The 142,943-nt window shown below is 41.6% G+C and overlaps 1 protein-coding gene and 2 long non-coding RNA genes across 8 annotated transcripts in view; 2 read left to right on the top strand and 1 right to left on the bottom strand.

The window, feature by feature from the left end:
* The first annotated feature begins 54,103 nt into the window (after positions 1-54,103).
* Positions 54,104-123,743, top strand: LOC114091274 (uncharacterized). 5 transcript variants are annotated; one of them, XR_011708370.1, is made up of 6 exons: positions 54,104-54,295; positions 96,853-96,951; positions 109,818-110,080; positions 112,217-112,280; positions 119,588-119,665; positions 123,409-123,743. It is a non-coding gene; the product is annotated as an uncharacterized lncRNA (long non-coding RNA). The 5 variants fall into 5 exon arrangements; XR_011708371.1 differs by lacking the exon at positions 54,104-54,295 and adding an exon at positions 76,862-76,876; XR_003582486.3 differs by lacking the exon at positions 96,853-96,951 and having other exon boundaries at positions 54,110-54,295.
* Positions 102,946-109,244, bottom strand: P2ry1 (purinergic receptor P2Y1). Its single transcript, XM_071615548.1, has one exon. The coding sequence runs from the start codon at positions 108,578-108,580 to the stop codon at positions 107,459-107,461; it is 1,122 nt and encodes a 373-aa protein (XP_071471649.1). The 5' UTR covers positions 108,581-109,244; the 3' UTR covers positions 102,946-107,458.
* Positions 123,744-125,804: 2,061 nt separating the features above from the next.
* The window catches only part of LOC114091449 (uncharacterized), an 18,310-nt gene continuing 1,171 nt past the window's right edge, over positions 125,805-142,943 (top strand). The window contains exons 1-5 of one of the 2 annotated variants that reach the window (XR_003582493.2): positions 125,805-125,860; positions 126,749-126,868; positions 127,592-128,065; positions 128,844-128,920; positions 141,912-142,602. This is a non-coding gene — a long non-coding RNA (uncharacterized lncRNA). Of the gene's footprint in view, positions 125,861-126,748; positions 126,869-127,591; positions 128,066-128,843; positions 128,921-130,994; positions 131,126-141,911; positions 142,603-142,943 lie in introns of those variants that run through there. The other variant, XR_003582492.2, reaches the window with a different exon arrangement.

Genomic DNA, 142,943 nt, shown 5'->3' with positions numbered 1-142,943 from the left:
AATGACACGGTTTTAGGGTTTAGTTATGGAAAATACCTTCTTCCAAGCATCAATTCTAATCTCAGTTATAACTGTACCACTAGCAAAACAAAAGCAGGGTATTTAGGAAAAACATCCTTCAAATGAGTAGTACTGAAAACCTAAGATTCATGAACATCCCCGTGGTTCCCTGAGGCTTACTGTGTCTGACCTGGTACACACCCATGAGCCTCAAGCCCTGGGTAAACTGTGTCCTGTCATGGACAATCCTGTAAGATTTGATTGGTCTCAATCAAGCCATCCAAAAATTTCCCTTTAGGAACTTTTGTAAGATTTTTCTGTAAAAGGCCGGACATCCTCCTCTGTCCCCCCACACCCCTTTTGGGTCCTCTGAGTGGTCACACGATGAGCCCTAGATTCTACCTTTGCAAGGTGCTCTGAGAGGGACTCTGAAGCGTGCACACACCCCATGAGGAACTTTGACCACTCACAGAGGCCCCTGATGTGCAGGCTTCACATCTGTCTTTCATACACCTTGAGTTAGTTTTCCCTCTGGTCAGGCAGGGTTCTAGTCTTATTCTTCTCAAAGAGAGAATTCAGTTTTCTCAGCACCATTTATTAAAGAGACTGTCTTTTTCTCAATATGCATTTTTTGTGTGCCTTTGTTGAAAGTCAGTCTGCTGTGGACACATGGCTTATTTGAGATTCTCTCCTCTGCTCCACTGGTCGATTTTACCCCAGTGCCATGCTGTTTGGGGTACTCTAGCTTTGTTGTATATTTTGAAGTCAAATAGCAGGATGTCTCCAGTTTTGTTGTTTTTGCTTAGGATTGTCTAGGCTGTTTTTGGTCTCATATAAACTTTTGGATGCTTTTTTTCTATTTCTTTGAAGAATGGCACTGGTATTTTGATAGATTGTCCTGAATCTCTAAATAATTTTGGGTAGTGTGGTCATAAAATGCCTTCCTAAAAAATACTTTAAAATGTAAATAGAAAGATGGGAATCCTAGGAACACAAAAGTTTAAAACCATAAGCAAAAACAAAAACCAAAGGTATAATGACAAGGGACGGGGGTGGTGGTGGTAGGGAGTAACCAGAACACAGGCCACTAAGGAGTCAGACATAGTCATTTAAAAACTGACTGAATTGCTCCTTTCTATACAAATAGAAAAAATTTAATTTGGAGTTTCTCAATTTCTAAGTTGATTCTCTTGGTTTTTATGACTCTAGCACATTCAGTGTGAGAATTGTGTCTAAGTCAATTGTGTGCATGTGTACATACCTGGGTGTGTAAGCGGAGAGAGATGTGTGTGGATGTGCACCTGTAATGCGCACTGTGGGGGTATGATTAGACATGCACATGCATCCAACATACATGTACACAGGGATGCTATTCTCTTTATTGCTAAGAGCCAAGTATATGATGCATGGCATTTTTGGTCTAAAGGTGACGCCAGCTAGCCATTGAGATGATATGATTATGTTAAGATTTGCATTCATATGGATATTGGACTCCTGCTGTTCACCTAGGCCGGCTACGGGACTCCTGGAGAGTTCCCATTGGTTGGGGAAGTACAGTAGGAGGGAGTTCCGGGGGAGGAGCTCTCTCTGCGGGTCCGGGAGGAGGCCGCGAGGGTGGAAAAAATCTTCCCGGGCGGTACTGGACATTGGCGGCAGTTTCAAAAAATAAACTTTGTTCCTGCTTGAGTGGCTCGTGATTTTGTGCCCAGCCAGACTGCGGCAACTGGCGGCCCGTACGGGGAACGCCTGAAGTTTGGAGGTGAGTAAAATTGCTCGCCCCTGAGGGAAGGCAACAAAATGGGTGACCATTTCAAAAAACAATGTGTTCTCGTTTTGATTTATCTTGTTTTTGTTTCAAGCTGCCTATCCCTAGAATTTTCTCAGGCAAACTGGGAAAATTGGTTGGCTCAAGGTTTGAAGTTGTTCGGCCCTGAGAAAGAGAAAATTGATACAACTATTCTTTGTTCGGTTTTTGTTTCATTCTGTTTCGGTTTTGTTTTATGCTATCTTATTGGGTTGCATTACCTTTATAGTAGATTAGAAACTAGTAAAAAACAAACCGAAAGACTGTTAAGTAAATTGTTAGAGGTCCAGACTATGGTAGAAAACATGTTAGGTCAAGCGAAAGAGAAGGTCTCTCAAGCTAGTCAGACAGAGGAAGATTTGAAGAAAGAAAGCTTAGAGGAAAAACAACCATCAGGCGGGGAATTACAACAGGAGGCTGCTACTAACCCCGTTCTATCACCAGAGGGCGTAATTCAACCAACAGCTCCATCTACGGCTGAGCGGCCCTCAACTCCCGTAGTTGATGGACGGAATCCTGAGGCAGGACCCCAAAGATTAGCATGCCCTGTACTTGAGCAGGCAGGAGGGCAACGAATTCACCGTGCTTTAGATTTCAAAACAGTGAAGCAATTAAAGGAGGCTGTAACAACCTACGGGCCGCAAGCACCCTTCACTGTGAGCATGGTCGAATCCATTACCAACTTAGACATGACGCCAGCAGATTGGGCTAATATGTGTCGATCTGTGCTAAATGGAGGACAATATTTGTTATGGAAGGTTGCCAATGAGGAATTTTGCATGGAGACAGCTAGGCGAAATGCAACAGCCAGTTACCCTCAAAGAAATCTAGAGATGTTATTAGGAAAAGGACCTTATGAGGGTCAACGGCAACAAATTGAATATGATCCTGGCGTATACGCACAAATTGCTGCAGACACAGTTAGGGCATGGAAAACTTTACAGGGGCATGGAGATTTACAAGGACAATTATCTAAGGTAATACAAGGAGCTAATGAACCTTACGCTGAATTTGTAGATAGGCTTATTCAGACAGCATCTAGAGTATTTGGAGATACAGAACAGGCAATGCCATTTATAAAACAACTGGCTTATGACCAAGCAAATCGTTGCTGCAGAGAGGTCATCAGACCATGGAAACATGAAGATTTAAACACATATATTAAATTATGTAGAGACATTAATGAACAAGGGCAAGTCTTAGCAGCAGTACAACAGGCTTTAGATGCCAGGCCAAAAACATGCTATAATTGTGATCAAACAGGACATTTTAAAAGGAGTTGCCCCATAGGAGGAGGGTTTAACAAGGCTAGGTATCAAAGGAATAGAATACCGGGTATTTGCCCACGATGCCGTAGAGGGAAACATTGGGCTAATGAATGCCGTTCTCAAACCACCATAGAAGGTATTCCGTTATCAAAAAACAGACAAGGACCAAGTGTTTACCCACGATATCGTGGAGAAAGACATCAGGCTCCATTGCCAAAAAACGGACTGGAGGGCCCAATGCTCCGGGGCCCCAAACCACAAATATACGGGGCAGTGGAGGAACCCAGCAACACCATCAAGGTAGTGCCCAGGACGCATTATCCATTAAATCCCTCATCAGACAAACTAGAGGGAGCGCAGGGTTGGACATCTGCGCCTCTGCCAGAGCAGTACTAACTCCAGAGATGGGAGTTCAAATCATTCCCACAGGAGTAAAAGGACCTCTTCCCCAAGGAACAGTAGGCTTATTATTGGGATGCAGTTCTTCAACACTAAAAGGACTTATGATAAGTCCTGGGGTAATTGATCCTGATTATGAAGGTGAAATAAAAATTATAGCTAGTTCTCCAAGAGGTATATCAGTAATTTCACCAGGAGATAGAATAGCACAGTTATTAATAATACCCAGCCTACATGATAAATTTTCCAGTCGTACTGTAGAAAGAGGTTCCAGGGGATTAGGCTCCACAGGTGTAGATTGGGCTATGCTGTCTTTAAATCTAGATTCTCGCCCAATGCTAAAACTAAATATTCAAGGACATGACTTTAATGGGCTACTTGATACAGGTGCAGACCTTAGCATCATATCTCATCAAGAATGGCCGAAACATTGACCATTACAACAAGCCACTCAAACGCTTCGAGGCCTAGGAGTGGCAACTAATCCCCATAGAAGTGCAATGGTATTAGATTGGAAGGATCCTGAAGGATGTGAAGGAACTATACAGCCCTATGTATTGGATCATCTTCCTATAAATTTATGGGGACGAGATGTCCTAGATCAATTAGGTTTGACATTAACAAATAACATCAATCCTAATGCGCCCACTACTAGGGCTAGACAAGGCTTTAGGAAAGAAGAAAGATTAAGAGAACAAGAACAAGGTATGACAGCACCAATTCAAATAGATCAAAAAACAAATAGACATGGATTGGGTTTTCAGAAAGGGCCACTGAGACAATCAAAATTACTTGGAAATCAGAAAGACCAGTGTGGTTTCCTCAGTGGCCCCTGACTAAAGAAAAGATACAAATAGCCCATGACCTGGTCAAACAACAATTAGCAGAGGGACATATACAACCTTCCGTATCTCCCCATAATACTCCCATTTTTGTCATTAAAAAGAAATCTGGTAAATGGAGATTATTACAAGATTTAAGAGCCATTAATAATGAGATGGTTATTATGGGACCTGCTCAATCAGGGATTCCCCAATTGTCTGCTTTACCAAAAACCTGGTATGTTTTAGCTATAGATATTAAAGATTATTTTTTTTCAATTCCAATTCATCCCGAGGATAGTCCACATTTTGCATTTACTATCCCTGCACTAAATCATGAAGGTCCTGATCAGAGATATGAATGGAAAGTACTCCCTCAAGGGATGGCTAATAGTCCAACTATGTGTCAAATTTATGTTAACAAAGCAATCCAGCCACTTAGAAATCAAAATCCTGAACTACAAATATTTCACTATATGGATGATGTGTTATTGGCACATAAAGATAAAAACACATTGCTAGAATGTTATGCCACACTTACAAATTCATTAAAAAATTATAATCTAGAGATAGCAATAGATAAAGTACAATTAAATCTTCCAATTAATTATTTAGGGGTTTTATTATCCTCAACCATGGTCCGTCCACCCAAAATTCAAATACGAGTAGATCAACTCAAATCACTTAATGACTTTCAAAAGTTATTAGGAGACATAAATTGGATAAGGCCTTATCTAGGCATACCAACAGGAGAGTTGGGACCTTTATTTGATATTCTAAAAGGTCCATCAGATCCAAATTCACCCCGCATGTTGACGCCTGAAGCAAGAAAGGCATTAAAAATCATTGAAACATATATGGAAAATATGCATTTGGATAGAATTGATATAAGTTTGCCTTTATTATTTATTGTACTGCCAACAAAAAATATTCCTACAGGAGTATTCTGGCAAGAAGATCCATTATTGTGGATACATTTATCTTATTCTCCTAACACTATTCTTACTAGGTATCCTGAGGCTGTAGGACAATTAATACTCAAAGGAATAAAAGCAGCCAAGGGAGTGTTTGGGATTTCTCCCAATAAAATTATTACTCCATATACTATGGATCAAATTGATGAGTTAGCTAATGAGTTAAATACTTGGGCAATAATCATGTGTAAATCTAATATTTCATTTGATAATCACTTACCGTCTAATCCTTTGTTGTCTTTTTGGTCTAAACATCCTGTAGTTTTTCCAAAGATGACAAAAAAAAAACCCCCTATCATGAATGCTCCAAATATATTCACTGATGGGTAAAATAATGGTACAGCAGCAGTAGTTACCCCTGATCAAACTTTTACATTTTTAGTACCCAAACAATCAGCTCAAAAGGTAGAGCTTAATGCAGTATTATAAGCTTTTATGATGTTTAAAGATTCTGTATTTAATTTATTTTCTGATAGTCAGTATGTAGTTAATGCTATAGTATCCCTTGAAGATGCTGGTAGGATTTCCCCTTCTTCTACTGTTTTCTCTTTGTTTTCCACTATACAAAGTCTAATCTGGGACAGAAAAGATCCATTCTTTATAGGACATATCAGGGCACATACAGGATTGCCTGGAGCCCTTAGTTTGGGCAATGAGTTAGCAGATAAATCTACACATGACATACATATTTTCTCCACAATAGAAGAAGCTATAAATTTTCATAAAAGGTTCCATGTCAATGCTAATACTTTACAAAAGCATTTTAAAATAACTAAGGAACAAGCTAGACAAATAATAAAACAATGTCAAAATTGTGTGACATTTTTACCACAAGTTAATCTTGGAGTCAATCCTAGAGGACTGATACCTAACCATATTTGGCAGATGGACGTCACACACTTGCCAGAATTTGGAAAATTAAAATATTTACATGTTACAGTTAATACTTCTTCCGGATTTCTGATAGGTTCCCTTCATGCCGGGGAAAAAAACTAAAGATGTTATAGCTCATTGCTTACAAAATTTTGCCACTGTGGGCGTTCCAAAACAGTTAAAAACCGATAATGGTCCTGGTTATACGTCCACCTCTTTTAAACAATTTTGCTCATCATTTGGCATTACTCACATAACAGGAATTCCATACAATCCACAAGGACAAGGCATAGTTGAAAGAGCTCATCAAACTATTAAAATGTACTTATTAAAACAAAAGGAGGGAATTGGAAAGGGGTATATATCCCCCAAAGATAAACTTAAAATAACCCTTTTTACTCTAAACTTTTTAAATTTGGATTCATCAGGGCTTAGTGCTGCGGAAAGACATTTGTATCCAAAAAATGTACATAAGCCTAAGGTACTTTGGAAAGATATTCTAACAGGACAATGGAAAGGTCCTGACCCAGTGATAGTCTGGAGTCGGGGCTCTGTTTGTTTTTTTCCACAGGAAGAACAGCAGCCGATTTGGATTCCAGAGAGATTAACCAAAACAATTTCTACAGACCAAAAGGAAGATGATTCGACTCAAATCCATAACAGCTGATATCCAGATCTCCAGCTTGGCTATTCTTACATCTGCGACAGTGATTAACCAGGATGTTTTTTTCAATATCTATTTTATTATTGCTTTTTCCCACATCATAAAGTTCTATTTTATTTTTGAGCTCATACAGACCTAGGTTAATGTTTTTTCTGATCAGTTTTATTTTTTGACTGTGGAGTTTTTGAACATTGCAATGGAGATTTCACCTAGGTAAAGCTACAAGGCCTTTACTATTGTCTTATGTGTTATATGTTACGTGTGCACACTTCTGTTTTGTGTTGTATGTCTGTATGTGCGTATGTCCATATATCACATATGAGGAGCGCTCATGCACATGGATCCAAAAAAAATTTTTTTTTTATTCACGTGATTTTAATAGTTTAATTTAATTTGGGTAAACAGCTGTTGAGGATTGTTTTAATATGTGAACAAATAGAAGGTTAACAGATCTGTTTGTTTACTTTCACCATTCCTTTTCATTATATTTAATAATTCTGTTCAGGATAATGTAAATTGTTCTAAATATTGTTTTCTTAGTACCTGTTGAAATGTTACATATTTTTTTTTAGCATCATTGTCAAAATTCCTATTTTCATCCCAGTGCCGGTGAAGACAAAGATAAAACCAAACTACAACTTCTTCGAGAGTTATCACAACAAACCGTGTAAACTGATACATCAATGATTTATAACTCAACAAGTAATGCTCAATCAATGAGTCGATTTATTTTGGAAGGATATGGACATATTGATAGATTCCTCTGCTTTGAACTGCTTACAGAACTTTCCTGGACTATGTATCACTTGTATGCTTTATTTTGGGAGGATATGGACATATTGATAGATTCCTCTGCTTTGAACTGCTTACAGAACTTGCCTGGACTATGTATCACTTGTATGCTTTGTGATCTATTTGTTGATGCAGCGAATTATGGTAGTGCTAGCGTATCTTTGCTGATGTGTCACCAGTGATGTAATTTTTCCTAGGAGCCGTTAATTGACTTGGTGTCATGACATTTCTGTATCCTCCTCCCTTCTACTAGTGATGGTCTAATTTTGGGGGCCAACAGAGGTGAGGTAAAGAACCTCACCCCCCCACCGGCACCAAGGACCAAATTTGGGGGCCAACAGAGGTGAGGCAAAGAACCTCACCCCCCCACACTGGTACATAGGCCTATCCACAAGTATGGCTATATGCTGGACCGGTAGTCAGTGACGGGTATGATCCAATTGCAGTGGTATCAACCTAAGACAGGAGGCTGACGCCTAAAAGTCAGTTTTCCGATGACGGGTAAGAACCATATGTTGAATTGGACAAACCTAACAGGCACGGTCCCTAGCCAGATTGCTTGTTACTTAAACAGAAGGGGGGAGATGCTAAGAGCCAAGTATATGATGCATGGCATTTTTGGTCTAAAGGTGACGCCAGCTAGCCATTGAGATGATATGATTATGTTAAGATTTGCATTCATATGGATATTGGACTCCTGCTGTTCACCTAGGCCGGCTACGGGACTCCTGGAGAGTTCCCATTGGTTGGGGAAGTACAGTAGGAGGGAGTTCCGGGGGAGGAGCTCTCTCTGCGGGTCCGGGAGGAGGCCGCGTGGGTGGAAAAAATCTTCCCGGGCGGTACTGGACATTGGCGGCAGTTTCAAAAAATAAACTTTGTTCCTGCTTGAGTGGCTCGTGATTTTGTGCCCAGCCAGACTGTGGCACTTTATTCCCTTGTGTCATTCATCTTCAGAAAAATACAATTTTATTAACTTATCTAAAAGTATGTATTAAACATTTATTAGGAGCAAAGTTCCCGATAATCACATTGAGAAAATCCAAAGCTAAAGCACCAAACACAATGCCTTGCCCTTCATCCTTTGCTGGTTTTGGTCACTTTAAAGGTCATTTTAAAAGGTGCAGAGCTGGATACTTGCAGACCCGAGATTGACATGGGCAGTCTGACTCCAGAGACTAAAGCGGATCCTAAACTGACTCTTCCATGATTGTATTAAAATGATATGTTCTTTTTGAATCATAAAAATAATTTCATATAGCAGAAGTGGGCATACACCAGGCTTTGTGGTTCCCAAGGAGGGGCTGAGGCCTACAAATGGTTGCACAGTGAGTGTTGAGCACAATGAGAAAGGATGTCTTAATGGATTGCAGTCGGAGATATGAGAAGAAAGAGCATGACCCTCCAAACAAAGTGGAATGGTCCACTGTAAGGCCTGCAGTGGATGTTCCAAGCTGGGGAAAGGGGTTCAGGCAATGAGTAAGAAGCAGTGAGCAGCTAATTGTGCTGGAGCACACACTGTGTGGTCAGGAAAAATGGAGAATTCAGGTTGGAATATATGTCAGTGCAAACACCAAAGAACTTTCATTTGCTGATGATTAACTGTGTTCTGATAGTAAAAGAAGGACCTGGATGGATGCCTAAAAATCCAGAAATGGGCTTCTAGTATTCTGAGTTTGGCAGCGTGTTTAAGAATGTAGATTGATTAAGCTATTTATTAAATATGCAAGGAAGTGCAACCTTGGAATTTGGGTAAACTGCCACCAGGTGGTAGCAGATACACCGACTTTGTGGTCCTGATGACTGGACTATGAGAGACAGCCAGCTGAGCAATGCAGCTCCTAGGGACAGGCTCATGTGGACTGTGTGGAGTCACATCTATGACAGCTCTGTATAGGATGCTATTCTCCAAAAGTGCAGCAGAACCCCTATGTACAGAAAAGCACAGGGTTTGCTTGCCAGACATTTTTCCTAGCAGCAGAATTGCAGGTACAGGGATTTACTCTCCTTCAACGGCAAGGTTAGAAATCATTATTCCAAATATCATTTCAAATAATTAGAAGACATATCATGATTATTTGGCACTCTTGTGGTTCAAGAGTGAAGCTAGTAATTAGATTAAGATTTACAGGGACGAGGAGAGGCCCACATTTGGCTTATTCAGATAGAGTGGGTGGATCTACAAGGACTTCAAACTGCAGACAGATCTGCCTCCCAGACCAGCCATGGTATTCTCCTTTTATGATCCCATTCAATCCTCTCAACCTCCCTGTGAAACATCAAGTATTGTCCGTTTAACTATGAAGGGACAGCAGCTCAAAGGGCTTCGGCAATTATGTAATTTATTTACACAAGTAAGTGATATCTGGAATTTGAATTTATGTTGGGCTTCAACTTGGGCATCTTTCTTTTTAATTTGGTTCTCAGTGAAAGTCAGCATTTCCTCCAACTTTGCATGCAGGTGCCACATCACCAACAGAATGCACACGTTCTGATATCAAATTACAGCCGCCGCACGCATACCAAAATCCTGTACACACCCGGGGCGGATCCCAGATATAGCTGGGCCTCCACCTGTGTGGATTCCACATCTGTGAGTTCAATTAACTGGAAATGAAGATATTCAGGAAAAAAAATTTGCATTTGTACTGATCATGTATAAAATACTATGTTCTGGTTTTTTATGTGTCCATGTATGTGTCCAGTCGGCCTTCCCTGCCTGTGGGTTTTGCATCTGTAGATTCAACCAAGTGTGGATTAAAAAGAGAAAATGCTTTGGGACAGAACATACATAGATTTTTTTTTTTACCTTTAATATTGTCCTCTAAATAGTATGACTATTTAAACAGCATTTATATTATGTTGGATATTATAAGCAATCTAGAGATGATCTAAAGTACCCAAAACGATGTGTGCATGTTGTATGAAAACACTGTGGTATTTTATAGGTGGGACTTGAACATCCATGGATTTTGGTGTCTTCAGGGGGGCCTGGCACCAATCCCACATGGAAGCTAAGGGACAACTGTATACACACACACACTCAGTGCATGTGTACATGTGTTGGTATATGCACATTATATGTACATACAGGTTCACCCTGATTCATGTCTACTGAATACAGCTGTACTGAGTGCTGAGCATACATAGTAACACATGCGCTGAATTTGCCTGTGTGTGTGCTCAGATGAAAGCATGGGTGCTCCTCACCAATATGCAGACCTGGAGTATGAACAGCACCCCGAAAGGCATCCTCATGCCCCGAAGGCCAACCGCCATTCACAGATAATCATTGTTCGCATCTCTATGTTGGCCTAGTTTTACATGTTTTTGAAATCAACCTGCATAAACCGTGTAACATGTACTTTTCTTCTTCTTCTTCTTCTTCTTCTTCTTCTTCTTCTTCTTCTTCTTCTTCTTCTTCTTCTTTATTTACATATAACAGTGGAATGCATATCTACTTCTTTTGCTCAAACTGAAGTGTAAGTGATTCATCCATATTTATTCATCAGAAGTTGAGTTCTCCAAAAACAGACGCTGGGCCGTGGGGCACCCGGAACTAACCTCACCTGAATGCTGGGGGCACCCCAGACAAACCTCACCTGAGTGCTGCAGGCTGCTGCATCCTATTTTGAGTTGAAAGGGCTACACATCATGCTCACCCCACTGCTTCCAGGCCCCCGGTGAGGGCAGCTCTGAGAACAGCAGACCCCAGGCAAGGTCTCTTGCCACAGGGACAGGTGGCAGGAGAAGGGCACCGTGGAGCTGTGGCTGACTGCACTACTGGGGACGGGCCATTCAATCTCAGGGTCTGATTAAAGAAAGAAATGAAGGGACATCATATGACAATGGCATTAATATCCCACTACACTGAGATAAGCAAAAGTTTCTCTTTAAAGACTGTCTTTATGAAAGATTTTTTTTCTTTTGTATAATCGAATCTTCGGGGTACATCTTGGTGACACATTATCGCAATTTTGCCTTGTGATATGACATTGTCTAAATATAGCTTTACAATAAGGAGGTCTTGATTTCTGATAGTTTAAGGCCAGGGCTTTATACTTCTTCAAGATCTCCTTTGCTATTTTTGTCTTTGCGTATCTCCACACACAGTTTAGAACTATGTGTTAATTTCCACACGACACACTGGGGGCGGCCGCCAGCAGCCAGAAAGGGCTAACCCAGGGCAGTGTCAGGAGCTGCAGTCCACAATTCCCTGGGCCCAGGGGAACAGCCCAGACCCCTCTGCAGTGCCTCCCGCTTCTCTCAATGACCTCCAGGGCCAAATGTCTTCACTGATTTGCGTTTGTGGGTCATTACAACAGGATTTGGTTTGCATAGTGAATATTTTGCAAATTTAGTTTGGGATAGTGTTGTTTTCACGAATAGAAGTATGCAGATAGGGAAAACCTGTATTCTGAAGGAAACCTGTATTGTACATGATTACACATGCTTCTATCTCAGATTTGTATCTTGTGAACAACTTTTTGGGGGAATATATGGTTGCATTTTGTGGGTATTCTGTTAAGTCGCTCTGGTAGAAACTGGGAACAGAAGCCGTCACTACCCCAAACAATAATGAATGCATTTAGCCATTTCATGCCCCAGTGCCTACAGCTAAGCATGTCATAAGGAAAGTAAATGATGGAGTAGACTTCCCGTGTACTCTGTCATTTCCAGCAGGGGAATGTAATTTTGGTTTAATTGAGTTGAAGCACATTATTATATTAATGTATGCCTCTCAGTTGCAAATAATAAACCAGTGGTAGTTTAATACAGTGAGAAAATCCTCCCAATCTGGACAGAGTAAAAATCAACATGGCAGCCACCATATTTTTAGTTGCAGTTATAGCGGGGAAGAATCTCTGGTGGTGTTAGAAATGATTACAATGTGGACCAGTTTAATATAAAATGTCTGTGAGGCACACAGAATCATGTGGATGATGAGGAGGGAAATGTGGATGAGTTGAAAAGCAGTAGCCAGAGGTACTGCAGACCCTGGCTCCGCTTGGAACCCTAGACGCACTGGTTACACTTGGAGAAGGCCTCGTGGCCTGAGCCTCTGCATGCGGAGGCTGCCCTCCCTGACCTGCCCTGCTCCCTGTGTTGGTCTCACGTGTGTCTCAATGGTGCACCCATTTGCAACTAGTAAGGCTACTGCTTTGGTAGCAGTACTTTCGGTCTTGATTCTAATTTGGGGGGCAACTGGCTTTCAGGTCATGCTTAAAGGAATTCTGAAGCCTCTGTGGGTTTGGTAGGAACGAGCAAGGTAAAGGCTAAGTGGCATCTCCTTTGGGGATGGAAGCAAGACGCGGCACTCAGGGGCACAGGCCATCCTTCCTGCCTTTTCTGTTTCAGACACTACAGTGAGAGTTAGGATTTTTGAAGGGGAAAGTTTAATTACATAAAGCAGAGGAAATTAAAACATTATTATTTACTGGGTAACATTAGTATATAAATTGTATTAGTAATCTTTGGTTCCTCCTCTTTCCTTTCTGACGAGGATCTGGACCAGAAGATAGGTTTACAATGATGGTAACACTGTATCTACTCCCATTTCAAATGAGAGAGCCCTGAACACATTAACTTAGTTGCACAAATTCCTATTATCTATTTTTATCCTGATGCAATTCAGATATTCCATTTTCTTCCTAACAGGGCTAAATGTTCCAAGAGTCCAATTTTTTTTTCTATACACACACACACACAAAAAAGCCAAACCAAAACAAAGGATCCACAAAACTTTAAATAGCATCTAGCACTTCTTTAATGTCTCTCTAAGCACCAATTGTTCCTTTTGGATCAGATACAAAAATACACAGGTGTAAAGAGCTAGAATTCTCACTGCTGAAGTAGAAGGTTCAATTTCATTAGGCTGAGTAAATACATTTATGCTCTGAAATGCAAACAAAATCTACATTTCCCAACTTTCAACCCCTTGTCCAAAGATGATCTACCATTTCTAACAGTGAACGTACAATACATTTTACTCAAAAATGGATATTGGGAATAGGGACTAGGAGAGCCTAACACCCAAATCACAACTGTAAAAAAAGAGCAAAACATGAGGAAATCCAACAACATGCCACATCTGTGGGCTTTCTTTGATCCTAGTGTGGGTATGCCATAGGCTTCACATCCATAGGCATTGCGGTTTTATTGGGTGTACAAAAGGTGTACTCTGAGTTACTGGAGAGGAATTAAAGGGTCAAAAATAAGTTTATCAGGAAGGGAAGATAGCCCAGACTCGATATTTTACAACAAAGTTGGTGTAAATAGTTCCAAATGACTTGTAGATAATAGTGCGTTTAAAACCCATGGGTGTTTTCAGGGATCTGCCAACGTCTTGCACATGTGAGATCATACAATAGAACATGGAGGTTCAAGGCCCATGTCTTGGAAGTAAATCCCATCCTCAGGTGTGGCTCCAACAACTAAGAGCTTTTTTTTTTTTCTTTTGGTACTGGGGATTGAATTCAGGGGCACATGACCACTGAGCCACATCCCAGCCCTATTTTGTATTTTATTTAGAGACAGGGTCTCATTGAGTGGCTTAGCACCTTGCTTTTGCTGAGGCTGGCTTTGAACTCTCCATCCTCCTGACTCAACCTCCTGGGCTGCTGGATTAGAGGCCTGCGCCACAGTGCCTAGCAACAAAGAGCTTCTTGACTTTACATTTTTTGAGCCTTTTTCTTCATTTATAAGATAGACATGACAATAGCATCAAATATTTCAGCTTTAAGTGTATTAAATGAGATATTGACTAAAACTTGCATTTCCTTGCTGAGAGCCACAGCAGAGTCGGAATGGCTCCTGGCATTTTGCCAATAGTATTGGTTGAGAGACAAGCCATTAAGATGATGCTGTGCCGCAGTCCGGCTGCAGCAAAATAACCGGGGGGTGACGAACAACTTGTATAGATTGATACAGCAGGAGTAGGAGCCGTTTATTGTAGGACAGGAGCGGTATTTATACATTCCACACAGCTTATCTAATTAACATAAACTAGATACAGCAGTCAACCAATCAGGAATCTCCACACTTAATGGCTTGCTTTTGTTACTTCTCAAACCACTCCCTCTGGAATTTTGCCAGGCACCATCCAGACTTGTTTACGAACTCTAACATTCCCCTGGCAAAATGCCAGGTGTTATTTTGACTTGTTTACAGACTCTAACAATGCTGCATTGATTCGGTTGTATATTAGACCTTTACTGTCCGACTGGGCCTGCTACTTTGGAGTTCTCGCGCTACTTTGGAGCTCTCCTGGGGATTCCTGGAGAGTTCCCATTGGTTGGGGAAGCGCCAGAGGAGGGATTATTTCCGGCTGCTGGTTGCTGGACGAGCCACGTGGCGGTCGGGAGAATTCCCGGGGAACGTGTGTGGAGTGTGCTGGTGGAGTTCAGAAATAAAGTTTGTTCCTGCTTCAGTGGCTCGTGATTTGTGCCCAGCCAGACTGCGGCATTTCCTGAGTGTCTACTGTTTGCAAGACGCTACTCTGAGACCTGAGCATGACAGTAACAATAACAAAAAGGCAAAGTCTGCCCTGCTGGAGAGAAGATTCCAGGGAGCTTTGCTACCAACCGTTCATTCTGCAAATATTCACTAAGTGTGTCGTGTCTCAAGAACTGTCTCTGCTTTGGGGGATTTTCTGGGAGGGCACATACCCTGCAAGGAAGCACAGGTGTGTAAGGACAAGTGTGAAAAGGGCGAGAACAAGGTGTTCTGGGTGTTTTAGCACAAAAGTAAAAAATGGCTTTCCCCCCCACAGGGTAACATTTACACTGAATCATTTAAAAAGCGTTGTTAAGGGTCAAGATGTGAAAAAAGTGGAAGGAAGAGATTCCAGCAGGAGGAAGAATCCATTGGTCCCTAACCGAGGAAGCACTCGGTGGTCCCAGGAGTCCTCAGGAGATCTGTGTGGCTGAGACACAGCAAATGAGTGACAGAGTCTGTCGAGGTGGCAGTGGCCAGACGTACACTTTTCCTATGCTGTGTTCAGAGCCTGGCTTTCATCTGAAATCCCACTGAAGCTACTAGAAGTTTCAAGCAGAGGCGCGTGATGTGACCCAGGTGTCCTTCTAGAATTCCAGTCTGGCTGCTGTGTGGGGGGTCCCCTGGAGGAGGCCATTTAGAGTGACACAGAAAGGGGCTCTTACAGAATCCAGGTGACTAGTCGTGGTTGATGGTGGTGGGTGGTAGACTCAAAATGAAGGAGGAGGATGGTCGGAGACTTGTTTTGGAAGTGGACCTGCATGGAGGGTGGCGTGACGTTACATGGGCAATAAGGGTTCAGGTGTGAGAAGGGCCGAAGGGCTTCTGGCTGGATCAACGTGGGCGGTGGTTTCATTCGAATTTTTACTCTTAATTTGGATACAAAATGCTTGCCACAATATCTGACAGATGTTAACTGCTTGATAAGTGTCAGATTTGAAAAGATAATTGAGAGAACACATCTTTAATAAAATCAGTTCTTAGAAATCGTGCTTTCCCTGGCAGTGTGGCACAGGGACCCATAGACTTGCTACTCAAAAGGAGGTCCACAGCAGCAGAGACACTGGGAGTAAGGAATTCAGAATGTCAGGTTCTTCCCAGATGGAAAGAACTAGATTCCGTACTTTATAAGACACCCAGGTGATCCCCATGGCATTCAAGTTTAAAAAGTGCAAGTCTAGAATCCTTGCTCTTTCACCTTCTAGATGCTGGACAGTGAACAAACTATCTGTCTGGAACCGTAGCTTCATACCTAGTAGCACTTACCATGTAAGGTGGCTACTGTAAGAAATAAGTAGTGTAACTCAAGTAAGTTGTCAGGCCTAGAAAACAGTCAACAAGAGTTAGCGGTTTTATATTTTCTTGGTGTACAACTTGTTCATAAAAATCTCACAAATTTGAAAAGCCAACTGGCCCTTGCCATGCTTATAATGCTTTCTAGAGGACTACTTTGATTTTACATGTCAACTTTTGGCAAAGGGCAGAATGTAGAGCAATTCTGCAGCTCAAATTTTTCCTGTCCATGGATACCTAGAGAAGTCTTCCAGAGGATGTTCGCCTGTTGGCATCCTCTATACGTGTCTGCAAGCAAATGCTATGTTTTCCTGTGGCTACGGAGCCAAGTATGGTGTTCACATTTTTAAAAGTTTATAAAACCAAACAAAGTAACAAAGCCTTGGTGACAAAAATTGATTGTAGTACAAAGTGACTATCTTGTCCTATACAGGAAAAATTTGCCAAACCTTGTTCTAGATTTAAAAAAAAAATCCTTTAAATTTATCTTTTGTATGTTTAAAAATAAGATTAAGTTATGTTTAAAAGATTGAATTAAAGAAATAAGCATAAGCCTGGAGCTGTGATGCACATCTGTAATCCTAGCAGCTTGGGCAGCTGAGGCAGGAGGATTGCAAATTCAAAGCCAGCCTCAGCAATTTAGTGAGTCCCTAGGCAATTTAGTGAGACTCTCTCACAAAATAAAAAATAAAAAGGGCTGGGGATATGGCTCAGTGGTTAACCACCCCTGGGTTCAATCCCTGGAACCAAAAATTTTAAAAAAAATTAAAGAAATAATCACATAGTTAAAACCTATTTTTGTGCTTGGTGACTCTTTTCTCTTTTGGGTTAGTGCATTTGTGAGATTTATTTTTGTGGCTGCCTGCATATGAGTCTGAACATGAATCTCTTTCAGCAGGTCTTTCTCTTAGTAGCATCTCACTCACCAACAATCTGTTTTAGTCTCAAACTACATAATTTCTCCAGTTATTGCTCCAAAGGTGAAATCCATGGCTGATAATTTCTTTAACCTATTATGCAAATTGGTTGGATGTGGGTGAAACCCCACGGGTTTTTAGATGGCACTCTACTGAGTTTTCATTTCCTAATTAATCCCTCCTTGGGATTTACCAACCTAGAAAGGTGGCTAGAATTCCCAGGGCAACACTCGGATAGATGGGAAGGGAAGGGAGGAGGGAGGGCCCGCGGGCCACCTTAGGCACTTTGCTATTGCTCCCACCATCTGCAGAATCCCGTACTGACCTCCTTTTAAGTCTCTCAGGGCTTTGGGTTCAACTCAAGAAGGGATCACACAAGGACAGTTTGCTTGGGTCTCAGAGGACTGGATAAAGGCTTTTGTGAAGACGAATGAACCCATCTTCAGGACACCTGCGGGCTTCTCAATGAGGAGTCTACAGGAATCCGAGTCCCCCCAGGCCTTGTCTCTGTTTTCTTGAGCCTCATTCTGTGCTGATCTGAAACACTCTATTAGTAGAGATAAGCATGCTTGATTTCCTAAGTTGATAGAATTTTACTAAGCATCTGTAAATTTAGAATCATTTGTAAGGAAGCCTGTATTTCCTGAGATTAACTTGTGATAAATATCATATAAATTATCTGGGACTCTTGACCAGTAATCCAAATATCACAATAATTGATAACATTTGACAAATAGTTGTTTTTCAGCTTTTTCACTGCTGTGACTAAAAGACCTGAAAGGAAAAATTTTGGAGAAGGAAAAGCTTATTTTGGGGCTCACGTTTCAGAAGCCTCACTCCATAGAGAGCTGGCTCCATTCCTTGGGGGGGGGTCAAGGTGAGGCTGAACATCATGGTGGAAGAGTGTGGCAGAGGGAAGCAGCTCGCAGGATGATCAGAAAGCACAGAGAAACTCCACTTACCAGACACAAAATATATACCCCAAAGCCAAGCCCCCAATACCCACCTGCTCCAGCCACACCCCACCTGCTTCCAGTTAACCCCATCAGGGGATTAAACTCACTGATTGGGTTAAGGCTTTCAATCCTTTCTCCTCTGAACCTTCTTCCATTGTCTCACACATGAGCTTTTAGGGGATACCTGATACCTAAACCATAACAATAAACAAATGGTATTTTAATCAAATAAATAAAAGTGTATTTTAAAATATTCCTTATTTCTTCTCCACAAACTGCCTGGTAACAGAAGTTGGAGATGCAGTTTTGTCCCGGAGTAGAATAAATAATGAGGAAAATAGAGGGTGAGGAAGACCCTGCCTATGGGAAAGAATTTCTAGAGCTGCATCATCTGAAATGGTAGCCACAGCAGGGCATGGTGGTGAACAACTGTGATCCCCGTGGCTGGGGAGGCCGAGGCAGGAGGATCACAGACTCAAAGACAGCCTAGCAATTTAGCAAGGCCCTTAGTGAGACCCTGTCTCAAATTAAAAAAACAAAAAGGCCTGGGGATGTGGCTCAGTGGTCATGCGCTCCTGGGTTTAATCCCTGGTACCAAGAAAGAAAGAAAGAAAAATAAAACAGTAGCCATTAGGCACATGGCATTATTAAACTCTTGGATGTGACCAGCTAGACTATGGAACTGAATTTTTAATATTATTGAATTTTAGTTCATTTAAATTTATGTAGATTCTCAAGTAGTACAAAACATTTAAGTAGATTTGGAACAATTTAATTGTGGGAATCTACTTTTTCAACTGTCAACTTTATGAAATTGAAGTACAGGTCAAATACTTATTAACAATTTAAAAATTTTAAAAATTAATAATTTAAAAAACATTTTGAATTTACATGCTTTGCATTTAAAACATTATTGAAATTAATTTTACCTGTTTTTCCTCATTTTTTAAAATACGATTTCTAAAATCTTAAAATGATTGTACAGTTTGCATTGTTCCTGTGGGTGGCACTTACTGAGACTACTTTAAAGGGAAGAGTGGCCCCCAAAGGCAGTGACATCATCATTGCTGGGCCTGTCCAAGCTATCACTGGACACTAAGTCAGTCTGAATTCTCAGGTCCTGCCCAAGCCCACAGTGATCATGGGTTTTATCCCATGGTCTCGTGTGTTTATTGATCATCTATTGTGTGCCATGCACTCTGCTGTCACTGGTCCCTGACATCAAGCTGAACACAAACCTGGTGAAGATGAAAGGTCACCATCAGCACGTGCACATACGCATGGTGTTAGAAGTGCCAGAGGAGCACCGAGCTCTTCCTGAGTTCTCTCTTGACTCCCACTTGTAGAATAAGTAGGAGTTTACAGAGAGGGGAGGAGGAGCTCTTGGAAGGAAAGCAGAGGCAACCCTGGTGGGGGGACCTGGAGGTCTTGGGGAGCTGCACCCCACCATGTTGCTCAGACAACAACAGGGCAGGAGGGAGGCTGGAGACCGAGAGGGGCTGTGTCCTCAGGAGCTGCACACATTTTCAGGGACTTTAGGTTTGAGTTTATGGGCAACAAAGAACCAGTTCTAAACAGTGATTCAATCATGAGAACAATGTTTCAGAGAGCTCGTTTGTGGTTCTGAGAATGATGAACAAGAGACACTTCAGGCCAGCAGGGAGAGTTTGCTGAGCTGCTGCAACGAGCCTAGCAAGTAATGACAAGGACACACAGAGGGCAGATAACTGCTGAGAATGAGCCTGGGCGGGATTCATTCAGGGGTTGAGCTCAGGAAGTTGGTTGGATGGACTTGCCCCGTCCCAGGGTACGGGGAAGATTTGTTGGGGTGTTGGGGTGCAGTTCAGTTTGGGGCAACTTGAAGCTGAAATGCCTCTTGGCCATGAAGGTAAAGAAGTCTATTTGTCTATTGTCACAATTGTCTATTGTCAAATAAACCAAATAGAAATTCAGGAGAAGGCATACGAATCATTTTTAAACTTTGGCCATCAAATGAAAAACCAAACGGCATGATTTTTATCTTGAAATGAATGGCTTTAAAAATTATATTGTGTACTTTGTCTTACTTTGCAATCAAGGAAATTTGGGCAAAGATTTAATCTAATTAATGTTCTGTACAAGCAGAAACGGAGAAAGTTAGTTCTATAATAGGAAGTCACTGGCAGAACCCAACGCACAATGTCAAGGCAGTGGCTGACGAACCAACACACGTCTACTTGGGAACATTTCGTGCAGGCTTTGAAAATCATACATTGGAGAATAATCAATGAGTAAAATATTCATGATAGGACATTAGATAAATTTTAAAAAGGCAGACACAAAACTGTATAAACAGCCTGATCTTAATTTTGCCAAAAACACATGTATCCGGTCGCAGAGAAAAAAATGTTTCATATCCCTCTCTAGGGAGTAGAATTCTAGGTAATTTTACCTCCTGTTTTTATTTGAGTTTCTAAATGTTTTACACTGAAAATGTATCAAGACATTAGAGAAAAGTGGTTTAAATTTTTTTAAATAAAAAGAAGCATTCAGTTCTGTTGAGTTGTTAACAATGGGGTTACTGAAAATCATTCACAATCTCATCTTGGATGTGACTTTGGCTAATGGATGGAGTCTCATTGTTGTATTTTTTTTCGGCAGTAAAAAAGTTCATGTTATCATACAAATTAATCTATGTCCTATTTGCCATTAAGCTCATGACCAAAATGTAGAGTGACATTTAAATATACCTTTCAAACTGGAATAATTTTGAGAATTAAATGGTCTCCGATGATGATGAGTCTGGACACATGGTCACCTACCCCAACAAAGACAACACACAGGACCCACTTAAGATTTCAGGCTTCAGGTTGTGAGTAAAGAGTTGACCTTTAGCTTTATTTCATTTTCTTCTCGTTAAGAGTAAACACGCGGGGACCGCATGCTTGATTGAGCTGAGCTGAACAAAGCACAGGCAGTTCTGTCTGCCCAAACTTGACTTCCTAGGTTGCACCTTTTAAGTTTGAAAATAACCTCTTTGTCCTTTTTATTTTATTGGTTCTTTTTAGTTATATATGACATTAGGATTCATTTTGGTATAATTATAAAAATATAAAAGTTAATTTGTTCTTTCCCTTCCCTGCCTTATTCCCACCCCCTTTTCCTTCCCTCTACTCTTCTGACCTTTCTGCTATTTGCTTAAGAGATTTTTTTTTTTTTAAATTAGTGTCTTGTGGATGTACATGATGGTGAGATTCACTGTGGTAGATTCATACACGTACATAGGGAAGTTGGGTCAGATTCATTCCACTGCCTTTCCCTCTCCCATCCCTCCTCCCTTCCCTTCATTCCCCTTCATCTACTCCATTGATCTTTCCTATCTTCCTTTTATTTATTTATTTAATCCTTCCCTACCCCCTGCTTTTACATTGAATTGCTTCTGTATATCAGAGAAAATATCTGACCTTTGGTTTGGGGGGATTAGCTTATTTCATTTAACATGTTAGTCTCCAGATCCATCCATTTACTGAAAAATTCTATAAATCCATTCTTTATGGCTGAGTAATATTCTATTGTGCATATAGATATATCACAATTTCTTTATCTATTCATCTGCTGAAGGACACCTAGTTTGTCTCAATAGCTTGTTATTGTGAATTTTGCTGCTATAAACATTAAATGTGGCTGCATCACTCAGTATGCTGATTTTAAGTCCTTTGGATATATAAACTGAAGACTGGGATAACTGGGTCAAATGATGGTTCCATTCCTAGTTTTCTGAGGAATCTCCATACTGCTTTCCAGAGTGATTGCACTAATTTACAGCCCCACCAGCAATGGATGAGTGTACCCTTTTCCCCCTACATCCTCGCCAACACTTATTGTTACTTGTATTCTTGATAATTGCCATTCTGACAGGAGTGAGATGGAATCTCAGTGTAGTTTTAATCTGCATTTCCCTAATTGCTAGAGATGTCGAACATTTTTTCATATATTTGTTGACCACTATATTTCTTCTTTTGAGAGATGTCTGTTTAGTTCCTTTGCCCACTTGTTGATTGGGTTATTTGTCGGTTTGTTTATTTTGGTGTATTTTTGTATATCCTGGATATTAATCCCCTATCTGTATTACAAGTGGCAAGGATTTTCTCCCATTCTGTACTTTTTCTCTTCACGCTTTTGATAGTTTCCTTTTCTGTGAAGCAGCTTTTTAATTTGATGCTATTCCAATTAATGATTCTTGATTTTACTTCTTGCACTTTAGGAAGTCAGTTCCTGAGCCTACATGTTGGGGTGTTGAGCCTACATTTTCTTCTAGCAGGTGCTGGGTCTCTGGTCTAATTCCTAGGTCTTTGATCTGGTCTGAGTTGAGTTTGGTGCAGGTGAGAAATGGGGTTAAATTTCATTCTGATACATATGGATTTCCAGTTTTCCCAGCACCATTTCTTAAAAAGGCTCTCATTTATCCTTGGTGTGCTGATATAGTGAGGTGAAAAAAATGGAGGAGAATCTGCTTGTTTCTAGAATGTTCCCTTCCAGCTAGGCTCTTCTGCAGGTTTTAAAAGTTTCAATTTAATCTGAAAGACAGGGTGATATATGTTATATTCTTAGTTTTGAATGGCTTTTTTCTTCCGGTTGGTCATTTAGGAGATTTAAAACTTAAAGTCTCCTGTGTGCTAATTAACCCTGTTACAAAGAAGTGATGAAGGAAAGCAAAGCTCTGGGACCCGAAAAGTCACGCACTGAGCTTCACATACAGAACTCTTGTCTCTGAATACAGCCCGGATCACCAACTTCTTAGCTAGCTCTCTGTTATCTAAGGACATCATCTAAGGACCATCTCAGGGTTTTCTTTTACCAACGTCCTGCATGTGATGGCAGCTGTGTTTATTAAAGTTTCTCTGGAGTTTGGAATGGTGAGTTGGCAGTGCCGGGATTAAGGGATGAAGGGAAACCGGTACCCAGGCTGTGCCATAAGGGACCACGTATTCAAAATTTTATAATTTCGGTTAAACATAAAAAAAAAAAAAACACTGAGAGGCAGCTTCATCTAGTAGAAAGCTCAGAATTGAAATATTTAAGAAGAGTTGCTAAGTATTTCAAACCTAGGGATGTGTTTTTAAATAGCATTAGATTATCAGTTCTATTAAAGTATGCAAATATACAGCTGCACAGTGAACATTAACGCACCTTTCAAATGCACTTCTAATTTCTATAAAGACCAAAGGCAGCTAAAAGCTTAAAAGAATCTGTTATATTAACAGAAGAAATAAGTTTTAGGATAACAAGGGAAATAATAATGTTCAGATTCGATAATCGTTTTCCAAACTGAATACCCATGGAAAAGCCCCTACGAAGAATTGACTGATTTGAACACGACATCAAGGCAAGAAAGCCAGTTTTACGTTGGTTTTATAATTTGTAACTTCGTTTAATCTTAAAGCCACAGTAGAATATGAACAGACAGAAGGCTCCCATGTGGGCACCTGGACTGGAGAGGAGGGCCGCAGGGTGAGGCAGGAGCGGTGACTGAGGACGTCTGGATCTTTTGGTCATGACCTGTTTTGGGTCATGACCTCCAGGCCTGTTGCTTCTGGTAAATGCTTTCATACCTTTTGTTCTGCATCAAAAATCTGAACATCCCAGGAAAGAACTTACAAATTAAAATGATCACCGAGCACACCGGAAAGTGCCTTAAGGAGATGACGGCACACTGGGGATATTCAGTGCTTTCTGGAATTCACCTGAGCTTTGAAAGCATGTCATTCTAACGTGTGTTGGGACTGATTATGGGAAGGCAATCGTGGTCTTATTAGTGGGTCTGTGATTCTACTCACCAGGGAAGAGCAATAAAGGTGCACAAACACATTCCAAGAAGCACATGTGCACCTCCCTGAAATAAAGACCTCCCTTGCAGAAAAATGCTCTTTAAAAATAGGCATGAATTAGATGAATTCAGCATTGTGCCTAAAACCATACGCATTAGAGGACTGAGGAAATTTCTGAGCTAGTGAACACCTAAGAACTTCAGTGCAGAAGCCAAGTGCTCTTGTCTAGCTTTGTAGCAAGTCACCACGTGGAGAGCACAGGACCGGGTGTCCTCACGGAGCATGTCCTCTGACTGCATCAGGTGGTAGCTCACAAGCCAGGGCTGCAGCCAGTCCCAGTCCCAGGGCTGCAGTTGGCCCTCCACAGGGTGATAACACCTCTGCCTGTCTCCACTCATTTGCATGCTGTATGTGCCTAATCAGAACCCGTTAATGGACGCTGGGAACCCATTGGACTTAGCTACCCTTCTTGCTATTTCCAAGCTTCCTCACTCTTGGTACATCTCATACCCTTTTTTCCATTGGTTTGCTCTTGTGGATCCAGTGTCCGAGGTCCCCCCTTATCATCTTAAAATTCGTATTTGACAATCAAAACTTCTGAGATACTTTATCCACCTGGTCCATCTCCTTGCCACCTTTCTCCTGCCTGAGAAGTTAGGCCTTGTTATTTATTTATTTATTGAAAGATGTCTTCATCTCAGATTATTTATTTTTCTGATATGGAGTATAAAGAACGCTATATGAGTGGAGCAGCAGGCACGCTGACCAAATGTCGACCTACCAATGTTTTCCCAACCTTTCTTGAGCAGCATTTCTTGAATAGCAAATGGAGATAGGATTAGTGTTACAGTTTTGCCCTAAATGAAGTGGGAGATAGTATTTAAAGCATCTGGTACAGGGCTAGATATTTGACTGTCTTCCAACAAGTTGGCGAGCTGACTTCTGCATCTGTACTCTTCTCTCTGGCAGGCAAATTCTAGGGCTGCACAAACTTCTTTTCATTTATAGGTAGGAAATTATGAGGAACTCTGTTAAAATACACTGTGTGTAGCGTATAGTGGGTCCTGTTATGTCTTCTATAATATAATCACCTAATACAGAGATGTCTTCATATCTCTGGGAGTTGGTGTAAGCTACAGTGCCCAGACTCAAAGTGATAAATAAATAATTGTGGCAGGATTTTAAATTTTCTGACATATCTGGACTGGACCCACGTGTATCCTGGCCATGGACCAAGTTTGATAAAACTATTTTTATTGATGAATCTGTAATAAAATCAAAGAGGAATGCTCTGGGTTTTTATTAAGTGAGGTGGGAACAAACTCTTCGTGAAGGGCTGTCACCCTGTAATTTCCTGCACATTCAATTGTCATTGTGTTAGAATTAGCATGTATCGTCATCCCCGCTCCCAGCGCGGTGAGGTGAAAACAACCGCCGTGTCTGAATCATTTATCCATTAGTGACAGTGAAATAAACCCTCGCTGAAATAGAATTAAGAAATTAAGTGTTTTAATTCCAACAAAGGCAGAATGACAGATTGATTTTGGAATAGCTCTTGACAAGGCATGGATGTCATGCCTGTGACCGTACCCACATGGCATTTTGTTATTTCCTGACTTTAGAACTAAGTAGATTGGGGAAAAATCCAGCCGTTCTTGCCTTAGTCACAGGAAGGACAAAGGAGTGGACCTCGGGGCTCTTCTTCCTACTGAGTTCCTGTGTCTGCAGGAGATGCAACTGTGGGACACCCTGGAAGCCCCCGGAGGAGATGTGCTTCACGGGCGGAAAGGGACTTCTTCACCCAAATAGTGCCCTCTCCTTCTCCCTCGTATGCCAGATTGTTCTCACAACAGACCTAAGAACCATACTCTTCTTAGACATAAATGAGAGTCAAGCACTTTTCCAGGAAAAGTCTCTTTGGGTAACATGGTGGCTTCCTAAGAGGTGACACAGGTTGTGTCTGACTTGAGCCAAAGAATGAGCTTCCCTATCTCTTGCTGGGTAAGACAGGGGGCTACACAGAGCAAACTACAGCAAATCTTCATGCTCTGGGTGTCTTGAAGTACAAACTAGACTCTAAAAAACTAAACTTTGGGCTAGGATCTCTCCCACTGGTGGAGATCTATCACCAAGGATCTTTAAAATAAAAGGCATGAGTCCTCTCCGACAGCCCTCTGAGGCCCAGGGCCAGCTTCTGTACAGCCTGGTCTACGGGTGGCGCAATGATTTCCTAACTAATCTCTACAGCTTCATCCCTGACACTGCTGGTGCCCACCGCACCTGCGCTCCATTCCCACCAGCCACTCACCACTCCTGATGCTCCCCACCCTGGCACTCCCTTTGCCTGGAACAGCCTTCCTCCTCTTCCGGAGAACTATGACTCAACCCTCAAAACCAGCTCAAGAACTGGTGCTGAGATCGCAAGCTTTCTGGGAATTGCTTCTCCCCATCTCAAGCAGAGTCAGGACCCTCCCTTCCGTATTCCTGTAAGCCTTGGCCTTGCCTGTCTGCGACACTGCACATTGTCCTGTACGAAACCTACGAGTCTTAGCAAGTGTCAGTCTATTTCACTTCCTTGAGTGTGTCCATATCCTCTGTTGGCTGGTAAATTCTTTGTGTTCTACCCTCACAACTGAGGGTCTGCAGTATAGCAGCCATTAAGTAAAAACATACATAAGTGAACAAAAATATTTATTAAGATCCTTGCCATCTCTGTGCCCCAAAGTCTAAAGCCTTCACATGCAAATGAACTGCTTTCTGCAAATCTGCTATTCAAGGGAAAAAAAGAAAAATCAAGGTGGGAGGACTGGGGCCCTTGCAGTTCCCCCTTCTGTGTGTTTGGTTATTCACGATGAGTCATCGAGGTGCTTTCAGTTTATCAAAAGTGAGTTTATTGAACTTGGCAATGTGATACATTTAGTTATTTCCTCCTATTTCCCAAGCTGACTATTGTATTTTCTCTACATTTAAACTCCTTCCTGAAGGAGTAGATGCTTAGACACACCGTTTGCTAGCAGTCAAGTGGGTTTTAGATTTAGGTTCAGCCACCAGCTGTGAGGGGATCTTGGGGCTCAGTGGTGCTCACGAGGGGCACAGGGAAGCATAAAAATTCACACCTCAGTGGCTCCAAAGGCTCCCTTCGTCCCTAGATCACAGATCCCTGTGGGTTAGGTATGAAGTGACATCATTTGATGGCTAGAGAATCAGCATCACTTTTGTCTCCATAGTCGGAATGACTTGAAAGTGGCACAGGCCAGGGAATACTTAGAAGAGATAGGATAGACAAAATTGTGGAAGGAAAGCAGCGTGGTCACCGTCACATGAGGGAGCCAGGATGGGATCCCTGCAGGAAACCCCTCTGCAAATTCACCAGCGGGACCCTGGAGATAATTAAATATGAAAGACGTTCAGAGGCGGAGACTTGATGCCACCTCGGGAGGCCTCTCTTCCTCCAAAGAGAGTGTGGACCTCTTCAGGAGCAGTGGCTCCAGGGCCCGATGAAGGCTTGCCCTGGCTGAAGAGGGCTCTGCGTTCCAGAAGCAGGAGGGAGCCACATGTGGGGCTGAACGGAAGCCGCGGAGAGTGGACATTTCAGACAAAGGCACGGCAGAGACCGTCCCGTGGTCCTCAGTGGTCTAGCCATGCTGGTGGGTGCTGCAGAGGACAGCTGGGCGGGTTGAGGCTGGGGGCAAAGGGGGCCTTTCTGGAGTGTCCTCTGCCCCCAACAGCAAGGGGGTTTCAGGACAGTACTGCCATGACCTGATGCTCAACAGGACCCTCCCTGAGGAGTAAGGACATAATTGCAGGCACGGGACTGTCTTTTTAAAAAAGTCACTGTGTCATTCTCTTTAGATGTCAGAGGTTGAAAGAGATGATTTTCTGGGCATGTTTTGTCTCCTGAAATGCTTATTAAAGTGCACATAACAGTGTTTCCTGTCTCCAAGTGTGAGCTCCGCAGGGCGTTCTGGTCATTGGGAGAAGCTGGGTTCCCATGCAACAGGAGGGCGTGGCAGTGCAGAGGTAGAGTCCTTCCCAAGAAATAGGACTCCGCAGGACAGGTTGGGACACAAATCTTAGCCCCATAATGGCTGGCTGTGCTCAGTGAGGACAGGGACGGAGAAGTCGCACCCAGCAAAGGCCACCAAGCGGTCCAGGAGAGGCTGGGACAGTCCCACCCAGCGGCAGCCGTGTTTGGGAAAGGACCTCAGGCTGCAGAGTGCTCTCCTTCCTTCACTGATGTCACTCATATAGCCCAGAAAATGGGAGACAGCATTGCTGCCAGCAGCTCCAGCCAAGGATTCCCATAACAAGAGGGTTATTTACTCATCAAAGTCCCCTTTACCGTCATGACAGCAGCACATCAAGCAAAAACAAGGGATTTTAAATCCATCAGTCTATTACCTATGTGTCGTCTCCATCGTCCTTCATACATTTCTCCTTGTCCTCCTCCCTCTCCTTCTCCCTCCCTCCTTGTCCCTCCCTCCCTCCCTCCCTCCTCCTCCTCCTCCTCCTCCTCCTCCTCCTCCTCCTCCTCCTCCTTCTTTTGTACCAGGAATTGAACCCAGGGGCTCTCAACCACTGAGCCACACTCAGCCCTTTTTATTTTTTTATTTTGAGACAGGGTCTTGCTAAATTGCTGAGGCTGACCTTGAACTTGCCATCCTCTTGCCTCAGCCTCCTGAGCCTCTGGGATTACAGGTGTGCACCACCTTGCATGGCTCTACTTCTTAAAACAGCAAAAGCATAGCTATTCAAATTTATTTCCTCCCTGCCCATCTCCTGCTCTATAGACACACACACACACTCCCACGCAGGCACACACATGCACACTCACACACAAGGGTAGGGAAAGCAGCCATCCCAGAAAGATTTTTAACGGCACATTAGGAAGGGCTTTTTACTCAAGCACAGATAACAGATTCACCTCAGGTAGGTTTAGATGACAAAAACTTGGCCACAAATCATTGCAATAGGAAAAATTATGTTTCTGGTTGTTCAAAACATTACAAAGCTCTTGACATATCATATTTCATACATTAGATTCAAGTGGGTTAAAAAAATAAATAAAAAAAGAAAAATTATGTTTCTGAATTTATAAAATTCACTGTTATCTCAGAGTTATAAAAATCTTAACTGAGATCTAATTTTGTAATTTATTTGGTACTGTGACAGAAATGCAAATCAAAACTACACTGAGATTTCATCTCGCTCTTCCCAGAAGGATGCTAAATTCTGGTGAGGATGAGGGGAACAGGCATACACTGCTATACATGTTGGTGCGATTGTAAATTAGTACAACCACTAAGGAAATCACCACAGAGGTTCCTCAAAAGACTAGGAGTAAAAACATCATGTGACCCAGCTATCCCATTCCTTGGTATTTGTCCAAAAAACTCAAATCAGTACACTATAGTGATACATGCAGACCAATATTTAGGAGTGAAATCTTAAAAGTCAAATTATGGAGCCAGCCTAGGTGTCTGTCAACAGATGGGTGGATAAAGAAACACTTGGTCTATGTACATAATGGGGTTTCACTCAGTCACAACAAAGAATGAAATTATGTCATTTGCTGGTAAATGATTGAAACTGAAGGACAAAATGCTGAGTGAAATAAGAAATAGAAAGTCAAGGGTTATCTATTTTCTCACATTTGTAGAAGAGAGAGAGAGAGGGGAAAAACAAAACAGGAAAATGGAAAGAAGACCAACAGAGTAGAGGAAGAGGATTGAGAGAGAGGGAGGAGGGCAGGGCCTGGGGAAGTCCTGGGGAACAAAACCCACCGATATTCTGTGTCCATGTACAAACACGCCACATCGAATCCCACTTTTATATATGAGTATAACACACAATTTAAAAGTAAGAATAATAGAAGGGAGACAAGTAGAATACAGAAAGCCAGATAAGGGGTAGGGCGAAGGGAAGAGAAAAGTAATCGGGAATGAAGTTGAGCAAGTTATGTTAAGTACTGGTGTGAATAGGTCACAATTAATTAATTATAGCACACCAATAAAAATCATAAAAATTTCAATAGCAAAAAAAAAAATAGGGAAATGTTAGTCATACATCTTATGGACACAGTGATCATGAGGGATTTTTCATGAGTTATCATGCACATGTACACAGAGACAAGGCTTGGATGTCCACTGTTAAATCCTAAATTGGCTCACACATCCTAACCCTGATCTTATAAAAGGGCTTCTTCGTAACCATGGAAATGGCCTTGTTTCTCCATCCAAAAGGAAGTTGGGGAGATGGCTCACCTATCTATATAAAACTTGAAAATACATATTTAAAGCCTAGTTCATGGCGATTGCCACACCTGACTGCCAAGCTCACTGGAGAGGATGAGGGTTGCAAGGGCAGCAACCAATGCTGGGCATTTTTGCTCACGTGGCTGCGCCATCTTTGCTTGTAACAGGAGAAGTGTTGAACAGCCACTAGATGCATGGTCTGTGGACGTGCTGAGCAAGATCTTGCCAACTCGACAGAAGTTAAAACACTGAAATGAGAAAACAGATCCTGGGGAAGTACTCATTAATCTTCCAATGACCCGCATTTCTTGGGGTGCTGAGAGCCACAGCCGAGTTGGAATGGCCCCTGGCATTTTGCCAATAGTATTGGTTGAAAAGCGAGCCATTAAGATGATGCTGGATTGATTCAATTGTATATTACACTTTTACTGTCCGCCTGAGGCCCGCTACTTTGGAGTTCTCGCTCTACTTTGGAGTTCTCGTGGAGTTCCCATTGAGTTCTGGTTGAGCTCTCGCGGGGATTCCTGAAGAGTTCTCATTGGTTGGGGAAGTGCCGGAGGAGGGATTTTCTGGTTGGTGGTTCCTGGAGGAGCCGCATGGCGTTAGGGAGAGTTCGCGGGGAGCGTGTGTGGAGTGTACTGGTAGAGTTCAGAAATACAGTTTGTTCCTGCTACAGTGGCTCATGATTTGTGCCCAGCAAGACTGCGGCATTGGGGGAAACAGTCTAATCTCTTAGTGCTTTAACTATTTTCCTCACCTTAACTTCTGGGCATTGGGTGGTCTAAGTCAGCCATCATGTAGTGTCTTTGTGACTGCAGGATGGATTGCAGATTGAATTGTAGCTACGTGTGGACAATGAGTAGGTCCAGTGCATTTGTATGTGTTAGCAAAGCCAAGAGCCATCATGTGCATTTGAAGTTGAAGAAGTGCAAATCCTGGAGCTGCCATGGGCCATCTAGAAACCAAGAGAGGAAAGTTCATCAGACAATGCAGAAAATGCACTGAGGGCACCAAGTTCGAGAGGCAGAGACTTGGCCTTGAAGGAAGACGCATCTAACTCCAGCCTTCCCCTTGGCCTGCTCGTGACACGACTCAACAGATTCCTTCTGTGTGTGCCAGCTTGGCGAGGTTCTAAGCTACTTGCTGTGGAAAGAATCTATCAAAATCAGTGTATCTCCCCTTCATCCAAGCTTCCACTTGGACCTTTGCTTCCTTGGTTAGGACTCCATCAGAAGAGTGATGGTGACTAGTTCCACATCCTGACAGCTGTCAATGGCAGCAAGGGGTCTCATGGTGGTGAGGTGTGTGCGTGTGTGCGTGTGTGTACGCGTGTGTGTTCCATACATATTCTGTATATTAAAACAAGTGTCCTTTGAGCAAATTATTGTTGAAGCAGCAGGAAGATGGAGCTGCTGCTTTTGCTCCCAGCAATCCAAAAAGCTAGGTGAAGAGGAAGATGTGGCTCTAACGTCTCAAGGCCCAGCAGCGGTTTGAAGGGAAGGCTGTAGATTAGTAGAGACCCCTCTAGTGGCCGTAAGCATGGTACAAAGAGGGAATCAAAATCATCTTTTCTCACTGGAACTGCTCAAGCATTTCGCTTCTTCCCATACCCTACAGCTCAAATTGTCTTATTTGTCAAAATAATTTCAAATAAAGTTGGGTGAAGAAAAATTACAGCCCCTAGGCAAACTGCAGTCTGGAACATTGGCTTGTAGTTTGGAAGCTAACAGGATTGGAGTGGCTCATAGTATACGAGAAAAAAGAAGAGGTCATCTTTATCCTGTGTAATATTCAACAGCATCATGGAACATCTGCTGCAGGAATTGCAACCCTTGTGAAGTCTCAGCAGCCCAGGAGAAGCAGTGTCAGGTGTTCAAGGTTTCCCTAGATGCAGTTCATTGCAGACTCTCAGTACATGTTATACAATATTAAGAGTAGGAGTGGTATATGAGTTGCTCAGAGGTATTCAGCATTTTGTGTTAATGCAAAAATGTTCAGACATATCTGCTATCAAAATGTAGCAATTAACCTTAGATAGTGAAAAGCAGTAATGAAGAATATGAAGGCAAATAGATAATGAAATATTTTAGTATTCTTCCTTTGTAATATTTTGAGACATAAAATGTCAACAGTCCTCCAAGAGTATTTTGGCATTCCTAAAATATGGTAGCAAATTAATTAACATATTTGCTAGAAAGGAGTCTGAGATATATTGGAAGAAAATAAGTTATTAGTAGTAATGTATGTACACATTTATTTTAAAGATAATTTTGAGTTTCTGAAAATGAAGCAAGTATTAATTGATCAGAACAAAAATAAAATTAAGGCTCACTCAGGACAATCCAGATGTAACCATTTGAACTGCTCTGTTCCATGGCAATCCTTCAAGATTAATTTGCCTACATAATATGCTCCTGATGAGAGGCCGGCAGGCTTGGCCTTTGAATGCCTAGGTCGATGGACAGAAGATAAAGACCAGCCTGACTTGCTGAGTTTTTAAAGTGTTCCATTCATATTTCCCACAGCCTAATGAGAGCCACCCAGTAGCTTTTCTAGATCAAAGATACCTACAGGTTGACAGTCACTTATATAAACCTTCCAAATGCTCCTGTTCCTGCCGGGTTTCACCATCGTTTCCAAATCGAATGCCTCATTACACCCCAGGTATTGAAGATGTCTGCCTGCCAGCTGTTCTATTTTTTTCTAACTTGGAAATATTTGCACTAAGTTTTCTTCCTACCTTCTTGCTGTGAACTACTGGCATCTTATGATGCTTAACATCTGTCTGTAGGAAATAGTGCACCCAGTTACAGTGGACAGATTGGTGCAAAGTATATAACCTAGCATTTCCAATTTCAAACATAAACAGATTAAAAAATGCCAACATAGCATAATTCTGTGAACAGGCCATGGGACCCAATGACATCACCAGAGGGGTGCTGGCTATCTCTGGAAGCTCCAGGATACAAAGGACTACAACCTTGCCTGGTGATTTGGGTAATTTCAGAACAAAAACCACATCTTAAGTGAAGGGTCCAGCTTAATCCCACCAATTTTTATGTGTATAGTTGAGAAGATTGAGATTTTAGCAGTTGAAAGATCCTGCTCAACTCATACAGGTAAGAACTGTAGAAATGAGGATTTCAACCCAGCCAGTCTCACCCCAGAGATCTCCCACTTGACTCCCATTCCTTACAACATTGACACATGCACTGCCAATGTGCACCGAGGGGACAGTCTTACTCCAGAAATCCAGAGTAGCATAGAGGACACGGTCTATGAGGGAGATTATCCAACAAAATGTAAAAATAATTAGGTTTGAGGCTTCCCAACATACTCACCATGTAAATCTCCATTTAGAATCTGTGCTCTAAAGTCACATTCTCTTCAGAAAATTCTTCATAATGCTACTTAAAGTTACCTAGCATGACGGTACCCACGCATTCATCTGATTGTATTTACAGAGTGTCTTCAACGGAGCCAGGCTGTCTTCTAGATTCTGTGGGTAAAGCAGAGAACAAGACAAGAAGGTCAATATTCCTAACCTCATGAAGCATATGTTCCTGTTGGGGAGACAGAAAACAAACACAGGAAACAGCTCCTCATGCAGTAAATCATACAGATAGAAGAGGGTTGGAACTACAAGAAACAAAGCCTGTTGTTTAGAGTTGAGCTTCTAGGGTAGCGGGTTGATTCAAGCAGGGTAGACAGTGTAGACACTACAGAGAAGAGGACACACCAGCAAATTCTGAAGGAGGCCAGGAGAAGAGCCACAGAGCCGTGTAGCGGGCGGAAGAGCAGGATGGATGGAGGAGAGAGCCAGAGCAGAGTTTCCCAAGTGGGAAACACGCCCCAATGTGTTTGAAGAACAGGAGGAAGGTCTAGGTGTTGGAGGTGAAGAAAATGAAGAAGGCAGTATCTGGAGTCAGGTGGGCTCCTACAGGCCTCGTGGGGTGTTATGTTTCAGTGACATAAGCTGCCAAGGGGTTTTGAGCGCAAGTGTGACATATCTGAGTGTTTCTACAGGACTGTCTGGAGAAGAGATGGCAGGATGGAAAGGTTTCATGTAGGGCGCTGGTTACTGCACCTGGGGGTTGGTGCTCCTGGGATGGCCGTGCTAGGAGGTGAGATGACAAATGGCATGATTCTAGATATGTATAGGAGGTAGAGCCAATGGGGCTTCTGACACAGAGATGAAAGAAGGAGACAAGAATGACAACAGGTTTTGGCCTGAGCGGTAGAAGTTCAGAGCTGCCCTTTACTCAGACGTTGAGGCTGTGTGCGGCGCAGGTTTGGGAGTAATTAGATGAGTCTGGTGTTCAGGGAGATCTTCCCTGAGATTTGATTTAGGAGACATCTATTTAAAGCCACGAGACTGAATGCATAATGGGAAATAGATAAACATATTTTGTATGTTAAGCAATTTGCCAGACTAAGTATTCAGAGAAAGGCCTCTCGGTTCAGAACACCTAAAATTCTCAATAAACTATAATAAACTCTAAGTAAATAAGTCTGAGCTCTCCTAAGAGAAACAATCAGAGGCCAGAAGAAAAAATAAGACATGAGTGGAGCGGTGAGCCGAAGCTGGACTTTGTTTTTATCCAAGGCCATCTGTCGATTTCTGATGGCTCGGAGCCTAGATTGTAACAGGCCACACATGTTTGGATCTGGAAACAAAGCTTTAAGCCCTGGGAATATGGGGGTCACTTTAGAAATTCCTCAGGAAAGCAGGGAATTCCAAGCTGTGATTTCTGTAGGTGTGTTAGGGCAAGTCACCCGGCATGTCACCCGGAGATGCTTGCTACAGACAGCAGCTGGTGGAAGGCCACGCTTCGGGGGTTGCAGGATGGAGCTGTCCACACCTGTGTGGCCTGTGGAAAGCCTCAATCTGAAGATCCAGCTTTCAACAGAGTCCTGGGTTGTTAGTGACATCAGGGATAAAGCTTAATACCTTCCTCTCTTGAGGAGGTGGCTTTATTACTTAAGTGAGTTTTTTCCCCCTCTGCTCCCAGGTCCCATGTTCACGAGGACCTTCTTTCCATTGTCTCCGTTGTCCTTTATCCTCTCCAATTTGGAGTCCATTCTTATCAGGTTCCTCAGGGTAGAGCTCCCTCTTGGGCCAGTCTTCAGAGTCCACAGACGCTGGTACTGCTGTCCCTTTCCACCAACATCTCCTGTGTGTCAACCTGTCGCTGCAGTGGGCAGGACCCCCTGGCAATTTCAGCTGCTGGTCCATGGTGGCCTACTGCCTGTCTGGGTGGATGGACACTTGGGGCTCTTTCATGAGCCTTCTCTTCGTGGGTGACGAGTTGCTGCCTCTTGCACAGCTGCTGCTAGCATGCGGGTCACGTGCTATTGGTGACTTTTCCCCATTTGCTTGTCTTTTTTGGCTCCATGGAAAGGACTCATCTCCTGCCTACTCTAAATACTATCTTTGGGTTTTGGTTTCGCTGTCAAGTTTCTCAGTCCATTTTCTCATGGAGATTACAGAAGCGTCAGAAACTGTGCTCACGATGTTTACCGCCTTCTAGACTACCCACGATAGATGAGGACCCAGTTTATGTGCATATGTGCGAGTGTGCATGTGTGTGAGCACATGGACATGGAAATGAGTGCATTTACTTAGAATAATGGTACATGAAGAAAGAGCAAGCATAAACAGTTAGATAGTGAGATACATCATTGGAAATAATTATCATATGTGATGATCAGGCCAGTCTTGGGAAAAACCACCAATAGAGTTTTTCTTTGGTGTGTATGAGGGGAGGGCCTCCTGGTTCTATCTTGGCCAGTCCTTTTTTGGCATGACACACCTGCCTCCCCCAGCCTCCTGGGTTTGTCCCACTTATGGGATATCAGCATCTTCTCTTTGATTCTTATTTCCCATTCAACCACCATTCCATGATAAAAATATTAACTAGTACTTTGGAAAAAAAAAAAAAAACACTAGGTTGAATAGAAATCTCAGCTTAGCCATTTGTTGGCTGTATCAACTTTGGTAAACCAGTTTTTCTCTTAATTTTATAGATGTGTGTATGCAATTATATATAAATTACATAAATACAGAAAAAATAAAACCCAAACCCTTCAATGCAATTACAAGAAGATGCATGATATTTGTATAAGGTTGAAGTTTGAGGCTTGGACAGTCTGTTTCACATTCTTTTATATCTTGTTTCCAAACTTAGATTGAGCTAGAGATCATGATTTGAAAAGCACATGAATGGCTCTCAGGAACCACATGAATCCTCCAGGGACCAAACATTTTCTGAGCCCCAAGTCCAGCTACCTGATTCGGGTCAGTGTGGACCACAGTTCCCACCATGGACAGGGTGCTTGGAGCTGGTGTGGGCTGTCTGAGCTGGAGACAGAGCCTCCTCCACCTGCGGCATGGGCCACCTGGCTGCCTCCTACAGAGCTCATTCTGCAGAGATGGGGTCCTGTCCTTAGTTCCCACCATTCCCCTGAGGCTTCAGCTCTGCCCTGCTCCAGCGTTCCTGGCTCCCACTTTCCTAGGAGAGTTATCCATCACGGGAACACAAGGGCCTTGACACTTACAAGTGACATTAAACCATGTGTCAGCCTTCATCCTACAAGGACACGGTGCTCAGAGACACAACACTCAAACATGACTCTATCTTATAAAGGGAATAAAAATCACGATGAAAATGTCAAATAATTTTAGAAGGCCGTTTCAGGATGGAAAACAAAGATGTTGGGGTGTTTGAGCCTCAAAGTCCTTTCCAATTCTGAAAACACGTGTCCTGTGTTTCCTCAAGGCTGATTGCTTTGCCACAGGGATCAGCCGAGGCAGGCTCATAGGATGAGTTCTTATATTTTGTTCTTGTTAAAGAAGACAGGGAAGATCAAAAGTGTGTTCCGGAACCTGCTGAGCCCTTTTGCTTCGGGATCTAGGAGGCCCCTTGTTTGGGAGGCCAACGAGGTACTTTTCAACCCTGGGACTGGCACTGCCAAAGACGGGCAAGGTCTTGGGGTTACCACACAAACCCCAGATTCTTACAGCTCCTCATACCCACAAGGCGCACACACCAAGGACCCTCTCCCCCAGGCCCTTCACACAGGTCATTTTCTCTGCCTGTGATATCCTTACAAAGTCACCGATGGGCAGCTCCAACTCCCTATGACGTCTCTGAACTTCCTTCTTCCACAGTTTTCTTCATGACTTTTTGGCTTCTTTTATAAAAGTTATCATACTTTCTAATTCTCTTTTTTTAATATTAAATTTTTTAGTTGTAGTTGGACACAACACCTTTGTTTTATTTATTTATTTTTTTTATGTGGTGCTGAGCATCAAACCTAGGGCTTCACACATGCTCTACCACTGAGCCACAGCCCTCATATTTTCTAATTCTCCTGTGTGTTTGTGCATTTGCATTTGGTCTGCCCCTACACTAGAATGTAAGGGCTGTGATAGAGAAGGCTATGCCTGTCATTTTGAATAATGTGTCTCCAGTGCCCACCACGGTTCCTGGAGCACGGTGACTCTCAGAAGTTTTGTAGGTATCAATGCAAAGTGGATGAGTGGATGTATGGGTTATGGGGGCAGAACATTCCAGGGGACAGGGGTGTGATATTTAAAAGTGTACACAAGAAGCAGAAATAAGTGCTATTCAACAAGTGCAGTGGTTTTACATTCAACCTAAAGAATAAAGGCTATCCAGGAGGCATGAAGCAGACTGGAGACAGCTAGAAGAGAAAACCATGTAGAGGCAGCCTTGAAAGAGTTACTCAGGAGGAAAACAGAGAGCTCTCAGAAAACAGAGAGATGACTCAATCTGGTTACTTGGCTAAGTAAAATAAGTTAATAAAATTACGTATTAGTTGAAGTAAATTCTGTTATTTAAAAGGTTAATGGCAATGTAAGCCAAGCTAAAGCTGGTAAAAAATAAGTCAGAATTAAAAATTACAGGGCTATGTCACAACAAAAGAGAGACTGAAGGGAACATACAAAGATCCATTTTTGGTGGAGAATTTGAAAGGTGCTGCAGGGAATGCCACCGAAAGTAACATGGCTGTCAGCACTAAAAAGACTTGTTATAATGAGTAGTGGAAATGTCACCTAAAATATTCCGAGAGGTTGTTAATCAAGTAATAAGTTTGAGGAGAAATTCGAGGCTGATGATTTCTTGCATAACTCTCTAGTTCAGTATCAACAAAGTCAGTGGAAATTGTTTCATGACCACAGCACAAGCACCAGAAAATATACCCGATGGGACATTGGAGTAGTCAGGGTTCCCTAAAGGAACCAACAGGACACGCATATTGGTGATTGCAAGAGGGGATTTATTAGGAGTGTTTATAGGATCAGAAGCTGGAGATTCCTACAGTGGCCATCTCCAGGACGAACCAGGCTGCCCAGTCCTAGAAACTGGAGCCTCAGAACAAGAGGCACCAATGGTGCAGCCCCAGGCCTGGACACTCCCCAAAGAGTACCTGGAGAGTCCACACTGAAGGTGTGAAGGAGCTGGAGTCTGATGTTTCCAGATGATGACCCAGCAGTGGACACTCCGACTCAAGGAAAAAGTAGCTTGTGTCTGGCTCTGCCCTGCTCCAACTTTCCTGGCTCCCACTTTCCTAGGAGAGCTACCCATCAGGGGCCTTGACACTTAGAAGTGACATTAAACCATGTGTCAGCATTCATCCTACAAGGACACAGTGCTCCCTCAGTCTCTTGTTCCACCCTGATTCCAACCTATTGGAGTGTGCTGCTCACATTCGGGGAAGGTCTCTCCCTCAGTTTGCTGTCCCACATGTCAATCATCTCTGGAAACACCCTCATAGACACACCTGGAAGTCTCTTTGTCCTTGGTGTCTCTCAGTTTGATCAAGATGACAATCCAGATTAACCACTGCAGATGTGTTTTATTAAAATATAGTAAGTTCAGTTATAATGAATTGACAATGTGGGGAGTCCAGGCCCCAAAGACAGGAGAACCGAGGAGGATGGGAGGGAGAGATGGAGCGACAGATTCTGGATATGAGGATGGACACATTAGTGAGTCATCCTTCATAAGAATAGGTTAAACCATATAAACTAACCATCAACAAAAAAGACAACTAAATAACGAACCAAGTCAAGTTCTTAGAGAGGGGGTCTGGATCTGGCTCCTATGAATTTCATCTCTCTGACCTCCAGCCATTTCCCTGTATCGAGGAGAAACAAAATTGCATGCCATTTCCCACAGGATGCACACCTGCCTCTGTGGGAGTCAATATGGTGACCAAAGAGTAACTGAGTGTAGATAAGCTCCAATAACTGCTCCGAAAGACATTCTGGGTCAAGTACTTCCACTCTGAATTACTAGAGATTATTGATGATCACCAGACACAGTCTTTCAAAAACGGGGTTACTGTCACATCTGAGGGGAAAATGGCATGTGCTGATATCCCTTCCAGCTTTGGGCAAAGTCAATCTCTAGGGATTTTCCTGAAACCTGCAAAATGTTTTGAGGGAGATTTCATGAAGGTTTTATTTAAGAACCGAATCTTCCACATCTGAAATTCAAACAGTAGCAATAATAAAACTCAGAGAGGATATGAGATTGAAGATCTACTTTTGAGCCATTTATTCTAAGTGGATAACTTGAGGGGTTTTTCATATCTATCTCTTCAACAACTACATGCAATGATGATCCCTCTACTCAGCACTGCTAGGAAACTGGTCCACATAGAAGAATTTTCCAGATAACTGAAGCATGCATGTTTTGCATTAACATTATAAAATATAGGGTACATGGACTGCCTTGCCCTCAGAGGATGATGACCATTACCACCCTTCTCTCCCTTACAGGATGGCTTGGGACCAGAACCATTATAAGGTGCACTTAAAGATTTTCCCCCGATTGAGTAGACTCAGCATGCTCTGCTTCTGTATCAGACTTTAAGAAATCTATCAACATTTGTTTCTCTTCTATGTCTAATTTGTTGACTTCTTCTTCCTGGGATTTTCCACTTGAAAGCTGTGTCACTTCTATAAACTGCTTTGGCTGTATGAGAACTGCTTACCTCGTAGCAGCTTTCTCCTCTCAAAAGCATTTTGTTGTTTAGGCTCATCATTGAGGTCTAAATGATGGTCTAGCTGTGTAAAATTTCACACCTAAATTAGTCATAAGGAATTATTTTACAGTGAGTAACTTGAAGGAAAGATAAACTTCTGTATTCTTGGAAGTTCAACATGTAGAATTTCAAGTCCAATCATACAAACATGACCGTGGATGAGAGGCAGAAGCTGCAGTATTGTACGTAAATGCAATTCCATGTTTCCAGGCTGAGCACAGAGAGACTCTATAGCAGGGACCCCCTCCTCCTCCCCCATTTCTTTTCTGTAAAGCTTTGCCAGCTGCTCTGAAGCTTATAATGTATATGTCACAATGTAACCAGAGAGGCTCAGTTTCCAGGGTGAGTTATACATAATGCATATGAACTTGATTGGAATCTGCGATGTTAAAAAGGATTCCAAACAGATTGATCCAAACGACAAATTTCATTAAGGAAATCAAGATCTTGGCTTTATGTTCTTGTATCTCTCCCACTCTTCCAGAATCTGTTCTTTCAGAGAGCAGGAAGAGAGGAAACACAAGTCTAAGGATTCTAGTGCTTGAGGCTTCCAAGCTGCCTTCACAGATCAGAGTCTCTGTGGGGAGAAATGCAGACAGTGTGAAGCAAAACAAATTTCATCCAAACCTGAGCAGCCAGCAATGCTCTGGAAGTGGCCCAGAAGGTTATGCAACAGTGAGAAATCCAGTTCCTCTGCACTTCCATCGGACCCTCTCTTGGGCCTCCTCCCCCTTCCCCCTTCCCCCTGTGAGATCATTCCCCTATTTATCCCTTGACTCCTTTGAATGTCACTGTACCATCAGCTCCTCTTGCACCTCACCCTCATACAAAATCCCTTTCCCAAGGAGGACAGAAGCTCTGAAAAGATTTCTTTGAGAGAAAGGTTATTCAGAAAGAGTCTTGGAACTCTATCATTATTTTCCCCCAAATAGCTGAGGATTGAATAATCGTCCAGTGGGAACTGAAGCAAAAATCAGGTCATCTCCTCGCCTCTCATCTCCTGCCATAGGTACACAGGTGTCCAGAGGCGGAGATGATTATGCAGCTCTAACCTGGTGTGCTTCACAAAAGGTCCCCAAGAGTCATTTGTGCCTTACATAAAGCTGCTTAAAACATAAAAATATAAACCAGAACAACAACAACAAAAAAAACATATCAGTACCTACTTTCACACCATACCTATCTTATAATCATATATCTGGCAAAGAGTAGGTAAGAATATAGTAGAAAACCATGAAGCACATACAAGAGGTGTAGCTAATGTATTTTAATGAGGAGAGGCCCTGTGTTTCTATCAATGTTTGTTTCTATTGATGAAATTATTTTCTACATTAATAATAATACAAATTAAAGCTTTCCTACTACATATATTTCAAGTATTTTCTCCTGTTACCTAATGATACATTTAAAAAATATTTTGCATTGTTACATATAAATTTGACATTGTAAATAAATTTATATTTTTCACATTGCCAAGCTGCCCATTTTTTTACTTTATGTTTTCTGCTTTGGTTGTGAGTGGCTAATCCTTCACCAATTTCATATAATTGTTCTCCTAAATGCATTCTCCTCTTTTCTTTATGGATTTGGATTTTTTGCATTTACTTTGAAGATCATCTGAAATCTTTTTAGTACATGGTAATGATATGTTAATTTTTTAAAATGGTTAAACACATCAGCATCAATTATCAAACAATCCATTCTTTTCTTCCTAATTAGGAAAGTTGCCTTTCTAATATACTGATAATACCCCCCTACACACACACACAAACAAAACCCACACACAGAAATTTTGAGTATGCTGCACCCTCTTGGTTGGAGTTTTAGGGTCAAATCTTGTTGAGTGAATCAGGGGACTTAAATTCTTATGATAGAACAACAATTTCCTTAAGGTTAGGAAACCTTCCCTAAGGAGATGTCATTGTTTCTGTGAATTTAGGATTTGCTTATTAAAATTGACAAAATAGATATTGGAGCAGAGATAAACACTTTGGAAATCATGGATTTGTAGATCAACAATTATGAAGTCCAGTGTCTATGGGGTACTATTGCTAAGTCGACAAAATAAATGAGCAAAGTGAATGTTAAAGGACGAATTCCAAAGACCCTGAAGAAAAGAAAAAGTTTAAAAGTGGGCAATAGACCTACACAGACATTTCTCAAAAGAAGACACACAAAAAGCTGATAGGTACATAAAAAACTGCTCGCATCACTAATCACCCATGAAATGCAAATCAAAGCCACAATAAAATACCACCTCACCCCAGAAGAATGGCTAATATAAAAAATAGTAGAATAACAGGTGCTAATGAGAATGTGGAGAGAGGACCCTTCACATTGTGGAGAGAATGTAAATCAGAATAGCCGTTAGGGAAAACAGTATGGAGTTCCTCCCAAAATTCAAAGTACAGCCACTGTGTGATCCAGCAGTCCCACCAGTGGGTACGCATGGAGAGGAAATGAAGCCAGCATGTCATGAGACACCTGCATCCCAGGCTTGTTGCAGCACTGCTCCTAAAGACCAAGGAATGGAAACAGCCTACGTGTCCATCCGCTGAAGAGAGGATGAAGAAAATGTGGTGCCGATGCACAATGGAATACCACTCAATCCTAGAATGAATGAAATTCTCTCTTGACTGACAACACAGTGGAACCCAAGATAATTCTGTTAAGTTAACTCAGTTGGGGTACAGAGAGAGGTACTGCATGAGCTCATGTCGATCCCAAGAAGTTGATCCCATGGAAGTTGAGAGTAGAATGGTGGTTCCAGGAGGCTGGGGAGCCCCGGGAGAATGGGGGGTGTGGTTTAAGGGACTGAGAAAGGTTAAGTACTAACTGGGTACTAAGTTACAGGTGAATGGGAGCAAGAACTCCTTGTGTGTCGTTGCACAGCAGGTGTAGCAGTGATGTACTGGACACTGCAAAGCCAGAAGCAAGGGCTTTACAGTTTTTACCATAAATGATGAATGTTTTGAGGAAGTAGAAATGTTAAACTTGACTTGAACATTATACAACATAGGCATCCACTGAAGCATCACGTTACACTACTAATATGTATAAATTTTATGATTTTATGTACCAGCTAACAATTAAATTTAATTACAAAAATGAAAGGAATTCTGGGCAGAGTATGTCCTGGGCAGCAGAAACTGCTTACTCCCCCCAGTTCCAGTAGATCATTGACGTGGGACCGTGGGCCCAGAACTGCCAGCTTTTTTTTTTTTTTTAAGAGAAATTAGACACCTGGAACATGGATTTTAATATGAGCTCTTCCAATCCTTACCTACTTCAAGATTTTTTAAAAACACTTCTGAGCCCAGAGATTCAGTCTGCTGTCCACATGGAGTCAATGGAATTGATGGTAACACAAATCAGGCACCTGACGGAAATTCCTAGACAAGGAATCTAGAGTGTGAGATGATGAAACTCCCCAAACATGAAACTGAAGAGAAAACTCGTCTTTTTAGCAGTGACAGAGTAAAAATAACAAGAACACCCATCTCTATAGGTCCCCAGTCGCTCAGGTCTGTACAGCCCTTGTCACCACCCAGCCATCATTTCCAGTCTCCACCATCTCCAAACCTCTGGCTCTCACCCTCATGCCGACCATTTCTCTCTGGGCTGTTGCTTTTATCTTATGGCTTATGTAGAGAGGAGGACCCATCAGACAGAGATTCCTCCACCCTGATTCTGCATTAGACCCCCTCTGCCAAGGCCACCCTTTCCTTCTCTCCACCTGTCACATGATCACAGCTGCCCAGAGCAACTTCTCCTGCAGGGCAGGCTCTCGGGGCCACCTATGCCATGTTCAGACTCTCCATCCTCCCAAGGCTTCAAAATGAGCTCAAGCCTCTTCCACTAACAAGAATAAAAACTGAGATGCCCACTCTCGGCAGTGCAAGCTTCTTGACTGGCTCAGTCCACTCTTCTTTTCAGGTCAAACTTGAAAGACTTGGATAAACACCCAGTCTCCAGTGCCCTTCCTCCACGCACTCTTCAGGGTATCTGATCTGGCTTCTGCTTCAAGACTCTGCCTCGCTCTCTGTTCAGCTCATTATGTCATTCAATCCATGGAGCATTTCTAGAACTTTCCTTTCTTGTTCTCGGCATCACTTGACCCTGTTGGCCACTCTCGGCTCCATGACCCAAGCCCTCCCTGGCTTGTGATATCTGGCTCTCCTGGGCTTCCTCCTACTCCTTAGATCACATCTTAATTCCCACTGTTCCTGGGAACCCTGCTTTAGTGGGCCATGAACACTCTCCATTATAACACTTTTCACTGTGACATTTTCTATGTGTGCTCTTCCCACATGTAGGCTGAAGAGAGGGAGAGAGCATATGTTTTCATCATCATATACACTGTCCCACGTTCAAGTACCAAGTCCAAGACCAGGGGCTCAAGAGCTATTCCTGTAGTGAGTGAGTGACTAAGTACTTGATAGCAGGTGAATCTAGTGCCTGAAACCACAGAGGATGCAGGTGGCCTCACCTGCTCCATGCATGAGGCACTGACTAGAAAACAAGTTTGTTTAAAACCATTTTATGTTTATTTCTTAATCTTTATTAATGACACACCAAATATATTTGGGGCTTTGTAAAAAATATTTTTAGTTATAGATGGACACAATACTTTTATTTATTCGTATGCAGCACTGAGGATTGCACCCAGTGCCTTGCACGTGCTAAGGAAGCGCTCTACCACTGAGCCCCAGCCCCAGTCCTATTTGGGACATTTTTTAAAGCAGAGTTGTTCCAATGTGTTGCATTTGGGGTCATTTTTGGTTTTTATTCTTCAATGTTCATTTCACATTTAATATAACCTCTAAGTAGAAAGACATCAAAATCAATAAGGTATTGTTCTTAGCCTATTTTTCTTCCTTCTCTGTACTAAAACTTAAAAGGGAAACAAAATTTGGACACCCATTCATTAAAATCTCCACAGAGGCAGAGGATGACTGTCAGAACAATGAGAAACCAAAGAGGAGAGGAGAAACTCTGAAAAAGCTCATTGAAATGAGTTTTTAGAAGTTGCCCCAAAGTATCCATGCATCATCAATATCAGGATCTGAGGCTCAGAGGGGAAAAAGGATCTGTTTTCAGACCCAAAGAATGAGCACTTCACAGTTCCTCCCAGTGATAAGCAGCTCTGCTCACCCACCAGCATTGGCGCTCGCCTTGCCCCAAGGTGGCCAAGTCTTCCCTGCAGGGGGCCTGGCCCTGACAGGAGGAGGTGGCTTGTGAGCATGTGCACTGGGGGAGAGCAGATAGGAATTACTCCAGGAGTTCTGAATGGGGGCCACCTACGTGCAACTAAAGCACACCCATACTACGCCTATAGTGAGCAGCAGAGGGTGACGTTAGTATCATCTGCGTGTAGCTGACATATAAGTGCAGGCTGGGAGGACCCGACAGTGTCGATGATATGAACAGGTGAGGCCCCAGGGTCAGTAGAGACCACTGGCTTGTCCAGTTAAATATGCATAAAGGGTAGCCAAGGAGATTAGAGTCACAGACAGATTTTTTGTGGGAACTCAATGTGTCAAATCAGCTTGATCTGTTAGACAGCCTGGCTCAAGTCCCAGTGTCGTCACCTTTGATAACAGACATCAGCCACATCACTTAACCCTGCACAGCCTCCAGAGCTTCTTGTCTATAAAGTGGAGATGGCAACACTTACTGTCTAGTGTCTGCAGCAGGAGTGGATAAGGTGCTCCGTGCAAGGGCCTCTCCTACAGCAAGGACCAAGTACACAGTACCAATAGGGCTGGGAAAACAGTGACAGAGTCACTCTCAGCTTGCAAGAGGGTCAGGGCAGGTAGGGACAGCCAGGGAACTGGTTCAGCACAGGCCTGAGAGTCTAAGGCCCAGCACATAGAGAGAGGGGCTTGCTGCATGGAGCTATGCGTCTTCTACCATTTGGATGGAAACTGAACCCAGGGCTAGAGTGGTGTTTGAGTTCCATGCGTCCATTAGCTCCCCATGGAACAGGAGGTGGGGTTCACGGGCAGGGTCTTCATGGGGACATTAGTACTGGTCAGACTGACATAAAATACAAGACATCATCCTGCATCAAAACCAAGTGGCCCCATCGGGCAGGGGCAGCTGCTCTCCTCCTGCACCACCACTGCCCACTTGTTTGATTTATTGGCAGCAACCTCACATCTTCACTGAATGGGAAAGTTCTCTACTTGAAAATAAAACTGGGGGCTGGGCATGGTGGTGCACGCCTGTAATCCCAGCATCTCTGGGACAGGAGGATCACAAGTTCGAAGATAGCCCCAGCTACAGCAAGGTGCTAAGCAACTCAGTGAGACCCTGTCTCTGAATAAAACACAAAATAGGGCTAGGGCTAGTGATGTGGCTCAGTGGTCGAGTGCCCCTGAGTTCAATCCCTGGTACCAAAAATAAAGCAAAACTGGGGGCCAGCAGGAGCCTTCCTAAGACAAACTGGGTTTTTAGAACAGACAATGAAGTGGGCAATTAGTAGCATCCCCAAGGCATTATTCCATTAAGAAAGTAATTACCTACAGAAATCTTTAAATGGTGACAGTCTATAAACATTTCACTTACTCTCCACTTTTGAACTCCACCTGGAATGAAGCAGAGCCACTGGGAAGTGTATCTTCATGGCTTTCAGAGCAGCGTTGGTGGCTGATGGGACCCACTCCCATCTGTTCTTGTGATGATTAAGAGTTACTTTGAGATGACTGGTTAGAACCAAAAATGAAAATGGCAACTCTACGTATAATTAATATTCCTAATCCTGAACTCACTATCACCAGCTCAAACAAAAAGCTGGGAGACTCTAAACATTGGAACAAGACTTCCTGTGACATCAGTAGCCAAAGCATGCAATTAACCCAGATGCCCATCAGTAAATGAATGCACCAAGAAAATGTAGTCTATGTATACAGTGGAGTTTTCCTCAGCCAAAAGAGGATTGGAAGTATGGCACTTGAGAATATCAAGCTAAATGAAATAAGCCAGACTCAGAAAATGCAGGTGGAACGCTTTCTGTCCTAGGTGAAGCTAGAGCAGAATAATGGAAAGAAGGTGGTGGGAATCATGAAGATTGAGAAGGAGATCAGGAGGGAGGGAGGGAGACAGGAAAGGGGAGGAAATTTGGAGCGAATTTAACAAAATCACTTTATATGCAAATATTAACATACCACAGGAATTTCATCTTTACGTGTATATGTGGATGGAACCAATCAAAAGTAAAATGATAAATGAGTCAAAGGAAAATCAACAGAGTAGAGGAAGGAGAACAGCGAGAGGGAGGAGGGGAAGAAAAGTGAGGGGAATGGGTATTGAAATAAAATTCCGAGCATGTGTGATTTTGTCATAATGTATTCAACTACTACATATAACTAATGCTCTCACAAAACAGAAATCATAAAGAATTTTAAGATAAAATATTTTTTAAAAAAAGTTAGGGGGACACACTGTCTTGGGGAAAGTGGTTCGGAAGGATCTTCTTTGTCTTGAGATTTAGGAAGAGGAAAGCAGTAATGCCTCAGAGGAAAAAGCTGATGAGGTACAGAAGGGTTAACTTAGAAAAAATGTTAGATTCATGTCTCCAAAACAAAAAAAAAATTCACACACCCCACAATGTTTGGTAAAAATTTGGAAAGAATGTGGCCATTTCTCTCTCATACTTTTTGCTTTTGTTATTTTCTAATTGCATCTTTGTGCTTTTATCAAATAAAAATCTTGTGGACTCTCCTTTGTTGTTGCTTCATTCTTTGTTTTGTTTTTGCAAATTTAGCCACACAATTATATTTTTACCTCCAAGAGATAATCTGCTTTATATTTCACACTAAGATCTTAGACAAACACGAAAACAAAATCTTCTTATTAGTATTCTAACTTACACAGTTTCTCGGCAGGTTGGCCTGGTGTACAAATTTTTCATCAAAAGGATTTTTTTTTGATGATTATACAATCATCCATACTAAATCTCCCTTTTTGGTTTCCTCTTCCTATTGGTGTATTTAATAATTGCACATCTCCTGCAGAGGGACAAATTTGATCAGAAACTATTTCCGAAAGTTTCTCAGGAGATAGGAAACAACTTTCCAAAGAGAATTTGACTTGAAATAACTGTTTGGACTTTGGGGATTTTCAGTTATTATCAGAAACCCAACTGGCAAGGGCAGCGGTATTGGGATGCTTCATTGAGTCTGACATCGTGTACAACGTGTATTGATTGGAATGTGCCACCTCCAGGCATACTATCATCTTGCTACGTTTAACATAACTGTCACTTGAAGATTTGATTACAAAGTAGTACACTAGGTCTAATCCCACTGACAAAGAAATAGATTACTTACTTTCAAAAACGTGTTTTAGGTTCTCAATCTGCCAATTCAAAAAGAGAAGTTGGCGTTTTCTACATGAAAAGATTCACTGTCAGGGATTTTAGAGGTGAAAGAGAAGATACAAAGGAGCTAAGGTTAATGGGCTGTCCCCCATGCTAAGCGTCCTTCTTTCCTTGAGCATCCCAACAACCCAGCGAGGCAGGAATTGCCTCCAGCCTGCTGATGCTGAGGTAGGTCAGGATTCTGGCCGTGAATCACTGGGCCTTAGGTGGTGGCTCTGGATCTGGAGTCCAGGCTTCTCTAATTTCAAAGTCCAAGGTCATTCCACCATATTATGACCAGCTCAAGGTTGTCAGTGCAGCAAATGTAAGGAGATGAGTTTCTGAAAAAAATTCTTCAAAACAAGACCTCATCTCATCTGAGATTTAGACAATTGCTTTTCCCACCTCCTAAGTTATCTCAAACCTTCCTCCATTCCTATGGTTCTTGTCTCAATTTTCGGCCTCATCAACTCTTACCTGGTATTTTTACAATCACATATTAATTTATCTTCCTGAATTTGGTTTTTCCTCCCCAAGACATTATCCATATTGATATTTTAAACAAAAAGATCTGATTGTCAATCTCTATTGAAACCTTTCTCTGGCTCATCTCCAGTGGGATAAGGTCACAATCCCTTAGCACCATCTTTAAAGCACTCCACTATGTGGCTGGAACCTGGAACGTCCCCCAAAAACTCACACGTCCGGCAATGCAGCTCATTCAGAGATGAACAGATTGGATCACGAGGCTCTGATCTCATGGGTGGATTAACTCACTTGATGGATTAATAACTCAAGTGGACTTACTGGGAGGTGGTGAAAGTGATGGGCAGGTGGGGTGTGGCTGGAGAAGGTATGTCCCTGGCCCCTCTGTCTCCCCCTGTCTACTTCCCAGCTGAGTAGCTTCTCTCCACCACACCCTTCCACGCTGCTGCTCTACCTCACCTGAGGCTCAGAGCCAAGAAGCTGAGGACAAGCCTCTAAAACCATGGCTAAAATCAATCTTTCCACCTTTAAGTTAAAGGGACACTGGTTACAGTGACAGACAGCTAACAGGGCCATCTTGCCCCTCCTACCTCTTCAGCGTCTAGGGAGGTGTCTCGTGGCCATTTGTCCAGGCCTGTGGAATTACCTGAGTTTCCCTGACAGTAGGTGCTTCTGCCTGTGTCCCTTCCTTGGTGCCACTCCCATCCCCCAAGAGTGTGTACTTTTAAGGTCCTGGTCACGGGTGCCCTTTTCAGTGACATCTTCCTGTGCTTTAGGCACCAAATCACTCTTTCTGTTTTATAAGAACAGTGCTGCGCTGAACTTATTTCTTTGTATTCTGTTTCTCCTTTACAGATTTTGACATCTTTGTGAGCAGGGACTATGTCTAAATGTTTAGTAACTCTTTCTAAATAAATCAATCTATTTAAGCATTTCTAGTTAGCTTCCTGTTTTTGATGAAATATCCTTAAATGGCACAACTTCAGGAACCTAACTCATTACACTAAGGCTCTGGGAACATTGCCACTTGATCTTACTCTTGGAATCTTCTAAACTAGTCATGGCATGCCAGAGAGGGGGGAGGGAGAGAGAGAGAGGGAGGGAGAGAGGGAGGGAGAGAGGGAGAGGAAGAGAGGGAGAGAAAGGGAGAGAGAGGGAGGGAGAGACAGGGGAGAGAGAGGGAGAAAGAGGGAGGGAGAGAGAGGGGGAGAGAGAAGGAGAGAGGGAGAGAGAGGAAGAGAGACAGGGAGAGAGAGGGAGAAAGAGGGGGGAGAGAGAGGGAGGGAGAGAGAGAAGGGGAGGGACAGGGAAAGAGGGGGGAGAGGTAGAGGAAGAGAGAGGGATAGAGAGGGAGGTAGAGAGGGGGGAGAGAGGGAGGGAGAGGGAGAGAGAGAGGAAGAGAGAGAGGGGGAGAGAGGGAGGGAGAGCGAAGGGGAGGGAGAGAGAGACAGGGAGGGAGAGAGAGAGGGAGAAGGAAAGAGGGAAGGAGGGAGAGAGAGGGAAAGAGATGGGCAGAAGGGGAGAGAGGGAGAGAGAGGGGGAGAGAAAAGGAGAGAAAGGGAGGGAGATAAAGGGAGAGAGAGGAAGGAAGAGTGAGGGAGGGAGAGAGAATTTCCACTCACCTTAGTAAAGCTTGGGAAGAGGACTCAAGAGGGAAGGAGTGAGTAGACTAGTGATCAATAATGAAGAAGGAAAATGTAAGAAGCAGAGAGGAAAATGAGAACACAGCACCCAGAGAATAAACCTAGGTGTCCCAGAGTTGAGAGAGCCCAAATCTGAATACAAAGTACAAAGGAAGCTTCAGAGAGCCTCGGAGGTAGGTTCTGGGTTCTGACTTCCCCAACATGGAGTGGGTGAGGGCAGGTCAGGGACTGAGGGGCAGTGAAGACAGAGGGCTGAAGAAGTCGGAGAGACATGTGTGTCCTGTTGAGTCCCCTCTGTGTGTCCCCTAATCTCGGCCGGGTGCTGAGCTGCTACGTGGATCTCACCATGGGTCCCAGGGGCTTTCTACCCACAGCTTTCTGTCCTCTGCCATAAGAGGGATGGGAGAGTGCATGCAGCTGGGATTGGCTGAACAACCCCAAACAATGTTGAAGCAAACAAGAGTGTGTCTTTCCTTTGCAGCTAGACACCGGCCACATGGACTTCCTGTCTTCAAGGCCAGGGATGTAGAGGGGTCAGGCAGTGCAAATGTCAGAATGGATCACAGCAAGTGGCCATGGCAGAGCAGGAGATGAGCACCCAGCAGGAGGGCCAGTTCATTGGGGTTGAAGTCGATGGTGGGAAAGGTGAACAGCCATCCCTAATTCACCTCTCCATTTATTAATTCAAAGGAAGGATACCTGTGCTTTCCCTGGCACATGTGAAAAGTTTGTGAGAGCTCACGCTTGACTCCATGCAGCATGGAGCTGCCCACAGGTGCCATCGCAGGCCTCTCCAGCCCCCAGTCTCCATGTCTCTGGCTGCTCAGCCTGTGCTGTCCAGTGAGGAACCACCTGCCACCTGTGGCTACTTAGGTGTCAACTTAAATTAATCACAATTGGATTAATTAAAAAGTCAGTTTCTCTCTCACACTGGACCTATTTCAGGTGCCCAGGAGCCACATGTTATTGGCGGCCCGGTTCTAGAATCTTCCCACCACTGCAGAGCATGCTGTTGGGAAGCTCCACACACCTGACCAGCTCTCATCTCTCTGCTGAGCTGAGCCTTTTCATTTCCTTGCACAGAAACTCCCTGCGGGTGCCTCCCTGCCACCAAGACTCCTCCTGGGGACCTTATCCAAATGCTGTCTCTGACCTGGGGACCTTGTCCAAATGCTGTCTCTGTGCAGCGAGGCCGCAGTGGGTGCCAGGAGTGGGTGTGATGGCACTGACTCCCAGGTGACACTGACGCTGTTCCTTCAGCTGCATTTGGTTGCCGTGGCATTCAGACTGTTCCCACTCCATCTCCATCCCTTCTTGGCGTCCACAGGCTCCCAGAGAAAACCCTCGTTTGGTCCAGTGTGAAGCCTGCTCAGGTGGTCATTCCCAGGTGCTGTCTCCACGTGCAGCCAGGTCCCTGTCTCCTGAAGGCCCTCCCAAGGGCTCCAGCCTGCTGGATCATTTGCGTACAGTTTGCTTTTAAATCTAGCAATGAGGGTCATGTCAAGGAAGGTGGGCAGCTTGCACGACTCAGGCCCCACCCCAGGGGTTTCCAGGCATTGGGTTGGAGGTGGGGCCCCTTCACCCACATTACCAGCAGACTGCAGGAGACTCTAATTCCAGTGTTTTCCTAGCCGAACCCCCAGACATACTGTTGTGTGGGGCTGGAGGTGCAGCTCAGCGGCAAAGCACTTGACAAGCATGCAAAAGTCCCCAGATTATGTGCCCACCCAACAGCGCGCGCTCACACACACACACACACACACACACTGCCATAGTGAACATAACTGACGACACTCGCAAAACTCACAGATAACATTTCTCTGACATTCAACTGCTTGTATTGTTTTTGATTGACTGCAAAATAGAGTATGAGCTGCCTGTTCTTATCTTAAAATGTCTAGATTCATAGACTTCAGCCTTGACCGCGTGTAGAAATTCCTCGAATCCCTTGAGGAAGATTTAAAAATCTTACAAAGTGGGCCTAGCCCCAGAGATTCTGACTTAATTGATGGGGCAATGGCCTTGTGTTTTGGCTTTGCTTTGCTTTGCTTTGCTTTGCAGAGGTCTATATTAGTCTCCTGGGCTGACATAACAAAGGACTGTAAACTCAGCAGCTTAAAAACGACAGAAGTGCATTCCATGCCCATCCTGCAGTGAGCTGAGATCAAGGATTTGGCAGGGCCGTGGTGCCTCCGAAGACCCATGCTCTTTCTCAGAAGCTGGTGGTCTGGTCGCTGTGGTCCTTAGCTATCCTGGTTCATGGCTAAATTGCTCCAGTTCATGCCTCCTGTGTCAGACCTTCCTCCTGAGTCTGTCTCAGTCTCCTTCTAAGGACACCAGTTACTGAATATAGGGCCCATACCGTCCTCTCAACTTTCCATCTGCAAAATCACTTTTTCCAAATGAGGCTGTGTTCACAGGTATGGGGCTGAATGCTGTGACACATCTTTTGCAGTACATGATTCAACCCACAAGCTCCCCAAGCACTTCTAACATCAGCCAGGTTGGGGGAAGGATGGGTCAATGGTTCTGACTCTTGACATGCATCACAATCCCCAAGAGATATTGGATACCCATGGGTTAGTGGATCCCGCTCGGTAGATTTGGTCTGGACCCAGGAATTTGCATTTTTCCTCACACATTTGGAAACAATCAATCAAGAAAGAAGGAGAATAAAATGAGGCCTGTCCTCCGATGCCCTGGAGGGTCAGCATCGGCCTCCTGACAGCTGGACAAAAATGTAGAATGTGTTTTAGAAATGACATTACAGCAAGATTTCCAGGGAATTCGAGCATTCGTTATATTATTGGAGGTACTGTTGCATACCATGCAAAAGTAAAATTGTTCTTAAATAGCTCGTGAAATGAGCTATTGAGAAAAATGGATGAATAAAGAAACAAATAAGGCACTGGGCTGTGGCTCAGCTGTAGAGCACTCGCCTAGCCCGTGAGAGGCCCTGGGCTCGATCCTCAGCACCACATAAAAAAAAATAAATAAATAAAATAAAGGTATGTGTCCTACTACAACTAAAAAATAACTATTAAAAAAAAAAAAGAAACAAGAAAATGAGCCACGAGGCAGATTCCCCAGTGGCCTATCTCCCTGAAGGCAGGAAGGGGCCTTCTGAATCTTCTGGCCAAAGAGATGTCCCAGCAACTGTGAAGAAAGTGGCTGTCACCACGGTGGCTGAAGATACTCTGCCTGCTGGCTCTTCAGCCACCACGACTCCTCGCTACGATCTGCCTGTCTAGGCTCAGACCCAGAAATCCCAAACTTTTCCTGTCTCTGCTCCTTCTCAAATGATTCCAAATAACTCTCCATGGCCAAAGCTGGGAACAGGAGGAAGCCTGGGAAACACAGACCAGCACACCACAGAGCTAGCCCTGACCTGGCGCAGGGCCAAACAAGTAGCAGGTAAGTCTCAGAGTCGGTGGCTGAGAACCAAAGAAACCTTCCCGAAAGCTTATAGCCAAGTCCAAACATGCCGTATATGATTTTCTTTTGGCAGATACAGTGTAAAGTAAGAGCAGACCAAATTCCCCAGGTAATCGTAATTGACCTATAAATGTCATTATTGATAGATTGTGTTTCTGGAAATGTTGTTCTAGCACTAAAGTGCTCCTGTGAATCTGAGAAGGGAATTTAGAATTAGACGGAGCCTTTTCCATCTCTCTCTCTCTCTCTCCAACTAACTTCACGTTTCCTCTTGGAGAGCTGCACTTTTCCCCTTTCCTTCTTCTTCAAAACATATCACAGATGCAAGCAGTCACAGACATTGATATCCAGAAGGTCCATGGTTCATTGGGGACAATTACTTTGGGGAGGACCATTTGCTGGCATTGCTTCCCAGAGCCGTTCTCGCTCAGACCGAAGGAGTTCTCATCAGGTTAGCTTTTTTAACTTGTCAATTTTAAGGATTGATACTACATTTTAATAAAATGGGTATTGTTTGGGGAGGTTTGAACGCTTCTGTCTCTTCTAAAATTCACGTTGACAGTCTCTAACGCGACTCATTGTGAGGTGTGGCTTTTAGGGGCCCATCAGGCTAGGAGGCTCTTCTCTCATGAATGGAACTAGGACCCTCCTGAAAGGGCTCCTTCCCTTTCCTGCCTTCTGATGTGTGAGGACATAGTGATTGTCCCCTCTAGAGGGTGCAGAAACAAGTGGTCATCTCAGTGGCAGGCAGCAGCCCTTGCCAGACACCAGCCTCTGGGGCCTTGATCTCGGGCTGCCCAGCCTCCAGAACTGTGAGCAGCACATTCCTGCAGCTCACATGGGACCCCGTCTGCGATCTTTTGTTACAGCAGCACAAAGGGAGAGAGACAGCATGGTGTGACGTCAGGGGTCGATGCCCCTCAGGTGTGGCACTTCTCTGCACAGCTTGTCTCAAGTGTCCTTTCCGCTGTGCGTCCTCGTGCTCTTCTGTGAAACAGGATTGACAGAACGCCATCTTTCTCAGATGGCTATTAGATGTAAACAGGACACATTTCTTCCTCAAAAATGTCCCCCATATCTTCAGTCATGTAATAGGGATATCTTCTGTAAACACCTATTTTATTTGACCTTTGGCACAAACTTATGAAATCAGCTTCCACATTCTCCAAATTCAAATTGGCAAACAGGATTTTTTTTCCCCCTGAAATTAGTCCATTGCATTCATTAGTAGAACTTCAGAATAAAGAATAGAATTAACAACTCTAGGTCTCTATTCATCCACAACAAATAATATCCCTTAATCAAACTCCACATGGAAAATCCTCCTGTGCCTCTTGCATTCTCTGCTGATAAACTGCTGAGTCACTGCGTGTGGCAGCCAAGTTCATCTCTGAAGCATGCCTCTTTGAGTTGACAGGGGCACCCAAGGTCCTTCTGCTATTTCTAGATAATAGAAAGAGACCAGCAGCCTGATGCATACTCTGAGTAGCTGTGTGTGTGTGTGTGTGTGTGTGTGTTCATCTGTGTGTGTTCTGTTGCCTTTGCCCTTACTAAGGCTGGCAGAGACTTGTCATGCACATCGCAGGTTGAGCAATTCCCGTATGATGTAGGCACCTTGAGAAATCATGTAATGAGACTCTAAACTGTAGCATGACAAATATAGATAACCGTGGCCACCCATCAGAAGAGTTGGATGTGAGCTCATTGGCTCAGGATGGTATATTGTAACTTGTTTATCAAGATTAGCAAGGGGAAATTTTAAATAATTAAGAATTTTCTTATCTTGCATTTAAAAATAAGCCATAGACCCTAGATTAAGTCTAACTTGGTTAGTTCTTACTGGCAATAGAAGCAATATTCTGCTGTTAACATGGCAGCCATTTCTTGTGCTATGTCTTAGCACCACTTTCCTCTTCTCCAAATTAGGAAAAAAAAGACACTTTAATCTGACTTTGAAAACATATTTTGTAATCCCTAATTGTTACTCATTTGAACTTCATATTCTAACACAGCCAAGGGCTGAGGAGCACCCCTAACACTGGAAGAGGTTGTAGAGATGAAGAGAGCTCTTCCACGAGAGAAGCCGGCTGTAGCTCTGGAGATGGCCGGTCTTGATTGCCTCGGATACTGTTAACCTTCTCTGAGCATTAGTTTCTTCTATGTAATAAAAGAATAATAAAAGCACCCTACCATAGAGGTGTTGTCAGGATGACCCACAGAACATTTTTGTGCTCTGGTGCCCGATTTGCTGAAAACATCTGTGGACTTTATCCGGAGTGTAAACCATAAGGGTTTGTCCAGTTTCCTGACTTATGTTAAAACACTCTCTGGTTGAATGGTTCTTAGATACCTCTACCCAGCTGCATCTTCAAGTCTATTGATTATGCAGAAATTCCGTGCACACTTTGTATTTGTTATAATGGATTTTTAATCCAGCCTATTTAGACCTCTAGTATTTGTTTCATTTAAATTGCTGTTTATTACTGAATGTTCCTTTTAAATGACCTATTACAATCTTTAAACTCATTTCCTCTGGTTTATGTTCCTTTCTCTCTCTCTCTCTAATCTCTCTCTCTCTCTCTCTCTCTCTCTCTCTCTCTCTCTCTCTCTCATATATTGCCATGAATTGATGACTAAGTGATTTTTAGAATTTTTCTTATTTTATTAATGTAAAATTGAAATCGACCTTCCTCAGACTTGTGATTGTTAGTTGGAGAAATGACTACATCATAAAAACTTAGAAGGTACTATTTTAGCAGGGAAACTTTTTTAGGAACTGTTCTATGAACTTATATATGGAAAAGAGGAAAGTTTTTACAGTGTGGAAATAACTAAGGCAATTTTCTATATTATTTAGGGAGAAAATTTTACTTTTTCTTAAATTGCATGAAGACTCCAAGTTAAAATGTCCCTTCATCTGATACCTTTGAAAGTCCATTTTAATTACTGAAATAAAAACTCCCTGATGTTAGAGAGATTCTACATACATTAAAGCAATCAAATTATATGTTCCCACTACCTTCTGTTTGCTTTAATTAGACCTAAGGGTACAAGTCTCAAGATGTTACTGTTGACTTATTTAGAAAGTATTTTAAATCTCTCAAAAATCTCTGGAGGCCCTGCAGATCAAATAGGCTAAACATATACTATGAAAATCGGTTGGCTTATAAATGTTAGCACAAAATTTTTTCCATTATTTGTTTCAACCTACCTATCTTCTTATATTTGAAGTGAGTTATTGCAGACTTTGTTTAGCTGACTTAGCCTATCAATCCATGTCTTCCAATTGGTTTATGTAGTTAATTTATATTTTAAACAATCATTGATATAAATGTATATAGGGCTTACATTTGCCATTTTCTTCATTTTTTCTGTTTTCTCTGGTTTATGTTCCTCTGTTTCTCTCTCTCTCTCTAATATCTTGCCATAAATGATGACTTAAATGATTTTTAGAATTTTTCTTATTTTATTTATAATGTTTTAAGAGTGTCACTTAAATAGTTTTCTTGGTTAATGTAGGCATTAAAATATTTATACATAGCTTATCAGACATACTAGTGTTAAAATTTTACCACCTCTGGTGAAATGCTAATAATTCATTTTCATTTAAACCCTTTGTCTTTTCACTTAAAACAAAATGTTGCAAACATTTCCACAAACACTGAGCACCACAGCAGATGGTGGTGTAATTTTAGCTTCAAGCAAAGAGCATGATTTCAGGAATTCATGGAGAAAAGGCCTATCGTATATATTTACTCCCAATTTGACCCAGTCTGTGGCCCTTTCCTTTCTGAAGTATTAATCCTGCTTCTCTTATCATTTCCTTTCTGGTCTATGAGCTTCCTTGAGCTATTAAGGGCAGATCTGTTAGAGAAAAATTCTCTTAGTTCTTCTTTTCCTCAGAATGTGTTTGTTTCTGAAAAGCAGTTTCACCGGACCTAGAATTCAGCATTGACCATCCTTGTCCTTCAGCACAGAAATCCACTCTTTCCTGGATTCCGGGGCCTCATGAGGAATTTACCAACCTGGGTATGAGGGCCCCTGTAGAACCCCTGCTTAGCTAAGCTTCCTTTTAAGAATTTTTCTTGAGGCTGGGGATGTGGCTCAAGCGGTAGCGTGCTTGCCTGGCATGCGTGTGGCCCAGGTTCAATCCTCAGCACCACATACAAACAAAGATGTTGTGTCCGCCGAAAACTAAAAAAAAAAATATTAAAATACTCTCTCTCTCTCTCTTTAAAAAAAAAAAGAATTTTTCTTTGTCTCAGTTTTCAGAAGTTTAATCATGATGTCTTTGCATGGATTGAGTAATTCCTGTAGATCTATCCTGGAGGCCCCTGACTCTTTCTGCTGTCCTTTCCATCCTACAATGAGCCTATCCTGTGAGTTTAGTTGTTGTGGTGGTGGTATTTTTTCAGCTTTATAATTTCCATTTTTTTTTTTTTTTTTTTGCTAAAATCTACTAGTTTCCATGGATTTGTAATATGGTTGCTTTCAAATCTTTTCCTTACACCTACATCTGATTTCTTTCAGTATTGGCCTTAAAGATGGAGAGCCTCACTCCTGGTCCATCCTCTGGCTACCCAGAGTGCCACCAGGAGACAGAGGCACCCGACGTGGGTCCTTCCACCACAGCGCATGCCTGGAACTGTGGGCTGTGGCTTACCTTCCACTGTCAGTGGAGGGCTGTTCTGGATCTTCTTCCAACCAGCCGGAGGGCAAGGAGAAGGTGGACTTGACTACCTTCTGTTAGAAGGTGGAGGGCCAGGAGATTCCTAGCTGGATCTTCTGCTGATAGCTGAAGGGCTGGGAGTTACTGTCTGGATGGCTTAGTGTGTTGCAGTGCAGATTTGAAGGTAGTGGCCATTGGTAGCCTCTGGGTGGAGAGCTGGGGGGCACCAGGCTTGCTGGTGTCCCCAGTGCTAGTGGAGGAGGGGGCTATTTCTGTCAGTGAGTGTGAGACATGGGTGGACACATGTGTTTTAATACCACTGACGGGCCACTTTCCCTCCACAAAGCCCAGACACTCACGTTCTCGGTGACATTCTTCCTGGCTTGACCTTCTGCTTATTAACGTGACCTTCTATTTATTAACTGTTGTACAAAACCTACTCCCTTTTGTATCGATGCCACTAGTTAGGGTCCTTTTGATGTCATGGGCACTGTCGTCATCTCCCAGTGACAATATTGGCATTATAAGAAAAGAGAAAACATTAAGAACACAGCCACTGCTGGGTGGTAAACTGACAGACTAAAGAGAAGAATCGCTTTGAGTTTCTTGGGATGATAATAGACTTAATTGATTAGATTTGTTGTTATGCCAAAAAGCAAAAAAATAATTGTTGCAATAAAATGCCCTCACAACGCTAGCTGCTTATCCCTCAAACTAATTTAATTATTAAAGCCAGTATTAGTTTTAGGACCTTATAACTTGACCAATGGCAAAATAATTGGTTCGGCAAAAATTAATTCATCAAATATTGATAGATTACCCGCCATTCGCTAGGAGTCCACCTGCTTTGAGAAAGGCAGGCTTTCCTCTGTGTGAATGAGCCTTCTACTCCATCCTCTCTTCCTGAACCTCCTCTCAGTTTTCCCTTGATAGCAGAAACAGCCTGTTTAATCTTGTTAGATCTCATATGAGCTGTGGCATCTCAGTTTTTTTCCTAACAGAAAATCAGGGTCAAGTGCTTCAGAGATGAGACATAGTGGCAGGTGTACGAGTGCCCGGGAGCCCACACAGCTGGAGGGGCTGCAGTGGGACACCCAGCCAGAGCACACCCTCGAGATCCTGGAGTCCAGGAAGCAGGAGGGTGTATGGGACCAATTAGCAGCCATGCCAGCTGCCATTTCACCACCACACCCCTCCGTGTCTGAGCTTTATCTGGAGCAGCTGCTGTTTAATCAGAATTCTTAGTTATGAAATCATTAAGGTTTTACTTTTAAGAAACAGAACCCACCCTTGTATATCAGAAAACCATTCTGAGGGGCCAAGACCGCACATGCCTTCACATCGGGAGGCCTCTGCTGGGTGGAGATGCTGCCACATCTAATGTGTTTAATAGAAGCTCTGGGTTTGCATCTAAATGGTGATGGCTACACTGCATGTGCTGTGCAGTGGTCAGTCTGCAGGATTGATAGCTCCAAACTGGAATTGAATGAGGAGAAGTAGCTGATTAGTCCAATACAAAGCTTGTAGCTTCCACAAATCTCTTGGACTGCCTGGGATGGATGCTTCTGGAACACCAAATCCTATTTCTCTTTGTTCTGTTTTGGCTCTAAGCCAAGATGAGCTTCTTCCTTGGGAGGATCTGGAGCACCCTGCAATTAGACCTTCATCAACAGCAGCAGGCTGAGCTTCAAACTCCAGCAGCTTCAACTCCTGGACATGGCTCCTGCTCCCTAGTATCCTCTGTCCCCAAACTCATTCTTTAGACTCAGAGTTTCAAGGGAAAACGTGGCCCTAATAACAGAATCTGTATCCCTCATTCCTTTCTTTCTCACTGACACTAAATTCGACTTAGAGGTAGATTCAAGCAATAGTAAGTAACCCACTGTTAACAGTTCCTTAGGTCCACCTGCAAGAAGGTAAGGAATCAAAGTAAGCCATTATTGAGATTGGGCTGTAGAGCACAGGAGTGGCTGGATAGATACTGACAAACTTTGTTGTGGGCCCAAGGAAAGCCATCTCACATAAACACACACCTACATACGTTTTGCTTCTCCTCCTTCTGTGCCCCCGCTAAGATTTTTAAAGTAGGTGTGTTAGTCAACTTTTCATTGACCTAACCAAAATATTTGACTAGAACAACTGAGAGGACACAAAGATATTTTGAGCTCACAGTTTCAGAGGTTCAGTCTATAGTCAGCTGATTCCATGGCTCTGGGCTTGAGATGAGGCAAAACATCATGGCGGAAGGGTGGAGCAGAGGAAAGCCACAGGAAGGAGAGAGAGAGAAAGGGAGTGTGCACACCTGAAGAGCCAGGGACAAAATATAAAATCCCAGTGTATACCCCCAGTGACCTACTTTTTCTAGCTACGCTCACCTGCCTACAATTGCCACCCAGTAATACATTTGAATTATCAATTCATCAAATGGATTAATCCACTGATTAGGTCACAACTCTCATAATGTAGTTATTCAACCTCTGAACATACACTGTTCATACGCTGCATGTATTTTCAATGCATGAGATTTTCAGAGGACACTTTATATGCAAACCTCCCTTTTGGGAGGTATTGCCTTAAATAGAAAGGTCACACCACTTGTTAATTGCCCCCCCCCCCCCCATGGTCTAGAATCTAGAATATTCAGAGACCTATAGGAGTCAGCAAATGATCCGTGCTGGTCTGGCAGCATTTGTGGTGAGCCTCATAGTATAACATGCCCCTAAGAAGAGTGCTTACTGCTAGGGAAGACCAACTGTACAGTTGACCCTCAACAGATAGGGTTTCCAGAGAGCAGGATTCCCAGTGCTAAGACTAGAAACTCCTGGGAAACTGGATGAGATGGACCACCTCGCCCCTGTGCGGTATACCAGTTGTTGCTTTATTTGAGCTTCTTTCTTTCATTCCATCCTCTTTATCCCTTATGCAAAAGCCTATGAATTTTTAAAGGCTGGGAATTAATTTCAAATTTAAAAATAGTTTATGGATCAAAACATAGTCCCGATTTGATGCATAGCCTCCACATCTGTGATCCATTTTTTAAGAGATTAGAGTATGGATGGGCCTTGGAGAAAAGTCACGTAGATGGTCTTGCTGTGTTCTCCTAGTCTGGGTCTTCAATCAGAGTCAAAGTGAACCATGATGGCTCCCCAACGCGTCCCAGCTCACAGATGCTTGTGGTCACAGCACAAACCACCACCTGTGCATGAGACTCAAAGCCACACCTGCATCTCCAACCTCCTCTGGATTTGTCATTCATCATATGCGGTTCCTCATGCAAATCTGTGCCTGAATGTTCTAGAATCCTGAGAAGATAGCATGTGCACAGCAGACCTTGTCCTCCAGCCCCTTGTATTCCTTGTGTAGTTATGAGAACTCATTCAGTTGCCCCCAGCAACCTGTGAATCCTCTCAGAGCCTTTTTGACCTTACTCCTCACATGCGATTTTTATGAGTTAAATTGGATCCTTGAAGACTCAGGTACTGACATCATGAGATCCACGGGAAATGGCCATAAGGGAGAAAGGGAGGGAGAGGGAGCAGGAGTAGACAGGAAGTTTTCCAGAGGGTGATGCAGCTCTGGCATCTGTGGAGGTCAGGGGAGATGCTGAAGTCCCCTGGCTGCTCTAACAGGACATATAGACTGGCATCTATGAAAACAGACCTTCTCTTCTCAGTGTCTTGGAGGCTAGGAAATCCAAAGTCAAGGTGCCTGCAGATGGCTTCTCTGGGGTCATGGATGAATAACCATCTTCTTTCCATGTCCTCACATGGCCAAAGGGGCAAGAGATCTTTCTGAAGTCTCTTCTGAGGACTCTATCCTCATGGGCTAACCACCTTCCAAAGGGCCCAAGCAAATGCCCTCATATTGGGGTTTGGGATGTCAACATATGGATTTGAGGAGGAGCATGAGCATTTCATCTCTTCTGATCCTTCTGAAAGAAGGAACAAGGATTGGGTAGGTAGACAAGAAAGTTTCACATAGGCAAATGGGGAGTTGAAGCCGAGTCTCTGGTTATAGGAGTCCTGTGCCCCATGGGAGTCGGGCATCCTGTAAGAATGGCTGGCTCAGTTCCCACCAGGATCCTCTGTTGACTGAACAGCCCATCAGAGGCATGACCCCATCATGAGTGAAATGATGGAGGCGGAGGAACAGAAACTGCACCCCTGGTCAGATGTGTTCCCCCTCCTGGGGACCTGAAGGCTGTGTTGGGAAACCCTATTGAACCTCTCTACTGGCCAGTGGGACCTTCTTTCTGACCCATGTCCTAAGCTGGACTGGCATCTCTTCTCTGGAACATTAACTGTTCCCCCTGCCCTTGGCTTTGTCTGCCTCTCACTTCAGTTCATTTCCAAATTGTTGCCAAAAAATGTTCCTTTTCACATGCAAATCCAATCCAGTAACTCCCCAGATTCCAGTCTTTCACTGGGGACCCTCAGGATCCAAGCCAAGCTTCTCAGGGTGGCAAGAGTACTAGCCAAATATTCCACTGGGCAGGTCTGTTCCCATGTTCCCCATCCCTCTCCAGAAATGTGTGGAGTTGCCCATCAACTTCAGATACTTCTTCCTTCATCTCATACCTGGTCCTTTGCTCATAATGTCCACACTGTAACTGTCCCCTCCGGCCCCATCACCCAATAACTGCTACACAGACAATGGGATATTTTTTCTAAGTCAGTGGTTTTCATACTGATTGTGCAGGGCTGGGGAGATTAAAAAACAAAACATGGATGCTTGGGTCCTGTGCCCAAAGGTTCAGACTGAGCTAGCCTGGGGTTTGGCAGGACATTAGGATTTCTTAAGGGACTTTACTGTGCATCCACAGCACAACTGAGAAACGCTGATTTCTAGATATTTTTCACCCAGGATCGTCCAACTCCTAGGGAGAGTTTAGAACTCCTGCTCTCAGCAGCGTCTGGCACCCTCTGCCTATGCAAGTATAGGCTCTGAGTGGCCTGGTGCAGACTGGCCTCACCTCGTTGGCAAACAAGAACAATTCCCTTCACCATAGCAAAGAAACAATGCCACGAAAAAAAGAAGGAAAAAGACTCCACACACGAGATTCTTGTGTTAAAAAGACAAACTGCTTCGATCAAATATCCCATCATATAACAGATGCAACCATGCTACTTTTGCCTTGCTTTCCAAGCCTATAAATTTATTCCTTTACTTTTGTTCAAAGTCCTATGATAAAGAAAGACAAAAACAAATTGGGAGATTGTGTGATGTTAAAAAAACAATTGCTTTTTGTCAATATTCCAGGCAAAAATGTGTTAGATCTGCAATTAAAGTCTTTTTTAAAGCAAGATAAATAAATAAAAGCAATTTTCTTGTTTATTATTATATTATTATTTTCAAAATTCATGATAAAATCTGACTTGGAAGTCTATCTAGGAAGGAGAAATCAAATACCAGTTATTGTTAGAAGTCTATTCTCATTGCCCCCACTCCAGATCTGGATAACTATCGAAGAGGATTGATAGAATTTGAATAGAAGAATTTGAGGTTTGGGGGCCCTGTGCTCAAAACCTGGTGAAGATGAACAGAACTTTTCAAGTAGGGAGGGAAAATTATTTTTCAATTTTTCAGGAATGAGGAACAAAATAGAAATTAACATTGCAATGTACTGTCCTACCGTGTTTTTATCATTCTATTTACTGGGTTGAGGAATGCAAGGCCGGAGAACTCAGGTTCTAGTGCTGGGTATTTCTGCTCCACCATCCCAAGGGCAGGCACATAGCAGCCTCAGTAAATTGTTCTTTACTGTCCTTTATTTTCCACTCATCAGTTTTTTGACATTAATCAACTTTCATTTTCTTTACATTCACAAATAGATTTTATTCTGAATCAGTTAAATTATCACCTTTGCTACTTAGAAATAATTGCAAAAGTCTACAAATCCTATTGTGAAACACAAAGTTGAGTAGCTATGTAATAGCTGTGTTTATGTGACAAATCTGTAAAGTGCTCATAATATAACCAATCTAGAAATCATCAACAAGCAAGGGAGAATAAACATTAGGTATAAATTCTTCACTCTTTTGGGGCCATAAGTATTTGCTAGATTAAAAGTTTATTTTCCTAATGAGAATTATCTATGTAGTGTTTTTATTGAAAAAAAATTATATATACTTTACACTTTGCCTTTATATTTATATCTTTCTTCAGAAACCAGAATGGCAATGTCATGAAGAAAATTATTTCATCCATTTTTTCTATTTGTTTATTCATCTCCTATGAAAGTGCATAGTAAATAGTAGGTGCTGAATGTTTGCTGAAGAAAGACATATTTTTTAAGCAGTGAGACACATTAGTAAGTAACATGGCAGACATGGGAATTAATCAAGAAAATGGAAATCAGAATTCTGAACCTAAAGACTTACATGCACTCAATAGAATAAAACAAATTACTTCCCTTTTTATTTTTAGAAATCTGATTGTTAAAAACACTAATTTGCAATGTATGCTTGTAAAATTTAAGCAAATTATAAATTTAAAATTATAATTTTAAATTATCAATGTAGTTTGAACTCATTTAAGTACACATCTGCACACATATATAACCACATTAAAATTGGACTTAACTAACATATTAACTTATATGAAGTATCATTGGCTGATTAAAATAACACCTTTGATAGTAAGAACCTTTGTCTATAAGTCCAAATTGTGGAAAAAACAAAGTAGTCTTTAATCATGGACTGACAGTACCTAAAGAGATGTTTCTATAGTTTTTTCTATAATTTTGTTTCTATAATTGATGAGAATATATTGAGGTAGGGTAGTTTCTATAGTACTATTACTTAATACTCTATGTTTAAACCATTTGTAAAACAAACAACTGATGAACAAAATTGACAAAACTTGAGCTAGAGTAACTAAGAAATAAGAGAGAAGGCTCAAATCTGAAAGAAAGGGAAGACATTGCAATTGATACCATAGAAATGAAAGAGATTCTAAGAGACGACTATGAACAATTATGTGCCAACAAATTGGATCACCTATAGTAAGTAAATTTCTAGACACATACACACTGCCAACTGAATTGGAAGGATTAGGGGATTGAATCTGTACAAAGCCCAGGGCCTGACGGCTTCACTGCTGACTTCCACCAACATTTAAAGAAGAACCAAGGCCAGTTCTTCTCAAATTCTCTCAAAAAACTTAAGAAGCAGGACCACTTACAAACTTATTTTATGAGGCCACCATTACTCTGACACCAAGCCAGACAAGGACACAAGAAAAAAGAATTACAAGCCAAAATTCCTAATGAACACAGATGCGAAAATCCTCAACAAAATATTAGTGAACCAGATTCAACATCGTACTGAAGGGATCATTCTCTGTGATCAAGGGAGACCACCCCAGGAATGCAAGGTTGTCTCAACACATCAAATCCACAAGAGCCATAAACAGCATCCACAGAACCAAGAGTGAAACCATGGGATCATCAAGAAAGAAAAAGTTAAACATTAGTGAAGATGAGTTGTTTGAACAGGCTGGTGCTGTTTAGTAAGTGAATAAGCTTAGTTGTTTGAATTCACCTGATTATTTTAAACAACCGATTATCTTTCTGAACTTTTCAAAAATTTGGACATTTTTGTGAAAAGATATCATGTACACAAAACAACAAAACTTAGTTGTTTGAATTCACCTGATTATTTTAAACAACCGATTATCTTTCTGAACTTTTCAAAAATTTGGACATTTTTGTGAAAAGATATCATGTACACAAAACAACAAAAAGCTCTAAAATATTTTCTATACAACATATAGTATATTACATGTGTTGTATATAATGCAAGTATGCATAATATGAATAATATATTATAACTAATGATGATATATCAATAAAATTGATAATTAATAATGGTCTATTAATAAAATGTGCATAATATGAATAATATATTAATAATTAATGAGGGTCTATTGATAAAATTATAATATATTAATAATTAATGATGGTCTATTAATAAAATTAATGATGGCCTTTTGAAGCACTAAATTCTGGATAGGAAAAATCTGAGGTGGTAAACTTAGTTTTGGACACTAGGAAACCAAGGTGAACCCCAACATAATGGGTAGGTGCCACAGTCTAGCTGGGCACAAATCACCCAGCCGCTACAAAGCACTTGTATCTACAAACAGAAAACTTTATTGCCTGAACTCCAACAGCATTCCATGCACACTCCCTGGGAACTCTCCCGAATGCCACTCCGCTCCTCCCGGAACCACCAACCGGAAATCCCTCCTCTGGGACTTCCCCAACCAATGCTAACTCTTCAGGAATCCCCCAGAGACTCAAAAGTAGCACGAGAACTCCAAAGTAGCGGGCCTAGGCGGACACTAAAGGTCTAATATACAATTGAAACAATTCAGCATCATCTTAATGGTTCGCCTCTCAACCAATACTATTGGCAAAATGCCAGGGGCCATTCCGACTCGGCTGTGGCTCTTGGCAGGCAGGCCACCTCAAGCCTAGGTCAGCATGACCCAGTCGGAGAGGAAGAAGGCAGATGGGAGTTTGTGGGTGATCAGAGTGGGAGTCCTTGGAGTGGAGGAGCAAGTCCCGGGTACAGCTTTAAGCCCTTCGTAGACAGTTACTGTCCATGTGGTAAACTGGAAGGGCTGGACGCTGGAAGCTGCTCCTGAGTAGGAAACCAAAACAGCTGACAGAACAACAGGACTGGGAATCATGAGCAAGGGCTGCCTTCAGGATGGAGCAAGAGCACGGCTGGTTTCTTCAGTGACCATTAAAACCTCAGGAAACCTTCTGAGGAATAAAGGGAAACAGTCTTAAAAGCACACAGACATAAAAAACAAGACACCCCTGAAAGAAAAGAAGTTAACTTGGCCTGAGAAATCTACACTAGCAGGAAATAAAGCAGCATCTTTATCATCAGGAAGGAAGGTGGCCGCGCCTGGAACATGGGCTTTTATATACGGTATGAAAAGATACTTTCAAATCTGCAGAGTTTCCAAAAACAGTCTACTCACTCGCACTAATTAAAAGATAAAAACAAAAACACCAAAGCCAAACTGCTTGATATGTGTAGCCAATTAAAGGGTGAGTAAATCTAAGAATGTGGGAAAGTGAAATATAAAAGATTGCTGGTAAACATCAATGTTAATTAAATATAGAACTAGGCCAACAGAGAGGGGGCCACACAGGAAAAGATAATTTATGCAGATTTCTTTCTGTCTCTATAGTGAGAACAAAACAAAACAAATAGGCATGCATAAAGAGACTCCCTGCAAAGTGTCAGATGTCTGTAAGGATTTGTATGTGTCCTCTAATCTCTTTTTCTAGGCTAAAAAAACCCATCTGAGATATCCATCAGGAGATTCTTCACATCTTCCTCATTATAGTAAAAATCTCAACCTAAATATTAAACAGTTGCAGAATGAAATGAAAGCCCCCTGACATGGTGGACTTTTGTAGCATTATTAAGAATATTATTTTAAAAATTTAATGAAAAGTAAGATGTGAGATATCCTGAATAGTGAGAAAACAATGTAGTAGATGCACGGGTCTAACACTGAACATTAAGCAGATAACCCAAACTCTTGCACACTAACAAAATTCCATTAGGGATTTAGATAATTTTCATTTTACTCTTTATATTCTGGATCACTTATATTTCCAATAAGGAATGTACATGACTTTTTTAAAACATTTTTTTTTAGTTGTAGTTAGACACAATACCTTTGTTTATTTATTTTTATGTGGTGATGAGGATTGAACTCCGCACCTCACATGTGCTAGGCGAGTGCTCTACCGCTGAGCCCCAACCCCAGCCCCAGGAATGTGCATGATTTTATGAAGAGGAAAATATTAAATTTTAAAATACTGAATGAGATTTTGTTTATTTGCTAAAGTGGATAAATATATAGACCATGTGGTTTATTCCACAAGTTATTTTAACAGAAGATAGATTTTTTTTTCTTTTTGGAAACAATGCAAAGTTTCATAGAAACTCTAGTACAAATTACAGAAATGCCAAAGAGTAAAGACATTAATATAAATTTCTTGGATTTAAATCTTAATTGTACCTTTAAGCAACTGTTGAATCCCCCACAAAATTAAATTACATCTGCTGACTCAGATTCCTCTGTAATTCAGAAGTCATGAGACCTGCCCTGTAGGTTGTCGAGGACTGAATCATACATGACCTGAGGAGTGCACCTAACTGAAGTGATTTGCTTATAATTTGATTCACAATAACTATTAGCTCCCAGTAAAGATAAACTCTCAGGAGCAGAGAACCTTGGAGCTTTGAGCAGCTTGCCTACACTTAGGTCTAAATAATAGTAACACTACTACTGATAATTACAAAACTAACATTCAATGTTTTATGTGCTATCAGGTCCTTATATATTAAGAGATGCATGTGAACTTAAGAATCTTCATTGCAATATTGTTAGGTACTATCAAAACTACTCTTTTTCTATTGAAAACCGAGGCACAGTCCCTTAAATAGGCAAGTGTAAATGGTTCAAACAGGATTTGCACCAGGATGTCTGTATATAGACTGCAATGTTGGTATTTATTTATTTGTTTGTTTATTTATTCATTTATTGTTTTAAAAATATTTTATTGCTGCATTTTAATTGTACATGATGGTGGAATTTGTTGTCATGTATTTATTCTTGCACACAACACAATGATGTAATTTGGCCAATATCATTCCCCAGTATTTCCCCTTTCCTTCCCCTCCTCCCTCCTTCTGTTCTCTTTTCTCTATTTCACCGATCTCCCTTCAATTTTCATGAGATCCACTCCCACCTTTCTTTTCCTTTTTTCTTCTTTATCTTCCACATGAGAAAACATACAACCCTTGAGATTCAGAGATTAACTTATTCTGTTTAACATAATAATCAGAACTTCCATCTATTTTCTTGCAAATGCTATAATTTCATTTTTCTTTATGGCTGAATAAAACTCCATTGTGCATATACATCACATTTTCTTTGTGCGTTCATCTGCTGACAGACCTGGGCTGGTCCCATAGTCTGGCTATTGTGAACTTGAACCGTGCTGTTATGAACTTGGGTGTGCATGTGTCACTACAGTATGGTGACTTTAATTCCTTAGGATATATGCTGAGGAGTGGGATGGCTGGGTCATAGGGGGGTGCCATGCCCAGCCTTTTGAGGACCCTCCATGCTGGTCTCCGTAGTGGTCGTGCTAGTTCACGATCCCACCAACAGTGTAAAGGGCTCCTTTTCCCCACTTCCTCTCCAGCACCTTTCTTGCCCCTTACTTATGGCACCACCCTGGATTAAATAGGTGATACGAGGTTTAACTGAGCAGCATTTCCTATCAAGTCAAAAGCAAAGAGACCGCGTTTAGCCCAGACTGACAAAAATATACACAAAGGACAAAAGCAGTTAGAACACTTTTAGTAAGAACGTAAAAATGGACAGTGCGAAGCCAAATAGAAAAGGAAGACAGGAAACTAACGAATGCTTAAATCAGGGGTGAGTTGGGTTTGTGAATTTTGAAGCATTTGAATAATAACACAGAAAAACTATTATAGACAAAAAAAAAAAAAAAAAGATGAGCAAAGACATTTTAAGTGCTGGGGAGAGGACCAGGGGGCACAGAGTTGTCCAGTCAGCATTTATTGAGGAATGCATCTGCACAGTTGGGAGTGGCTGCAGACCTGCTGTGACAGACCACTGTCCTTGTCATGCCCACTCATGCTCAGGGCCCCCAGCTCTGTAGGAGGAATACTTTCCCTGCCCTAGTAATGATGGGTTTGGCCTGTGAATTGGTGTGGCCACTGGGGTGTCGGTGACATGAAGCCAGCAGAGGGTGGAAATGTGCTTGTGAAATGGGCTGCAGTCTTTTACACTTGATCTTGAAAATAACATCATGGCCTCCCTGTCCAGAGGAATGAGAGCTCTCAGGGTAGATCCAGACCAGCCCAGGTCAACCACGCTCCCCCGATAGTACGTGTATAAAGACGCAATTAAGTGCTGATTGCTGGAAGTCACCGAGTTCAAGTGGCGTGTTTTGTAGAGTACTGTGAAGTCACACCTAATCCATGCTTGGCTGCAAACCTGGAGACAAAGCAGTTAATATTTAAAATATTGTGAAAAAATGTTATTCGACAAAGTCAACTTCATCAAGGAAAATGGGTTTAGATAAGAACACAGAAATAAATACCCACCCAAACCAAAAGCTTCAGAGATCTCAAGAAAATTAAATTTTCCTTTTCTGTTGGTACCTTTGACCCTTACAGTTATCAAATGACTAAAAATAGACATTCATTAATATTATTGAATAACAAATCAATTCAATAAGTGGATAAGATTCTACCTAGGATGTGAAAGTATTTTTTGAGTTAGGTGTATTTGATGAAGTTCCACCCATTTCCTTTTGAACTCACTTCCCTGCTAAACACCAGTGTAGTATTTTAAGGTACCCTTTGTATGTTTCTAGTTTCCATGTCAAAGAAAAAAATTTATCTTTCAATGTTCCCTAAGTGAAAAAAGTGCCCTTTAAAACATTTTTTATTCCAAATCAAAAATGATAAAATCAATTAAGAAACATAAAGTTCTGATGTTTTGATTCAAATGATCACTCAGCGGCAACTTTTTGCTGATTTTCTGCTATTACACAACTAAAGGTTTAGGGCTTATATCAATTCTAACAGATTCTGGTCACCAAGTTGACAAGAGAAACATCCAATCTATGGGAGAATATGACAAATATAAGTTCAAGAAAGTAAAGCCCAATGTTCCAAAAAACCACCTTCTATTGTAGTATCAACTTGCTCTCCAAAGCCCAGCTGACCTCCTGACGGGGCTCTCTGTGTGCTTCTCTTTATCTTTTCTGAAGAATACTCAAGAAAAGAGAAGGGGCTCAGCCAGATAAGGCTGTGGCCACTCCTTGGATTTTACAAAAATACTCACCACCCCCCACTCCCCTGGCATTGGGGATTGAACCCAGGGGCTCTTCACCACTGGCTACATCCCTAACCCTATTTATGTTTTAATTCTGAGACACGTGTCCCTAAGTGTCTGAGGGTCTCACTGAGTATTCCAGACTAGTCTTGAACTTGTCGTCATGCCTCAGCCTCCCAAATTGCTGGGATTACAGGCAGGTGCTACCATGCCATGGGGGGTGTTACAAAAATCTACTGATTTATACAAAAGTTTATTAAAATCTACACAGTTTAAAGATTCACTTACCAATACTAACTAATTCTGATAATTTAAAACCCAGATGTCAAATTAAAACTTTTGCTTGACATCTCAATTTATTTTATATAATTCTAATTAATAGATTAGAGAGTTTAGAAAAGAAATTGAATTCATCCAGTGATGCTTTATCTATACTCCTATTCATATGCATAGTATTTCAATAATTCAACTTTATGGCTTTAAGCATAAAAACATGATTTTATATCATCATTTTTATACTTGGAATGGAACTACCATTTGACCCAGTTATCCCACTCCTTGGTTTATACCCAAAGGACTTAAAATCAGAACCCAAATTTTTCAACACCATTTATTCCTGTATTATTTTATTGAGTAATGCAAGCTATGAAATGATACAGTTAAATTGTCTTAAGGACCAAGAAGGGAATATTTCAATCAGGAAACCTGGTGGAGACATCCAAGTACATCTAGTTGACCTGGACACTACAGGATGGAGAGAATGTGAAGGATGAAAACAGGATCTAGACTGTACCTTCCAGTAGCCATCAGCCCCATGTGAAAATTTAGATTAATTAAAATTAAATAAAATAAAGAAGTGAGTTCCTCTGTTGCGCTGGTCACATGTCGATGATCTGACAACGGCATGTGGTTTCTGGCTACCATATTGGTCAGTGCACAACTGTAGAACATTTCCACTTCACAAAGTTCTCCTGGAGAGTGCTCTTCTGGACATCTACAGTGAGAAGACAATGAAGACAGCAAGGGGGTAAAGCAAGGGGGTAAAATTCAAGTCTGTTCAGAGAAGATTGTGGTGTTTAGCTTGTGAGAGTTTGGGGTCAATGTTAGGGTGCAGGGCATGACGAGCAACCACCAGATATATTCTGAATAGCCTTCAATACCACCAAGCCGAGTTATGTTAACTTGGTCAGCAACGAGAACCATGAATGACTTCTTGTCTGGGAAGTGATGTTATTTGAAATGACTTAGGAAGTGGTTCACAGAGATAGAGTTCATGGTTGAGAAACCGTTATGAGACCTAGAGCTTGGAATTGAAAAATCTGAGAAGTGAGAGTTTTGAAATGGAGCCCACAGGCCTTGACATCATTTAAAGAAAGGGGAAGAGAAGTCTGAGGAAGAGGATTAGTGGTCGTGGCGTGGTCAGAAATGCAGAAGTCCGAGAAGGATGTTTCCTCTGTGGAAGGAAAGAAAGCTCCGTTTTGGACAGATTGATCTTCACGTTTCTTGAAATATTTATCTGAAGATGTCCATGAAGCATGAGGGAAAGTTTCAAAGTCCTCTCCTGTTTTCCCCCAAAATGTCAACTGCTGACCTGTGAGCCTGGGATTCACTGAGATTAAGGGAGTGGTCACTGGGCTGGGGATGTGGCTCAAGCGGTAGCGCGCTTGCCTGGCATGCGTGCGGCCCGGGTTCGATCCTCAGCACCACATGCAAACAAAGATGTTGTGTCTTCCGAAAACTAAAAAATAAATATTAAAAAAAATTCTCTCTCTCTCTTTAAAAAAAAAAGGGGGGGGAGTGGTCACTGGTAGAGGGACCAATATATAAAGGATGACTGTGCCCAAGTCGGGAGTGACAGCAGCAGATACTAAAATTAATGTGAAAAGTCAAGAGTTGGGGCTCAGGCTGAAACCATGTTATTTATAGCTTACAGCTTTGGGATATTGCGCAGTTTTAAAAGAATAACTTCATTGGTTTCACATCATTTCTCAAGAAGGCTACTACCAAAAAAGTCTATAACAGGAAAAAACCTCAGATTGTTGCATAATTTTTTTGATATTTATGAGAGTCTGACAATACCCTTGGGAGTATGTAGAACGAGTAATCAGAAACTTTAAGTTAGGATTCCCTTAAGATTCACTCTACAGTTTTATACATGATCCAAACTGTTGGTAGAAATGATCAGCCCAGCAGGTTCAACCATTGCAGAGAATCACGGTGCTCCTTTACCTGTGGTATCCAAGAAAATTCCAAGATCCCTGAAGTAATTCTCTTTTATGCATTTTTTTTCTCCTGTTCTCCTCCAGTGTCATTGGTAGAGGAGGCACAGAACCAGCAGTGTCATTTAAAAGATAAAGCGAACCCAGATGGTAAGATAGAGTTCTGTGTTTTGGCCTAACTTCATGAGAGGAGACAGGAAAAGACAAAGATTCTATCTTGCAAGAGATATGCTAGTCTTTGACACAAATTAAGACAAGGTACCAGTAGGTCTTCCAGAGAACAAAACAAAGTAAGATGAAAAGATTGGTGCTAACTCAAAATTTTGCGATTTGATACAGAGATAACCTGAATGTGCAGAAGTACTTCCACCAGGACTCATCCTATATTGAGGAACTACAAATGCTGCTTTTGCGCAGTGATTTAGTTCTTTGAAAGGGTTAAATGTTCGTAATTTATACACTTACCAAGCCTGAAATTACTAAAACCCCTTGAAATGTATTCAGTTCAAGAATTTCTCATGAGTCCATTCAGAAGCCGCCTATAAGATGTCTTAAATTCAAAGGAAACAAAACAGCACAGGGAACAATCCACAGTAGAATCAGGATTGAAATCCACACCTCTCCAATCTCAGTGGCAGTTCACATTACCCACAGAGAACAGGGTGGACTTGACAGAGAATTGATAAACATCCATGCCAAGGGGTGGAGAAGGTGGCCAAAGGCTCCGGCAAATGACCACCACTGCCAGAACTTATATTTGCACAAGCTACCATTACTTAGTAAGAGGTGCTTGCTTGTCTCCAGCAGTTGTGGTGATGTGTCAGGAAAGCCACAGGTCAGCTAAGATACAGGGAAAGTGCGTCGTCCTCTGGCCTCCTGTGCCCCAGGGCACAAGCCTCCCACCACAGTCTCCGCTGGTGCCAACAGCTGCCATTCCACCCCAACATCCCAAGGAAAGTGACGTGGTACACTCTCCTCCACGGGTTTCCAGCCTGGTGTGGAATACCTGGTGCCCAAATGGGTGGTCCCTTTTTCACTTATATGTGGAAACTGGAATTCCTCTCACTGTAAGATCTGTGCCTGAGGAAGGACTTTCCTTTTCTTCCTTTAATTCTGGGAACACAGTTAAGACTGGAAACTAAAGTTTGCAGAATCACTGTGCGGTGAACTGTGCTTTGCCCCTGGCACAGGCTGTAATTGAAAGGTTGTAGTCTTTAAAAAGTTTTATTGGTGCCTCATAATTATACAGAATTGTGGGTGTCCTTGTGGCATATTCACACATGCACAAAACAAAATTCAACCCACCTCCTGCCCTTCCTGACCTCCTTCCTAAACCCTGATGTTTTCCTCCCATTTTCATAAGATCCCAAATGTTGTATTCTTAACTATGAACTCATCATTATATAAATAATAGACAATTATGAATATGTTACAAAAGTAGACCTATATAATTACAATAATAAGGGAACTTTAGTTGAGGGTTGAGAGTTCATGGCATGATAATTCTTACAGGTAATATGTTCTAAGCATTTTATAGAAAAAATAGAAACAATTCTACATTTCATAATTTATTTTATCAGCTATAGGTGAGTAAATGCAATAATTGATACATCTTGAGGTTCTTCTGTTTTTGTCTACTTCAATTAAAGATAATCAGATAATCTACCTTTGAGTTTCTCCAATATATGATTTCAGCTATGTTGACAAATGAAAATTTATTAGGAATTTGGATAAGTTGTTTATTGTGATATCAGATGTAACTACCTGTGTAAGCTGTTGTAATAATGGTCTTGACTTTATAAAAGGATGTTTTTGTGTAGAGGTGGAAAGGGCATTATTGAGAAGGCGGCCTGGTTTAAATTCCGGTCCCTTATCTACTAGAAGTGAAACCATAGACAGGTCACTTAACATTGCATCTGCTTTTCTACTCATAAAATGAGAAAAACTCATAAAGTTTTTGTAGCAGATTATTTAATATTTTTAAAGTCCTTAGGCTGATGCTTATCATAATAACAATAAAAGTCTTATTTTATTATGGGTCTTATATCATTTATAACTAGACTATGTGGGCATCAAATGCAGGAGAAATATTGTGAGAGGTTAAACTTTGAAAATAAAATAATTCCATTAACCATGCATTTTTAAAATATTAACACTTTAAGAATACTCTCCTCTTTTAAAAGGAGCACCATAGCTAATCATTCAAATAACTTATTAAGAAACCAACTCCTTTCTTTAAATGCCTGTTAATTATACAGCTTTTCTTGTTGGGTTAGAAATTTTCACATTTAAAACCTATGGAGACTAAGCTGACTTACTTGGGAACTTCTCTGATATTATAAAGTCAGTCAAATGAATTATATAAAAGACTTCTGTAAATAAAGTCCTGAATAATATCCAAACTTTTAATTAGCTGTGAAAATTGGGGAAATGTGCTCTGGATAATTAGTGTTCACAGAAAATAGTGAAAGCTCTTTTTATTTAAGTCTCTTCATTTTCGAGTTTTTAATTTATTTTTGGTTGGAACTCCAAACTTAAAAACAAAGAGATTAATCTGTTAGGCACTTTTCTATATTTCCTTCTCAGTGAACACAGAAACAGACAAACTCAGGAAGTAAAGCTACATGAGGTTTCAGTGGTTTATCGCAACAGAATGATCTGCGAAGAGTTCCAGGTTGGTTTCTGAGAACACAAAACACAGGCTGCTACATACTTCAGACTGAGGCTTAGCTATGGCAGCTACCAGCTAGTCCTTTTAAAAAGGTAAATACTTTAAGCCTTAGTTTCCTACAATGTCTAATAAAATTAATACTGTTTACTTATTATGATATTTGAAATTTAAATTAGATAATTCATATAAAATCTGGCATGGTTCTTGGCATATAACATTTATTAAATAAATGTGGGAAGCTCTAGTGAGTTGAGATGGTGATGGTAATGATGATGATGGTCATGGTGACAGTGATGATGGTGATACAATGGTGGTGGTGATGGTGATGCTGATGATGGTGTTGATAATGGTTGTGGTGGTGAATGATGATTGTCATGATGGTGTTGATAATGGTTGTGGTGTTGATGATGATGATGGTGATGGTGTTAATAATGGTGGTTCTAGTGATGATTATGGTGGTGATGATGTTGGTATCTATTGGTTTTACCCCATTCATCTTTGTCTTTAATCACTGATAATTTAACCTATTCCAATTTCTGTGTCTATAGTTCTTTTCTCCCACACAGGGATGCTTTACTGTGCTTTCCAAGTGAATGTTCCTCAAGGATCTAACTGGTTTCAATTTGACTTCTCACATGACTATGTCTCCTAATCTTCACTTCTGTACATTTGACTAGTCCTTGTAACTCACGGTAATAAGGCACTATCTCTGATTCCAATGTGTCTCCTGACTCCCTGGTATATTGACAAACTTCTCAGAAATGACCCACCCATCTCCTCAACCAGCGATGTACTGGTAATTCCGATAGTGTCCATTCTCTCACTGTGGTCTGTCCCAACCTGACCTCACTGCATGCAGAATTGGGTGGCCATCACACAAGCTGATCTGAGCATACTGCTGAACTTCCTACAACTCATAGTGCCCCAAGCAAAACCTCATTATCTTTGCTGCCTTACTAGTTAAGGAGACATTGTTGCCATATTTCTCCAGGATAGAAGCATCTCAGTAGCCCTGATGGCCTTGGAGGACTGTTCAAGTGGCCCTTCCCCCATGCCTGTGCCTTGGCTTCGCCAGCTGCTTCTGCCCAGGGGGTCTCCCCACATGCTTGCTGTGGGGGTCCCTCAAGCTTCAGCTCCAATGTCGAATCCTTTGATGTGCCTTCCTCGCTCTGCTCTCCAATTAGAAGTAATCACTTTGTACTCGAGCTAGGCATTTGTCTAAAAATAGAAGCATCTGCAGTTGCTACATCAAAAGTAAACCCAGCTTTCTCAAGGTGAGGAGAGAAGGGAAAGTTCCACTGGGGTGTGAACATGGACTGGACAGTTCTGAGGTCTGACCTGCAGTCGCTCTCCCTCCTCTCATGAGCATCTCCTGTGGGTTGCAACCAACAGTATGGGGACCTCGGAGGACCTTCTCCCTTTGATCTTGTGGTCTGAGGGTGGATTTTTCAAGTCTCCACTAATTCTGGCAACAGTTCAATAAAGGCTGAGATTGTAAAATAAAGCATTCAAAGAAACTCAAGAAAAACAGGAAGGAAATAACAAAGAAGTGCAAACTGATAATGTGAATCACTCTCATATAAGGGTTTAAGTTTGTTCGTAAATTATCAATGGCAGTTTATATTTTACTTTATTTTTATTAAGACCATTGCACATCATAAAATTTACAAAGTCAAAAGAGTATTCAATATGCTTTCAGGTAGATATCATTCACACCAAGCAAATAAGCATGTATTCTTTTTTCTCCTTGTTTAAGACTTTGTTTTTAGAACAGCTCAGGTTCGTAGCAACATGGTTAGACAGAGAATTTCCCATATACCTCCAGCTCCTGAACATACCCAGCCTCTCCAGTTATCAGCCTCCTTCAGCAGAGGGGTGCATGTGTCACGATTGATGAACATACATTGTCAGATCAGAAGCACCCAAAGTCTATCATTAGGGTTCACTCATGTTTGCTTTAGGAATGTGGACGAATGTTTAATGACGTGTGATACACAACCCACCATTATGGTCGCATTGTCCTGAAGATCTTCTGTCCCCCACTTATTTTTTCTACCCCACAATGTTTGGCAACCCCGAGTAGAAATTACCTATTTGAGTCCTTGTTGTGCTGTGTTCCTTACCCAAGATTCGAAGCTCCTTGTGTGCAGGGACAGAGTTCTACTGACCTCTAGATTACCCTTTCTGACTGGCACTGTGTCATGTGTTCAGCAAAATTCAACCATCTGTGAACAGAATTATTGACATGAGAACTTTGGCTCCAAGGTTTAGCTTTAGAAGATTATAACAAGCTGCACAATAGTTAAAAAACCATCATAAACATTTCGGTGGTTGTGTCACTGTAGTATGCTTATTTTAGGTTTTTTGGATAAATCCTCAAGTGTGGGATAGCTGGGTCAGATGGAGATTCCATTCCTAGACTTTTGAGGAATCTCCATACTGCTTTCCTGAGTGGTTGTACAAATTTGTGATCCAACCAACAATGTATGAGTGTTCCTTTTTCCCTGCTAATAAAATAAACATACAGATATTGACATAGAGATCATCATATGTCACCATCACCATATGTGTTCTTTTATATGTGAATCCTTGTGACTTCATTTGACCTTAAATATCACATAATAAATAACGACTTCCTCTTTCTTTCTATATCTCTTCTAAGACAAGAGAAAAGTGCATTATCTGAATCCTGCAGTGCTTCATTACGTGGAGACGTCTTTTAGCTTTTCTTTGTTCTTCAGAAACAGTAATGGAGAATGGTGCCTTCACAGGCAGTTACTTCTGAAGAGTCCAGCCTCAGAATGACTTTAGAATTGTGGAAGGAATGTCTTATTTCAAAGCATTTGATGGTGCCAGTGGTGTTAGATTTCTTCTTAGTTGTGGAACTTTGAACTTTTGGTAAAAAGAGGAAGAGAGATTGTGGCAAGGACTGTGAGTAAACTTGACCTAGAAGACAAACTAGCCAGGCCGGGGTGGATGCGCTCAGCGTGAGCCCTGCTCAGGCTTGCTGGGCATTGCACAATGTTCCCATTCTGGCCACCAGACCTCCATTTCCCTTTGTGGAGATCATTGAATCACAAACCTTGAGTCAGCCACCATGATCTTTACACTCTCTTCTGCTTTGTCTTTGATTTCCTTATCCTTGTCCCCTGCTGGTTTTCTCCCAACTCATGTCATCATCTACCAGGTATCTGGACAGGAAAATACATCTTAAAGGAGATTTCAAAGGAAGAGTTATTTTGGAAATAAGTGGGCTAGATTTCAGGAGATCTGGTTGCTTTTAGCTAGCTCTCTGTCCTTGAAAGAATCTCATTAGGATTCCAGACAGCATTTACAAAATTATGAATTGGAATGAATAGCATTCATGACAATTTACTATGCTCATACTTGATGATTCTGTATAGGGTGCTTATATTTACTGGAAGATAAGCTTTACTAAATATATACAGAATGTACTAAGTCCAGAGTAGGTGTGCAAGGACAATAACGTGACAGTACAGTTCCAAGGAAGTAACAACATCCAAACAACTAATAGGTAAAGAGAAAAACAGGAAAGAAGATACAAATCTGAGTATATTAATGGGTGGCCTTGACCTCCAGACTCATAATGCAAAATTTATATGGTACAAATTTTAAAGGACAGAATTATTATAATGGGCAATTATTGTGTTGCTTAATCATAGATACTGATTATTATTTTACACTGACAATATCTGCATGGATGTTTTACTAGTTTACTGTTTACTTATGATTTGTTTCTTTATAACTGGAAATTTTTAAAACTTAAAATAAAAAGAATCCAACAATCACATTCATTGCCCAGAATCATTTTAGCACCTTTTAGAAGTTACATTCTTTATTTTCATGTTTGCATTATTTGTACATGTTGTGCATATTGGTTTGAGTTCTTCCAAAAGTTGTTTCTAAGATGAGGGTTTCAATGCAAACAGGTTATTTCAGATGAGTGAGGGACAGAAAGCAGGGTGGTTGGATAAGGGGGCTGGGAAGGAAAGGAATCACAGTATTTAGCCCATTTCTGTAGTGGCTAACTGGAGCTAACGTCATGGAGAAACTCTGGGATGGTACAGAACACAGAATGATCTCACCTGGATTTCCAGGTGAGGGGGTTTGTGTTTCATGCGTCTGAAGGTGGATGTCCATTTCTCATACTCCTGGACAACTTTCAGCATGCAGGGACACAGCAAGCCCCCATGGACAACTGTCAGCATGCAGGGACATAGAAAGCCCCCATGGTCTGGCAAGGAGAGCCCTGGGCAATGTGGTGGGTCAGATGTGAGGTGTTCCTCAGAAGCTGGTGTGGGAGACAATGTGAGGACATTCAGAGGTGAGGTCAGTGGGTCATGAGAGCTGTGACCTGATCTGTGGCTCCATCCTCTGATACGGATTAACTGGGTAGTTACTGTAGGTGGGTAGGATGTGGCTGAGGAGGTGGGACACTGGGGCTGCCTTTGGGGTTCATGTTTTGTCCCCACTGTGTGGAGCCCTCTCTGCCTTGGTGGCACATACTGAGTGCCTTCCTCCACCTCAACCTTCCACCATGGTGCCTCATGCTGGCCCAGGGCCATGGAGTTGGCCGCCCCTGAACCGAGACCTCCAAAACCCTGAGTCAAGTAAACTCTTCCTCCTCTAATTGTTCTTGTTGGGTCTTTTGGTCACAGAGATGGAAAAGCTGACCAAAGAGGTGGAATCTGAACACTGGCTGTCAAGGAGTCACATGGAGGCCACAGAGAGGCTGGGGGGAGGTGGTGGACAGACAATGTACACTTTAATATTCCACATAGATTTTAGGAAAATCAGTCTTTCTCTTGTAAAACAGAACATGTTTGCCATAAACATTTAAATGTGAGAAAAGTAAATAATGACATCAGTGTGAAAATCCCCCCATATTTGGCCAGGTGGTAACTGTAAGGGCTTCCTTCAGGGGAACGCCAGTCCCTCGTGTGCATGTCAGCTTTTAGTGGTCTCCTTGATACTTTCCCTTTTAAAATTTATTTCTGCAATTATGTTTATAGCATTATTTTGCTCTCTTCTATCTATAAATGCCCTAGTTTCTTATATTTTTATTGTTTATCGCATTATCGTTGAGCTTGAATGCGTGTGCTTATTAAAGCTCCCTAGGGTACCATGGTGACAAATAGCCTTGCCCTTCCAGAATGCTTTCCTCTCCATTCGGGTCTTCATCTTCCCTCTGATGGGCCATTCTTTCTGGTTTTCTTCCTCTTCCTTAACATTTTGCTTTTAGCCTTTCTCCCTTGCTTTCTTCCTCTTCTTCCCTTCACATCCTGTTTTATTGTTGGGATAGATTTACACATTTCCCATGGAATTCCCACCCACGTTGCTTGTAATTGAAGAGTTCTATCCATTCTTTTTTGATGACATAGTGTGAATCATGAATCTTTCCAGGAAAAATAAGAATAAATTTTGTCTTGACGTTCTCGTTACTATTAGAGAGATGCTTTGCTTTCTGTCCATTTCCAGTAGATAGAGAGAATGGAAAGGGCCGGACGAGATGCTGTGCCCTCTTTGGCTCTATCATCTGAGATTTTGCAAATATCCTATGGAAGAAGTCAGACCCCTTAGTTCAGTGTGTTACATTATCATGGGGCTTTACTTGGGTTTCATCCTATTTCCTCCGTTCGGTATGTTGGCCTTACTTTTGTGGTGTAATAATAACTCAGCTTCCTGTCTTCAAAACAAAAATAGTCAGTTTTCTACTTTACTATTCCTTAAAACCAAAAAAGACTTAGTCACTGAAGTTTTCCAAGCTGAATACCCAAGAGTCTGCTGTGATCATCAACTCAGAACAAGGTGAGATTCCAGATATGTGACTTAGGACGACAGATCTTTATTTGTATCTAGCCTTATGATTGAGGAGCACTAATAAATTATATAACTATGGTTTTAAACATCTCTTGCAACTCACAGAAAAGAATTCCCATATTGGAGCAGAAGCTAAGCAACCTAGATATTTTGGTGATTTCCAGTTAATTTTTCTTATATTAAGTCGCTATATTATATACCTAAATAGCTATATATACCTAAATAGCTATATTATATCTTATAAATCTTATATACCTAAATAGCTATATTATAATCTTATAAATGTAACTTGGAGGCAGGAAAAATTCAGAGGACCATTGAAAGTACTAACAAATTAGCAAAGCATGTAAGTGAATTGAAGGCATCTGGATTGGTCAGAACCCAAGACAGAAAAACTGTTTCGCGTAGTATTGAATAAAAAGGCCAGGGAGTCAGCCAGGGATTGGGAAGCACCCTGACTCAGGGATGGATACATATGACAGTGTTAGCATCCTGAACCTGGAAGGCAAAGGAGAAAGCAGGCTGCAGAATCAGGAAAGAGCTGGGCCTCTGGAGGCTTCTCCTGAGAGGGGTCACGTCCACGGCCCACAGGAAGGGCAAGAACAAGGCAAGAAGACTGGAGTCCCTTCTCCCCCAGCCTCCTGTCCTCCAGTAGTGCATCCCACAGGCCAAACCCAGCTGAAGCAGAAGGCAAGAGATGCTGTGCAAAGAGCAAGGTCAATGTCCTGGGGCATAGAAGACACGGAAGAGCAGAGAGTGAACCTGGAGGAACAAACGGAGGCCGGCCAGTCCTGCCTCTTACCCAACATTCCTTTCTCATATTATTTCCCCAGCCATTGAGCAAAGTTCAGGGATGAACTCTTTACAGAAATAAAGGGAATATTTTTCTGCATTTAAATAAACTTAGGAGATCAATTATGAATCAAGTGTGTCACAAAGTCACTCTGTGCCCATCACCAACACAAGAGCACCCACTCACATGGGCATCTCTTTGTCCCACTTGCATAGCTATCCTTTGGTGAGTCCTGCATGCAAGGGGCTTTTCCAAGGGCTGTATGTGGAGCTACTCTGATAAAGCTCAGTGGTTAGTGGGTGCTCATCCTCTCCTATTGCAGAAAAGAGAGCTGCAGCTCAGAAAGGCCCCCCAAGGTTAATAATAAGAGGCGGATGACACTAGCCTCATAGGATGAGTTTGGAAGGGTTTTCTCCTTTTCTAGTTCATGGAATAATGTGAGGAGTGTTGGTGCTAATTCTTCTTTGAAGGTCTTATAGAACTCAGCTGTGAATCTGTCGGGTCCCGGGCTTTTCTTGGTTGGTAGGCTTTTGATGGCATCTTCTATTTCCTTGTTTGAAGTTGATCTGTTTAAATTGTGAATGTCCTTTTGACTCAGTGAGGGTTGATCATATGTCTGCAGAAATCTGTTGGTGTCTTCGAGGTTTTCTGTTTTACTGGAGTACAAATTTGCAAAATACTTTCTAATTGTATTTTATATTTCAATAGTGTCTGTGGTGACATTTCCTATTTTATCACAAATTTTGGTAATTTGAGTTTTCTCTCTCCTTCTTTTCGTTAGGGTGGCAAAGGGTTTGTCAATCTTATTTATTTTTTTCAAAGAACTAGCTTTTTGTTTTGTCAATTTTTTTGAATTGTTTCTTTGGTTTCAATTTCATTGATTTCAGCCCTGATTTTAATTATTTCATGTCTTCTTCTACTTTTGGTGTTGGTTTGTTCAGGGATGCAAGGTTGGTTCAACAAATGGAAATCAATAAACGTTAATTCATCACATCAATAGACATAAAGATAAGAATAATATGATCATCAATTGATGTAGAGAAAGCATTTGACAAAATACAGTACTCTTTCATGTTCAAAACAGTAGAAAAATTAGGATAGTGGGAACATACCTCAACATTGTAAAAGTTATCTGTGCTAAACTCAGGGCCAACATTATTCTAAATGGAGAAAAATTGGAAGCATTCACTCTAAAAACTGGAACAAGACAGGGATGCCCTCTTTCATCACTTCTATTCAACATAATTCTTGAAACTCTAGCCAGAGCAATTAGACAGACAAAAGAAATTAAAGGGATATGTATAGGAAAAGAAGAACTCAAATTATTGTTATTTGCTGACAACATGGTTCTATATTTAAAGGATCAAAAAAACTCCACCAGAAAACTTTTAGAATTAATAAATGAATTCAGCAAAGTAGCATGATATAAAATCAATACTCACAAATCAAATGCATTTCTGTACATCAGTGATGAATCCTCTGAAAGAGAAATTAGGAAAACCACCCCATTCACAATAGCCTCAAAAAAAAAATGCTTGGGAATCAATTCAACAAAAGAGGTGAAAGACGTCTACAATGAAAACTGCAGAACACTAAAGAAAGGAATTGAAGAAGACCTTAGAAGAGGAAAGATCTCCCATGTTCTGGTAGGCAGAATTAATATTGTCAAAATGGCCATATTACCCAAAGCGTTATACAGATTTAATGCAGTTCCTATTCAAATCCCAACATCATTCCTTATAGAAATAGAAAAAGCAATTGCGAAATTCATTTGGAAAAATGAGAGACTGAGAATAGCCAAAACAATCCTTATGAAGAAGAATGAAGCAGGTGGCATCACAATACCAGACCTTAAACTATACTATAAAGCTATAGGGACAAAAATGGCATGGTATTGGCAGCAAAACAGACATGTAGATAAATGGTACAGAATAGGAGACACAGAGACAAACCCACATAAATAGTTATCTCATACTAGACAAAGACACCAAAAACACACATTGGAGAAAAGATATCTTCTTCAACAAATGGTGCTGGGAAAACTGGAAATCCATATGCAGCAAAATGAAATTAAACCCCTATCTCTCACCTTACACAAAACTCAACTCAAAGTAGATCAAGGACCAGAGACCTTACACCTAATAGAAGAAAAAGTAGACCCAAATCTCCATCATGTCGGATTAGGCCCCGACTTCCTTAACAAGACCTCTAAAGCACAAGAAATAAAATGAATAATTAATAAATGGGATGAATTCAAACTAAAAAGCTTCTTCACAGCAAAAGAAACAATCAGTGAAGTGAAGAGAGAGCCTACAGAATGAGAGCAAATTTTCGCCACATGCACATCAGATAGAGCACTAACCTTCAGGATATATAAAGAAGTAAAAAAATTTAACACCAAAAAAAAAAAAAAACCAAAACAAACAAACAAAAAACAACCCAATCAATAAATGGGTTAAGGAGCTAAACAGACACTTCTCAGAAAAAGATATATAATCAATCAATTACATGAAAAAATGTTCAACATCTATAGTAATTACAGAAATGCAAATTAAAAGTACTCTAAGATTTCATCTCACTCCAATCAGAATGCCAATTATCAAGAAAACAAACAACAATAAGTATTGGCAAGGATGTGGGAAAAAGGTACACTCATACATTGCTGGTGGGACTGCAAATTGGTGCAGCCAATATGGAAAGAAGTATGGAGATTCCTCAGAAAACTTGGAATGGAATCACCATTTGACCCAGCTGTCCCTCTCCTTGGTCTATACCAAAAGGACTTAAAATCAGCATACTACAGGGACACAGCCATATCAATGTTCATAGCAGCTCAATTCACAATAGCCAAACTGTGGAACCAACCTAGATGCCTTTCAATAGATGAATGGATAAAGAAACTGTGGTATATATATATATATATATATATATATATATATATATATATATATATATATATATATATATACAAAGGTGTATTATTCTGTAACAAAAGAGAATAAAATTTTGGCATTTGCAGGTAAATGGATGGAGTCAGAGACTATCATGCTAAGTGATATAAGCCAATCCCCAAAAAATCAAAGGCCAAATGTTTTCTCTGGTAAGTGGATGCTAATCCATAATAGAAGGGGTGCATGCGATGAGTGGAGGAACTTTGGATGGGGCAAATGGGAGGTGGAGAAGGGTCAAGAGGGTAAGAAAGATGGTGAAATGAGATGAGCATCATTACCCTAGGTACATGTATGATTGCACAAATGTGGGACCCTACTTTGGGTACAACCAGAAAAGCCAAAAATTGTAGTCCACTTGTGTATAATGAATGGAAGAGCATTCTGCTGTCATGTATAACTGATAAGAACACAAAAATAAATTAAAATTAAAAAATAAAAAGAGGCGGAGCTAAGATTCTGGATTCAGTGTCTTGCTGCAGAGCATCTACCCCTAGGTTGTTCCATATGAAGTCAAAACTACTAAATACAGGTGTTTCCAGTTGCTTGATTTTGGAGTCCTGTGAATTTCTAGTGCCTCTTTTATTATACCTGAGTGATGATTACCCAATAGGAAAATAAACAAGGTCTTAAACAGAGGAGCCACTTGCAAATTCTGCACATCTGAGAATCATCATCCAAGAGGCCAGGTGCTGGGACCTGGCCAAGTGTCTCTCCAGTTGTAAGTGGGCCAGTCGCACCCCTCTGTAACCTCATTAGCATCTTGCTGATTCACTCACCAGATCAGACGGAACTGTTTTGTAACCTTTAAAACCATCCTTCTGGAATGCAGCACAGCTCCTTGGTTCACCATCTCCCTGCAAAGATATTTTGCGTCAGGTATGATTCTAATAGGAATTTATGGTAGTTCTCTCAAGAGGGAAAAAAATCTAAGTTTCTTCTTATGCCACAAAACAAACATATTGAGATTTTTGTAACAGAAGTCATGATTTCAGTAGATTTTGAGAATAACACTAGGAAATAAGCACAGTATTATAGAATTGATCTCTAATTTAGTTGAAGATCGATTTGTAAAAGTACTTTTTCCTCCTGACTATTCTGAATTTTAGATTATCCAAGAGCAATTTTATCACCACCATTTAGTGTCTAAAATTAAACCCAAGGATGTTACAAATGTTATGCCCATTCTGTAAACCAAAGTACATGTTAATTTTATAGAATGGGCATAACATTTGTTAGCTATCTTATCATGTCTAAGACAGATTGGAAATGATGCTGTAAGGACAATCAGTGTTTCTCCTAACTGTTGCCCCTTCTGCAGTTGATGCAAATCCAGATGTCTATGGTAACTGAGGTGGTAGAGAGAGGCCAAGGGTATCTTGGGTCTCTTGCTTTGGGGCCTCTGTGCTGTTGGCTGAGGATAGCGAGTCAAGGAGTGACTGACTGAGTGCACTAGTGTCCTCAGCAAGGTACAGAGTCGGGGAGTCCAATCCATTCATGATGCCCACCACCCTCACAGGAGTCACCTACATCACCCCCTGTCCAGGCTTGTGAGGTCCTCTGCTACTTCTTGCCACTCTGAGTTTCTTTGTGGATAAGTTTTTAAGGAGATTTCTCAGAAACGCTGACGTCTGGGTGGGGAAAGTCATGCTGGTTGAAGGGGACAGGGTTGCTTGGGCCCCAGGAGTTCTCAAGGCAGCTTACCCCCCTAAGATGGCCGGCTGGCAGACACTTAGCAGCATGGACAGAGTGCATTTCTACTAGTCAGTGTGCCTTTCACTTATATCTTGTATGATTTTTTTCTAATTCATTAGATTTCAGTGAACTTATTTGTAAAATGATAATAGTATCTAATGCAAAATATTGTGTTACATTGTCACAAATATGTGTGTATGCATGACTGCATCTCTCTATAGAAAGAAGTCCTTTTACAGGTGACTACTTAATAAATATTATTATAATAATGTCATTATTAATAATATTAATATTATTATTACCTCCAATTTGAAGTTTCAAATTCCTGTTTAAACATACTTGAATAGATATTTTCATCAATGGCCCGCAGTAGTCAAAGTTCTTTGTATTTTTAAAAGAGCAACACCAAGAAAATATTTGATGGTATAGCAGAAATAGCAAAATTAACTTATATAATTGGATCAGACAGTAAATTTTTCCAGGTTGATATGTGTATGTTTGTGTATACATATGTGTGTGTCTTATCTAACTTCTTTAATGAGAAAAAAATGACTATTTTTTGAACCATGAGAACACATCTGTTATTCTGCTGCTATCTAAAAAAAAAAATCAAATGATTTGGATTTCAATATTGTAAATACATTCATAAGAATAAAATGGGTAGCATATGTCTATAATCCCCGCAGCTTGGGAGACTAAGGCAGGATTATGAGTTCAAAGCCAGCCTCAGCAAAGTCGAGGTGCTAAGCAACTCAGTGAGACCCTGTCTCAAAAAAGGGGGCTGGGGATGTGGCTCCGTGCTCATGCTCCTGAATTCAATCCCCAGTAGCTCCCCCCACCAAAAAAGAACAAAATGGGTCATCCTGTCTCCTGTTTCACATAGCTCCAGGTCACCCTTCTTCACCTGGAGGAAGCTGTGCATTTGAATACTAATGAGACCCCAGTGGCAGCTTGTGCTGTCACCATTTGTCAGTGGATTGGACAATCTGCTTCACAGTGCTACTTGAATCATCTAATTTGACCATGTGACTATCAAAATGACATTTGCAGTAACAGTGCACACGATTGATACTGCAAGATTGTCATTCATTATAAGAACAGATTCAAAATTACAATTTTTAAAACAATTGCAAACAGAAAATTAGGAAGTGATTGAATAATAAACTTCTTTTTTCTGAACCTTACACCAGAATACTGAGGAGTGTATTTCTTACAAACAAGGATATTTTTCTATGCAAGCACAATATAATCATTGAAACCAAGAAATTACAACAAACATGCTACTAACATTTAATCTTCAGAAGTATTAAGTTTTCACCAGTTGTTCTAATAATGACCTTGCAACACAGGACCCTGTTGGCCTCTATTCATGGAGCTGTCAGACCTCCTGGGTCTCCTGGGACTGTAAGTCTCCTCAGTCTTTCTTTGACTGCCATGATCTTGGCACCTCAGGAATTTAAAGACCAGCTATTTGGAAGAAAGCTCTGACCTGTGTTTGCCTGACTTCTTTGTGGTTGTGTCTGGGTTGTGCATCTTTGGTCAGCTCTGGAATTGAGGCTGTGTGGCACATCCCCGGCCCCCCATGGTGATAGTCCCATGGCTGAAGAAGCCCATTGGGATCACTGACTAATGCAAAGTCTATGGAACCTCTCAGCTGTAGGGGGAGTTCCCCTTTTCCTTATCAATAAGAACTTGTGGACCTACAGAAAGCTATGTTCCTATCCCAGTTCTCTTCAAACTTTCAATAAATTCATTTAATTGTATCTGAAAGGACCTGTGGTTTCCATGTGACTAAGTGGACCTCAGTTCTTCACCGTCTTATTGCCTATTTGAAGGTCTGTATTGTCCCTGACTGTGTCATATGGGAACATACCCCTTGGACACTCTTCTTGTCCTGGTCAGGCTCTGACACCCATGCTGCATTGCCCTGGCAGATGCCTCTCAGCTCACCAGGGCTCTGACACCCTGTAGAGGCCACCAAAGCTCCCCAGGCCCTGACACCCTATAGAGGCCACCAAAGCTCCCTAGGCCCTGACACCCTATAGAGGCCACCAAAGCTCCCCAGGCCCACACTGAGGCCTACCTGGACCTGCTCCTCCTGATGGCTTTAGGACTAGAATATTCAGAAAGGGGAAGGGAAAGGGAGGAGTAGATAAAAGAGTGAAGAGAAGGAAAACGACAGGGAAAGGAAGAGAGACATGGAGAGAGAAGAAAAAAGACCCCAATTAGTAAAATATAATGTTGAAATTCTGCAACTTAAAAGATCATTTTTTCCCCATATTTTCTCAATTTCATCTAAGAAAGCCATCCAGGCATTCTTAGGCCACTCACAGCTCTTACAAATCCTTTTCAAATGTTTAGAACGTAAACGGTCTTCATGGTTGCCCGAGTGCCTTCCTCGTCCACAGCACAAAAGCTGAGGGAGGGCCTAGTCATGCCGAGAGAGAACTGGTGATGGATTTCTGAAAGGATTCTTTCAGAAGCCTTACAAGTATGCAATTTCAAATGTCTGCTCACTAAAGATAAAATAATAGAGTATGGAATAAATCAAAGTTCTTTTTTATTATGGAGGAAAAAAAACATTGCCTTTTAAGGTTATAAAACAAAACTGGTAAAATTGGCTTGGGACTTCTGTATCTTCTACTCTTGGAATATAAACTTTAACCTTGATCTGACCTCAGTGAGCTGCATGCTGTTGAAGAAACCTGTCTGCACTCTTCTTGAAAATGTGCAGACAGGAGGGAGACCATGAAATGAACTCAGCCCGGAGGCTTCAGTGCACGGGATGAACTGCGGTATTCCCCAGCATTCAGACCCCCCACCCTGGACTGCCTTGAGACAGCTCTTCTACCACTACCTATATCAATCCTCTGGTTGGAAACATTTTATGACTCTACTTTGCTTCATTAGCTAGGTTGTAAACAATTGGGTTATCCAGACCAACCTTTTGATGGTGATTTTGCTGTCTTCTTCTTGCTATCATCCCGAATGGCAATAATCACCAAATTGTCAAATGAGTAGATGGATGGGTGGATTAATCAATGAACCAATCAATTATTTCAAGAACCTGGCATTAACCATGCTTTAAAACTCTCTTTCAACCCTAAAACCCTTTGGATTGGCTTTCCAGGAGAGAGAGAGAAAAACAACAACAAAACAAAATTAAAAAAAACTCTTGCTTTTAATGATCACATTTGTACTTAAGATTCTGTGACTTAAAAAAAAAGAAAAAAAGACCTGTCATATTTATATTGTAATGTAAGAAAACTGTGGGATTCTTAGGCAATTCCTACTTCTATGTACACACACTGTAACTTGCTGGAGCAGATGAGCGATTACTCCTTACTTATAAAAGTCAAGGAATGATTTTAAAATCTAATATTTATGCCCTGCCCCAAAGAAAATGCTTCAGCATCATCAGCAATTTTTCACCATTACTGGGAAATCTTCATTGATGTCTTGAGGCAAATCCACAGCTTCACCAATCATACAATTTTCTGGGCTTCTCCCTTGTTTTAGCTCTCCTAGTTATCTCTCTAACTAGGAGTATAACAAATCTTTACCTGTTGGTACAGAGGTGACACATAAACATCTCTTCAGAACATGAGTTACAAGACAGCATCCAGAGTCAGCTATGCCATTTTGAGACAGTGCTACCTTCTTTCTGAAGGCCAGGTCTTGACACCCTGAGAAAACGCTAATGACACACAGTAGAAAAAATTCTCCAACTTAGAAACAGCCTGATGGTGAGACATTTACACAAAGCATTGGAAATATAATTGCAAATATTTTGCCCTATACTTTCTTTCTGAATTACTGTTTTTCTACCCCTGACTACTTACTAATAATAGCAATTGTACCTGAAGATGACTTGTGGGTTTAACATAGGAAGCAGAACACCTCTCCCCTCAGCCCTCTGTCTAGACCCCTTCCCCTCCCGCTGTGCACAGTGGCTGTAGCATCCTGTCCATGGCTCATATCTTACTGAACCCTCCATCTCTTGGTGTCCAGCCACTATGGCCTTCTGGCTTCCCCTGCAAGAGCCAAGCCAGTTCCTGACTTTGTGTCTTTGTTTCTGTTATTCTCCCCACCTGAGGGACTGGCAGTCCAATGACATGTGGCTTGGTGGATAAGGGGCTGCACTCGGCCACCATTTTGTATCTGCCTTTCTCACCTCAAGTAAATATACAGTGTAAGTCAACAGAGTATGTTTTCTACGTAAATGTTCACCAAATAAAGCACCCCCAACTTCCTCCCACCAGACTGCTACCCTACACAGGAAGTCTGGGGTCCACTGTCTGAAGGTCTCACTCAGATCTCCACATGGTATTCTCCTCCTTCTGCAAGACTCCACTCACAGGCCGGCCCTTTGGATGGGTGGAGTGTCACAGGGTTCTCACTATCTTGGATTAGTTTATCTTCATCATTTACACTCTTTTCACCATTCATATTCCCCCAGGAGATTGTAAGCACTTTGAGAAAAGGAACTGTGTCTGTCTTGACTCCAACTGTACCCCAACTTTTGACCCCCACCATATCCCAGGTCTATCTGTCAGGTACATAAAATAGGATTTCTTTGCTTAACAAAATTGGATATGTGGCCCAATTTTAAAACACATGACTTCAGAAATCATATTTAGCCGTCTTAAGATGATTTTGGCTGCCCTCTAAAAACAGTATTTCTTCAGTATATTTAAATGCTGCTCTTCATACATGTTGGCATTTCTAAATATAAGCAAATGAAATAGCTCAAAAATACAAAATTATATTATTAGAGCTCCAATATGAGGCCCAATGAAGCAAAAGAGAAAGTCATGAATTCTCCCATTTTCCCAGACCTAGCAAATGGACCCACCAGTCACCTGGTCCATTGCTCAAGCAGGGATGTGGAAATTGTCGGAGACTGGACGGCTCCCTCTACCTTGTCCCCTCCCCATTCAATGAATCCAATTGACCTTGTTCCCTACGTATCTTTAATTGGCATTCACAATGGTGCTAATTCAAATTTCCATCCCATTAGGTCTCAACTAACATGCACAAAATACATTTTGTTAGGTTTGGAATATTCCCTATATTTTCTTTAAAAATCAAAATTTTCTTACTTTAACATGTAACTTAAATCTCTCATTTTTTTTCAATATTTTAAAGGAAGAAACTTGTTAAAAAATCACAAATATTCTAGATGTCATTGTTGAAAATGTCCAGGTCTTTAGGCAAATAGATGTCAAGTGTAATTTTCGATTTTTTAGGGAATATATTTTATTTTTCCTCAAGGTCAATGGGATCTTTGAGATACATTAATGTTCAGACCATTTGATGGAATTTTTCTAACTAGTGTCAAACATAATTGTGATAAAATTAAAAATATAACTTGAGCTTTCTTATTTGTTATAGATTTGGAAACTGAAGTTGTTTCCTTGATTGATACAGTTTGTTCTGAAGAAAATGTTCTGGTGCTGTTGGGTTGCAATGTAATATTTTAAGGATAATTTTTCTTTATAAAACAATTTAAGAGAGAAAATTACATGAGAGTACTTTTCATGACAAGGGCAGACTAAATTTTAAACAACATTAAAAGACAAAGTAGCAGTAATTTTGAGTTAAATGTATTGTGAGAAACTCATTATTCAAATGGCATAATTAGGCATTTTAATAGTGCTCTCCCTTGTATACAATTGTGACCAACTGAAGTTTTATCCCAAATTATTTATTTTCATGCAAAGAAAGCAATTTTGTGACTTCTGGATATTTGTTGAATTACAATTATTATCATTTTTTATTTATTTGCACTTTTGGCAGATCCCCAAAAGGGCTTGATATTTCCATTGTGACTATATAGCAAGGAACAGATTATCTAATAAACTTCATAAATTTACTTTCAAAGAAGTGAAACAACCCATTATTATTTCAGTTGCTTGTGAAGCATGGAAGAAAGGTTTTTAAATAATTAAACATCCAGGGAAGTGATAATATTTTCATTATATTAAAAAAAAAAAAAAACAACTCTTAATCTAAGTGTAAAAAAAAAAAGTTGGTTTCCAGCAGTTGATTTTAAAACCAAGTTGAGATGAAAAGAAACACTAGAGTCCTGAAGTGAAGATTTGTTGTGCCACATAATGGGATTTGACAAGGCTGAGAAGGCTTGAGTCCTAATGAGCGCTGTGGAGGCTAACAGGAATACCGTGGGGACGGCCGCGCAGGCCAGAATTGGATTTGGAAGCAGCAGGAGGGATACATCCTGGCAACCAGGGGCTGCTTGTTCTCTCGGAGTTGGAGACTTCAACAACAACGACGACGACATAAACACAGGCGCACACGTCAGCATGCTTTAGAGTCAACGCATGTTGTCACCGCAGAACAGCCAGTTCCTTCCATCTGGCCTGAGAAAACAGGGCTCCCTTCTCCTTCACTCCATCTCGCTGAGCGCAGGGTGACAGGTCACAGGCTCATTGTCTTGCCTCATTTGGTTCTGCCCAGCGCTGACCACTACTCCTTCTGGAGTTCTGACACTGCCCATGTTCCTTCATCCTTCTTTGTTTTCCCGGTCATTCTGTCCTGGTTTCCTCAGCTGAGACTTTACTTTGACTCCAACCCTCTTAAATTTCCTGCTTCCTCTAGTTGATGCCACTGACCTCCCTCAACAGCTGCCCGACTCCTCGTTTTGGCCTCCCACACTGGCGTTCACCCTCAACAACCTCCTTTAATTGAGCACTAGTTAGTGCCAGGAAGTTTATAAAGAGGGTCACTTAAGTCCTCTCATTTACACCTCATGAGGACCTCATGGGGCAGGGATTGTTGAGCCCAGTTTTGAGGACTGAGAAAACTGCAGCCCAGAAAGGTCAGCTGTCTTTCCTAATTTCTCCTGGGTTTGAATCCAGCTCATCGGAGTCTTGAACACTGCAGAATGTTACCCTTCCGCTCTGCTGTGCCACATGACAAGACCCACTCTGACCTTGTAGTAGGATTCTCTGTTTCCGCTCCCTTCACAGACGGTCTCCATTTAGTGCTGCCCATTTGGGGCCAGGCGCTCTGTCTGAGTTCACATGTGGTCATGCACTGACTCCTCTTCCTGTTGGCATAGTAGAGGGAGATCAGGGCAAGTCAGGCAGGAGAAGAATAGCAAATTCTCATCTTTTTTTGCAATTATAAGAAAGAATACAGAGAGCTCCTATGCACCTTTTATTCTGTTTTGCCTAATAACAGCTTGTAAAACTATAATACAACATGACAAACAGGATTCCCCACATTGATAGAGTCAAGGTAGTCTCCTGACTCTCATCACAAGATTCCCTGAGGTTGTCCTTGCTTAGATATATCCACCTCCCACCCTCCTGCACCACCCCCAATGCCTAGCTGGTCCACTCACCTGGTATTCATTTCTGTGATGTGCTCATGGCTAGAGCATCATGTGAGAGGATGCTAGAGTGGCTGCGTCCTTTGGGATCTCCCTTACCCCAACTTAGCATTGTCCTCTGGAGATTTGTCCAGGTTATTGGCTGTATCAATAGTGTGTTTCTTTTTATTGCTGAGTATTATTCCATGATATAATTGCACCACTTATTGAACCAACCTTCTACTGGCAGATATCTGGGTTACTTCCAATTTTTGCCCATTACAACTAAAGATTGGAAACATTTTGCACAGGTTTTATGTGAATACAGATTTTCATTTCTCTGTAATAAGTGTTCAAAGCACAATTTATGGGCCGTATTGTAGTTGCATGCTTAAAGGGAAGAAAAAAAAAAAAAAAACCTGCCAAACTGTTTTCCAGAGTGACTGTGCCATTTTACATTCCTACCATCAATGTCATGAGCCAATGTGATGATCCAGTTTCCCATCCCATCACTAGTATTTGGTCTTGTGACTATTTTTGTTTTAGCTATTTTGATGGGTGTGTAGTAATGTCTCATGGGAACTTGCAGTTCCTTAGCTGATGCTGAACATCTTTGTTTTTTGCCACCTATATACACCCATGCCTTGCGCCCACTGTCAACATGGACTATTTGTGATTTTACTAATGAATTTTGAGAGTTTTTAATATATTCTAAATATAAGTCCTTTTTCAGATATGACATTTGTAAATATTTTCTTCCAAACTACAGCATATCTTTTCCTCCTCTTAGCAGGATCTTTCCCAGAGAAAATATTTTAACATTAGTGAAATCCAATTTGTCAATTTTCCTTTTGGATGACATGCTTTTGGTATTTCCTAGAAGTTTCTCCTGGTCCTACATTCTGAATATAACCTGTGATTTTTCTATGGTTCTGTGGTTTTACATTTAAGTGCATGCTTCATTGTTAATTAAATTTTTCCATAACGTATGAGGTTTAGATCAATGATTTTAGAGTTTGTTTTGTGGTTTGTTTAAGGATATCTAATTGCTTTGGCACCGCTTGTTGAAAAGGCTCTCTTCTGTTTAATTGCTTTTGTACCTTTGTCAAAAATCAGTTGGGTATTTTTCTGTAGGTCTAGTTCAGGGTTCTCTAATATGCCGCATCCATATATGTGTATATTCCCCTGTCAATATCACACAATCTTGGTTACTATAGCTACATAATTGAGCAGTTTTGATTACTTTCAAAACTGTTTAGTTATTTTAGCTTTTGCTTTTATTTGTAAATTTTAGAATAATCATATTTATATCTACAAAAAATCTTACAGGAATTTTAATAGTTACAATAAATCTATGCATCAATTTGGGAAACATTAGCACCTTTTATGGGGTGGGGGGCTGCCAGGGATTGAACTCATGGGCACATCCCCAGCTCTATTTTGTATTTTTATTTATAGACAAGATCTCGCTGAGTTACTTAGTGCCTCACCATTGCTGAAGCTGGCTTTGAATTCACAATCCTCCTGCCTCAGCCTCCTGAGCCACTGGGATTACAGGTGAAAAATTAGAATCTGTATTTTATTGAGTCTTCTAATCCACTAATATGGTATGCCTAACCAGCTTGATTTATTTCATCAGCATTATATAATTTAAACCTATAAGTCCTGTATGTGTCCTGATAGATTTACAACTAATTACTATACTTCATTTTAGAGTTTATGTAAATGGTGTTGCATTTTTAATTTCAGCATCCATGTGTTCATTGTTAGTGTATAAAAAATCCAGTTGATACTTGTATGTTTAACTTGTATCCTGTGACCTTGTTGAACTCAGTAGTTTTAGAACTTTTATTTTGATGATTCCTTGGGATTTTTTCCTACCAGCACTATTACTCTTTAAATGACCTGCTTAGAGTCACAATGTCCGATCAGGTCTCACTGCCCAGCCTCCCACCAAATCCCATATAATGCTCTTTCCTGATTTGAACTTTCCGTGACTCTCTGCTGCCTACTGCAATGAGCACAAGCCTCTTTGCTTGTTCCTTAGAGTGTGTTTTTATTCTGCCCAAATTACTTTCTTTCACACACTAAGCTGCAGTGAATCTATTTTCTTCCTTCTTCTATACAAGTCCATTCTCTTTCCATTAATTTGCTCTTTATTTCTTCTCTTAGCCAAATAAAAAGAAAGGCTGTAGTGCCTTTCATTCTTATCCCCCAATATTAAATCCTGTCTTACCTTTAAAGCCAACTGAATAACAATTCCCTCCATGGATACACTTTCACAGTGTATTCAAGTCCAACCAAAATCACCTCCTCTGTGAAATTCTTTTGCCATTACATATTGATATAGTTCACTCTGAACTTTTCTACATTTTTGAATAACTTTGTACTAATTGAAATGCCTACTACATCTCTGGCACTCTTGAAGGCAGGGGTTATAATTGAAATATTTAGCAATGGTTAGGCGCTACCTTTAATCAATCTGTATATAGTTGAATGTTAGCCCTGGTTGGGGACTTAGACTATATAGTTCTTAACTCAACCCCATCCTTGGCGTCAGCCTTACCCCCTCACATCTGCATGAGAACAAAAGAAAGCAATAACATTGACAGTATCACCATATCTTCAGCCTCAATTACAGTCTGCTTAGGCTGCTCCAGTTGTTTATCATCCTGTAATAAACTACCCCAAAACTCAGTGGCATGAAATAGCCACAGTGTTATTTTTCTCATAGGTTTCTTGGGTTTGACATTGACACAAATCTCTGCAAGGCGGGTTTGTCTTTGTTCCATGGTTTGTAAGGCTCAGCTGAGAAGACTCATGCAGCTGTGGGTGACAGGTCTGGATCACTTTTCTTCACTCATGTCTGATGCCTGGCTGGTATGATCTGAATGATCCTTGGTATTCTCTCCCCCCTCCCCCTCTCTCTCCCTTTCCTTCTTCCTCTCCCCCTCCCTCTCCCTCTCCCTCTCTCATGCACACAGGTTTCCAGGCCCTCTATAGATAATTCATCTCTCTCTGTGACTTTTGCAGCATGTAGGATCAGAGTGGTCAGCTTCTTGTGTGGTAGTTCAGGGCTCCAAAGACAAAATTCCAAACAAGCTAGGCTGCATGACCTTTGACGACTTAGTCTCATAGTCACAATACACCCCTTCTGCCACAATCTGTTATTCAATTTAGTCACAGGCCCTCTCAGATTCAAGAGGAGGTAACATAGTCTCCAAGTCTTCCTGGGGAGAAGGCCAGTGAATTTAAAGTCATGTCTTAGAACTACTGCAAAAGCCTCAAGCCCTGCCTGAGGATGATCGTTCCTATCCCTGACTCCATCCATCAGAAGGCACCATCTGCCTGCATTAGGGGAAATCTTAATTCCAAAGTTCTTGTGAAATATCAATGATTTCCGCCCTGGGATCTTTCTAAACCTGCCTCTTTTCTCCCCGTGATTTAGTGAGGCATTCTTGCTACATGTTTGCTTCTAACCAGCTATCGCTTCTTCTCTGTCCAGTCCATTTCTTCTCTTCCGACTTCCTGATTTGTATCTGTCTCCTGACAGCATGTCTTGCCCTTTCTTTATATATGTTCTGGAGACATAACTCCCCAAAGGAGATTTCTGTTTTCTTCACTTCTTCTTCTTTTTTTTTTTTTTTTTTAAAAAAAAACAAAACCTGCCCAAAATGCCCCAGTGAAGTGTTCCCCTCCCTGTTTTTCCCAGAAAACAGCACTTTGCTATCTGGTAACCCAGGCTTGCCAGGAAAGGGATAGCCATCCCGGCTCTCCACTACTCCTTGTAATTCTCCACCCACCAACTGTCCCTTTACTCAGTGTTCTCAGTCACCAAACTTGAAATCAATCTTCTCATACAACTTCCATGATCTTCCTGCCTCAAAGCAATCTGTCCAATACCCTAGACTCACAGTGGTTGGCCCTCCTCTGCTCGGTGGCCTTTCCTGCCCTTCATCCTCAATAGCCACAGTTGTCCTAGATGAGCCCTTCCCCTATGTCCTGGTGGTGCCCTCCACCCACCTGCTTTCACCTGGAGCTTGATTCCTCTAGCGTCTTTAAGAAATCCCTCTGTTTACCACCTCTTCTCTTTCTGATGTCTTTGCTTCAAGCTGTAAGTGACACAGAATTACCTCTTGGTCAAAATTCTCTTCTAAAGCTAATGTCCTCATGGGCTGCCTTGGAACTTCTGTAACTCCATTACTCCCCACACCCACCTCCAGTGTCCTCCTCTGTCCATCTTTGCTAGTGATGCTCCCCTCCTCCCCTGCTGCCTCTCTGCTCCTGTCTGCATATACTCCCTGGTGACTGCACCTACTTGATTGGTTACAGCTACCGTTCCCACCTAGATAACTCTCACATCTCTTGCTATGACCCTGCCATAAACTCTGGAGTGGCATTTGCAATGACAGATTGCACCTTTGCAACCAGATGTCCCATATGTATCTCCAGCCTCACGAGCACCGCAGCCCTTCCTATCATCCCCCTCCTCCCATCCTCCCCAGGTAGAGCACATTTTTAAAACTTAGCTTCCATGCCAAGAAGTAATGATGGTGATAACTAATTTTTAAAAAATAATCAAATGTGAAATCTCACTCCATGTGCTGCTTAGCTGTCTGCAGCAGGCAGAGTGCAGGACACACTGATGGTCAAGTAAAGACAGATGCTGATTAGCACAACCAGTATCTCAGGGATGGGCAATTCTTTTAGCTGTCCTTCTTACTGGAAATGCTTTTCAAGAATATCTCCAATTTTGTTCTTATTTTAAGCTCTGCAGGCATCTTTCTGATAACATAATTAGATCTACCTTGAACAAAAGGCAGATGTCTGTTATTGTGACTGGGATATAGCCACTGTATACTTGAAATTGGCAATCTAGCTGGTAAATGATTCTCTTGTCAGTTTGCTTGGTGTGAGTCAGTCCCTCAGCATTGGTGAACTCTAGATGAACTGTTGAGATCAAGTTTCTGGATCTGCAAAACCAGAGACCAGACTGTGGGACTGAAAATAAACCATGAACCTGAGAGGTGAGGCCCAGCAAAGGAGGTCGGCAAAAACTTCTTGTTCATATAGTTTAGCTGGATTCACTTTGTCTCCTGCATCTTTGTTCCCCTGGGCGTGTGCCCTAGTGCAAATCAGCAAAAAGTCGAACGCTTGACTATGTGAAGTTCAGTGGGGCACCCCAAGGAATAATATTAAATGCACCCAAGAGACCACTTAGTTCCACAACATGAATCTCTAGGAGACCAGCAAAGCCTCCACAGCATGAAAGAAGATGACAGAATTCTAGAACAAGCACAAATAGCACAAGAAGTGGCAGAATTCTCAGTGGCCACAAAAAGTGCATGCCTGCCCCTCCTGAGTGGGAGCTGCACAGAGTGCCATGAGCTCTATTTCACTTAACTCCTCCAACACCCTGTGTGTGGCGTACCCTTGTGCCCATTTTGTAGCAGGGGAACTCACAGCCAAGAGGGTTTAAATAATTTCCCAGGGCACACAAGTTGCAAGTGGTAAAGTGGGTTCAAGCCCAAGGATTCTTATCGTAAAGCTGATGTTATTAAGCCCAAGTGGAGATTTACTGTGTTGCTGTTAATTGTTCAAACATACTAAGAAACAGTATAAAGTGGTAAGTCATTGGCATTTACATAAATCCGAATTTCAATTAAAACATCTTTTAACTGCCAACAACCATCCTGAAAGGTAGGCTATGCTGCTTCAATAATTTCTGTGGGAATTCTAAATGGAACGTTTAGAAGCAAATGGCACTAAAAGAAAGAATGGGACAAGTACATGTACAAAATTAGCAATTACCATTGTACTTACTTAAGAACAGTTTTGAAAAACAACTTCTCTTCTCCTATTCCTTTAACTTCATGCCACCTGTTACTAAATGAGTAATGCAGAATTTTCAAAATTTTTTTAACCATGATAAGATAAAAAGTAAAGTGTCCACTGAAACCTAGGACACAAGTGTGTGTATATAGATTTATATGCATATATACGTATATGTATCTGTAAAGTTGTGTGTCTGTCTGAAATTAAAATGGCAAAGCATTTCCAGGTTACAGCCTCTGGACTATTCCATTTTGTTTTGGTTAGGAGCATTAATCACAACCCAATGCACTGATAGACATTCTTTGCTAGATCCACCTTTGAATGAAAGCTTTGTTCTATCTGCAAACCAAGGTGACAGAATTAACTGGATCATTTCCAAGGTCTCTATTGCTTTAGTCCATCATCAAGGACTTCCCACCTCCACAGAGGTGATTTTCTCTCCCCACAGGTCATCTAGAAACACAGTGCTTTTCTATCTTTGCAGTGCCAATGACCCCCATGAGCCTCTCTTGCCACTGCCCCTACCCAGTTCTCCCAGCTGCTCAGACCGGGGGCCTGGCTCCATCCACAGCTGCTGTTCTGGACTGTCCATCCCAGTGGCCATGCTGGCTGGAGATGGCAGTCCCTAGGGGCCAGCCCAAAGCGTTCTAACCCTGCAGGCTTCAGCAAGCATGGCATTAACATTAGCATGGACTTCCAGTGACATCCGCTGTGTCTATAATGCCCCATCCCATCCGATCTCTGGACCATAAGACTCTACTTTGAATTTAGGAAAAGCATTTTACATCTGGCAATGGAAGCTCTGGTCATATTGGGGGCAAAATTCTAAATCTCCCAAAAAGAATCTAAACTCTCCAGTTCTTTATGGCAAGAGAGGGGGAATCAAAAGCACATTGACTTCTGGAGAGACAGAGCTCTCCAACTCTAGCCCCAAAGTGATTTAGAAGATCAAAAGTTGTTCAAAGCTTTAGAGTAAATTCTTCTTCAATCAGAAAGATAATTGCATAATTTCTATTTATGTACCACACACACACTACTACCCTCACACACTACACTTGATGTTAATAAGTAAGGCTTCCCAAATAGTGAACTCTGGACAGCACATCTAATGGAGGAGCTGGCAGCGACTGACATGCATCCTAAGGGCGGCAAGGGTGCTAGGTTTTCCACACACAGGCTTTTGTTACAGGGCCCCCTATTTCAGCAGACACCAGGAAACCTAACGCAGGACCATCGTTCACCTACCTTCTCCACTGAGATAGAAAGAGGGGATGTTTTAAGATGCTTCATTCCATCATCTGCATTACCTCTGCAGCACAGTGAACACATCTGCGAGATGCAAGCAAAGTAGGTGAACAGACAGCAACCACAATGGACTATCATTAGCATGATGACGTCCATGGATCACAAGTCAGATGCAGGAAGATGAGAGTCAGTGCTTTAAACCCACATGGGAAGTACGTATTAGGGCAGTGCTGTCTTTTGCTTTAAATAATTAAATCACACCCTTGTTGACAATGAAAGATCCAATAATGATGATATTAGGAATCACCTTGCATCTGGATGCTTCCCTTAGCATGTAGTTTCACAGCCCAGTTTTCACCTTGAGAAATACACAAGTTAGTTCAACACACCCACAGGACTTGTCTGTATGTAGTGTATCAATTCAGGAAAACTTGTGCATGATAATACTGTAATAACATAGAAGCCAGAAGCCACGTTTTATGGTTTTATTGAGTCTTTTTCAGTTTTAATTGTCTATGGTGAGTACAATTCTAGTGACTCTCATTATGAACCTCTGCTGCTGCTATAAATAGTGGGTACAAAGTTGGCTGTCATGCCTTAGCCACACACACACACACACACACACACACACAGATTCTGCATACTCCTGCATGCAACAGTACTATGCTATTATAGGAAATATATACTCCTTTTATTAAAAACACAATTATACACAATTAGTCTGGATATCGTTAAGCTACCGCCTATTGAGATAAACCTGAGAAGGCTCAAAATGTCAAGTAACACTGTTTCATACCACCCATTCAATGGCACTATTAATCACAAAGAAATCTTGTTCAATTCTCTATATTAAAATCACAGATAATATAAAAATAAACATTTTTGCAAAAACACTAAAACATAATTCAAATTCACAAAGCTTGATATGTAACATATATTCACCTTCATGTTAATGTGTGATGTGTACATGACAAGGTACATGAGAATTTGAAACTGTCACAGAAATCAGCAGCCCAATAAGAGAATGAGTCTCCAAATCCTGCTGTTAAAGCTACCCACCGAACAGTGAAGACATTAAAATCAATAGCAATGTTGAACTTGCTGATAGTGTTACTTAAAAATTCCATCTCAAAGAAATTAAGATTATACAATTTCACTTTAAGAAGAAACACAATGCAGAATCTTCAGTACTAAGCAATAACAGGTGATAATATCAGCTGATTTTTTTTCTCCCATCTCCCTGAGGCCTGTCAATAAAGTCAAATGTTGGTCCTATAATGCACATTCCAAAAGACAAACACAGAAGTGACCAACTTGATGTAAGAGAAGCATTTTGCCTTTGGGAGTGGATACTCTGATCACAGTGGGGAGCAAAATTCTAAATCTCCTGAAAAGACAACATGTATTTTTCTATAATATATATAAAATGTAGATAGACAGAGCCAGTCTGGCTAAAGTACTTCCTATTTTGACTATTGATTTTATGATAATCTGACACCAGATTGTGTCTACACAGAAGAACTCTGAAAAGGCTAACACGCAAATCCATTTAAAGGGAAAATTAGTCACTTGCATTGCAAAACAGATTTTCATATTTTAGACACACAGAAAACCAAAGACGAACATTTCAAGAAACTGCTATTCGAAAAGAGCATCGTGATATATAATTGTCATTGTGTCTATGCATCATATATTATGTTAAGTACACCAGTGTGACATAATAATATACATTGTAATAAATACCATTTACATCATGATATTGGATCTTTCAAGAAAGTTTTTCAGTCTGTACAAATGAAGGACTGTGAGCTTCCTCAATAAATACTATTACGATAGGTACAATTTAACCAGCAATGCTGAAGCTTCAGTAGATCTAACTAGGATCACCTTTAAGTACTGTCACTAGTTGAAGCGCAGCTGCTGTAAGCACTGATATCTGATGTATCCAAAGGTTATCAATCAGTGTCCTGTCTGAGGAGACAGAGAAGACTTGCAGGGTATGACCTGCCCATCACAACCTCTGGACCTTGTAAACTTGTGAGTCCAGCACTGGACTGCAGAGTCCTAGAAAACACAGTAGCAGATTTCTTGCACAGTCCAGTTTTCAAGCTTTGCCAAATCCCTTACAGCATCAGCAAATGATGTCAGAAAATCCTTTCTAATCCACGAAGAATGGTCTTCAAAGGGTCAAGAGTCCCACAGCTGGCCCAGTGGCAACTTTATGGGCTTAACTCTGAATTCTGACTTGCAGGCTACATTTCTTCTTAGCTTATCTTTCTATTTCAATGTAAATACAAATTGATGTTCAAAGAGTCAAAGATATCCATTTATACAATCAATAAGAATACTTGAACTTGGCATTAAAATATTTTTGTAAAACTTAGTTAACTGCTAAGTTCTATAATTGTAGCAGCTTTTTCATCCAAATGCCAACAGATTGCTGCCTCTACTATTCAAATACTTACTCATTTCCTCATGTGGCATGAATCAGCTTTTCAGCCAATAGATCACTATTTCATCCTGACCCTCTGTTATGTTTTTCACCATTAGGACGGATCTTCCCAGAGACTTCTGTTGGCCTGGAAGGAGTTGGCAAGATCATTCTTGTTACTAGGTGGCATGCATTCACATGTCATTGTTGGCATGAAGCAAAGAAGAAACACTTTGGAAAAAAACATGCCAATTAGTAAAAGGACATTTCTAGCCACTGTCCACCTTCTGGCTGGATCTGCTCTTACAGAAAGTTCTCTGGAACCTGAAACAATGTATTTAACACATACCCCCAAGGAGTCTGGGTATCCTGAGACCTGAAAGGAAGAAAACCTAATTAAAAAAGAGAGAAAAATATTACAGAAATGTGTACCAGTGGGCTGCAAGTTCAAGTATAATACAGGCAGTGGAACTGTGGTCAGTTTAATAATATTGATATTGTTTGAAAGGGTCAATACTCTAAAAAAAAAATTAAGTAGATTTTGTCTTAGGATTTTAAAACTGACAATGTTGTATGAGCCTCATGAAGTGAAAATGCTGCAAACCCTCATTGCTCAAAAGGAGGAAGTACAATAGGTTTCTTCTTGACTTCATTTCCATAATCCTATGCATTAAGATGCACTTGTGAACAAACGAAAAGCACTACCCAGAACGGCTAAACACAGCTTTTCTTCATTGATCTTAATGGCTGGAGTTGGGTAAACTGAAGCAACTCCGAAAGTCTCACAATTCTCAATCCATCTGGGCATTGCAAGTACTGACACCAATTTCTGAATTCCCTGTCACACTGTTTCATAGGGCACTGAGCTTCCTTCCTGATTTAACATACAGCCCTACATGACTCCACTTATGAGGTGCTTCTAAATGTGTCCTCCACCCTCAGCCTGCACTCTGTGCTGTCAGCTGGATGGGGTCAAGTTTTACAGCTGGAAACTCCTTGGATGTTGGGTTTGTTTATTTGTGGTTGTTATATTTTCTCATCATTCCCACGATACAACATTTGAGCATTTCAAGGGCTAGAAATGTAGTAATTCAGTATTCACTGAAAATTATTATTTAAGTTGTTGAACTATTTTACAAAATTTTCATTAAAGCCTGGCAGAATAAGAAAACACTGCCAGGCCCTCTTCATTCTATAGTTTGCTTTGGATTTTTTTTTTCTTTCTTTTTTTTGGTACCAGGGATTGAACCCAGGCACTTAACCACCGGGCATATCATATCCCAGTCCTTCATTCTACAGTTTGATTAGTACTTTCTACAGTTTGCTTTTCAGTGCAATGATACCTTAGATGCTTCAATTTAATTTCCCATACTTCTCTTTCCAGATGTTTCATTTTCCTTTAAGTGTTAGGATGTAAGATTCAGGAAGACTTTAGCTTCCTATTCCATCAATACAACCCATACAAATTCTGCCTACTTCTCCTTTTCATATTGCATTTAAAGTTTTCAAACACTCTGAAGAAGCAAAAAGAACCTTTCCACCATGGTTTTATAGTCCTTGTTCTAGAAGTTCTTTTCCCACCCTCACTTGCCTCCTGTTTAAGAGTATAATTGTAGCCTCTGCATTGTGGGCGACCCTCAACCACCCACTTCTGAAAACACTGCCCCCATCCCTCAATTTGCTAACCATTCTTCAATTGCACTCAAACTTTACTCTGTAATTTTACTGTGATTTTTGTAAACTTGTTTTCACAGATGTGAGTGAGCACTTGTCCTGGAACACAAACAAAGTCCTAAAGACACTGCCCAGCAGTGTGCAAGTAAACTCATTATCTCAGGAAGTCTAGCAGGGCTCATGGTGTTTACAAGGAAAATACATGCACTTTGATTACTTCAAATGCATTTTTCCAGTAAGATAATATATGCAGACCTCTACCATCAGACATTTAGTATCCAGGGTGTCTTAAGCAGTTTTCCAGAAATAACTGGAAAATAAACACTTTTCAGGTTTTTATGTTCATTGACTTTACTTTTCTATTCAATTCCCCAAAGAAATTCAGTCAGCTGTGTTCATTCTTTACTGGACGAACTCAGTTAAGGACTCTTAAACTATTCTAAGTATGTTTGAGGATATGGATTTTCAATTTGTTCATGCCATGGGTTATTAAAAACAATAAACCAGGATAAGTCACAAACTCAAGTTTCAGGTGGCTAGTTTTCCTGGAGAAATTATTAATATTAAATAACTCTACTTCTCATGTGCACACACACTTTAACTAGAAAAGCTTGTAAATTTTAAAGGCAGACAAGAAAGTAAAAGTTTAACTAGGTAGTGTTGTTTTATTATATAGACTACTAGTCGGTAAGAAGGGGGACTGAAAAGAAACCTGAATGAGCTAAGCGCAGAGGAGGGCATTTCGATCCCCCTCCCCCTTTAACTCACTACATTCTTTGAATTTTCTCTTAACTAGAAACTTAAAGGGGAGAAAGCAGTTGGCTGTGTTAAGCATCCTACCATGTTACAAAAGTGAGGTGTTTGGGGATTCTGGTGCCTTCACAGGCTCGTATCTCCATTTTGCTTGAACTCCGATAAAATATTGAGGGTCATGTCCTCGCTCTTGGATTGCAAATTTGCCTCACTTCTTCTGGAAGCTTTCCTGGTCGCTCGGGAGAGCCTCCTTCTGAAAGTATCTCCAGCCAAGAAATAGAGGATGGGGTCCACACAGCTGTTGAGACTGGCTAGACCTCTTGTCACCTGATAAGTGGCATACACCCTGTCATTGAAAGCACACATTTCTGGGGTTTGAAAATCCAGCCGGGCCCTCAAGTTCATCGTCTTCATCACATGGAAAGGGATGTAAGACACAGCAAAAACGGTGAGCACGATAATCACCAGGTAAATCGATTTCCTCCTCAGAGGCGAGTTGTCCAGGTCATTGTAAATCAAAGCTCTCACGATTAATCCGTAACAGCCCAGGATCAGCACCAACGGGACACAGAACATGGCCACGGTCGTGCACATGCTGTAAATGAAGTAACTTCGTAGGTACTCATCGGAGGTGGTGTCATAGCAGGTGACGGTTTTGTTCTTCCGGACCCCGGTGCCGGAGTAGAAGAGGATGGGCGAGATGGCGGCCACCACGATGAGCCACACCAGCACGCTGATGTAGACGGCGTTCTTCTTCTTGAGCCTGCCCAGGGACTTGAGCGGGTACACCACGCCGCTGTACCTGTGCGCGCTGATGCACGTCAGGAACAGGATGCTGCCATAAAGGTTCACGTGGAAAATGAACCTCTGCAGTTTGCACATGGCATCCCCGAAGATCCAGTCGGTCTTGTTGAAGTAGTAGAAGATGAGCGCGGGCAGAGTCAGCACGTACAGAAAGTCGGCTAGCGCCAAGTTGAACATGTACACGGAGATGCCACTCCACGGCTTCATGTGGAACACGAACATCCAGATGGCCCCGCTGTTGCCCAGGAAGCCGGTGATGAACACCAAGATGTAGACGGCCGGCAGGTAGTAGAACTGGAAGCCCGTCTTGGTCAGGGCACATTTAAAGGAGGTGGTGACGGCGGCGACGGAGGCGACCGTGCTGTTTCCCCAAGGCGAGCCCGGGTCGGTCAGAAAGGCAGCGTCCGTCCCGTTGGGGACAGCCGGCCACAGCACCTCTGTCATTCTCTTCTCCCCGACTTAGGCGGCAGCTTCGAGGGGGAAGCGGCGGCGAGAGGGCGGAGGTGGCAAAGGGCGCAGGGAGCATCGGCAAAGCCCGCGAGCGGAAGGGATCGCGCGCGCGGGGTCCCCGCAGAAGAGTGCGCGCGGGGGCTCGCCCACGCCGGCTGCAGCCGCGCGTCCCCCCGGGGCCATGAAATCGGCCCGGGGCAGCGCCTGAACCCGGCGGCTGGGCGGGCCGACAACTTCCCCGTCCGGCTGGCGGCGCCGAGGTTACACAACAGGGCGCACAGGGCACCGCCGCCGCCAACTTTCCAACTGCGCTTTCCCGAGGGTCCGCGGGTCCGCGCTGCCGAGCACGCCTGGTGCGCAGGCACGTCAGGCCGAACTCGCTCGGCTGAGGTCCGGCGTAGGAAGGGCGCACCCCAGCCTCCTTCTCCCAGGGATCAACTTCGCTCGGGCATCTTCCTCCTCCCTACCTTGGAGGCGAGGAGCTAGGCTTCAGGGCGCCGCGCCGCTCCGTCCGGCCCCCCTCACCCTGCGCACGGCCGCTGGGGTCATCGGTGCACGCGAGGCCGCCGACCCGTGCCCTTCTGGGTCGCGTCCTGTTCGCGGTCCGTGCAGGTCGGGGCCCTTCCCGAGGCCCGGCTCAGTCCCGAGTGCAGAGGGCAGGCGGGAGAGCCGAGCTCCCGGCGCGGTGGGCGGAGTCCGCGCTCGCGGGGAGGCGAGGGGCGTGCCTGCGCCCGGCCGCCCGCGCTCTCGGGGGCGCCGCCTGGGCGGTCGTCTAGGGCGAGCGGGTCTCTGCAGCTCCCGGGTGCGTTCAGTCCTCGCCCGGCCGCCGCCACCCGAGTCGGCCGCGAGAGCGAGGGGCGCACTGGGTCAGAGGCGGCTGCTGGCCAGCGACTACCCGCGCGCGCTCCTCCGCGAAGTGAAGTTGCTGACACACAGGAAACCCTCCGGACCGCCGAGCCCCGCGCCGCTGGCGCCCGAGCTGGCGTCCTGGAGCACAAGTGTCCGGGGCCCAGCCCAGGCCAGGTGCTCGCAGGCTCCCGCAGCTCGCGGTCCCCAACCGGGAACGCCCCGGCTGAGCCTGGCACGTGTAAGAACCTGCTGCTGGGACGGCGCGAGCCTCCGCGGAAGCAGAGGGGGCTGGGAGGGGCGTGCCAGCCTCCAGGCGTTCTCGGGGGTTTGTTTCTGTTTTCCCCCTTTTTATTACAGTACTTTTTTTCTCCTCTTAATTAAGCAAATAAACCGACGTCACGAGTCACGTCAGTGTGAGAAGTCAAAAGGAGCCTGGTGAAAATTCCCGGAGTTGATTTACACGCTGCTTCAGTTAACACCCCCTAGACAAGCCAGCTCTCCAAATCCTCCCTGGAGCACGTCTAACCAAAAGATCAGAAACTCCAGTGAAAGAAAGAAAAAAAAAATCAAAATTAAACCTTTTGGAAGTAATTTGAATATTAAATCAGCTTTATGTAAATAAATGTAAAGAACAAAGTGATTCAGGTAAGGTTTGGGGCTTTATTACCGATCATATTTTTCTTTAACTTTTCTTTAACGGGATTACTTATAAATACCTCTAGTAAGTATCTTAAAAATTAAGGACATCCTTAATCACTGCATCTGTTGAGAAACTCATTTTTTAATTTTATTTGAAAGTATACAAATTTTCGACAATGCATTTCAAAAATGTGCGTAAGCTCAATTGAAATGTAAATGGACCCATACAGGAACGGAATCAAACAGTACTTCTTGACAATTTACTAATTAATAATGCATTATTTTTGTGACTTATTATCAAAGGCTATTTATTCTCTAAGAGGAATAAAGTCCAAGAATAAAATGCATTTCTCGCCCCTAATGTTATATGATGGTGCCCCTTAAAAAATACTCAAGAGGAAAACCACAAACTCCTGGCTTCAGTACCAGAAAGGATAATCCACAGAGCCCGGGATGGTCCTTTAGAGGAACATGTGAAAGCTCCACTCCCCCGCACAGGGGAAGGGACTAGCTGGTATGGTGAGTTGCCCTGAAAGGAATAGCATGAAAATAACTTGACAAAAACAGAGTCATATCCCAAGTAAAGTGTCAAAATGTTGCTGTTCTGATGGCTATCTTGGTTATCTTGTATGTTTCCTTCCGGTCTTCAAATTAAATGATCCCATAATTCTGAGCTTTGATGTGAAACATCTTTCTGTTGTTTGATGAGCACAGTACTAGCTGGGATGGATGGAGAGTCTATTAAGAGGGAAACGGAGAAGCTCAGCTGCTCTGAAGGCTGAGGCAAGAGGATCCTAAGTTCCAGGCCAGCCTCAACAACTTAAGGAAACCCTATCTTGAAATTTAAATTTTTTCAAAAAAGGGCTGAGGATGCAGCTTAGTGGCAGGGCACTTCTCTTACCTATGTGAGGCCTTGAGTTCAATCCCCAGCACCATAAAAGAAGGAAAAGGAAGCAAAGAAAACCATTAAGAGTGCTCCATAGGTATTAACTCCCCACTCTTTCTCATTTTTCATTTGCAACCTAAGCAATATGTAAGCTCACTCAGAAGCCTGTTGCAAGTGCATTAAGTCATAATGTGAGTGCTCTGAAATGTACACTTTAGTCCAAGCACCATTAAGTACTTTCAGAAAACGTATATCTTAGTATGAATATGGGGGAGGTAGTTATCCCTAACTACACTGTGGACTTTTTAAAACTCTTTTTTAAAATATTAAAGTATTTTAAATATTTAAAATTTAAAATATTAAATCTTTTAAAAAATATTTTAAAAGATTAGATTATTGTAAATACTGCTTTTTACCTTCAGCATATTCAGCTTCATGTTTATAATGCAGAAGTTCAATTTAATTCAAAATTGTGCTTTATGAGAATAAGTTATGTGTAACTTCAATAATCATTTGTTCATAACTTTCTATTGGTAAAACATTGAGCAAGATTTAATGAAGGAAAAATAATAAAATGTCACCCAAGACCTAACAACAACCTATCAGTATTCATATTGAGTACCAATTAGAGATACCTTAAGGTATCTATAAAGATCTAACAAATGTGCTCTGTGTCTTTGGATATTTATCTCCAACATTCCGTGTTAATTTGCTTTTTATTTGAATAGCAATGTGTTGGGGCTCAGATACCCTAAAGTGTGACCCTCTGCTGGGCTGAATACTCTGAGCTGGAGGAGACTGGAAGGTTTCAGATGCAGTCAGTCTCTCTCTGACCCTCTCCTGCCTATCTGTCTCTCCCTCTTCTTTCTCTCCTAAAACCAGAAATTCTCTTCCCCAAGGTTGGTCTAGATTCTAGAGCTCTTCTCCCCCCAAAGCCAGCCCTAAGACCCAGAAAGTGACTGTCTCCCTTCTCCCTGAAGACTCTCGATGCCCCACAGCTGGGAGAAAGAAGTGCTGCAGGCCGAGGCAAGAATCATCCCCAGGAGACCTGCGGGATTTCCCTCCTCCAGTTACCCCTAGATAATGCCTCTTTAATCCAGTCACCTTTCTGTGGACTGTCAACAGTCTCCATCAAACCCAAGCATAAAAACAGTTTTCCCTGGGTCCTTGGGTCTTCATGTCTGGAGGCTCCCATGACGTATAAAACTTTGTTTAAAAAATTATGTTCTTCTCATGTTAACCTGCCTTTGTTATAGGTGGCTGGACCCTGACCCTTATGATGGCAGAGGAAGGTCGTCCTACCTTTCCATCTCTACAGATGTAAGTTTCCTGCCTTCGAGGTATTTATAATTTAGCTGGAAATGCAGACGGTACACAGTTAACCACAGTAACAGTGTGGAAGACCGCAACAACAAAAGACCTCGCCTTCATATTCAGTACTATGCACACCCAAGGAACACCATCTGCTTTATTCTTTAAACTATCCTGTGACAGTAGTTGGCTGTTGTAGCCCTATTTTATAAGTGACGAAACTCAGGGACAGAGAGGTTCCTGAGCAACCCATGAACACAAGGCAACCTAAGCAAACTTAGGCCACCTCTCTCTAAAAACCCATCCTCTTATTCACTATCCTGGGATGAGATGCAGACAAATGACGGACACCGTTGGGGGGCTGAACTTTCAGTGGCCAGGACAGGCAGGGTCTAGAGAGGCTGCTCACAGAATCCTTGTACCAAGAGGGAACACTCGGAGCCAGATCTTGAAGGCAAAGAGTGATTAAGATGCTTCCCAAATATTCTAGTTTTCCATATAGGTTTTATAAAAATAGCCAATAATTTATATATAATCCAAAAAAAGATTGACAATTATTAGAAGTCAACAGTCGCTCTCTTCAGCCTTAGACTCATGAACAGAAAGGCTGCCTTCTGGGGTCTATGCAAATTTTTAATATATCTTTAGCAAATCTCTTCTTTTTCCTTCTTCAACGTCACAAGAAGTCCACTGATCACTGGTGATGAAAACATTGAAAAATTATGACTGAGGGCTTGGACTACATCTATTTTAATTAAGACCCCCCCCACATACCTCTCCTTCTCCTTCCCTCTCCCCATCTCCTGCTCCCTTTCCTCTGTTGATCTTTCTGCCATTTACCAATAGTATTTTTTTTCTTTTTTTTTTTTTTTCCGTATTGGAGATTAAATACTAGGGGCACTCGACCACTGAGCCACACCCCCAGCCCTATTTTGTATTTTGTTTAGAGACAGGGTCTCACTGAGTTGCTTAGAGGCTCACTTTTTGCTGAAGCTGACTTTGAACTTGTGGTCCTCCTGTCTCAGCCTCCCAAGCTGCTGGGATTATAGACTTGCACCACCCACCTGGCCTCTAATAGTTATTTTTATTTATTATTTTTTCAATTAATTTCTGTGGATGTACACAATGGTGATATTCACTGTGGTGAATTCATATATACACATAGGAAAGTTAAGTCAGATTCATTCTACTTCTCTCCCTTTCCTATCCCCTTCCCTTCCCTTCATTCCCCTTTATCAAATCCAATGAACTTCTATTCTTCCCTCCCTTCACTTATTGTGGATTAGCATTCACATGTCGAAGAAAACATTGGTCCTTTGGTTTGGGGGATTGGCTTTTTCACTTAATCTGATTGTCCCCAGATCCATCCATTTACTGGCAATAGTCATAAAGTCATTCTTCTTTATAGCTGAATAATATTCCATTGTGTATATATATATACCACATTTTCTTTATCTATTCATCTATGCCATTTATTGATCAGCATCTAGGTTGGCTCCATAGCTCAGCTATTATGAATGGTGTTGCCTTAAACATTGATGTGGTTGTCACTGTAATGTGCTGATTTTAAGTCCTTTGGGTATATATCAAGGAGTGGAATAACTGGATCAAATGGTGGTTACTTTCTTAGTTGTTTGAGGAGCTCCATTATGCTTTCAGAATGGTTGCACAAATTTGTAGGTCCACCAACAATGTGTGGGTGTACCCTTTTCACCACACCCTTGCCAACACTTATTATTGCTTGTATTCTTGATATTACATTTTTGGCTGGAGTGAGATGAAATCTCAATATATTTTCAATTTGCATTTCCCTAACTACTAGTGATGCTGAACATTTTTTTTCATATATTTGTTGACTGATCGCATTTCTTCTTTTAAGAAGTGTCTGTTCCGTTCCTTTGCCTATTTATTGTTTGGGTTCATTTTTTAAATTTTATTTATTTATTGTGTGTGTGTGTGTGTGTGTGTTAAGCTTTATGAGTTCTTTTTATATCCTGGAAATTGACACCCTATATGAGGTGCAGGTGGCAAAGATTTTCTCCCATTCTGTAGGCTGTCTCTTCATGCCCTTGATTATTTCCTTTGCTGTGAAAAAGCTTTTTAGTTTGATGCTATGCCATTTATTGATTTTTGATTTTACTTCTTGCACTTTAGGAGTCTTAAGAAAGTCAGTTCCTGAGCTGACATGTTGGAGTGTTGGGCCTACATTTTCTTCAAGCGGGTGCAAGGTTTCTGGTTTAATTTCTAGGTCTTTGGTCCACTTTGAGTTAAGCTTTGTGCAGGTGAGAGAGGGGGCGTTAAAATTCACTCTGATGCATAAGGATTTCCAGTTGAAGAGGCTGCTATCTTTTCTGTAGTGTATGTTTATGGCGCCTCTGACTAGTAGGAGATAACTCTTATCTATGTGGGTTCATCTCTCTCTTCTCTTCTGTCCTGTTGGTCTTCATGCCCATTTCAGTGCCAATACAATGCTGTTCTAGTTATGATATCTCTGTAGAACTTCTGTGAATATAAAATTTCCTGACTTTAAGGCTGAGACCAACAAGCATGGAACTTGACTAAATAAATACCACAAATACTAACCCCAATGCTGGTGGCAATATGAACAAGGGAGAGCCCATGGGCAGGAAGGTTATTGTGATTTTACAGGTGAGAGACAAGGACACCCTGATTTAAGAGACAGGAGATACTTAGGGGATTCCTTTAAATTTAAGGTATGATAACATTTTAGGGTCCATCTTAGGAAAAATAGACCCTTCCCTTTCCCAAGAAGAAAACAGGAAAAAAAAAGTCTAGGGAATTCCCAGGATGTCCTCTAATGAAGGAGGAGGAGAGGTGGCTAACGCAGAGAGGACCGGAGACAGGACCTCCTGAGCCAGAAGGAGAGGCCTGTCCTCTGCCAGGAGGGCCCAGCTGCTCCAATAAATCACCCCCTCGTCATGCTTCCCATCAGAAGCCTTCCTGAAATTTATTTCATTAGGAAATGCATCAGGGTGTAGGACACGGAATACAGATGGGAAGGTGGATCCAAGGTCAGAAAGAAGGGAAAAGAGCAAGAGATCAGGGGTAAGAAGGAACAGAGAAAGGAAGGAGAGGGGGAGATGATGGAGGTGGAGGAGAGGGAGTGCTGGAGGGAGCAGTGCCCTGCTCAGAGGAGGGGAGAGCCAGCATTGCACGGGAGAGGGAGGAGACCCCTAGAGGTCCCAGGGAGCAAGCCCTGTCCAGTATTGAGGGTTCTGTCCAGGTGATGTGCAGAGAGGCGGGTCTACCAGGTGGTGAGAGGACACAGGCTATGTGATCCTGTGGTCAGTCATGTCCCTGTTGAGTATCTGACCCTCAGCAGATAACCCCAAGCCAGGTTTCCTATCTGTGCCCTGTCACTGTACAGAACTGGAAAATGCCAGGCCACCTAAACCTTTGACTCTCAGGAACCTTCTTGGCCCCCAAAATTAAGGAAGTACTGGAGGGGACTGCTTTTTAAGTTCCCCTTTAAAGGACATGCTCCCCTTTCTTTGTGGACATCAGCTCTAGTGTTTCCAGTTCCGGGCCTTTCCTAGGACCTTCAAAACCATTCTGTTAAATCAAGAATAGAAGACTCCAGCCCTGGCTTGAGTACCAGCTTTTGTCTAGTCAAGCTTGTCTGATAAATATTTCCTTTGCTTTTTGTCTCTGACCTCCTGTTTACACAAAGGCCTGTCTTAGAAAATTTATGATGAAAAGATTAGAAATTCCATGTTATATGCCAGTTCTCCTCCGTTTCTTCATATGCTTTGTTTAAGAAATATTCATAAAGCCTGTGAGTTCACAAACATCTCTAAAGCCAGATATTCAAAATCGGACATCACACGCTATAATCATGACCCATGGGTTTTCCATGAAGAATGAGAGTTATTTGTCATCAATATCATATCCATAATAAATAATTAGTGACTTTGGATACACCTATATTCTGAATACATGAGCTAAATTCCAATTAAGCAAATGAAAATTATGTGTAAAAGTAAATACCCCCACTTTCCTTATGTAAGTCTCCTCTTCCACCGGCTTAATTCCTGGTGTGTTAATCTCAATTATATCCTGAGTTTTTCACACTTACCAAGATGAAAGCGAAAAGCAGTTGGAGTCACATTTCCGGTTCTGAAATTTGGCTCTCTGAAGAGCTGGTACCCAGGTTTTCCCAGTAGCACCAAAAGTGTGAAACAACTTTAAATAGATGAATATTGTATCAGTTGTTATAAATGATTCTGATGCTCCCTTTAGTTTGATGTTCAGGAAGTCTGGCAGGAGGAGTCTCCTGTGACACGCAGACTGTAGGCACCCTCCTGAAACCCATCTGGGTAGCCAAGAAGAGTTCCCACAGGCTCTGCCTGGTAAAGGGAAACAGTGCTTTCATTTGTCTACAGAGTCAAATAAAATAAAAATCAGTATACAAACAGTTACTTTTAGTTGGAAAAGAACCAAAATAGAGACTAAGTAATTTCAGGCTGAGAAATCATCAGCTTCTTCTTGACACATTCTCACGGTTTCAGCCATAAAGCTCAGCAAAACCTTGGTCTCAAATTGGTTTTGCTTTTCTTTGTCTTTCATCCTTACTTCTAGATACTGGATACTCTAGCTAGATAGTTCACTGAGAGGTGTGTCACGGTGATAATAACTATATAAATAAAACAGCATCTTACCCTGCAGTACCAATTTTGGATTTCTTAGCACAGATTCTTAAACTGGAGTATTCTTACAGATCATCAGGTGGAATCTCCCTACCCTATAATTGTAAGCATGGTGCAACCTGCCCAAAGCTTTGCATTTCTATCAAATCCCCTGTGACGTCCAAGCTCCCCAATCCACCACTACCCTCTGAGTAGTGGGGATTTCTGTGAACCCGCTTGACACTGTTTAGCTATGTCAATTTAGAGACGCTGTAGCTGCTCCTGTCCAAAAACTGATGCAACTTAATGATGTAAGAATCTTGAACTGTGATGTAAACGTGCCATGAACTGTTTAGAATGCTTTTCCTGTAAGGCTCATGGCACATATGTGAGAACAAGGGCTTGGGGAAGAAGACAGAACTGGCTCCACTCAGAAGCCGTGTAACTGGACACATTGCCAAATCTGTTGTGTGTCAACGTGCCTATCAAATAACTCTTGTATCACAAGATAGCTCTGAGAAGGGGCTTAGGCATAAGTATGTTAGACTGTGCTTGGCACATAATAAGTGCAGAATAAACTATTGCTCTTATGATGACGGATATGATTGCTAGTTGTAATATGCTTGCTTTGCTTTGAGAGATATATCTTGATAAGGGGGCATTTGGATGAAAGAAATAACAAAATCCATCAAACCCAGTTTGTGCAAATAACATGACTTCATTGGAGTATGAGTTTCACAAGAAAATGGGCAGAGGAACTTAAAATCTGGGGTTTTGCCTATCTCTCTACTTCTCCATAGACAAAGGATCTTTGTTCTGCCCTTCTCTGTTCAGCTGCTTGCTTTTCTCCTTCCTCCCTTCCCTTTCCCCTTCTGCTTATCAGTTTTCTCCTCTTCTGCAGGAACATAACTCTACATGGCTACTGAAAGCCCGGCATCATCTCCCCTGATAAATCCCTGAGGGAAGAAAAGGGGAGGGCCAAGCAATCAGAGCCTACTCCAGGGCCAAGAAAAGAGGAGTGAGCTGTTTCTCCTGGAAGGGGTACCCAGGCAGAGGGGATGCACCCAGCTAGTGGTGGTTATCATCCAAGGCACAGAAGGCCAAGGATGGGGCTGGAAGGGAGGAGAGGAGGACAGGAAGAGAGTCGAGGAATTCCACAGGACAAACCCACCCCAAGGTCTGGAGACAGAGGATTGTCCTATGGCCACACAGAGAAGAGTGTTCCTGGAGAGACGGAAGCAGGCCAGGCGCCCAGGGCATTCGGCTGCCTCACCCTGGTTCAGAGGCTGGTGGGAATTCCCTGCCAGCGAATGCACCCAAGCAGAGATCTACAGAGCAAATGAAAGAACTGAGCAAAACGAAGGAACGCAGGCAGAACAATAGTATTGTCTACTCATCTGTTTTGTCTTTGCTCAGGATGAGAGGTGCAAAATATGAAAGAAAGGGAGAAAAGAATCTTTGCTTTCCCTCTAGGTAAATGGAAGATTCCCTTCAATCAAAGATAAGTTACGAGGTTTTGCTTCCGTCACAGAAACCAGTGCTGGGGCATGTAATGCTATTGGGACCCTAATTATTAATTTGGTTGGGTGGAACCCCAGGGACGTATTTACAGTAATTTTAGTCCCTGGAAATACGGAGTTTGACATGAGTTTTAGATCAGCAGAGTAATTGAATTTGGTTTAGAGAATGAATGACTCAGGAGAAAGTGGGAAGCGAGACTGGAAAACTGTGTGATTGCATTACCCAAGGTCTGCTCCTCCTGCTCAGGAACAAAACGTGGCTGTGAGAGACACTGTGTGCCACAAGAAGGTACCATGGGAGATTAGCATTGCTAACAACCAGGCCAGCACAGGGGTTTGCACTTGGAATTCTGTGCGGGAAGGATGGCAGTGGCCAGGGGAAGCTAGCTTACTATTGGCCAAATCGTTTCTGTTTAGAGATAGGCAAAGGCTGTCACCAACACAGGGACCTCAGAGATGTGCGAAGACAAACTGGTTTATAAGGAAAGCAAAAATTATACATAATTGTGCTGAAAGAAGGTCACCATTATCATATCCACCAAGAGCAAATTATAATCAATGAAGTGGGAAATGAAAGAAGCAAGCTGGTGAGGTCTGCTCCAGATGAGCTCAGGAAAAAGATGCAGGCTCGGAGGGGAAGGGAAAGGTCCAGAGCAGTGTGTCCAGAGCAGGTGGGCTGGAGCGGTGGGGACTTAGACATGGAAGGGAAAGGCCAGTGGAGGGCTGGAGGGAGACACAGTGCAGGACGGGCCTGTAGGTCAGCTGGGCACCAGGAGAGGAAGGAGCTCCCCTACCTCAGAAAAGGTCATTTTGGCCAGAAGCATGTGAGGGACGAGAAGAGAAGGAAAAAATGCATGAGAAGAGAAGGAAAGCCATTTCTTGTTTCTCATGGGAGAAGACAGGAGAGAATTCTATGGCATCCTGAAGACGTAAATAAGCAGTATTTAATAAATGAAGTGGAAAAGGCTATCCGAGGAGATTGGTATGAGCAGACTACAGTGCAGTTTCAGATGAAGAGGTGCATGAGGAAATGGGGGGTAATGTTGGGCAATGAGGTGGGGCCAAGAAAAAAAGGGAGGTGGCAGGAGTGGGTGGTACAAGGGAAGTCTGTGATCCAAGGACCCTTTAAGGACCGTTAAACCTCCTACAGGTGTGGACAAAGCAGAACGGAAAGGCTCAGGATGACATTGATTCTGTGTGATTGCAGTACCCAAGGTCTGTTCCTCAGGTAATGATTGATTTATGCCTCTTGATTCATGCCTTTGAAGACTGACTCTAGCACCCTGAAATGAAAACCACACACATCATGTGTGCACGTGTGTGTGTGTTATAAAAAGAAGCAGGATCAAAAAGGAAGGGGGCTGACTCTTCACTAAGAGGAATATCGCCAGCTGAATTCACCCTGCAGGAACGATGGTGTTTTCGGGGAGGAGAGTGTTCCCAGCAAATGGCATCAACTCCACATGAGCTCAGGAAAAAGGTGCAGGCTCGAAGGGGAAGGGAAACAAAGAATCCCTGGGTCCTTTGTAGACTATCCCGACTGACTTCTTTTCTTTATTGTTAGCTGATAGGAAACTGCTATGGGATCAGTAGGATGAAAATAAGTTCACCCATCATGTCAGAAGTGAATCTCATTCCTAATAACAGTGACTCAGCTGGTTACTCAAGAACAGGGTTAGGGTGGGAAGATCATAACCACTGCAGGTAAGTCACACCTGCATGCACACAGGCACCCATACCTGTGCATGCACTTAAATACAGGAAGACACAAACAAGACCCCAGACCCTGCCACAGCCAGACCTCCACTCATCCAGAGAGTGCCTTCTAGACAATTACTGTGCACTCATGCTTATGTGTCTGTTATGGATTGGGCACACATATGGCTGCACCCTACCTTCTTGCCGATTTATGTACAGATCTTACATTTTCTTAATACCAGTAGGACAAAGGAAAACCAGAGTCTAATGGCCTTACTACTAGGAAGGAATGACAGCTTGATTTGAAATGTACACAAAAAAGATACATAAAGGGATAAGGGGGCTAGATTTCTGTAAGACATACCACAGTGTATCAGTGAAGTTTACATTATGAATTTGAATCAGATAAGCCATGATTTTCTTTCTAATACATAGACTAAGTTCTTACCTTTTAAGTTACTCCAAAAACTTTATATCTTAACCTTCCCTGCTCAGAAGTTATTAGAAACGAATAGACATGACAGATAGCATGCATACGTAGCATTTAAATGTGGAACTAGGTTAAGTTTAGAAAAATCAAAAGAATTAGTATGTAAGTTATAAAAGCAAAAGATATTTATTCTGAATTATTTAAAAACACAAATGATAATGGGGGGAAGGAACAGGTATTTAAAAAAGAATCACTAACCTATGCAAGAAATGGTAAGAAGAGCCATTAAATCAAAAAGAAGAGCAAAAATCTTATTTATATGGAAAGTGCAAAGAAGATCAAAAGACAAATTAGAAATCAGATACAGGAAAGTGAGCATGATGAGAAATTATAAATAGTTGTTCTTGAAAATAAGCAAAGCTAAATGATTAAGGGTGTAGCAGTTATTACAAAATATAAGAGCAAATATTTAGTGCATTTTACTGAATGAAGTCCACAGCACTTTACATTTTTTATAATTTAACCTTTAGGAATAATGAAAAGGTACTTTTCTGCTGAATATTTGGGGTTTATAGAAATGGAAAGCAGAGAATATAAGGTAAAATAAAGGCATTTAGACAAAGGAAGATAAAACAAGTACAAGGAAATGTGGAAGTAAATCAATATCTACAAGTTAGAAGCTGTTAAGTTTGAGGAGGAGGATATGAAAAAAACTCATCAAGGGACTGCAAGAAATAAAACTAGAGCAAAATGAAGACGTTGTGCAGTAAGTTCTGCAAGCACCCCCAAAGTCCTAATTTAAACCAGGGTAGGAAAACATGGCGTCTCTCCAAAAGAAGCATCTGAGGATGAAGTACCTCCTAATAATGGGATGCATTGTAGCCAGAGGTTTGGGCCCAGATGGTTGAGATTAGCTGGAAGAGGCTCAGGAAGGGCCCTGGGAGGGGCAGACAAGATGGAGATTTAAAGGAGAACTCATCGGGTATCGTTAAAAGGGAAAGAAAGAATCCCAAAGTCCTGATCGTGGGGATAGGTCCTTCTGGGAGAGCAGAAATGGGGAAATCTATAAGTGAGTGAGGGAGGAAGGAGGACGTGCCAAGTGGGGGAACCACATTACAGAAAAGACGGCGAAACCACATCATAGGCGAGGAGGGAGAGGGAGTGGAGGGCAAAGAAAATGTAAGACATTGATTTTCAAAGCCATGCAAATTGTTGGTTAGGGGCGGAGTAGAAAATGCGTAAGTAGTATTTCCAAGTGCCATTTATGACAGTGAATACATAAGGACAAAATATTACATATGGAAAATAAACCTTAAGACACAAATTGGACTCCCTTTGCTAAATTCTAGATTTAACATGAAGGGGATCCATCAGGCTCAAGAGACTGAAGGGGTGAGGGTCACTCATGTGGCTTCCTTAAGGAGACTAGGAGGGGATGCTCAGCTGATTGGGCCCTTGTCCTTCCTTGGGAGCACAGAGCCACCTCAGATGCAGTGACCGTGTCTGTTCCAGCTGGGGTCAGCACCTCAGCGCTCTGCATGTGAAGCTTGCTCCTTCTCAGTAATGGAATGTCTATAGTACGTATTTTTGTGATTTATGGTGGTTAAAAAAATCAGGACTTCCTAGTTAGTGTAAAACTCTGAAAATGATTAAAGCCTCCCTTTATCCACAGTGGAAGAGAGTATGCCAAAGATGACCTAATAATTCCCGTTCTTACCCAGCGACCCTTAAACTTTGCTTCTCTAAACTCAGCAATTTAATTTCTCAGTATAGTTCATAACTCTCAGATCTTTTGTCCTATGAAATTATTATGTTAAATAGAGGGAGTTAACAAGATAAGGTATTTTAATATAAATTTAGATTATTTTGCAGGAATGATAGAACAGATATTATCTAGAACTCAAAACCCTTGGCACACCAATACTATAAGGTTACAGAAGGTAGACTCAGGCCTAGATTCCAGTATGGCTTCCATCAGCCTAGCAAAGAGCACTCAGCCTCCTGATGCAGGCTCCTTTGGCTGTAAATGGAGAGTATTAATTTCTATATCTATTTCATCTCTTGAAGAATTCTGAGAATGGTATAATGGACTTCCACCTTCAGCTAATTGGAAAAACAAGACTACACAAATTTAAGGGAGTGTTGTTTTAAAATCTCTGCTTTGCAACAAAGCTGTGGAGGTTATTTGAGACTCTATGGTCAGTCAGTTTTGAACTTTTATGTCACGTCTGTGATGAAAGTGTTCCCTGAGTTCTTGTTACGACTATTCACTGCATAAATACTTAATAACGTGGAATCTAGATTGTTCTGTTACAGACTATTTCTTTCAATAAAAATAAGAAAACAGATAATATGAACCTGTATACAACAGATACATTTTTAATTCTTTCTTTTTTCCGATAAAGGGACTGTCATCATGTTTTCTGTGCTAAGAAAACTTAGATTTTGTCCCTATTTCATTAAAATGTTTTCAAGGCTCTTTCTAACAGCCCCAAGACTCCCTTTCCACACCTTACCCTTCTGTCAAGATATCATAATCTCTTCCCCACTTATCCTGTGGTCTTCTGGCCTCTCCATCTTTCTTCATGCTATTTATCATCATCGTTATACTTTTTTGTCTTTTCAGCTTAATTCATCCTCCAAAATAAAATATATGACACATTGAAAGAATTTATATATGCTTATTCACAGCTGATATTCTATATTCAAGTATACTAAGATCTTCATTTATATGTTTTGACTTCCCCATAATATTCAAAGCTCTCACTTTCCTGAGATTGCTTCTTTTTAAGTGCTCAAATGCTTCTCCGGCCTTGTCTGATATGAAACGCTCTGCTTAACAGTCCGCATCTCTGGGAACCCTCCAGCGTGAGGAAGAAGAGGAGGCAGTGGGCTCAGCATCAGCTGCCTTGCATTCCTTCACATGCTACATGGCAACCTTCTCAATGCCCCCATCACCATGGGAATGAGTGGAAAAAAGGCTCTGAGGGTGGAACTGCAGCTTCTGCATAGACTTATCCTACTGCTTCCCCGATAATCTATGGAATTTACATGTGTGACGGATCGTGGACTCTACTTCATGTCCAACCAGAGCAGTAAAAAAACTGTGCTCCATTTGTGTACCATGAAGCAATCTGCATTCTGCTATCCTGTGTTAGAACAAATAAATAAATAAATAGAATTTATGGAGTTTTCAATGCCAATAAGAAAAGTTTATGATAAGGAAAATTCAAAATGAGATGTTTATCATAGGCACACATCTTCATTTGGTTTCCATTGATGTATCCAACAGATATTTATGAATACAGTATTATGTAAGAAATTAAGTAGGAACTGGGGTTGTGGCTCAGTGGTAAAACACTTGCCTTGCACATGTGAGGTCCTGGGTTCAATCCTCAGCACCACATATAAATAAACAAATAAAATAAAGGCATTGTGTCCATTTACACCTAAAAAAATTTTTTTAAAAAGAAATTAAGTAGACCATGTATACATATTTTGGACTTTAATGAATTGTTAAAATACTAATGCCCATTTTTAAATGAAAATAAAATCTTCAAATAACTTATTTTTAAATAATTTCATAAAGATAATGAAAGCAGCATAATAATATATTCAGAAGAATATTATAAAAATTAGATTACACAATTTGAAAGTCTATAGCAATTAGCAATTGAATCAATAATTAAAAATCTCCCAAAACAGAAAGCGTCAGACTCAGACACATTTACTAATGAAAAATACCAAATATTATACCAGTTCTCTACAATCTCCTTTAGAACCTAGAAGCAGAAAGAATTCTTTCTTACCTATCTATGAAGCCAGCATTACTAAATATGAAAACAAGACAAAGATATTATAAGAGAAGAAAAATACTGATAAATATTTCTCATGAATCTACATGCAAAATATTAGCAAGTAATATGCAACAATGTGTAAAAAAATATATGCCACAATACTGGGATTTATTCAGGCATGCTAAACTAGATCAGCATACAAAAAATCAATAATCCTAATCCATCACAGCCAACCAGCTAAAGAAGAAAGGACACATGATTATATGAACAGGTGCAGAAACGGCATTTGACAAAATCCTCTACCCATTCGGGATTAAAAATTCAGCCAACCAGGAATAGGTTAAATAAATTTGATTACCTGTGAACAAAGACAGTTTTACCTCTTCTTTCCTAATATGTGCACTGTTTGTTTCCTTTTCTTGGCTAATTGCATTACCAATGCAGTAATACAACATCTTTGTTCAGAGATGACATGATCATTTATATAGAAAAAAAATACCCTCCTGGAACAAGTATGTGTTTAGTACGAGGTTACAGGATATAAAGTTCACACGCAAAAGTCAACTGGTTACCAGTATACAAGAAAGAACAAGTGAAATTTGAAATTAAAAGCATAAGACCTTTTAACTTAGCCCCTCCCCCAAATGAAATACTTAGGTACAAATCTGACAAAATAAGTGCAAAACCTCTATGAGGAAAACTGATGAAATTCTGATGAAAGAAATAAAAGGATTCAGTACAAATAGACAGTCCTCGTTCATGAATAAGAAGATGCAATGTTGTCAATGTGTCTGTCAGTTGTTCCCAACTTGATCTATTGATGGAATGCAATCCTAATCAAAATCCTAGCAGAGAATATTAATGACACCAATAGATTAAATCCTTGTGAGGAAGCAGAGATTCCAGAATATGTTAACACGTGAGACAAAGTGCTACAACTTCAGCGCTTCCTCTAAGTCCTCATATTGAAAACAGCCTGGCCCTGGTGGAAAGAGCGACAGGTGGATGAAAAGCCCGTGGAACCAGCCGGTTATGAGATGAGTGAAGATTTGAAAGAAGGATCCCCAGGTCCTTGGTGCTGATGTCACAGGAGTTAGAAAGCACTTTCCACAATAGCTGCCATGCTCGCATAATGACGTGTAGGTCGAGGAGGGACCCGGGCCTGCGTGGTCCCCGAGAGCTGTACTCTGTCACACTGCAGCATCGCCACCTTGGTTTGTTAAGTGTGCTCTGTGGTGTCCACACCCAGACTTGCCTCATGATTCATTTCTCAAAGGGCCTACCACCAGTGAGTATGCCTGGTTGAAAGTAGGAATCAAGCACGTTTTTTCAGTCTATTGATGCCAAGGGGAAGATTTGGACACAGCAGAACTGGAGACACAGGGAAGGAGGATTGCTTGCACAATATAAAGAAAGAGATGAGGAATTGATTTTAAACCATGCTATACCTTGTTTGTGAGGAGAAGAACATGGATGTGGCACAGGGTGGTACTAAAAGGTAAATCTTCAACAAATGAAAATAATTTTAATTACAGTTTAAAAATCAGCTCCATGAGCATAACTAAATATTGAAAAAAATTAAAGAGCTAAACAAATTGGATGTTGTTCCCCCTGGGGAGGACTTAGGGTTTGATAGATTTGATGGAGGATGGCTGTTTGGCTCAAGTCTCTTAGTGCTGGGTTTGATGTCCTAGCTTTCATAAGTGGCTGTGGTAAAAAGGAAAAAAGTAAGATCAATTTTTTTTTAAATTGAAATCTTTAGTTAATTTTTTCAGGCAACGTCATTATACAACTTAGAGAATACAATTTTGTTTCTGATGATTCAATACTCAACAGTGATCCAGGGTCAGTCTTTGTGAATGTCAACCTTGGTTTTATAAATAGAAACTGGATAAGAGAGTGTAATGGATATGTATCTAAACTAGGGCATAAGTTAAGAAAAAAAAAAGGCCATAGTTTTTTTATTAGTTGGTCATCTATTTTTACATTTTCATATTGCAAAAAAGGTAAAATTAGTGGAAATAATTTTGAATTAATTTAGCTATAGAGCATCTAAGTTAAGAGACTCATTTTGATATTTCTAAGAATAGAATCAGTTTTTTTTATTATAAATTATTATATTGCTACTGACTCTTACTAATTATTTGCATAAAGTGTTTTGAAGATTGTGTCTGTAGCCATCGATACATGGTTGACTGCTATTTTAATCAGACACTGTTTTGTTTTTTTACTCTTCTATTTAATACACAAAGTTTTGTACTTCATTGTGAGTCGAGGGGGAATTAAATTCTGTAGATTATGTCTGCATGAGTATTTCTTGGGTGATTAGTGATTTTTCATTTATCATTTGAAGTCTTTTCTTATACAAGCTTTCATCTTTCATCAGAGAAAAATGGGTAATTAAACTGTGTCTCTAAGTCCCAAGTGAAACAAGCCAGGAAATGCAGCAGAGATCTCCAAGAACACCCAAGTTCATGTTTCAAGAAGCCACCTGGTAGCAAAGCTGGTAAGTTATAGCTGCAGTGTTCAATTGTCCAGTGGTCACCATACACAGAATTGAGAATTGATGCATTATTTCTCATCATTTAATAAAAGCAATAATTTCTGCCAGCTAATGAGAGAATAAGAAATCACAGTCATATGGGGACTAAGCTGAGTTAGGTTTAGTTCCATTAGGATATAAAATAATCTTCAGTTAAGCAATTGATAAGCAATCACTATTTCTAACTACTTTGGGTCTCCTATTTCCTGACAAAGTGATTATAAATTAGTAAAAATATATTCTTTTATCTTTACAAGAGTGGAGCCCATTCAATTGTACCAAGGGCTCTCTCACTGTTGCTGTTGTTGCTGTACTGGGATCAAACCCAGGGCCTCACGCAGCAAAGGATGTGTCCTGCCACTAAGCTGCATCCTCAGCCCTTTTTTAAAAAAAATAAATTTTGAGACAGGGTCTCACTAAGTTGTTGAGGCTGGCCTTGAACTTGGTATCCTCCTGCCTCCACCTCCCCAGTTGCTGGGATTACAGGTGTGAGCCACTGCACCAGGACTGTACCAAACACAGCTGAGTCATTGATTGGCCTGGTTCTGTGCTTTTGAGCTTTCTCCCTTTCTTTAAGACAATGGCTTCTCGTAACCACCGATGTACTTAGATAATAAATCAGATCAATATGCAATCATATTTTGACAGAAAAAAATGGATTTTTATATTATTTACTGTTACCAACAGGAATAACCTCAAATGGAAGACAGAGCACAAGACTTGGGAGGAGCAGGAGTTGCTATTTGCTGGTCCTGGCTATCCGATACATTCTGCAAAGCAGCTACTACATCAGAAAATCAAATTATCTGGGGAGATTAAGAGCTGCCTGTGAGTGACTGGTTATAACTCACAATTTCAAGCAAATTTTAAGACCATCATATTTATATCTTGGACATTTCTACCACTCCATTATTTCCACTTGGAACAATCATCTCTTTAAAGTCATGAGGAAATAATGCCTAACAAGACTGTCCTACCAAACCTGCAGGTCCATCTGTGAATTCTTTCTCCTGCTCTTTGCTAATGTGGAACACACACAACCCTTCCCCTTCACTTCATCCTAATAACATCACAGAAACCAAAGCCTGCATCAAACTCTGGACTGAATTTTTTAATGCAGTATCAGTTCTTCGCACAGATGATGGCTGCTCTGGGCTGCTGGTAAGCGCAGATGCAGGGCTGGTGGTGGGGGGAGGTGATTTTCTCTGCTTACTCTGGGATTTGAAGACAGTGATAGGGAAGCATTCCCTAAAGGAATTCTTAAACAGTTGTTTAAGGTCAGAGAAAAGATAGGACCAGTTAAAGCAATATTTTATTCATAAGAAAACACAGCTCAGGGCTGAATAACATGTCTGAATACTTGGGTTATGAAAAATCCATAACAAAATTTGGCAAAGGGGCCCCTAGCTGAATAGGGCCGAAATCCTGCTCGCCTAGATTCATCCTCTCCCTTCAGATTTGTCTTTCCAGTTTTCTGCCTAATAATTTTTTGGCCATTTATAATATTTACTGGTTGTAATCTTATCTCTCCAGTGTATGAGGTGTGGTGGTGGATGTGGTCTCTAATAGTGCTGACTTAGTGAAGTCCACATTACCAGTTACACCACTACTGGCCTGTGCTACTTTAAAAAAAAATATATATCTAATATCTCAAATCTAAAATTGGTGTCCAAATGGAGCACTTTCAAATGATAAAAGTCATGTCCAGCCCGGTTTCAGAGGAGCTGCTCCTGTCATTAGACTGGAAATACAGGGCAAAGGGTGGCTTGTGGTCTGTGCAGAGGGCATGAGATGCCCCAGAGCAGCTACCCCTGGCACCCCCTCTTTTGCCCTGTTGTTCTCTTCCCTGTTTTCTCTCCTCCTTTCTCTGCTTCTGCATCACATCTGCATCTCTATATGGCTTCTGGCTTTCTTACTTCCTCAGGTTTTCCCTTTGCAGATGGTAGATGGCTCCAGACCCACATCCTGTAAGGTCCATCCTTGTGGGAAGACGTCTGGCTCTTCCCAGGATTCCTGGTGAGTGCTGACTTTTGCTGCTGTTTGGGTGACGTAAGCCACTGCGTAACTGTCCATGATGGTGGGTGGAAGAGTGGGGGTACACTCTTCAGCTCAGAGCCGGGTCTCTAGTTCATCCCTGGACCCACCTGTATTCGTTTTCCTTTGGCTGCCCTAAAGCATTACCTTCGTGGTTAAAAGAACACACATTCATTCTCTGAAAGTTCTGTAAGTCTGAAGTGTGAGATCAGTTTCCTGGGACATAATGCAGGTGTCAGCAAGACTCTGCTCTCTTTAGAGGTTCTGGGGAGAATCTGTGGCTTGCAAAGCTTTCCTACTTTTCAAGGGGCATTCCTGGCTCTTGCTTCCTTTCTCCAGCTCCGAGTCCAGCAACATAACCTCTGGCATTGAGGTTTGCATTATACAAAAAAATGCCAAAAAAAAAGTTCCCTCATAGAAGGAACTTTGTATTGCCCTTAGGGACCACCCAGATATGGCGGGGTAGTCTACCCATAACAAGAGCCTTAAGCACAACTGAAACCACTTTCTCCACATAAAATAACATTTGCGATTCCAGGGATTGGGATCTGGATATCCTGGAAGATCATTTTTCAGCCTACCACACCCCAGCCAAGCATAAAAACCGAGATGAGGAGGGAGGGAAGCCAGCCTATGTGGGGAGAAAGAATAACAAACACCCACGCGATGTGAGATGCATCTTGGAGGGTACTTTTGTTCTTGGTTGTTGGTCTCCTGTATTATATTTCTAAAGCAAGGGTCCTCTTTATGCTTCTGCTTATAACTCACCTTTGAAGGTCAAATGATGAAGTGTTGTATAGAAAATAGGAGTGAGTCATGGGGAGATGAAGATCCAATTATTACCTGAACTTGGCATGGCATAAAACAATCCATTTCAAGGACAGTTTGGACGTTAGAAGTTAGTTCAAATTATGGTATTGGTATCTTTCTGTGTCTTGAAGATAGAATTCTGCATTACTCATCTCTTAAGAAAGTGAACCAAACAAGATGTCTGGTCCCTGTGCAATAAAATAGTTGTGAAATAGATCAGCTGAAAATGAGCATGTTTTCTACTCTAATAGAAACAGGAGAGGTGAAATTAGCCTTAATCACATCCTGATATTAATTAATGCATAGTTTATAAAATAACTCACATTGCCCAAATGCTGTGCTTTTCAGCCTCAACATGCATAGAAAATTCTTACACTGGGTTGTTCAGTTCCTTTTCTGGGTGATGGTATTAATTGCTTTACCCCTGTTTCCCAAAGTACAATGGAATGATTACATTCTCTCCTCAATTTCAGGATCTCAGAGGAAGTTGGGACAGGTTCCATTGGGTTGGGATGAAAACTGTCTTCCTTTATGCTCCCATGGTCTCTGAGTGCTCTGCTTGAACAAATGAATCAAGTAAATTATGAAGAGATGAATTATATTGTGGATGAGAATCAAAATATCTGGGTTTAAGTCTTGAATTGAGATAATATGAGCTGCAAGAACTTAACCAAGTCTCTACACTTCTCTGACCCTCTGCTTCCTTATCCACAAAATGGTTAGATAATAGTTAACTCTTGGGGGTTACTGTCACGATTGAATGTGCAATGCCCATAGGCAGTTCTAAAAATAGTTTCTCTTTCATTCTATCACTTGGAAAATTTTTAATATGTCATTTTAGTCAATGCTTTGAAGGAACTAATGTGTCAGTTAATAACAACTTAGTGATCAATTCCACCCTGCACATCCCCGAAGCAGGGCTGTAGGTCTCTGAGAAGACAGTACTGCATCAAAGTCTGTTTACCAGTCCTTACCACAGCACATGTAAATATGTTTGAAATAGGGTCAGCCACTATCTTAAACAAGTGAATATATTTAAAATGATTTATTAAAGTACCATTAGATGCTTCTCAGTGACTAAAAAGGCCTCTCAATTTTGACATGTTTGACAACTTTTAGTTCAGAAGCGAGATGGTACTGTCTTACAGAGGGGCAGGCAGGTGAACTTATCAGTGTAGCAGAGGCTCATACAGGTACCACTTCAAAGACTTCTACATCCCTGTGACTCTCATTTTTGTATGCATAGATTGGTCTTGGGCTCATCTTCAGACACCAGGAATCACATGAAAATGGCTACACAAGGAGAAATTGTGCTGATGAAGCAAGCCATGGCCTCGTCACAATACCAGCTGTGGCCTGGGTCTGTGCCCTGGCTTGGTAGGTGTGACTCACTGATGCTTAGAGTTAGAATGTATGATCTTTTAAAAGTTAACTTTAAGACATAGGTTCTTATTTATATTTTTTTCTCTTTCTCTTCCAACTTTGACTCTATAAATAAAAAAGAAAAGGTGAAAATCTCAATGCTGGAAATCAAAATAGTTTTGACTATCAAATAAACATCAAAAAACTTACCTTTATCTTAAACTAGCACATACACCTAGCACATACACCAAAATGTTTTAATAGAATAATGAGAAAAAAATATGTGATTAATACTTCAGTCCCTGTTTTATTATCCTTTCGTGAAAAGACTGTGAAGAGACCAATTTTGATTAATAATCCTAAAATATACAAAAGTTATTCAAATTTCAGAGTTACTTGAATTACAGTGAAGTAATATAGCATTCAGAGACCCCCTATGACAGCCCCCAATAGCCCTTCTTCTATTACTTTATAACATGCCCTAAGCCTTTAATGAATAAAGATGTGACTTTCTAAAATAACTAATGCTTTTAATTTAAAAATAAAAATGAAAACATCTCGCTGGCATTTTTCCATAACGATTACAGTATTCTAAAATTATATAAAAGAAGACAAGCTCAAATTAAATTATTAGTCCCAGGTGGAAGTTGAATGATACCTACATAGGTAACTCTTTTTTTAGAAGCACAATTTTCTACTTAATAATTTGTTATTCCTAAGATCCGTAATTATTTGAACAGTTTTTGTAAAAGAGCCACTTGTATGGGAATAGGCTGACACTTAGACAAAGAGATTAATGCTTCTTGTCCACAGGGGAGGGGTTTTTGCCATTTCAAAGAGAAGGAAAAGAGTCCAGCAAGACCATCCATCTTCCATAACAATGCCCCTCTGCAGTTATTAACAGCCACGGGAGATTGGGCCACAGTCTGAATTTTCTCTTGAATTTTGTGTATGTAATTCAGGGTGTGAAAAGGGTAAATCAGGGATCTAGTTAGGTTAATTTTAGCCCATTAAGTCTTTTAAAGCAGCTCAGTGAGAGCTAAGCAACATGGGTATCGATTTTTCCTGACCCAAACTGGGAGGATAAATCAGAGGCAGCCCAAGTTCGTCCTGAAGTCAACAGTGGTCTTCCTATGAGGCTATCTGTGGTTCAATATTTTTATGACTAAGGTGGAAATATAGATGCCAGATCAAATTGAGACAGGGTAGGAAGAGATGAGCATTTTTCTAATGGAAATCCTGGTTGGCTCAAGTTTGTTCAGCTACTGGATCAGGAAAGTGTCTCATGCCACATTCACTGTAGCGTCTGACCCAGCTGCAGAGATGGATGAACACAGGAGGGTAGGAGGTAGTTATTCTGATAGAAGAACTGAGATTTAATTAATCTCATTTGTAAATACAATACAATTGCTTTGAACATGCATTATCTCATTTAGATCTATCTGTATTGCCAGCACTAAATGTTTTTTCTATTATTTTGGCCTGATCATTAAACTTTCTTTCAGTTGTGTGTCGATAGCTTGGGTCAGGCATTATTGCACGTGCTGAGCACACAGGGGCAAAGAAGACAGGAGAGGTTCTTGTCCACTTCAAGATAGCAAGTGTATTAACAATTTAATGAATTAATGCAGGTTGGCATCAGTTCTACCAGGAAAATAATGAGGTCCCTAAGACAGGGAGGAGTTGGGAGGATTCCTGTGGGAAGGATGGTCAGGGAAGGCCTCTGAAATCACGGCCCCATTACGAGAGGAGAAATTAAAAGAGGGTGGGCCCAAGTGAAGACCTAAACTCTTTCCTTCCTGGATCAGGGAGCAGGAATGTCCTGAAGTGGAAAGCCTCTGGGTAAGAATGAGGAAGAGGCAAGATGGAGAGAAGATGGAGGTTGGGGGGAACCGGCATTAACATGAAGAGGCATCCAGGGGTGAAAGCCTTGTTGGCCCGAGTTATTCCAAGAATGTTTATTATGGAACCAATATTTTAGGACATATATATTTTAGGACAATATTCTGCTTAGAGTCCATAGTAAAACGTTTTAAAAATCTGCTTCAGAATTTATCAAGTAGGTGATGATAGGCCTATTTTTTGACCTATTTTATTTTTTACTTTAAGAACTTTAAAAATGAAATTACTCAGCAATAGCGTTTGTGAGGAAAACTCAGAACATTGGACTTCCCGGGGCACACCCCCCACATGGAGAGGGTAGTTATTGGAGGAAAGGGAAGAGAGAGGAGATGGATAGAGCCTTAGGACTGACAAACCCCGGGTTCTCCTCTCCATCTCTTCACCATCACGACTCACAGACAGAGAGAGCAGCTTAGCTGGACGCAGAGCTTTCAAAACCCAGCTTCTGTGTAAGAAGCGGGACCTCGTTCACTTCTCAGCATGCACAGGCAGGGACGGTGGCACCCCACAGCCTGACACACAAACAGGGCTCATGGGTTTTCCACCAGAGCCTAAGGTACCTGAGCCCGGAGGTTCTCAACTCAGTGGACAGGCTGCCAGCTTCACATCCACACAGGCAGGGAGATGCTTCCTCCCTGGGATTAATGTGCAGAAGCACAGGGAGCAGGCCCAGGAGTTTTCAAACAGGGAATGCAGAGTTAGTGGAGATAGGTGCTTATATTTCCCTACAGTTACTAAAGAAAATGATGCTGACTGAAGATCGAATAAGATATCTTAGGGGAATAAGGTGTTGGCATGACTTATCAGCTGGGGTGTCTCAAAGTGGTTTTACACAGGTTTCTACATAGGCTGGGCATTGTTATTTAAGCTAAGGCAGAACTACAGAATGAAGCATTGCCTACATTTGAGGTCTAATCAATTTCTGTTTTCAATATTTTGTTTTTCTATTAAAACAGCTCATCTTCTTTTATATTTTTATTACTTCAATTTTGGTGAATATAATTGATCTAAATGAATGTCTTCTACTTTTATAATTGCATTAAAATGTAGTAATATGTTAAAGCGAGTTAAATATTTGAGGTAAAATGTGCAGTCTTATCTATTAATAGGTTTCTGGAATAATATACATTCGATTTTAGGATTGAAAATTTGTTCACATTGGTAGCACAATTTTCAGTGTAGTTTCCTAGAAAGGTTGGTCAATAGGTGACATGAATTTATTGAGTTTGTATTTATGGAATGGTGAGCTAACATTCACAATAAAGATACTTGGCTGATCTTTTCCTTTATCCCTGCCACTTTCCTACATGTTCCCTATCACCGTATGATGAAATGTTCATCCCTCCTGGAATAATCACGTGGACATCACAGGCATGGTGCTCTCACCTTAGTGGACAGGGGAGGGAGGATCCACAGCACTGGTCTGCATGTAGCATGTCCATGGCCCCAGAGGTACAGCACGATTCCCTGGGCACTATGCAGGCCTTCAGAGAGCTCAAGGAGTTGGAATTCCAGATCCTCAGTGTCCACATGAGCTGGTCCTCAGTCTGATGTGTTGGAAACATCCCTGATGTTGTGGGAGACTGCCTTCTAACTCCTGTAACATCAGCACCAAGGACCTGGTGATCCCTCTTCCAGACCTCCGCTCCTCTCATAACCCGCTGATACCACAGGCTTTTCATCCACAGGTCTCTCTTTCCCCCAGGGCCATGCTGTTTTCAATACCAGGGTTTTAGGGGAGCGGTTGAAGTTGGGCGGTGTCAGTCCTCTGACTTGGTCTTGCATGTTAATATATTCTGAGATCTCTGCTTCCTCATGGGGACTTTAATGTATTGGTGCCAAAAATCTCTGCTAGGATTTTGATTAGGATCACATTCCATCAATAGATCAAGCTGGGAACAACTGACAGACTCATTGACAACATTGCATCTTCTTACTCATGAACGAGGGCTGTCCATTTGTACTTAATCCTTTTATTTCTTTCGTCAGTTTTCCTCATAGAGGTTTTGCACTTGTTTTGTTAGATCTGCACCTAAGTAATTCATTGTGGGAAGAGGCTCAGGTGAAGGTCTCATGCTATTGATTTCAAATTTGGTTTGTACACTGAAAACCAACTGACTTTTGCATTTGGACTTAGGACTTCCCTCCACTTGAGTCTATGCCTCTCTCATGGACCTTTGCATACACCTTAAGCCATATGGTGAACATGGCCCAAGGAAACAAACCTCTGACTGGCCAAAGGGATATTGTTCTGTTTTACCTTTTGTGCTGAGATGGTGAATTTCTCTGAAAGACAGTTTTGAAAATCCATTTGTAATGGGAGTTTTTTACCAGTTGAGTTTTCCAACAAACTTGAGGGAAAATCAAATAAACCACCCACTGCCAGATCATGAGAAATGTTTATGACATACCACTATGTGATTTTTGGCGTATAATTCCGAAAGAATTCAAAGACTTGAGAAACACTGACCTAACAAAGTCTTTGCATTCTATTGTGCTCAATGTATACAAGTGAATTTCTCTTAATTTGTCTCCTTTCCCTCAAAAAAATTGAAAAAAAAAAAAGGAATTCAACTGATTCTGAAAGTGGCACATGTAAGAAGCAATTTATTTATCTCAACATATTTGCAATAAAATTGTACTTTATGTTGAATATCAGACTATCAAAATGTATTTCCCATTTATGTTGTTTTCATTATATAGTTTTACAATAAATTGAAATTATTACAAAGTAATAATTTAATAGTTTTGTAAACAAACTCATTCTGAACATACATTTTAATACTTGGGGCATTATGGTAAGGAGTGACAATAGCAATGAGATGGTGAAAGTTAATGATGATGATAAACTCCTATATTCATTAAAGTATCTATAATATTTAATATATTGAAATCTACTAAGATGAGATCAGTAGAATATTTTAATGCACACATTTTTACTACCTAAAGATGAAATCCTCCAGGGTATGTGGAATGACACAGCAATTCCAGAAGATTAAGAAGTCATGTATAATTTTTGATGTTAGCTTATTCATGTATCATTTATGGGGACGATGATAGTCACAAATTGCCAAGGCATTAGGCATCCACTACCTTTGAAAGAGTAATGTAATAGCAGGTTTTAAATATTTACCATATCCCAGAAGTCATATCCTTGAAACTATTTAAAATAATTATGAAAAAGTTTAGAAGTCAAGTTAAATATATGTATAGCAGTATCAAGTGTTTCAAAATTCTCTTTAAAAGAACGTGAGCGAACTTTTTTTTTTTTTTTTGAGAAAATAAACATCTAGTGGGCAAAAACTATGAAACTCCCTTCAGAAGAGTAAAGAGCAGTTCTCAGTGCAGGCACGTGCAGCCCAGGAGCTGAAAGCCATGTCCTCACACTGCTGGCAGCGTCCTCCACCCTGTCCCTGTCCTTCCTGTCCAACTGTCCTTCCTCTGACCCAGTCCCCTAGTTGCACGGTGCTCTTGCTTGCTTCTGAGACAGGGAGGAAGGCCCTGCCTCTGCCTTTGGCAAGCTCCCTCCTTTACCTGGAAGAGCCTTCCCCCATCGTCCTCAGGTCACACTCTGTCACCTCCTTCAAGTCCTTGACACCCCTCAGTGAGACCTGTCCCTGTCATCCACATGGAATCTCACTGCTTTTCTGCCCCTGTCCCACGGCCTGCATGGTGGCATTCTCTGGGGTGCGCCTGGTCTCCCCCTCTGGCCCGCAGTCCCATGAAGGCAGATGCTTTGGTTTATGTTGCTCGTTGCTGTGTCCCCATGACCGAGCAGAGAACCTGGAGATTGGGAGGTTCTCATCAAAGACAGACCATTGCTTAGAAGAATAGGAAAGTCACTTCTAGATTCACGCCTTGAATTTCAAAAGTTTCTTCACAAGAAAATGATAAAAGTCTCCTAGGAATTAAATTTTCCACCTTTTTTTCTCTTCACTGTCTGAAGGGAAAATGGAGCCTACCATGGATTGAGGCAATGAAACTTCCTGTTCTTGGAAGGCCACTTATTAAAGATACACCTAGTCTTACTACAAGCAGGACTGTGGAGATGGGTGTGGCCACCCCTCTACTGTTCTGTAACCAGTCACAGCACATTCATTCAATGCCTGTGGTTACTGGACTCCTGGTGCTAAGATAAGTAGCAACCGCCCCTGCCCCCGTGGCACAAAAGAGAAATATAGGCACTTTTCTCTCAAGCTCATATTTCTTCAAAAGAGTTTTAATTAAATAAACAATATAGTTCTACACACATTCCTTAGTTAATCCAATGTATCTGCCCACAGGAATTTAATGAGGCATAATGTAATAGAATGGCATGAAAAAACAAAAGCCCTAGAATAACCACTTTTTTTTTTGAAGAGAGAGAAGAATCCGTCGATGAACCCTGTATATAATTTCTAAAGCTATCGTAATTGAAAGTATGTATTGAAAAAGGAAACAAATATAATGAAACATAATGGAAATCCTAGTAATTGTACATATGATGAAAATAGCATTATACTACATGGCTAGCTCATTAGAATGTTATGTAACATTTTGTTCTTATAAGTAAACAAAATTCTCTATCCCTGAACTCACATAAAGAAATTCCAGATGACCTGAAGATCCAAATCCAAGAGCAAAAAATTTGGTAATATGTAAAAGAAAATTTGGGTGTGTATATTTATGATCTTAGGGTATGGGAGATATTTTTTAGAAAGAATTAGGAAAAATCATAACAAAAAGAATTGATTGCCAGGCACAGTGGCACACGACTGTAATCCCAGTGGCTCAGGAGGCTGAGGCAGGAGGATCACAAGTTCAAAGTCAGCCTCAGGAATGGTGAGGCACTAAACAACTCAGTGAGACCCCATCTCTAAATAAAATACAAAATAAGGCTGGGGATGTGGCTCAGTGGTTGAGTGCCCCTGAGTTCAATCCTCTGTACCAAAAAAAAAAAAAAAAGAATTGATTTACTTTATCAAAGATGTAAATAATATAAAATCAATGTAGAAGTTAAGCATAAAATGGAAAGATAAACTTTCTTAATATGTAATAAAGACTATTAGTTGTAATATGTAGCCTATATAATAAATTAATAAGGAAAACACAAGCCACCAAATCAATAAATGGACAAAGCCCATGAAATTCAGAGACTAGGGTATCCAAGTGACTAATACATGAAAACTTGCTTACTGTTGTAAGGGAACAGAAATATTCAAGTTAAAATGATACTGATAGCATTTTATACTCTTTAGATTGTCAAATAATAATAATAATAATAATAATAATAATAATAATAATGGCAAGTTTTGTAGAGCATGAGGAATAGATATCACAAAATGTTGATTGGGGGACATGTTGGTTGAATAACTAAGGAGGGCAGTTTGGAGAACGTGGTAAGTCAAACAGGCTCCCCTGCTTGGATTTGGCCATTTCCAAGTACGTGCTTTAGAGCTTTAGACTCACGCATGGGTACACAAGGAACCACATGCAGCGGGCTCAGTGTAGCTTCTCAATACAAGAAATATGCAAGGATTAGGAACAACCTAAGTGTCCATCACAAAGAGACTGGGTAAAGGACAGCCTATTTCACATGAAATATCATAAAGCACTTAAATAAATGAATTGGTTCTGTACATCAAAGCGATGAAATCAGGGAGAGAATACTAGGGTGGGTCACAGGCACAGCATGATGTCCTTTATACAAGGCCACAAACAACCTGAGGCTGTGGGTGGCTTACAGTCAGAGATGCAGAGAGCAGCGGTGGGTGCGTGGAGCCTGCTCCCGAGCTCTCCCACTCTCCCCATCCCGTTAACACCTCATACGTACTTTCTATTACATATGTTTGTATTTCTGGGTAATTTGATCAAATCATTATGGTGCTTGGATACAAGGGACAAGGATGTAATTAGCCATCCTCCACCTGAGAAAGTCTTCCCGTGTCAGGGGTCCATCAGTTCTGGGACTGAGCCCTTGGCCCCGTCTCCTGGGTGGCTCCTTTGGATATGAGCAGTCACATGTTGCAATAATTCCCTGGATATGTCTTCCTGCATGGCCCCAGGCCCGAAAGAAAGTTTAACCCCAAATAAACCCCAAGGCATCTCCTTCCCAGTCCTCACTCCCTGTATCTCCATTAGTAGAATTGCTGTCTTGTCCCAGGCAAAGGGGAGCATCCTTCTCCTTTCTCTCCTGCAGGCCTTGGGCCTAACTAGCCCAGCATTCCTAGTCCCACTTTCCCTGCCTTTGCTGCAGGCTCCCTCTTCTCTATTCCCTCTGTGAGTCCTTGCCCTGGCTTCATGTCTCCAGGCCAGATTACCACCACCACTTCCCAACTACTTGTCTGCACACTGCAGCGCAGCTAAAAAGCAAATCCAGCTATCGAAATTCCAAGGTGCAATGCCTTCCGTGTGCAAGTCTGCCCTTGAAATGTCCCTGCTGAAAAGTTTTGCAGCAGTTCCCAGTGTCCCTGAAGCAAGCATCCTCAAGATGCTTGCAAGGTTCTCTGTGCTGCCAGCTTCATTCCCTGCTGAGAGCCACAGCAGAGTTGAATGGCATTTGCCAGAGGGAATGTTTGAAAGGTGAACCATTGAGATGATGGTTTGAGTTAAGCTATATATAATTACTGTGATGTTGGATTGATTGTATTGTATATTTGACCTTTACTGTTGGGCAATGGGGTGCTCTTGCTGCCTCGGGCACCTGCAGCTTTGGAGTTCTCTGGCTACTTTGGAGTTCTCGCGGGGAGTTCTCGTTGGTTGGGGAAGGGCCGGAGGAAGGATTTCAGGAGGAGGGATTTCGGGTTGGTGGGTGGTGTGTCCCAGGAGAAGGCTGTGTGCGTGGTGTTTGCGGGAGTGCAGAATAAAGGAGTTCCTGTTTTGAACCTACAAGGCTGTGTGGCGGCTTGGTTATTTTGTGCCCAGCCAGACTGCGGCAGTTCCCTCTCTCCCACTCAGCCCTGGAGCTGATGTGACCTTTCTTCTTTTTGTTCATCTGATTCTTACTCACTGTCCCTCCTGCACCTTGATCCAGCTAACCTCTGCCCACTACCTGTGTTGCTTCTTCTAATTTCCAAGTCTGGGTCACATAAGCCTCTTTGGTTCTTTTCTCCAGGTTGCCATGCCAGTGTGCACAGGCCGAGCACTGCTCAGAGGTGGGAGAGCTATCCACATGGTGTGCCTGGAGCTGGGTAATATGGCAGCCACATCTGCACTATCTCTAACACAGAGATAACTGTGTTGTGATATAATTGCTGGCTGACCTCTCTTAGTAGGTCACTTAGTAGGCAAGGAACACCAGAAGTCACCAGACAGAAACTCTGTCTTCACTGCTGTTGTGGAGCATGTAAGCAGGTACCCTCTACTAAAATACCAGGAGGGCCTCTTAGGGAGAGAAGCAGAGAAGGAATGGGGGGGGGGTCACCTAAGAAAGTGCTTTTACCCAAGAAAAAAAAAATGCTTCCCAAAATGTGTTAGATCTAGTACACCAACAGGGGACTCTGAGCAGCAGGAAGGCAGATTGTTCTGCTTCATCCTTGGCTGTCCCCTTCCCCAGGAGAGTCTCACTCATCCTGAGGATGGACTCAGACTATGCATAAGTACTGAGGACCTTGAGGGAGATCTGAGCAGAGCCTGGCAGGCATGTCCAATGCCTGCGGTTTTAGATTAGTCAGCACGTGAAGAACTTTGGTTCTTGAGTAGCAGGAAGCTTTGTAAAGTTCTTCCAGGGACAGGGCATGCACTGTGGGCTTCCTGGCTCTTTAGTGAGTGACATTTGTCTAGCACTGCACAGAACCTGATAGGCCATTTTCTCCTCTGCTCTTCACCAGGAGAGATGGAGATGGAGCCTCCAGACCTTCCTGTCAAGATAATTCACCTCTCCACCCTAAACAGAACTCCTTTTAAACGTTCCTTTATATCTTAAAGGTCATAAAAGTTAATCATCACAAAGTTTAATCTCTCAATTGTGTTTACTTTATTTTCAAGGAAGTTTTCTGTCAGAGGAAAAAAAAAGAAAAAAGAAACTTTTATGGAACTGGGTTCCTAGGTTAAGATTTCCTTCTTTCCCACATCACCCTGGGATTCCATGAAAAGGTGCTGATGACCATAGACCTATTAACCAAGAAGGCTTCTGTCTAGAGATCTTCAGTGACAATTAGGATTTCTTTTGTATTTCCTTTTGAAAAATACCACTGAATCTAGCCTTTCCTTTTTTTCCATAGCTCTACACTACAGATTTAAGCTCACAGGTCTATTCCAAAACACACAAGAAATCCACACCAAAACGATAACAGAATAATAAAACTGCTCGGTCAAGTTTCTAGTTTTAAATATTTGAACTGTGTAAGTTTAAAACACTGGAAAGCTCTTTGGTTGGCTTCTCCCTTTTCTGCCATCTATATTGGCCATGTGTGTCACTTACCATTAAGTAGAAGTCATTTTATGTATAAACTTGAGGAATGGATTTCTTTCAAGTGGAGCATACTCTATCGAGAGTTCAGTGACGGATTGCATGTTTGGAGAAATATGATCTTCCCGGTTCCACCATCATTTAGTTCCTATTCAGTAATATTTCACTCAGTTTATTCGATCTTGGCATACGTTTGCAGAGATAAGTGAGATAAATATATGTTTCAATGCCAGTTTAAACAAATTCTATTGATATTTATTTCCTCCCTCTGGCAAAATGTGTCCCATGACTAAGTGATAAGATGTTTGTGTCAGACTAGGTTTTATGCCTTTTAAATTGTGCCAGCCCAGATCAACCGATGCCTTTCATACAGAATTCAGGGCTCTGATCATGGCACATTAATTTTTAATGAAATTGGGCCATGTCACCATCTTCTGATTGATATAAGTAGATCCATGCTTCACTATTGACCCTAATGGTGATAAGTGAAAGTATGCTTATTTTTTCTAGCTTCTACTGAAAAGTTGCAAACTGTTATTGAAATGGACACGTGCTTCCTTAACGCATCCCTTCTATGAGTCATCATGATGGAGTCATTTCTAAAACTGTGCCTAGCTATCACTCCAGCTGCTTTTGCTGACAGATTTTTACAGCAAATCTGATATCTGATCTTCAATTTCTACAGAGCACATCTCCTTGCAAGGTTGATTTGGCCGTCAGCACAACTAAAGCTCAAATTAGCAATCTCCCAGATGCATGTTGTTTTCAGCTATTGAAAACAGAGTACAACTTCTTACTGGAAGTTGCCATCATGTGGCAGCTACTCTTGATGGCATTTGAAAGTGGATTCATTTTCCTCCAATACCAGAAGACCTTCATCACAGTCCTCAACAGGGTCCTCCACCCAGTTCGCCTCCAGCATGCAAATACATTCAGAAGGAAGCCAAGGACCCAGCAGCCCCTGGCTCTGAAGAGGCAAAGCTGCAGGATGTGAAGAACACATGTGCCTCCAGTATTTGGAGCAGCCAGTGTTAGTGAAGGGAGGACCGAAGAGAGAGCTCTGGGAGGACCCAGAGTAGCCACTGCATGTTTCTGTTCTCATCTTCAGCAGCAGTTTGAGCTTGGTTGGGGAAGGAAGGAGAGAACAAGAGAGCTTAACAGATAGCAGTGAAGGAATTCTTTCATTTGCCTTCCATTTCAGGTCAGTTGAATTAAAAGGCAATGGTTATTCAGCTAATTGAAGATGTAAAGAATTAAATGCATGTGGACGACTTCCTCTAGCCACAGTTGACACCTGGAGACCATTCACACTGTTGCAAAGGTTGCTGATCGTAGCCGAGGTGCTACCTGCCATGGAAAGCCTATGTCCTTTTTATAAATACAAACAGGATCTCTTTGTGAAGTCTCTGCTCAAAGTCACACTATTCGTGAAATGTTTAGATAAATTCTGTTTTGATGTTGAATCTCTCCTAAAAGCTCCATAATATTTTGTGAAATAACTTTTAGAAAAGAAACGGTCAAACAAAGATTTTTGGTTCTGGT

This window comes from Marmota flaviventris, chromosome 8 (genome assembly GCF_047511675.1).
Source record: "Marmota flaviventris isolate mMarFla1 chromosome 8, mMarFla1.hap1, whole genome shotgun sequence".
NCBI classification, from domain to species: Eukaryota; Metazoa; Chordata; class Mammalia; order Rodentia; family Sciuridae; genus Marmota; species Marmota flaviventris.
This window is presented reverse-complemented; position numbering and strand designations above follow the sequence as displayed.

Coding starts and splice junctions, on each gene's coding strand:
- P2ry1 (XM_071615548.1), bottom strand. CDS start 108,580: ATGACAGAGGTGCTGTGGCCGGCTGTCCCCAACGGGACGGACGCTGCC.